The sequence below is a fragment of the Hemiscyllium ocellatum genome, chromosome 25 (genome assembly GCF_020745735.1).
Source record: "Hemiscyllium ocellatum isolate sHemOce1 chromosome 25, sHemOce1.pat.X.cur, whole genome shotgun sequence".
In the NCBI taxonomy this organism is placed as follows: domain Eukaryota; kingdom Metazoa; phylum Chordata; class Chondrichthyes; order Orectolobiformes; family Hemiscylliidae; genus Hemiscyllium; species Hemiscyllium ocellatum.
In genome coordinates, this window is record NC_083425.1 from 52,638,865 (window position 1) to 52,783,043 (window position 144,179).

At 45.0% G+C, this 144,179-nt stretch overlaps 2 protein-coding genes across 4 annotated transcripts in view; one reads left to right on the plus strand and one right to left on the minus strand.

Moving 5' to 3' along the window:
- Positions 1-35,843, plus strand: part of LOC132827683 (transient receptor potential cation channel subfamily V member 6-like) — a 73,027-nt gene extending 37,184 nt beyond the window's left edge. For all 3 annotated transcript variants that reach the window (XM_060844339.1, XM_060844341.1, XM_060844340.1), the window contains exons 7-15: positions 2,082-2,231; positions 2,324-2,536; positions 4,434-4,520; positions 8,619-8,695; positions 13,240-13,405; positions 20,354-20,420; positions 24,486-24,754; positions 32,746-32,852; positions 35,048-35,843. In XM_060844339.1, coding sequence (XP_060700322.1) covers positions 2,082-2,231; positions 2,324-2,536; positions 4,434-4,520; positions 8,619-8,695; positions 13,240-13,405; positions 20,354-20,420; positions 24,486-24,754; positions 32,746-32,852; positions 35,048-35,270 — 1,359 coding nt within the window. In that variant the 3' untranslated portion in view covers positions 35,271-35,843. The remainder of the gene's footprint in view (positions 1-2,081; positions 2,232-2,323; positions 2,537-4,433; positions 4,521-8,618; positions 8,696-13,239; positions 13,406-20,353; positions 20,421-24,485; positions 24,755-32,745; positions 32,853-35,047) is intronic.
- Positions 35,844-67,293: 31,450 nt separating this feature from the next.
- On the minus strand, positions 67,294-121,001 carry trpv6 (transient receptor potential cation channel, subfamily V, member 6). The gene is made up of 15 exons (XM_060844616.1): positions 120,664-121,001; positions 118,295-118,392; positions 113,150-113,272; positions 111,468-111,608; positions 109,961-110,059; positions 107,314-107,486; positions 106,405-106,554; positions 106,087-106,299; positions 87,550-87,636; positions 84,718-84,794; positions 79,548-79,713; positions 77,462-77,528; positions 76,969-77,237; positions 73,070-73,176; positions 67,294-68,908 (listed from the first exon to the last, which is right to left on the minus strand). Exons 1-15 carry the CDS (start codon positions 120,792-120,794, stop codon positions 68,686-68,688), a joined length of 2,124 nt encoding a protein of 707 aa, XP_060700599.1. The 5' UTR covers positions 120,795-121,001; the 3' UTR covers positions 67,294-68,685.
- Positions 121,002-144,179: the final 23,178 nt, after the last annotated feature.

Consider the following 144,179-nt stretch of genomic DNA (forward strand, 5'->3'; position numbering starts at 1 on the left):
CATCAATAGCGAACTTGGAAAGGTTGCATTTTGCTCCCTCATCCAGGTCATTTATGTGTATTGTGAATAGCTGGGGCCCAAGTACTGATCCTAGTGGTACCTCACTACTCCCTGCCTGCCACTTGGATAATGACCCATTTAGTTCCACTGTCTGCTTTCTGCCAGCTCTTAATTCATGCCACTATTACCCCCTATCCCGCATGTGCTTTAGTTTTGCCCACTAACCTTTCACAAGGGACCTTATCAAAAAGCATCTAAATGTACCACATCCACTGGTTTACCCTTATCTATTCTACTAGTTATATCTTCCAAAAACTCCCATTAGATTTGTTCAGCATGTTTTTCCTTTCATAAATCCATGCTGCCTTTGACCAATCATATTAATGCCTTCGTAATGTTCTGTTATCATGTCTTTCATATTAAACTCTGGCATTTTTTTCCTGTCATCAGCATAAATATTTTCTACCTACTTTTTCTACCTATAGTCAGTTCTGAAGAAGAGCTCAAAACGTTAACTCTGCTTTCTCTCCATAGATGCTGCCAGACCTGCTGAGTTTCACCAGCACTTCCTGATCTTGTTTCTGATCTCCAGCATCCACTGTTCTTTGTTTTAGTTTAAGGGAAGAGTTGGGAAATGGACCATGTGAAGCTGAGGAGGGTGAAACTTGGACACAAACAAAATGTTCTCAATGGTGTGAATAGAGATTGCTTACCGAAAAGCCAGTAAACCATGTGAATGACACATACTGGTGTGCTTTGTCATCTGTACCTCAGAATAGTGCTTCAGTATGACCAGTACATTAATTTCCTGGTACTTCTGGAACATTTTCATTTACTACATTTTCCCTCTGGGTGGCCTATTAAGTCACTTCCTATTCTGGGTACTACAGTTCATTTAGCAATTGCACACTTGTTTCTGAGTCAGAATATTTCATAGAGTCATGGAGTCATACAGCGTTGTTGGTCCAACCAGTCCATGCTGACAATAATCATAAACTGAATTAGTCCCACCTGTCAGCGTCTGGGCCATATCCCTCCAAACCTTTTTTATTGACATACTTCACCAAATGTCTTCTACACATTGTAACTGTGCTCATATCCACTACTCCCTCTGGAAATTCATTCCACAAGCGAACCACACTCTGTGTAAAGAAAGTCGTTTTTTAAATCTTTCTCCTCTCACCTTAAAAATATGCTCCCAAGTCTTGAACTCCCTTACCCTGAGGAAAGCATACTTGCCATTCACCTTAACTATGTCCCTCACGATTTTATAAACCTCTATAAGGTCACTCATCAACCTCCTATGCTCCTGTGAAAAAAGTGCCAGCCTTCAGTCCTGGCAACATCCTGGTAAATCTCTTCTGATCCCTTTCCAGTTTAATAATATCTTTCTTATAACAGAGAGACCGAAACTGGGCACAATACTCCATTGGAGGCCTTACCAACATCCTGTACAACTTCAACTTGACGTCCCAACTCCTATACAGAGACCTGAGCACAATGTCCAACCTCATACCGCAGTGCAGTACTGTTGCCCTGTCAGAGATGTTGTCTTTCAGTTAGGACAATTAACCTCAACATTATGCACCTCTTAGGTGCAGAAAATATTTAATGGCATTTTCAAAGGAAACCTGAGAGATCACTACAATAGGTTATCTGATCATCCATCTTGTGAATCGTGGGGTCCCACTGAAATGGCTGCTGGGTTCTTACATTACAACAATGACTGCATTTCAACAAAATGTATATGCCTACAAGTTAAAATACATCCAGTGAACGAGTAAGAAGCACTGTGTAAGGTTTTTGTTTTAACTTTCCATGCATAATCTACACTATCATGCATTAGAACCTTCTCTCTTAATTTCCGAAACAGCTTCACTGAATGAACCCTGTAATCTCACACTCACGCTGCTTATCCCTGGCATTTCCACCCTGTGCAGAAATACTATGCCTTGCCTGAGCAACATATTGAATACAGGACTGTCTGTGGTTATTCTTGCAACCCATTTTCAATCTGACAGGAAGAGAGAAAAAATAAACGACAGCAACTAACATGTTGGATTTGGTTTTGTATTCTGCAGCTGTTCCAACATCTATTGAGAAAGAGGAAACGCCAGATTGAATGGTTTTTCAAACCTATCTCTGCCACCTTCTACGATCTCTCTGGTATTGATTCCTGGGATGATGACCACTCTGTCCTTGACCTGGTTATTTGCAGTAATGAAGTTGAGGTGAGCCGAGGAGTTCCAGACAGAAACATCCTCTGAAGGTGACTGAGTGAAGGTCAAACCCTGAATGTTTCCACATCGTTCTGTTTCTACAGGCCCTGAAAATCCTCAACCTCCCTCCGATCAAAGCCCTGATCCATTTCAAGTGGAACAGATATGGAAAGTATTATTTCCGAACCATTGCTCTCTTCTACTTCATCTACATTATCATATTCACCTCCTGTTGCATCTTTCGACCTCTTATACCACGTCGTGACAATGTCACAGACCCTAGGGACACACAGATATTGGAAGAGGCGCCATTAAATGTTAGTACCATAACCATGGGCCACTGGTGGAGTGGTAGCAGCTACTGTTTGGTGCATGGCAGCAGAATGGGGGAAAGGGGGTTGGGATATTTCTAGGTTTGCTTAAAGGATCAGAATTTAGGGTGTGTTGTGACTTACAGAGATAAGTAGTTGAGACTACTGTGACCCCTCAGCCAATGATGTTCCTTTAAGGGCGACAGGGATAATCTGGGATTAATATGTTGGTGAGCCTTGTGTCAGTGGTAGGGAAATTACTTTTGATGAACAGTCTGAGGGGCAGAATCTACTTGCATTTGGATTTATTAGGGATGGTCAGCATGGCTTTGTGCAGGGGAAATCTTGTCTCGCAAACCTGATTGAGTTTTTTGAGGAAGTGATGAAGGTGATTGATGAGGATAAGGCACTGGATATAATCTACATAGAATGTACCAAAGCATTTGACAAGGTCCATTATGGTTGGCTATGCAGAAGATCAAGTTGCATAGAATCAATGGTGAGCTGACAAGTTAGATGCAAATGTGGCTTGGCCATAAAAGATAGAGCGTAGTCATGGAGGTGTGTATTTCTTGCTGGAGGTCTGTGGCCAGTGCTGTTCCACAGGGATCAGTGCTGGGACCCCCTTGTTTGTAATATATCTCATTGTTTTGGATGAAAAGGTTGGTGGTCTGATTAGTAAATTGCAGATGACATGGAAGATGGTGGAGATGTGAGGAAGATTATAAAAGCATACAGCAGGAAATAGATCAGCTAGAAAGTGGGTGGAGAAATGGCAAATGGGTTGGGGTTAGTTTAATCCAGGCAAGTGTGAGTTGATGCATTTTGGGAGGTCAAATACCAGAGGAAAGTATACTGTATATGGACCGTTTGGAGCATTAATATACAGGGAGTTCATGAGGTCCAAGCCCAGATATCCCTGAAAGTGGCAGTGCAAGTGGATAAGGTGGTAAAGAAGGCATATGGCAGGCTTGTCTTCATCAGGTGGGGCATTGAATACTAACATTGCCAAGTCATGTTGCAATTGTGTAAGACTTTGGTCAGGCCACATTTAGAATACTGTGGGCAGTTCTGGTCACACACTATCAGAAGGATGTGGAGGCTTTGGAGAGGGTGCAGATGATATTGTCTGAATATTGCCCAGATTGGAGTGTTTTAGCCATTTTTCCTCTAATCTAATCTAATCTAACCTAGAAGTCTAATTATAGGGGCATTAGACTACAGATTGCACGACTCGCTGTGATAGAAATACAATTTCAATGGTGTTACCACCGATAGATGGAGAAGCATATATTTTATTTATTTGTGAATTTTTACAGAAGTTATTTGGATGTTTAGCACCAAGTTTGTGGCTGAGGCAAAGTGACTTCCTAGGAGCATTTGTGAAAATTTCTCAAACCAAGTGAGACTTTTCATAGTGGCTCAGTGGTTAGCATTGCTGCCTCACAGCACCAGGGTCCTAGGTTCGATTCCAGCCTCGGGGTCTTGTCTGTGTGGAGTTTGCACATTCTCCCCGTGTCTGCGTGGGTTTCCTCTGGGTGCTCCGGTTTCTTCCCACAGTCCAAAAATGTGCAGGTTAGGTGAACTGGCCATGCTAAATTGCTCCTAGTGTTAGGTGAAAGGGTAAATATAGGGGAATGGGTCTGGGTGGGTTGCGCTTCGGTGGGTCAGTGTGAACTTGTTGGGCCGAAGGGCCTGTTTCCACGCTGTAAATAATCTAATCTAATAGTGTGGGCTATACTTTAGCATCTTCCATTTCAGTGATTTGTGCCTCTCAGTGAAGTAGTAGAATAGAATTTGCTTGCTATACTAAAGACCTAACGCTGACACTAACCTCCAGTTCATCCTTTGAACTATTGCTGTGCCACTGGGTATAATTTTCACTCTCTGCTTCTGATTCCAGCTGTGCTACACATCAAATGGAGACTACATCCGCTTGGTGGGGGAGATCATTTCTGTCTTTGGAGCCATAGCCATCCTTCTGATAGAAGTAAGAAAGTTTATTTTTGATTTGCTGAGGGAGTGTGCGGAGTTTAATCTATCACTGTGATTACAAAAGAATATCCCAGCAAACGCCAGTGAAATCTATATTTGCCTGATATGGAGAATGAGGGCAGACAGCAGCCTGGTGGTAATAGTGATTAGATGAGTAATCTAGAGGGTTAGGAAACAAGGGTTCAAATCTCACCATGGCATCTGGTTGAATTTCAATTCAGTAAAATCTGGAATTGAATGTTTTTCTCAGTAACAATGACTGTGAAGCTCTCATTGATTTCCCATAAAAACCCATCTATTCTACATTGTCTTCCAAAAGATATTTAATAAAGTGTCACATCTGGATGTAGGTTTGCTCGCTGAGCTAGTTTTCAGATGTTTTGTCACCAGACTAGGTAATATCGTCAGCGAGCCTCTGAATGAAGCACTGGTGGTATGGCCTGCTTTCATTATAAGTTTGAGTTTCCTAGAGTTGGTGATGTAATTTCCTGTGGTGATATCATTTCCTGTTCTTTTTCTCAGAGGGTGGTAAATGGCATCCAAGTCAATATGTTTGATGATTGAGTTCCGGTTGGAATGCCATGCTTCTAGGAATTCTCGTGCGTGTCTTTGTTTGGCTTGTCCTAGGATGGATGTGTTGTCCCAGTTGAAGTGATGTCCTTCCTTATCCGTATGTAAGGATACTAGTGAGAGTGGGTCATGTCTTTTTGTGGCTAGTTGATGTTCATGTATCCTGGTGGCTAGTTTTCTGCCTGTTTGTCCACCGTAGTGTTTGTTACAGTCCTTGCATGGTATTTTGTAAATGACACTAGTTTTGCTGTTGTCTGTATAGGGCCTTTCAAGTTCATTAGCTGCTGTTTTAGTGTGTTGGGTTTGTGGGCTACCATGATGCCAAGGGGTCTGAGTAGTCTGGCATCACCAACCCTAGGAATCACAAACATATAAATAGAAAGTGGGCTACACCACCAGTGCTTCATCCGGAGGCTCACTGAAGATGTTACCTAGTATGGTGACGAAACATCTGAAAATGAACCTTCCAGCTCAGCGAGCAAACCTACAGCCAGAAGCTCAACCAGAGCGACAAACCTGCTCAAAACTTGCAAAGTGTCATATATTGAGCTGGATTTAATTAAGACATGTGGAAAATCTTCCATGAACATGACAACTGATAGGAACCTCTCATCATTCCTTTTAGGGAAACCCCATTGTAACAGATGAGGAAACCCAACTGTCACTCAGGCACTTGACATAACCAAGACAGACTTGCCCAATGGACCAATGATCCTGGAGGTGAAAGTCCCATCAGTGGCTAGTCAGAGACAAACTGCTATCCTGTATTCAGCAGGGAGACGATAGCTACTTTCAGTACGGCGTCCACTGGAGAGCACTCATCAAGGATGGTCAGCAACAAGACAGGGAGTGGCTTTGAATTGCTAACCCCAACCCCAACTTCCCAATGCTGGGTCCCTCACACAGTGCGTTTAAATGAGGAACCACCCTTGGAGCCCAAGGGCCATGGTGTCAAAGTCGGGTGGTGCTCTGTGTGTGGTGGGACCCCTGTCCTCTACTTAGGAAACCCCATTGGGAGGTGGGGTGAAGGCCTCAAGTAGGCAACGATTTGGCTCGTCAAAAGGTCTCAATGGCAGTGGGAAAAGAAGACTGTCCATGGGTCTTTTCAACTTTTGGTTTAATCAGCAAGTTCTGAGGAAGGATTATTCAACCCGAAACATTAACTCTGCTTTCTCTCCACTGCCAGAGCTGCTGAGCTTCTCCAACAATTTCTATGTTTAGTTCTTAATCAGCAATGAACTCCTTCCCTTCTGCCCAATTTAATGCCCCCTACCACCAAACCTGCCATGGGGAGGGCACAAGATCCTGTCCAGGAGACATCTCAGCAATGTTAGAACCAATAGAATAAATTGGACAGCACATGGTACCATGTTGACAGAATGGCAGGGAGGGGAGGAGTGATCCATAGTTGTATTATGTACAGGAGAAGATATAGAGTGGGATACCACTGGGGGTGATACTGTCCTTCATCCATGTTAATGACTTGGACATAAATGTACAGGGCACCGTTGTAAAATTCGCTGATGGCAGAAAACTTGGGAAGTATTGTGAACTGCGAAGAGAATTGAGATAGACTTCTAGAGTATGTGGAATAATAGAATGGGCCGAATGAAATATAACGCAGAGAATTGTGAACAGACACATTTTAGAAAGAAGAACGAGGAGTGCCAATAAAAATTAAAGTATACAATTCTCAGAAGTATCACAGGAGCAGAGACCTAGTATATGTGTGAACAATTTGTTGAAGGTGACAACAAAATTGACAAATGCACTCAAAATACCGAGTGTTATAACTGGAAGCATGAAAGCGACTTTTTTTAAAAACTGGCTTGATCTCAACAGTAGTGTTCCACTCAGTTATACATTAGGAGTGACGTGAAGACCCTAGAAAGATTTACTACCATAGTTTCAGCAATGTGGGACTTCAGTTACAGGGATAGAAGTTGAGTTGTTATTCTTAGAAGAAGGAGATTGTTTGATATCATTACACGTCTCGATCTTTCTCATGGGTGGAAGGGTTGAGAACCAGAGGGATGCTTAAAGAGATTTAAAGGAGCTGTAGCTGACATGAGGAAGAGATTTTTAATGCAGCCAGTGCTTTGGATCTAGATTGCAGAGTGTGGAGGAGGCAGACTTACCGGTGAATTTTCAGGAGGGAATGGCCAAACCATTTGAAAGGAAAGGAATTGAAGGGTTACAGGGAGAGTAGGACTTGCTAAGTTGCTCTGGCAGAGTGATGGGGTTTAATAGCCTTCCTCTGTGTTGTAATCCATTATTCACAGACTTAGCACACCCCAAAGTACTCACAAACTGTGAGGTAATTTTTGTTGAAATGTGGTGATATAGCACAGGAGGTGAGACCACCAGTTTGTGTCCAGGCACCTGCCACTGACAGTGCTGTGATAATGGTCAGCTCACTTGTTTGAGCGATCCCGGATGAGGAATAAATATTTGTCAGCTAACTGGGAAGAACCCTTCTGGTCGCCTTCAAACTTATATCTGCCCAGAGGGCAGGGTCTCGATTTGACACCCCATTTGAAGGACGGCATCTCTGACCATGCGGCATGACACCAGTATTGACTTTGACGACGGGGTTGAGTTTCTGGAGTGAGAGTAGCAGCCATCATATTCTGATCCACAGCATGAGGACATGGGCCAAAGCTGAGTCATCGAGTCCTACAGCACAGAGACAGACCCTTTGGCACAAACTGGTCAACACCAACCAATACGTCCATCCATGCTAACCCTGTTTCCCTGCACTTGGCCCATATCCTCCTAAACCTTTCCTATCCGTGTATTTGTCCAAATGCCTTTTAAATATTGTTAATGTACCTGCCTCAACCACTCCCGTTGGCAGCTCATTCCATATGTGTACCATTCTCTGTACAAAGAAGATGTCCCTCAGATTCCCTTTTATTCTTTCCCCTCTAACTTTAAACTGATGCCCTCTAGTCCTCGATTCCCCAACCCGGGGAAAAAGACTGAGTGCATTCACCCTATCCATGCCTCTCAAGGTCATATACACTTCTATAAGATTCCCCACTCAGTCTCCTATGCTCTAAAGAGAAAAGTCCTAGCTTGTCCAACCTCTCCTAAAACTCAGACCGTTGAGTCCTGCCAACATCTTTGTAAATTTCTGCTGCACTCTTTTCAGTTTAATAACGTCCTTCCTATAGCAAGGTGACCAAAACTGAGTACAATACTCCAAGTGTGACCTCACCAACATCCTGTATAATTGCAACATAACTTCCCAACTTCTATATTCAGTGCCCTGACTGATGAAGGCCAGTGTACCAAAACCCACCTTCACTGCCCTGTCTACCTGTGACTCCACTCTCAGAGAACCGTATACCTGAACTCCAAGGTCCCTCTGTTCCACTACACTACTTAAGGCCCTACCATTCACCATGAGTGAGACTCCCAACCTCCATTTCCAGGGCCCCATCATTACTGAAAGTGAAAAATCTGTTCCTGCAATGCAAGAAATCTTTGTGAATTGCTTCTTTCGTTTTTCATTCGCTAGAGTGCCGACATCCTCCGATATGGAACAGCAGGATATTTCGGGAAAACCGTCCTCGGAGGCCCATTCCATGTTATAATGTGAGTAAAATGACAACTTTTTTTTAAGGAGTCTAGTTAAACTTGCCATTAATTTGGAAATATTCACACCTCCAGCTTTTCTCTGTTTCATCACTGTCTTCCAATCTCTGCCTTTCTTTCAATGATCATAGTATCTTGTTGAATTCTTTGGGAAGATGATGTAGTGGTAATGTCACTGGGCCTGTCATCCAGAGGAGGAAGTCTCCTCTACACTGGGGAGATAGGACGCCTACTTGCAGAGTGTTTCAGAGAACATCTCCAGGACAACCGCACCAATCAACTCCACCATCCCATGGCCGAACACTTCAACACCCCCTCCCACTCCTCTGAGGACATGCAGGTCCTGGGCCTCCTCCACTGCCACTCCTTCACCACCCAACGCCTGGAGGAAGAACGCATCATCTTCTGTCTTGGGACCCTCCAAACCCAGGGTATCAATGTGGACTTCACCAGTTTCCTCATTTCCCCTCCCCCACCTTACCCCAATTCCAACCTTCCAGCTCAGCACCATCCTCATGACCCATTCCATTTGTCCATCTTCCTTCCCACCTATCCGCTCCACCCTCCTCTCCAACCTATCACCTTCCTCCCCACTTCCATCCACCTATTGCACTCTTGGCTACCTTCTCCCCAGCCCCAACCCCCTCCCATTTATCTCTCCACCTCTGAGGCTCCCAGCCTCATTCCTGACGAAGGGCTTTTGCCCGAAACGTCGATTCTCCTGTTCCTCGTATGCTGCCTGACCTGCTGTTCTTTTCCAGCACCACATGCCTGACTCTAGCCATCCAGAAGGCTGGGTTGGTACTCCAGGGACAGGTTCAAATCCCATTGTGGCAGCTCATGGAATTTAATCTCAACAAAAAAAAAATCTGGAATGGCGACCATGACTGTTGTAAAAACCATCTGGTTCACTAAACCCGTCAGGGAAGGAGTCTGCCATATGGACAAAGAACAGGAGTTGGCCATTCAGCCCCTCTGCTACTGTGCAAAATCATGGCTGATCTGATTGTAACCTCAGATCTGAGCCACCGTGCCATCTAACTGTCCTCTCAATTGGCCTAACAATCCACTGAGTTGTGTCAACCACTAGGAAGCGAGATTGACCTGCCCTTGTCGAACATCTGTAAGGGATAGTGATCAGGAATGGGAATTGAACGCTGTAGCAATGGGGCAGATTGTGATATCTTCAGTTCTGCGATATTAATAACATCTAACTCAGTCCAGAGTGGAGAACCAAATCTTTGAAGTCAAAGATTTTTAGTGCATTTGTTCACCACACGTTTGAGGCAGCATCCTAAATGCCATCGTTTTAAATGGTCCACTTTTGTTGCACTTTGTCTTTTTATTCTTCTTTTTGTTTTTCAAAAGTTTATTTCCCTTCCCTCCCTTATTATGTTGCTTGTCAGTTGTTAATCTCTTCGGTATCATTTTCACTTTGACTTCTTGCCCTCACTATCTATTCTTCACTGTTTTTTAGTCACTTTTTGAGATATTATTTTATTGAAGACCATAAGACACAGGAGCAGAAATTAGGCCATTCAGCCCATTGATTCTGCTTCGCGATTCAACCGTGGATATTAAGATAATCAACCCCATTCTCCCTGTATCCCTTGATCCCCATGACAATCAAGAACCTACCATAGAATCCCTACAGTAAAGAAACAGGCCATTTGGCCCAACAAGTCTACACTGACCCTCCAAAGAGTAACCCACCCAGACCCATTCCCCTTCCCTATATTTACCCCTGACTTGAGGACCTAACCTACACCTCCCTGAACACTTTGGGCAATTTAGCATGGCCATTTCACCTAACCTGCACATCTTTGGATTGTGGGAGGACACCCACACAGACACGCGGAGAATGTGCGAACTCCACACAGACAGTCGCCCGAGGCAGGAATCAAATCCAGGTCCCTGATGCTGTGAGGTAGTCGTGTTAACCACTGAGCCGGAGGAGAAAGTGAGGACTGCAGATGCTGGAGATCAGAGCTGAAAATGTGTTGCTGGAAAAGCGCAGCAGGCCAGACCACTGAGTCACTGTGCTACCCCAATCTCGTTGACCTGGCTTCCACCGCCTTCTTGGCAGCGAATTCCATATGTTCACCACTCTCTGATTGAAGAAGTTTCTCCTCAAAGGTCTTCCCTTTACTCTAAGGCTGTGCACTTGGGTCCTAGTCTCTCCTACCAATGGAAACATCTTCACAACATCCACTCTGTCCAGGCCATTCAATATTCTGTAAGTTTCAATTAGATCCCCCCCATCTTTCTAAACTCCATCAAGTATAGACCCAGATTCCTTAAACGTTCCTCATATATTAAGCTTTTCATTGCTGAGATCATTCTCAGGAACCTGCTCCAAGGCCAGTGCATTCTTCCTGAGATGTGGGACCCAAAACTGCCTACAATACTCCAAATGTGGCCTGTCCATAGTGTTATAGGCCCTCAAAGTACATCCCTGCTTTTATATTCAAGTCCTGTCAAAACGAATGCCAACACTGCAGTTGCCTTCCTAACTACTGACTCAACCTGCAAGTGTCCCTTGAGAGAATCCTGGACTAGAACTCTCAAGTCTCTTTGTACTTCAGACTAATGAATTATCTCCCCATTTAGAAAATAGTCCATGTGTCTATTTTTCCTGCGAATGTGCATGACCTTACACTTTCCCAAGTTGTACTCCATCTGCCACATCTTTGCCTACTCCCCTAACCTGTCCAAATCCTTCTGCAGCCTCCCTGCCTCCTCAATTCTACCTGTCCCTCAACCTATCTTTGTATCATCTGCAAACTTAGCCAGAATGCCCTCAGTTGCTTCATCTATATTGTTAAAGTGAAACGTTGTGGTCCAAACACTGAGCCTTGTGGAACATCACTTGTCACTGGCTGCCATCCTGAGAAGAGCAGCTTTATCCCCACTGTCTGCTTCCTGTCAGACAGCCAAGCTTCTATCCATGCTGGCACCTTGCCTCGAACACCAGGGACCCTTACCTTACCCAACAGTCTCCTGTGCGGCACCTTGTCAAAGGCCTTCTTTGGATAACTTTCTTTGTCCAACCTGCTTGTTATTTCTACAAAGATTTCTAGGAATTTCCTCTCATGTGTTGCACTGCTTCTTCCAATCTCCCGCCTTCCTATTATTACATTTCTTGCTTCTGTTGTCTCTCTGTGTCTTTTCTTGTTCCTCTGCTCCCAGTCCTTGATCTTTCTCTCTCCTTTTTCTTCCATTTCAATCTGTTATGGCATCTCACATTCTCCTGTTATTTTTCTTTCCTTCTGCCTCTTTCCTCCTCTCACTCTGTCTCTTTCCTCCTCTCTCCCCATCTCTTTCTTCCTATCACTCCGTCTCTTTGCTCCTCTCTGTCTCTTTCCTCCTCTCTCTCCGTCTCTTTCCTTATCTCTCTCCGTCTCCCTCCTCCCCTCTCTCTGTCTCCTTCCTCCTCTCCCTCCGTCTCCTTCCTCCTCTCCCTCCGTCTCTTTCCTCCTCTCTCTCCGTCTCTTTCATCCTCTCCCCCTGTCTCTTTCCTCCTCTCTCTCAGTCTCTTACCTACTCTCCCTCTGTCTCTTTCCTCATCTCTCTCCGTCTCCTTCCTCCTCTCCTTCCGTCTCTTTCCTCCTCTCTCTATCTCTTTCCTCCTTTCCCTCTGTCTATTTCCTCCTCCTTCTCTGTCACTTTCGTCCTCTCTCTCCATCTCTTTCTTCCTCTCTCTCTGTCTCTTTCCTCCTCTCCCTCTGTCTCTTTCCTCATCTCTCTCCGTCTCCCTCCTCCTCTCTCTCTGTCTCCTTCCTCCTCTCCCTCCGTCTCTTTCCTCCTCTCTCTCCATTGCTTTTCTCCTCTCCTTCTGTCTCTTTCCTCCTCTCTCTCCGTCTCTTTCCTCCTTTCGCTCTATCTCTGTTCTTCTCTCTCTCTAGGTCTCTGTCCTCCTCTCTCTCCGTCACTATCCTCCTCTCTCTCTGCCTTTTTCCTCCTCTCCCTCTGTGTCTTTGTGCTACTTCTTGCTTTGGTCTCTGTCTGTTGCACACACTGAAATTATTTCCTCACTCTGTTTCTCCCTTTGTCTCTCTCTCTCTCCGCTTCTCCACCTCTCCTTCTCTCTATCACAGTTTCTCCTGTCCTCACTCTCCTGCCATCTTCCTTTGACTCTCTGTCTCCATGTTGCAACTTTCCATTCGGTTTTTCCTTTTCTGAATTTGGAACAGATGGAAACCATTGAGCCCCTCAAGCCGTTTGTGTTGTTTAATTGGGTGTATTCAATCTCCATTTCCCAGCCAGTCTCATAGACCTACCCTTCATGTGTAACGACATGAGATCTGTGTGCTGGCTGGGTTTGATGTTTGAGACCTGCTTCATTGCCCTCCCATGCTGGATGTGTGGTGCTTTGGGTCAGATCTGCCCTCAGGCAGAGAAGACCGTACTTTTAGTATTTGAATCGCTTAACTTCATGCCATTTCCAAAATACACAGTTCTTCCTTCGATCCACACTCATCCCCCGCCCGCTGCTGTGATATTTCCTCACTGCAACCTTTCTTGTTCTCCTCTCCCTTTGACAGAATCTGCTTTGCGTTCCTGGTGCTGCTGATCCTCCTCCTCCGAGTAACCAGCGCGGGCTCCGAGGGATTCTTCATGGCTCTGGCCATCGCCATGGCCTGGTGCAATTCCATATACTTCTTCCGGGGATTCCGGATACTTGGGCCATTTGCCATCCTCCTCCAGAAGGTAAACAAACAGAATCTGCCCGGGGGACAAACAGTCCGCAGTTCCAGACTGCAATGTTCTTTACATACTGAACAGGGAACGCATTAAAACAGCAAGGAACAAGTCAGGACAGAGTGCTCCAAACATTCACTGCATTCTGTGCAAAGTCAATGAAAGTTAACAGATTTAGTGTTGATATGATTGGTCAAGGGATGGGGGTCAAGAGATTGTCTGTCAGGGATCGGGCGAGTTTCTACCTCTCTGATAAAGAGTATCGTGACTAGATCGTGGGTACCTTTTTCCAAATCTCTGGATCAATAAAATGGGTCTATTTCTTATTTTGTACCAGTGTACTGTCTCCCCATTTGGCTCCCATCAAGCGGGGAGAAAGTGAGGACTGCAGATGCTGGAGATCAGAGCTGAAAATGTGTTGCTGGAAAAGCGCAGCATCCAAGGAACAGTCGATTCGACGTTTCAGGCATAAGCCTTTCTCCTCGGTTGGTGGGAGCCAAATGGGGAGACAGTACACTGGTACAAAATAAGAAATAGACACATTTTACTGATCCAGAGATTTGGAGAAAGGTACCCACGATCTAGTCACAATTCCTGAAGAAGGGCTTATGCCCGAAACGTCGAATCTCCTGCTCCATGGATGTTGCCTGAACTGCTGCACTTTTCCAGCAACACATTTTCGGCTCCCATCAACCCCCAAGTCCTCAGTTTCTCTAATCTACACCTTGATGCAGACCACTCTCATTCCAAGTTACTACACACCCCACAGAATCCAAAACACAAGCCTTCAGTTCCTCTTTTCTACTTTCCACCACCTATGACCTCTGACCTCTGATTGAGGCCCACTCTTGATAACACCACTGACGTTGAGAACAGGAGCACAAGATGGCTATTTGTTTGCCCACCTGTGCCATGGTGCTGCTGGCACAGGAATGGCCTGTGGCCCTCTGTGGGGTGGCACAGTGGCTCCTTGGTTAGCATTGCTGCCTCACAGCACCAGGGACTTAGGTTCAATCCCAGCCTCGGGCGACTGTCTGTGTGGATTTTGCACATTCTCCCCCTGTCTGCGTGGGTATCCTCCGGGTTCTCTGGTTTCCTCCCACAATCCAAAGATGTGTAGGTTAGGTGAATTGGCCATGCTAAATTGCCCGTAGTGTGAGGTGCATTACTCAGAGGGAAATGGGTCGGTGTGGACTTGTTGGGCCGAAGGGCCTTTTTCCACACTGTAGGGAATCTAAGCTAATCTTTCCTCATCCAAACATATAGGTAGAAAAAGCAATGGCCCGAGCCCTGATATCTGTGGTATCCATCCTGAAAACGCCCCCTTTATCCCAACGTTGTCACTAATGAGCCAATCTTCAATCCATGCATATATACCACGCCTCTTAAGGAGTAGCCTTATTCACGATACGTTATCAAATGTGTCATAGAGTCATAGAGATGTACAGAATGGAAACAGACCATTCGGTCCAACCTGTCCATGCTGACCAGATATCCCAGCCCAATCTAGTCCCACCTGCCAGCACCTGGCCCATATCCCTCCAAACCCTTCCTATTCATTTACCCATCCAAATGCCTTTTAAATGTTGCAATTGTAGCAGCCTCCACTACATCCTCTGGTAGCTCATTCCATACACGTACCATCCTCTGCGTGAAAAAGTTGCCCGTAGGTCTCTTATATCGTTCCCCTCTCACCCTACACCCTATGCCCTTAAATTCTGGACTCTCCCACCCCAGGGAAAAGACTTTGCCTATTTATCCTATCCATGCCCCTCTTGATTGTATAAACCTCTATAAGGTCACCCCTCAGCCTCCAACGCTCCAGGGAAAACAACTCCAGCCTATTCAACCTCACCCTATAGCTCAAATCCTCCAACCCTGGCAACATCCTTGTAAATCTTTTCTGAACCCTTTCAAGTTTCACAACATCTTTCCGATAGGAAGGAGACCAGAATTGCACACAATTTTCCAACATGGCCTAACCAATGTTCTGTACAGCCGCAACACGTCCTCCCAACTCCTGGACTCAATACTCTGACCAATAAAGGAAAGCATACCAAATGCCTTCTTCACTATCCTATCTACCTGCGACTCCACTTTCAAGGATCTATGAACCTGCACTCCAAGGTCTCTTTGTTCAGCAACACTCCCTAGGACCTTACCATTAAGTGTATGAGTCCTGCTAAGATTTGCTTTCCCAAAATGCAGCACCTCACATTTATCTGAATTAAACTCCATCTGCCACTTCTCAGCCCATTGGCCCATCTGGTCCAGATCCTGTTGTAATCTGAGGTAACCCTCTTCACTGCCCACTACTCCTCCAATTTTGGTGTCATCTGCAAACTTACTAACTGTACCTCTTATGCTCGCATCCAAATCATTTATGTAAATGACAAAAAGTAGAGGACCCAGCACCGATCCTTGTGACACTCCACTGGTCACAGGCCTCCAGTCTGAAAAACAACACTCCACCACCACCCTCTGTTTTCTCCCTTTGAGCCAGTTCTGTATCCAAATGGCTAGTTCTCCCTGTATTTCATGAGATCTAACCTTGCTGATCAGTCTCCCATGGGAACCTTGTTGAACGCCTTACTGAAGTCCATATAGATCACTTCCACTGCTCTGCCCTCATCAATCCTGTTACTTCTTCAAAAACTTCAATCAAGTTTGTGAGACATGATTTCCCATGCACAAAGCCATGTTGACTATCCCTGATTAGTCCTTGCCTTTCCAAATACATGTACATCCTGTCCCTCAGGATTCCCTCCAACAACTTGCCAACCACTGAGGTCAGGCTCACCGGTCTATAGTTCCCTGGCTTGTCCTTACCGCCCTTCCTAAACAGTGGCACTATGTTAACCAACCTCCAGTCTTCCGGCACCTCACCTGTGACTATCGATGATACAAATATCTCAGCAAAGGGCCCAGCAATCACTTCCCAGAGTTCTCGGGTACACCTGATCGGGTCCTGGGGATTTATCCACTTTTATGCATTTCAAGACATCCAGCACTTCCTCCTCTGTAATCTGGGCATTTTTCAAGATGTCACCATCTATTTCCCAACATTCTATTATTTCCATTTCTTTTTCCACGGTAAACACTGATGCAAGATACTCGTTTAGTATCTCCCCCATCTCCTGTGGTTCCACACAAAGGCTGCCTTGCTGATCTTTGAGGGGCCCTATTCTCTCCCTAGTTACCCTTTTGTCCTTAATATATTTGTAAAAACTCTTTGGATTCTCCTTAACTCTATTTGCCAAAGCTATCTCATGTCCCCTTTTTGCCCTCCTGATTTCCCTCTTAAGTATACTCCTACTGCTTTTATACTCTTCTAAGGATTCACTCGATCTATCCTGTCTGTACCTGACATATGCTTCCTTCTTTTTCTTAACCAAATCCTCAATTTGTTTCGTCATCCACTATTCCCTATAGCTACCAGCCTTCCCTTTCACCCTGACAGGAATATACTTTCTCTGGATTCTCTTTATCTCATTTCTGAAGGCTTCCCATTTTCTAGCCGTCCCTTTACCTGCGAACATCTGCCTCCCAATCAGCTTTTGAAAGTTCTTGCCTAATACCGTCAAAATTGGCCTTTCTCCAATTTAGAACTTCAACTTTTAGATCTGGTCTATCCTTTTCCATCACTATTTTAAAACGAATAGAATTATGGTCGCTGGCCCCAAAGTGCTCTCCCACTGACACCTTAGTCACCTGCCCTGCCTTATTTCCCAAGAGTAGGTCCAAATTTTGTACCTTCTCTAGTAGATACATCCACATATTGAATCAGAAAATTTTCTTGCACATACTTAACAAATTCCTCTCCATCTAAACCCTTAACACTATGGCAGTCCCAGTCTAGGTTTGCCAAGTTAAAATCTCCTACCATAACCACCCTATTATTCATAGTCTTTTGAAAAATCAAATATGTAACATAGAATTATAGAGTTATAGAGATGTACGGCACAGAAACAGACCCTTCGGTCCAACTCATCCGTGCTGACCAGATATCCTAAATTAATTTAGTCCCATTTTCCAGCATTTGGTCCATATCCCTCCAAACCCTTCCTATTCATATACCCATGCAGATGCCTTTTGAATGTTGCCATTGTACCAGCCTCCACCATTTCCTCTGGCAACTCATTCCGAACACGTACCACCCTCTGGTTAAAAATGTTGACCCTCGGATCCCTTTTAAATCCCTCACTTTACACTTTTGCCCTCTAGTTTTGGGCTCCCCTACCCTGGGGAAAAGACCTTGTCTATTTATCTTACCCATGCCATCATCTGTAAGGTCACCCCTCAGCGTCCGATGCTCCAGGGAAAACAGCCCCAGCCTATTCAGCCTCTCTCTATAACTCAAATCCTACAGACCTGGCAACATCCTTGTAAATCTTTTCTGAACTCTTTCAACTTTCACAACATGTTTCATGTAGCAGGGAGACCAGAATTGAATGCAGTATCCTAAAATTGAATTGGCCTCAACAATATACAGCTGCAGCCAAACTCCTCTGTTCACTGCAATGACCAATAAAGGCAAGCAACTCATCCCACACAGACTCTGATCCTCATTTCCCCTTGCCCCACCTCACCCCAGTTCCAAACTTCCAGCTCAGCACTGTCCCCATGACTTGTCCGGACTTGTCCTACCTGCCTATCTTCTTTTCCACCTATCCATTCCACCCTCCTCCCTGACCTATAACCTTCATCCCCTCCCCCACTCACCCATTGTACTCTATGCTACTTTCTCCCCACCTCCACCCTCCTCTAGCTTATCTCTCCACGCTTCAGGCTCACTGCCTTTATTCCTGATGAAGGGCTTTTGCTCGAAACGTTGATTTTTACTGCTCCTCGGATGCTGCCTGAACTGCTGTGCTTTTCCAGCTCCACTCTAATCTAGAATCTGGTTTCCAGCATCTGCAGTCATTGTTTTTACCTAATAAAGGCAAGCATGTCAAACACTTGCTTTGAGTTAGGATCTGAGCTATAGGGAGATGCTGAACAGGCTGGGGCTGTTTTCCCTGGAGCATCGGAGGCTGATGGGTGACCTTATAGAGGTTTATAAAATCATGTGGAACATGGATAGGGTAAATAGACAAAGTCCTTTCCCTGGGGTGGGGGAGTCCAGAACTAGAGGGCATAGGTTTAAGGTGAGAGGGGAAAGATATAAAAGAGACCCAAGGGCCAACTTTTTCACACAGAAGGTGGTACATGTATGGAATGAGCTGCCAGAGGAAGTGGTGGAGACTGGTACAAATACAACATTTAAAAGGCATCTGGATGGGTATATGAATAGGAAGGGTTTGGAGGGATATGGGCCAAATGCTGGCAAATGGGACTAGCCTAATTTAGGACATCTATTTGGCATGGATGAGTTGGACTGAAGGGTCTGTTTCCGTGCTGTACATCTCTGTGCCACAAGGATGTGCAAGTAATTCAGGATGAGCTGATGGTATTGGAGACCTGCAGTTGTTGTGAGGTGATTGGGCACACTGCATGTGGCTTGCACTGAGGTGTGTGACTTGACCATGTGCATTCGGAACTGAAGCAGGCTGCTCATTCCTCAAAAACAAACACAACTGGGAATGCTGGAAATCTAAAACAAAAACGGAAATTGCTTTCGAAACTCAGCAGGTCTGGCAGTATCTGAGGAGAGAGAAGCAAAGTTAACATTTTGAGTCCAGTGAAGTCCAGTTGAATTTCTCCATTCATCCCCCCAGGGCTGCTGCACCGTCTGGCTTTCAATTCCAGCTTTATTAACTGAATTCAGATTTCGCCAGTTGTCATTGTAGGATTTGAATACATATTCTCAGAAATGAGATGGAGTACCTTCAGTACTAGTCCATTATTACCACGTCACTGTCTCCTCTCCAACAGCTGGGAATGATTGAACTGCAGCTAGGTCAGGGTAAGGGATGTTGCCTCGCGACACCATATATTGGACATTTAGGACCCAGCTATCTATGAATTTCCTATTAACAGTGTAAAGGATATGGGGCACTGTCTCCATGATAACAGCAGATGAAAGAATGTTACATGGAAGCATCATCAATCACTATCACCAACTACCTCTTGTCGACTACAACATTTTAAAATTCTATCGAAAGTCTACCTGTGGATTTCCAGTCCTTAATGTTAAAGTTAGAGTCAGGCCATTCAAGAGTGAATTTGCCTTTCAAGCTGTAGTCAAAATCTGGAACTCTCTGCTGAATTGGAACTTTCAGGATTGAAATCCCTTGGTTTGTGTTAGGTAGGGTGCCCAGGAAATGGGACAAAGGAAAATCGAGTTGAGATAGAGATCCACTCAGATGGAATTGTTTCGTGGACGTGCTGGGGTTGGACTGGGGGTGGACAAAGTCACATGACACCAGGTTGAAATCCCAAGCTTTCAGAGCACTGCTCCTTCATCAGGTGAAGTACCATCACCCGACAAAGGGGCAGCGCTCCAGAAGCTTGTAATCTCAAATAAACCTGTTGGACTATAAACTGGTGTCTTGTTACTTCTGACTGGAATCACTTGGTCGTCCTGTTGGGGATAAAATGGCCTATTCCTAGCCTGGATTGCCACATTTTCAATTTACACTCAGCCAAGTGGAGATGAATGTGGAAAGTTCAGACCTCAAGTTGTATGCTGCATATCAAATGTAGATATATTTTGTTTTGATGATTTTCATAAAACTTTTTGAATGAATTTTAAAATGTTGTAGTCAACAAGAGGCAGTTGGTGATAGTGATTGATGATGCTTCCAAGTAACATTCTTTCATCTGCTGTTATCATGGAGACAGCGCCCCATATCCTTTACACTGTTAATAGGAAATTCATGGATAGCTGGGTCCTAAATGTCCAATCAATGGTGTCGCGAGGCAATTACTCCTTGTTAACAGTGCAGGTACATATACAATATACCACCTCCTTTGGGAAAAGTGTTAAATTAACAGCTTTTTAAAATTGCTTCACAGATTATTTTGGAGAAATTTTTGACATTTGTGGTTCTGATGGTGATGGTGCTCATCGGATTTACAACAGGTAATTTTAAATAGTTCTCATCTTGTTGTGTCTATTAAACATTGACTTTCAGTGTCTTTCCTGAAGTGATGTATTGACCCCAAATGCAATAAAGTGTTGTTAAAACAGGAAAGGGGACATTTTCTTTTGTCCAAGTTGATTGAAGAGATTTATTACAATGAAATCATAAAATCACAGAAAATCACTTGGAAAACAAAGCTGCTTCAGCATCATTCCCCAACAGGAGCCTTGGTCTGGATATTAAGACACAAGCATTTTTTAAAAGACATTTATTAAAAATGGAAAATTTATAAATCTAAAACTTGACACCAACTTGTCCGATCATTGCACAATGTTCAGCACCATTTGCGACTCTGAAAAAATCCCTTGGATCCAAGATCAGACCGTCCCTCAGCCGGCGGGGGGGCCCATTCTCAGGCATATGTCTGCCTTGGCTCTACAGACTTTTCTGAAGATCTGCCCGCCTGACAGAACACCAATCATGCTAACATTTTCTGTGACACCTATATAAAGGCACATTATGGTGTTAAAGTTCCACAGTGTAAAAATAAATCAAAAATTCCAGATTTCCTGTCTGAAATTCCACCCACTTTCAGCTACATTACCTTCCCATCTAATGCCCAGGCCACAGCTCACTAACTCCTACTTAATTAGCATAATTTCTAATATTCCTCTTTTTCAAACAACTGCACATTTCATTGTGAGATAATTTATAGATTCTGCTTCAAGAATATCATGAAGAGAGAGAATTACCCTTGTCCCTGAGAAGATATTAGTCCAACCTCTTTAATGTTTTGCCTGTAAGATGGCCATTTTAAATGGTCCATTTTTCTTTCATATAGAATTGCTTCATTTGAACTTTATCTTTTTATCACACCTGAGTTGTCTCTGCTCTCCTGCAGATTTTTAATAATGCTGCTTATAGTTTACCACACTCTGCAGTTTGGCATTATTTGTATTAAACCGGAAGGATGTTGTGAAACTTGAAAGGGTTCAGAAAAGATTTACAAGGTTGTTGCCAGGGTTGGAGGATTTGAGCTACAGGGAGAGGCTGAACAGGCTGGGACTGTTTTCCCTGGAGTGTCGGAGGCTGAGGGGTGAACTTATAGAGGTTTATAAAATCATGAGGGGCACGAGTAAGGTAAATAGACACGGTCTTTGCCCTAGGGTAGGGAATAGATTTAGGGTGAGAGGGAAAAGATTTAAAAGGGACCAAAGGGGCAGCATTTTTTCACACAGAGGGTGGTACGTGTATGGAATGAGCTGCTAGGGGAAGTGGTGGAGGCTGGTACAATTGCATTGTTTAAAAAGCATTTGGATGGATATATGAATAGGAAGGGTTTGGAGGGGTATGGGCTAGGGGCTGGCAAGTGGGACTAGGTTGGGTTGGGATATCTGGTCGGCATGGACAGATTGGACCGAAGGGTCTGTTTCCATGCTGTACATCTCTGACACAATGACTATAATCCCTACATCCAGATGGTTGCGAGTAGTTGTTGCAACAGGTCTACTGCTCGCATCTCTTGCCAATTCCAGAAAAATTTCCTTTATGGAATGTACTCACTGATGGATAACACCAAAGAAGACATTAATGCTGGCCCTTTGCAGGAACAATTTAGCTAGTCTCATTCTCCTGTAGACTAGCAATGTCTTTCCCTCAGGCGCTTCTCAAATTCCCTTCTGAAAGCCACAATTGAATCTGTCCGCACCACATTCTCAGGCGAATCCTAACCAGCTGCTGTGTGAAAACATTTATTCCCTTTGTTACTTCTGGTTCTTTTGCTAATCATCTTTAACGTGGAGCTCTCTGGTCTTGCACCACACTTTTCAACTCTGACTCTCCAGTATCTGCAGTCCTCATTATCTCCCTTCTGCTCTCTGGTCTTGCTTCTCCTGCCATTTCTGCTGACTATGACCAGGCCCCTCATGATTCAGCAGACTGCTATCACATCTCCTCCAAACCTTTCACCTCTAACGTGAGCAGTCCCAGCCCCTCCAATCTACCCATGGAACTGAAGTCTCCTACCACTCATAGACTTTTCTGCAGTCTCTCCAAAAATATCACATCCTTTTTGATCCCCAGAAATGCACACAGTATTCCTCCTGAGACCATACCATTACTCTATAAAGCTCCGTCATAATTTCCTTGCTTTTGGACTTTGTTTCTATTTATGAAGTCCAGGAGTCATAGAGATGTACAGCATGGAAACAGACCCTTCGGTCCAACCTGTCCATGCTGACCAGATTCCCAACCCAGCCTAGTCCCACCTGCCAACACCCTGCTTGTACCTCTCTAAACCCTTCCTATTCATATACCCATCCAAATGCCTCTTAAATGTTGCAATTGTACCAGCCTCCACCACTTCCTCTGGCAGCTCATTCCATACACATACCACCCTCTGTGTGAAAAACTTGCCCCGTAGGTCTCTTTTATATCTTTCCCCTCTCACCCTAAACCTATGCCCTTTAGTTCTGGACTCCCCGACTCCAGGGAAAGGACTTTGTCTATTTATCCTATTCATGCCCCTCATAATTTTGTAAATCTCTATAAGGTCACCCCTCAGCCTCCGACGCTCCAGGGAAAACAGCCCCAGCCTGTTCAGCCTCTCCCTGTAGCTCAAATGCTCCAAACCTGGCAACATTCTTGTAAATCTTTTCTGAATCCTTTCAAGTTTTACAACATCTTTCCAATAGGAAGGAGACCAGAATTGCACGCAATATTCCAACAGTGGCCTAACCAATGTCCTGTATAGCCACAACATGACCTCCCAACTCCTGTACTCAATACTCTGACCAATAAAGGAAAGCATACCAAACGCCTTCTTCACTATCCTATCTACCTGCGACTCCACTTTCAGGAAGCTATGAACCTGCACTCCAAGGTCTCTTTGTTCAGCAACACTCCCTAGGACCTTGCCATTAAGTGTATAAGTCCTGCTAAGATTTGCTTTCCCAAAATGCAGCACCTTGCATTTGTCTGAATTAAATTCCATCTACCACTTCTCAGCCCATTGGCCCATCTGGTCCAGATCCGTTGTAATCTCAGATTACCCTCTTCGCTGTCCACTACGCCTCCAATTTTGGTGTCATCTGCAAACTTACTAACTGTACTTCTTATGCTCGCATCCAAATCATTTATGTAAATGACAAAAAGTAGAGGACCCAGCGCCGATCCTTGTGGCACTCCACTGGTCACAGGCCTCCAGTCTGAAAAACAACCCTCCACCACCACCCTCTGTCTTCTGCCTTTGAGCCAGTTCTGTATCCAAATGGTTAGTTCTCCCTGTATTCCATGAGATCTAACCTTGCTGATCAATCTCCCATGGGGAACCTTGTCGAACGCCTTACTGAAGTCCATATAGATCACATCTACTGCTCTGCCCTCATCAGTCTTCTTTGTTACTTCTTCAAAAAACTCAATCAAGCTTGTGAGACATGATTTCCCACGCACAAAGCCATGTTGACTATCCCTAATCAGTCCTTGCCTTTCCAAATACATGTACATCCTGTCCCTCAGGATTCCCTCCAAAACTTGCCCACCACCGAGGTCAGGCTCACCGGTCTGTAGTTCCCTGGCTTGTCTTTACCGCCCATCTTAAACAGTGGCACCACGTTTGCCAACCTCCAGTCTTCCGGCACCTCACCTGTGACTATAGGTACTCTGCCATCTTTAATCACGTAATCACAAGCACTGACCGCCCCTCTAGGTCTCCTATTCCTGCTGCCCTTTTGGTTTGTGTCATAATCCATGGACAATCCGACCAAAATGTACCACTTCATACTACCCTCTATTAGATTTAAACTGCTGTGTTTCCGCCCACACCATCAGTCTGTTTCTGTCCTCTTGAATTCTCTCCTCACAGTTCACAACACTTCTAAGTTTTATGCCATTTTCAGTTTTTGAAATTCAGCCTTTACTACCTCAATCCCTCTGCCCAGAAACTCCCCTTTTAATGACCTGGTTTCTTTTGTAAACAAGTGTGTTTTGGCAACTCTGCGGGTCACATCCACGTTACACACCGCAGTTCAGAGTTTGATGCTCAGTATAATTACTTTTCATTGCAGCCCTACATTTGTCATTCCAAGAGCTGGACCCTTCCCAGTGGATTCGTTTTAATGGCTATAAGAACCTGCTTTTTCTGATGTTCATGCTGTTTTTCGGACTCCTCGACATCCCACTGAACTATGAAAAGTACACCCCCTTCATGGTCAAGATTCTGTACGTGGCGTACATTATGATGACCTTTCAGCTGATGGCCATTCTCTTCATCTTCTTAATTGCCCAGACACTACGGCGGGTGATGAAGAATTCTGATGCACTCTGGCAAGCTCAGGTACTGAGTTCATAAGAATTAATTTGTCAATGCCCTAAAATATAGAGGAGAAATGGGATTTTTTTAAGCATGCTGTCTTGTTACATCAATGTATCCAATCCCACGCATCCAGCACTTGCAGAGGAGAGAGAATTACCTGCATTTACATAGCACCTTTCTCTATTTCAGGATGTCCCAAAGTACTTTGTAGCCAATGAAGTGCAATTTCTAAGTGTCGTCATGTGGCAGGAAATTGACATGCAGCAAACAGCGATGTAACAATTTTTTAAAATACCTTTTGTTCAGGGATAAATTAATTCCAGCCTCTTCCTCAAAATAGTGCCATGAGATCTTTTGAACTGACCCTGAAAGGGCAGATGATGTCCTAGTTCGATGCCAAGTTCAAAGAAGGGCATCAGCAGCTCTTTATTACCCTTGCCTTTGATCTTCTTTTGTGCCTATTTCTCCTGGAGGCATTCACTTCCTCTCTTCCTGTACCATCCTCATTTCTGAGGTCAATAATCATGAAGAGGAAGACTGAGCTAGCTGAAGAAGCAATGACAGAAGTTGGTGTTGGTTACTCCTTCAGCTGGAGTGGTCTCAGTAGTGAAGGGTGTTGTGAAACAACTGTAGAAATTACTGTCAAGTCATAAGACCATAAGAAACAGGAGCAAGAGTAGGCAATTTGGCCCCTCAAACCTGCTCCACCATTGAATAGCATCATGGTTTTTCTGATATTCCTCATATCCACTTTCCTGGTGCTTTCCCCCCCAAACCTTTGTTTCCCCGAATGATCAAGAATCTATTTATCTCAGCCTTAAGGACTCTCCTCCCACAGCTCTCTGTGACAAGGAGCTCAATATGGTCTCCACACCTTCTAGCCTTCTGAAGGACACAACTGACATTCCGTTCTGAGGAAACATCAAACCACTACCGACAGTATTTATGCATCAACAATGACAAAGCCCAGGGAAAAAAAAAGCCAAAGATAAATTATAAGAATAGTTTCTATCTTTGATGTAGTGCTGAGATCAGACTTAATTATCATCCTTGGTGCTTTCAACACCAGTTGGCACAGGCCATCTGATCTGGGAGCCAGTTATAGAGAGAAATAGAATAAAAGGCTTCCTCTGGTGAAGATGTGTGCGGAATCTAATCTCCACCTCATTAACTATGTGTTCCATCCACCAGACTGAAACAAGACTTAGATTATTTACAGTGTGGAAACAGGCCCTTCAGCCCAACAAGTCCACACCGACCCCCTGAAGCTCAACCCACCCATACCCCTACATTTACCCCTTATCTAACACTACGGGCAATTTAGCATGGCCAATTCACCTGACCTGCACATCTTTGGACTGTGGGAGGAAACCAGAGCCCCCGGAGGAAACCCATGTAGACACGGGGAGAATGTGCAAACTCCACACAGTCTGTCGACTGAGTCGGGAATTGAACCCAGGTCTCTGGTGCTGTGAGGCAGCAGTGCTAACCACTGTGCCACCGTGCTGCCCGTGCTGCAGACATTCTGGAAGCTCTCTTATTCAATACTATGGTTTACTGGAGAAGCAAGTTACTTATCAAAGCCATGTGTACAGCAAATTGCTAGACTGACCATAGACTCATTGTCTGAAAGCTCAACATGAGAGACCTGTGCTGGGAATAAAGCTCCACTGTTCCACAAGATGTCTCAAAATATCAATGTTGAATTAAATCACTAAGATTATTACATTACTTTGCTTTTACTTTTGTTCAGGACAAAAGAGAGAATCCCACCCAGGTTTCATCAGTAAACACAAAACTTATTTTTATGAACAATCTTAATTTTTATACAAGTAACAGAATGGGTTTTTAATACAGCGTTGCAAACTTAAATTATATTGCCTTTAATCCCGAAACATGTCTATACAGACAGGATGATGGGGACATACAAATCTGTCAAAATATGGCTAGAGAGAAAGGGATAAAAAGAAAATTTTGTCTATTGAGTCCAAACCACAAGTGTAGAATGGGGTGACTTTCTCACATCCTTCAGTTTGTGTTAATGAGATTACCTTGTTGTTAGCTGCTGGTTAATGGCAGCATCTCAGTGTGGGTGTCTGGTCAGTTAGACCCAAGTCTTTTATTCAGTTGGCACTTCAGCTTTCAGAATCTCGCAGAATTTCAGGAGAGCGAGAGAGAGAGAGAGAGAGCGCATTCTTTGCTGAAGACTTCTTCAAGGTCTCTTTCAAACCGTACCACTTCTTGATCTGCAGCAAAACAGAAAGTAACAGCCCAAAAACTGGAGCCCAACGCTATTTCCACTGCTTTCTCCATCAAAAACAATCCATCTTATGTCCTTCTAAACAGCTTTGTATTCCAAAGTTAAAAATCACACAACACCAGGCTACAGTCCAACAGGTTTAATTGGCAGCACGAGCTTTCGGAGCATTGACAATCACCTGATGAAGGAGCGAAGCTCCGAAAGTTAGTGCTTCCACTTAAACCTGTTGGACTATAACCTGGTGTTGTGTGATTTTTAACTTTGTACACCCCAGTCCAACACCGGCGTCTCCAAATCTTGTTTTCCAAAGGTCACTTGGCATTTTGTAAGTACAGCAAATGTTTTATTATCTGGCACCAGGGGGACCAGGACTATTCTGGTTAATCAAGAGGTACGTCTAACCGCAGTAAACCCTGACCAAGTAAAGCTTTGACTCATCAACATTCCTCAAAAAAAACCAATATGCAAACATCAACCCACCTCCTAAAATCAAGAACAGCATTGCCTGTGTATATGATAGAGATCAGCAGTCCCTGTCTATATAATAGAAACGTAATGCAGGGGGTCCAAACCCATCACTGTTACACTTTATTTACAGCATAGATACTCAGACTTTGTTGTAGATTGCAGTATTTCCGTTATTCATTCACAGGATGTGGGCATCGCTGGCTAGGCAACATTTATTGCCCTAATTGCCCAGAGAGTATTTGAGGTAAATAATGTTTGCCTGCTTATCGAGAGTGCTTGTTGATAAGGTGTTGGTTTTAAAAGAAGGTTTGCTGTATTCAGTAAAGCACAACATGGTAAGCTCTCTGCATCTCAGGCAGCATCCAAAACTTCCATTTATCCAGTTTTGGTGTTCTAAGAAAATGTGTGTAACGCCAACACCGTCAATTATCAGCTCAAGGGATATGCCCAGGAGGAAAATGTCAATGAAAGACTCGATGTCTGAACACTCAACATAAAGACTGAGGCAAAAGGATGGGCAATGGCCCAGTGGTACTATCGCTAGGCTATTAATCTATAAATTTAGCTCCCATTCTAGGGACCCTGGGTTTAAATCACACCATGGTAGAATTTAACTTAAATTTTCACAAAAAGAATCAGTAATTAAGAGGCTAATGATGATCATGAAATCCTTATTCATTGTCAGGAAAACCAATCTGGTTCACTAACGTACTGTAGGAAAAGGAAATCTGCCATCCTTACCTAGTCTGGCCAACATGTGTCTTCAGGCCTACATGTGACTCCAGCCCACAGCCTCTTAACTGCTCTCTGGGAAATTAGTCATGAGCAATGAATGCTGGCCTAGCCAGGGACACCCTCATCCCATGAGTCAATTTAATAAAAAGTCCCAAAAGATTTGGATTGCTGGTTCGGCGGTCTTAAACAGTGTGGAATGTAGAGCAATGGGACCAGTGTAATGGTGGTGCCAGTGTCACATGGTAATATAGAGAGGACCAGAAAGCATCAGAAACATAAACGGGATCCTGAGAGGATGTGCATATAGAAAAAGCTGTAAATAAAGAGTTCTTGAAGAAACTTCACAGACTTGAGCGATAATAATTACGGGGAATTAGAGTTAGACTCTACACACACACAGCAAAATACAAAAGGTGACCAGATAACTTGCAGAGAGCTGGTGCACTCTACTGCTATAGAACATTTTGTACCCACCACCTATGAGCACCACAAGTGTCTTGATGAAAACAATGAGGTGATTGAGACTCTGAATAGGCACACTGTCTCCTTACAGACTGGTCACCTTTTTGTTTAAAGATAGCTGCTCTAAAATTGACGATTCAGTGCTTAGGGAGCTAGGCGAAAGTGAGTATACTGCAGATGCTGGAGGTTAGAGGCAAGATTAGAGTGGTGCTGGAAAAGCACAGCAGGTCAGGCAGCATCCAAGGAGCAGGAAAATCGATGTTTCGGGCAGGAGTCCTTCATCAGGAATGAGACTGGGAGCCTTCGGGGTGGAGAGATAAATGGGAGGGGATGGGGCTGGGGAGAAGGTAGATGAGAGTGCAATTGGTGGATGGAGGAAGGGGTAAAGGTAGTAGGTCGGAGAGGAGGGTGGAGTGGATAGGTGGGAAAGAAGATGGACAGGTAGGACAGATCATGAGGATGGCGCTAAGCTGGAAGGTTGGAACTGGGGTAAGGTGGTGGGAGGGGAAATGAGGAAACTGGTGAAATCCACATTGATGCCCTGGGGTTGAAGTGTTCCGAGGTGGAAGATGAGGCGTTCTTCCTCCAGGCATCAGGTGGTGAGGGAGCGGCGGTGAAGGAGGCCCAGGACCTCCATGTCCTCGGCTGAGTGGGAGGGGGAGTTGAAATATTCAGCCACGGGGCGGTGTAGCTGATTAGTGTGGGTGTCCCAGAGATGTTCCCTAAAGCGCTCTGCTAGGAGGCGCCAGTGTAAAGGAGACCGCATCGGGAGCAACGGACGATATAAATTACATTTGTGGAAGTGCAGGTGAAACTTTGATGGATGTGGAGCCTTGGATGGAGGTGAGGGAGGAGGTGTGGGCACAGGTTTTGACATTCCTGCGGTGGCAGGGGAAGGTGCCAGGATGGGAGGGTGCGTTGTTGGGGGGGGGGGTGTGGACCTGACCAGGTAGTCATGGAGGGAGCGGTCTTTGCGTAAGGTGGAAAGGGGTGGGGAGGGAAATATATCCCTGGTGGAGGGGTCCGTCTGGAGGTGGCGGATGATGCGGTTTATGTGGAGGTTGGTAGGGTGGAAGTTGAGGACCGGGGAGTACTGTCCTTGTGCTCTCCAATGCATCTCGTCCACATCCTGCATCTCCGCCCTCAAACCCCACCCCTCCAACTGCAACAAGGACAGAACCCCCTGGTCCTTACCTTCCACCCTACTAATGTCCGCATAAACTGCATCATCCGCTGACATTTCCCTCACCACACCTTATGGAATCACTGAAACACTGGACCCATAATTTGCTGGTGTCGCTGTGATTGTTCACTCCGTCTGCCATCTCCCTTTGATCTCCTGAGTGGAGGCCAGGTGAGTGCGAAGAGAAAATCCATGGCTACTGCCTGAGTGAGGATCAGCAGGGAGCTGTCTGAAAACCTGGAGGCGGCTCTGGCCTGCTCCTCCTCCTCTCATTGGGCAGCGAGGGTAGGGAGGCTTCCACTGCTGACTCCTTCAGAAAGCCCTCAGTGACTGGCTCCTGCCATCATTCCATCATTGGTCAGCCGAAGCCACCCCTCAGCCAATTAAAGCCATTCCAATTGAAAGTGAAGCCCTTGGTGAGATAGGATCAGGACCTGGAACGCATCTCGCTCCCAGTTTGCTGATCTAGTATTTAAAATCCTAAATCTCAACACTGTTCCGTTATAGAGCAAGACAGGAGCTGATCTGGATCATAACTCGATCACCTGACTTGACTCCATATCCTTTTATGTTTCCAAATAACAAAAATATCAGTTGTAGATTGGAAATGGTGGTTGAATTAGTCTGGCAGCTCTTTGTGGGAGAGAATTCCTCACTTTGACTGCGCTTTGCTTGCAGATATATTTCTTAAAGTCTCTCCTGCATGGTCTGGCTCTGATGTCCACTAGCCATGGAAGGTGTGTTATAACACAGGCAAATCAGGTTGGTTGTCGGCCTGTAACGATTCCTGAAGGTAGGCAGTAAGAGTGGGAGAGTTTCCTGCTCAGCTATCCTGCAGTGGGTCATGACAAAACATTCCTTTAGATTGCCATAAAGACGGACCAATCCAATGGAAGTACATGGCCCAATCCTCATAAATGAGGGTATGACAGAAGACAACGACTACTTATTTTCCCTCAAGATTCCTGGTGAAGGGCTAATGCTTGAAACGTTGACCCTCCTGCTCCTTGGATGCTGCCTGAGCTGCTGTGCTTTTCCAGCACCACACTCTCGACTCTGATCTCCAGCATCTACAGTCCTCGCTTTCTGCCAATACACTGCATATGTCTGTCCGTTATGTTGTCAGTTATTCATAAATGTAACAAGTAGTTGAGCTACCTGCAGATCTTTCCAGTTTGAGGATGTGCCCATTAAAGTTACCCTTTTCTGAAAATAAACTTCACAGGGTAACTTTTGCCCTGGAGGGGCACTGCAACTTAAACAAAGTCAAATGGTTAGTGGAAGCTCATGAGTCTCATCAAAATTAAACCAATTATTCAGGGTGACACTGCACCCTAGCCCCTGTGGTGTTCACCGGGCTGTAAAGGTCTTTATTGTGCCAGTGAACACCACCTTTCCCTGGAGAGTGGGCAGCAACGTAACCACAGCTCAGAGGCAGTTAAACAATATGACTCTCTGCCTGTTATCTCTATTCTATCTTTTATAGTCTAATGAGGATCAGAAATTTGACTTTAATTCTATCAGTTTTATTTTTAGCGAACAGACACTTAGGTGAAAACTCATCCAACGACTACTGGGAGTTATTATAAATTAAATTTATAGACATGCTCAAGCTGGGTAACTTCCTCGATTAGGGTTCATTACTCTTGGCTACCCTTTTCAAATCCCTCTTTTTAATCAGCTCACATTTCTCCAAGTCATTCTTGCTAATTACATTTTTAAACAACTTCCCCAAATGAAAGTTATCTGACCTTTCCTGTTTTCCTCTCTGTCGTTCTCACACCTTCCTCCAAAAACAAAGATGTATTTGCAATTTTCCAGTCTAAAAGGTCAATGCCTGAATCAAGAACTTTAAAAAAAAATGGCCGAAGCATCTGCAATATCCTCACACACATTTTTTAAAAGCCTTGCGTTAAAACCATCAGGACCGGGGTTTGTCAGTATTTAGTGGCGTTTTGTCTTCAATACAGGTTTAATACTGGGAGCCAGGGCAATTGGATGCTGAAGGTCAAAGCCTCCAGGAATGCGTTCAACCAGAGTTGGCAATGCTATTTGCAAAGCCTAACATAATTATTCAACAAGTCTGCCATTTCCCAGAATTGTAACAAACAGCAGAAAGCCATTTGGCCCATCATGATTACTATCCAATCAGCATAATGCATCTTTGCCATTCTCCCACCTTGCCTTACTTCCTTTGATCATATTACCCTCACCTGTTTCTAAAGATCCGGCCTTCTATCCTTTTTCATCCGAGATAATTGGAAAAACGTTCAGTGTTAATCTTGACCTCCCTCACAAGATTCTTGTTGTAATACTAATGAGCATCTTTGCATCTTCCATTACAATCCTTTATGTCTCTCCCAGTCCCCCAGTGGGAACTACAGCTTTCTGGGTGAGAGCGCTTCCTCTGATCCACAGCTGGCACAGCAGGGTTTTGCTATTCATTCATGGGATGTGGGCATTGCTAGTAAGACCCAGAGGGAAGTTAAGGATCAACCACATTGCTGGAGGTCTGGGGTCACATGTGAAGTCAGATTGGATAAGGATGGCAGTCCTGGGGAAGGGTTACAACCGAAACATTGATTTCTCCAGCTCCTGATACTGCCTGGCTTGCTGTGTTCTTCCAGCCTCCTGCCTATCTACTCTGGATCCCAGCATCTGCAGCTTGTTTGTCTCTAAGACAAGGATGGCAGATTGCCTTTCTAAAGGACAATAGTGAACCAGATGGGTTTTTGCAACAATCAACTACAGTTACATATGGTTGCTATTAAACGATAAATTCCAGATTCTCTTATTGAAAGCAAAGAGCTTGCAATTATATAGCGTCTTTCATAACCTCAAGATGTCTCATAGTGCTGTTCAGCCTAACCATGTCAATTGAGATTATTTTCTTCCTGGTAACAGATTACAGCGTCGATAATTCATCTCGAGCGGTGGCTTCCGAGATACTTCTGGTCTCGTGCTGGTGTCTGTGGGCTGCAGCTTGGACTTGACAACAACTGGTATATCTGGTGAGAGCTCGGAAATGGGTCCAGTAGTGTAGCTCAGGGGGGAAAGAGTTAACGCCTTCCCATCTTCCACTGGACAGTGGGGAACTTGGACACGTGCTGTGGGTGAGATTCAAAACATAATGGCTGCACCAGAGTCTGGAGGGAGCAACAAATTGAAATGAAGATATAAAGTTTGTCTGAATTAGCTGCTAGACTCCCTTCATGCCTGTTCCAGGCGAACGGCACTTGTTTGAATCCAGTTGCAAACCAGCATTTTACTGACTGGCCGTAAATTGTATGTGTGGAGCTGAACAGTGAGGATATGTGAAGGAATGTCTTACCTTCAGTCTCCAGTAAGGCAGGTGGGAAGTACATTCACATTGTGAGCTGGCTGTGTCCACCACCTTGATTATGGGAGAAAGGACCATTGTTCAGTGCCCAGACACATGCGTTAGCCCTTTATATATGCAAATAAAGGGATCAGCATCTTTTTGATGCCCTCTTTAGCTTTCTTATCATCTGCTAACATTAACTACATTCTGGAGAACCAAGCCTGATAGAGGGTAAAAGATGGTGGTGAAGGAAGGAGGGAGGGGGTGTCTTTAAAGGAGCTGACCGCAGAATGTTCCTCTAGAGCCTATGTTAAGAGAGGGCAAAATGTTTCTCATTCCCTCCCCATCTGCCACTATACCTCTTTCCTTCCTCTCCCTACACTGAGCCCAGGTCTCTAATTATGCCCCCCCCCCCTCACCCCTCATCCTGTCATTGTTTACCACTTCCCCTCACAGTAATAACTGGAAATGAACAGACCTGTCCTCCAACTTGAGGTATACGAGATGAATCATAGAATCACAGAAGTCAGGCAACAGCAGGTTATTGTCCAACAGGTTTATCACAAGCTTTCAGCGTGTGGCCTCTCTGTCAAGGCTTCACTGGATGAAGGAGCAGTGCTTCAAAAGCTTGTGATTTCAACTAAACCTGTTGGGCTATAACCTGACTCCCGACCTCGTCCATCCCAGTCCAACACCGGCACTTCTGCATCATAGAACCCCAACTTTGCAGATCGAGGCCATTTGGCCCATCAAGTCTGCACCAACCTCAAAAGAGCATCCCTCCCTATCCCCGCATTTCCCATGGTGAACCCACCTCGCCTACGCAACCCTGGACACTACGGGCAACTTAGCATGGTCAACCACCTAACCTGCGCATCTTAGGACTGTGAGAGGAAACCGGAGCACCCGAAGGAAACCCATGCAGATACGGGGAGTATGTGCAAACTCCACACACACCTTTGCTTGAGGTTAGAATCAAACCTGGGTCCCTGGTGCTAACCACTGATCCACAATGCCGCCCACAAAAACGTTGACTCCTTCCCGGCAGGGCACTGAACCCCAGTCTCCTGTGTGACAGATGGGGATACTACTGAGGTCCTACATCAGATAAGTATCTGTCATTTGCAACTGTTTGTTGTCTTCTGGACTGATGGCTCATTTGCAGCACTAGAATGGTGTCACGGTGACTCAGTGGTTAGCACTGCTACCTCACAGCGCCTGGGACCCAGGTTCGATTCCAGCCTCGGGCGACTGACTGTGTGGAGTTTGCACATTCAGCGCGTGTCTGCGTGGGTTTCCTCCCGGTGCTCCAGTTTCCTCCCACAGCAGGTCAGGTGAATTGGCCATGCTATATTGCCCATAGTGTTTGTCAGGGGTAAATATAGTGTAGGGGAATGGGTCTGGGTGGATTACTTTTTGGAGGGTCAGTGTGGACTTGTTGGGCCAAAAAGCCTGTTTCCAAACTGTATGGAATCTAATCTAATCTCTACGGCATCATTCCCACACATCCACCTCCTCAATGCATCCTAACCCATCTGCTGCCAATCGATCATAATTTCTGCTCTGACTGCCTTCACTTACCTAAGGGTTCCCTTGAGTGTCATGGTGACCTGATCTGCCATTTTGCTTTCTTGACCACAGAGCTCACATTCTCAGTGGGGGTGATGCTTCCATCACAGGGTTTGCCTCACTATTGCACTGTAGGAGTCCCAATATCTTACAGAATATAATCCCCAAAAGCAACTCTTCAAATAGTTTTCCTGACCACCTTTCCAACATTGTTACCCTCATCCATTTAGCCGTTGACCTCACCTTGAAATGGTCGAGGTGCTACGTAAATGCAAATTGTTACTTGTGTGGCCTCTCTCTCTCTTGATCTCACAGGGTGGAAGACACAGTCGATAGCGATGCACAAAGCTGCAGCAGCCCCAAGTGCGCAAATGTGGAAGAACATCAGGAAGCCAGGAACAAGGCTGAGAAAAAGACCATTGGGAATGGGACTGATCCCAACTCCGGTGTGGAGCTGCGCATCCTCCGACGCAGATCCAGGGCATATTGTTCAGACACAGCTTCCAATGAGGTTAAAGACGCTGAGTGTCATCTGTAATCTCCAAGAGATGCTTCCATTTGGGCTTTTACTCAGTGGAGCATCTGTCCATTCTGCTCCCCATATGCAGGAGGGACAATGGGACCTATCATTCATAAACGACAGATGGCAGAGATATCACTTTGCTCAGGCAAATGATGTTTTGGTGAGCAGTTGGTAGTGAGGGTTTTCCAACGTTTGTGCGATGTTGCTGAACTTCACAATATTTAATAAGTATCCTCCCCCCTTCTCTGATATCTGAGGAACCTTCCTACTGATTGGGAGGTTCAAATACTTTATAATAGACACCTTAGAAGTAAGTTATAGGTTGGGTTCTAATGGAGGATTACCCACGAGCTGGAATCTAATCTTGGCTTTCAGGTGGTTTATAGACAGGAAAATGTATATCTGCAAATGATTGAGAATTGTTCACTGTATGGAGGGTATACAGATTTCATCAGAACAGTGATGTTACCGACCATGTTGGTGTAAAGGATATTCATTTGGTCAGCGCCAAGATTGAAGCTTTGACTGCTGATGTGGCATTTAAATATATATATTTATGTAAATCCAATAAATCTCTATTCTAATCTGTGTCATTGTTTATGATGGCTTCCTGCAATCCCGAATAAAGACCATTCAGCACCCACGGTCATTGTAGCCCTCTAAAGCTCACACTTGGAAGGACGGGTACATGGTAAATTTAACCTGTTTGAGTTTAACTAGAGGGTAGTAAGGAGCCACACATTCAAAAGGTGTTCAGAAACATGAGGGGTCTGGAGAGAGTGGCCAAGGAGAAGGTTTCAGCATTGGTGGGTGGGTCAAGAATCAGAGGACACAGATTTAATGTTGCAAAAGACACAACAGTGACATGAGGGGAAACATTTTCACACACGCTGAGCAGTTACAATCTGGAATGTGCTGGCAGAGAGGGTGCTGAAGGCAATTGAAACTTTCGAAAGGGACTGAGATCTGAAAGGGAAAGATTCACAGGTCAACAGGTCGTGCTGCTGTAATGCACGCTTTGTTAATGTGAATTTGCTGCACAAGGTTACAAAAGAGTTCCGTTTTTAAGTCTGCTCGCAGGTTGTGTGTGTATGTAAGTCGGAACAGTTACGTAAGGTTCATGGAAAATTTAAGTCAAAACACAATGCACCCAAGTTAAAGCAATCCGACTTAAAATGGCGACGACAGCGTGGCGTGGTTCTCCCTTGGGCTGACGAACCACTGAAAATGTGCAATGTTTTGAGCACCGTGCCCGCCCGTTCGTTAGTATGAACAATTGTATGTAACCTCAATTTTTAAAATAATAGGCTTTACAGAGGTCACTTTGTAAATACGGGCTTCCATAACCCGGGCTCAGCCTGTAATGTGATTGACAAATTGGGGACACTGCCTCCAAAGCATGAACGTTTGAAACGTGTGTTGGCTGTAACGTGGTAACATTGCAAACACTTTAAGCGCTGTTTCTAAAGCGGGATTTCTCTATAATATGCAAGAATGTAACCATTGTGTCATAGAAGGACTGACTGCAGGGAGAAGGTAGGGGAGTGATACAAGGTGGGTTCAAATCACAGAGAGATGCTGCCTGGCCTGCTGTGCTTTGACCGGCAACACATTTTCAGCTGTGATCTCCAGCATCTGCAGACCTCATTTTTTACTCAAATCACAGAGAACTAGCCCAGACACAAGATGCTGAATGGCCTTCCAATGTGATGTAATCATCCCTTGGTTGGATGTGAAGACTGAGAGGCAAAGGTGAGGACTGCAGATTCTGAAGATCAGAGTCGAGAGTGTGGTGCTGGAAAAGCACAGCAGGTCAGGCAGCTTCTGAGGAGCAGGAGAATCGACGTTTCGGGCATAAGCCCTTCATCAGGACTGATAGACTGGGAACTTTTGAGGGAGAAATTGGGTTGGGTGTATTTTTGCCTGCTCCTCGGATGCTGCCTGACCTGCTGTGCTTTTCCAGCACCACTCTGATCTTGACCCCACCTGGAGTACATTGGTCTGCTTTTTGTGGTTCTGCCTGCTCTTCCGCATGCCTCTGATATCCCTCCCTGGTCAAAGACTGTTTTGAAATGATCTTCCAGGCCACCTCAGTCAGCAAGTCTGCAGGGATTGTAGAGGTTATTTTCTAAACGATGAAATCTTAACTCCTTCCAGAATCATCTCTCTGATCCTTTTGTCTCAGCCTCTTTGCATTTTTCTCACTGTGATTCTCCAGCCCCTACAACACAAGTTATGCCCTTATTCTGAGCTACAGCCAAAGGCCAGATGCCAGCTGTCACTCCTGTCTATCCAGTCCACACAGCCTGGGTTCAAAATACTAGGGAAATGCAATGAAAGATTCCGCAATGGAGCCATTCCACCATTTGTAGGCTATTTCTGCATACCACCAACCCCACCCCAGGCTTACTGCTGATAGGCTCACTAACAAGCATGGTTAGCCTATCAGCAGCAAATGCCTGGGAGAAGTCGTTTGTGATTGGAGGAGGAGCACATCATATCAAGAGAAGTGACGTCGGTTTGGATTTTGTAGCCAGGCTGCATTCGGGGGATCTGGTCCGTGTTGACCCTTAGCCACCCCTCCTCCCCACTAACTCTGACCATGCCATCTCTCTGCACAGCCCCCTATCCCTAGAATTGGTGCCCCTGGTCGTATTTTCTGCCAACCCCCTCGGCCACCTTTGCTCCCTAACCCCACAGCCTGCCCTCTGCCTCCACCTCCCCCCAAAACGCTGTCCTTGATCATGCTCCCTCTTGGCTGCAAGTTGCTGTCATTGGACACACCACATAAACACAGTGGCGAGAAGAGCACGATCGAGGCTAGAAATACTGTGGTGAATAGCTCACCTTCTAACTTTCCAAATGCTGTCCATCAGCTACAAGGCCCATGACAGGAGTGTGATGAAATACACCCCCCTTGCCTGGATGAGTGTGGCTCCAACAAATCACAAGAAGCTTGAAGCCAAAGTAACCCACTTCACTGCCATTTCCGACAGCAATTTCAACATCCACTCCTTCCACCACCGATGCTCAGCAGCAGCAATGTGAACTATCTAACTACAGATGCACTTCTGCAGTTCACCAACACTCCGTAGAAAGCACCTTCCACACCCACAACTACTTCCATGTACAAGGACATGGGCAGCAGATACATGGGAACACCATCCACTGCAAGTTCCTTAGAAATATACCGCTGTTCCTTCACTGTCGCTGGGTCAAAATCCTGGAGTTCCCTCTCTGAGGGTTTGTGGGTCTACCTAGAGCACATGGGCTGCCGTGGTTCAAGAACGCAGCTCACCGCCACCTTCTCAAGGGCACTCAGGGATTGTCAAAAATACAGGCCCAACTCGTGACACCTACACCCCATGAGAGAAGAGAAAAAACGTTCTCCCAGCTAACCTGTCTCTCCACTGCCCTTGACTGCACTCTCACTCCCCAGTTACTCACCATTCGAGTTCCTTGCTGTGCTTTCTTATGTGAGTATGAGTGAGTTCCACCCCCAATCTCAGCATTCTCACTCACCCAACTTTATGTGCACAAATCCACTCACATTGAGTCTGGCTGGGTGATGTGGAGGGAGTGAATCCTGCCTAAAGGAGTGAGACAGACATGCACACACATACTGAAACAGAGGTTGCTTGGTTTTGGGGGCACACACGCTCCATCCCCTGCTTCCACCCTTACTGTCCTGGGCTAGGAGGGGAGGATAACCCAGGCAGAAAGGCATACACACACCTGAACCCTATCAAATTTTGAATAAAATCCACTGAGACTAGTTTGCAGTGTGCGCTGTCAGAGGTCAATAGAATACCAGTGTTATTTAAACTCAGTGCCTTGATTCTGCCCTGGTGCCCCAGCTCTGCTTTAAATGAACAGGTGAAAATAGTTTTATTAGTTCGCTCTGTTGCTTGGCCCTTTTTAATGGTCATTTTTATTTATTACTAATTTTTCCCATTATCAGTGGAGAGCTCTGACTTTGTTTCCTCTTGCTGAGCACCTTGTTTGGTTTCTCCCTCTCCACTTTGGTTTTGGAGACTCTGATGCTGTATCTTACTGAAATTTGCTCATGAACCCCTGGAGTAAGAAACGAAGCTGGAAAGCAGCTCACCTGCAGGCCTCACTTTCTCCTATTCAGGTGAAAATCTTGGCGAAACCGTGCTTTAACTGAAAGGGTTCTGGGAGGAGGTGAGGACTGCAGATGCTGGAGATCAGAGTCGAGAGTGTGGCGCTGGAAAAGCACAGCAGGTCAGGCGGCATCCGAGGAGCAGGAGAATCAACATTTCGGGCCAGAGTCCTTTATCAGGAATGAAAGGGTTCTGGCCTGCCTTTTCTACATTTGCTCACATGGTCGTAGTCCCTGGTCTAGATGTGTCCCTTCAGAATTTAACACATTTCCCATTAGGTTTGTGAAGGTTGCTGTCATCGGAGTTTAAGTGCGTAGTAATCGATCATGTTCAAAGCAGCACCTTTGTTACACACCCTGCTTGGTGTAAGAAAATTCTGATATTGGAATCTAAAGGCATTTGGAATCTCTGCTTTCCCTACTTCCCTCTGATGCTGGTCGAGAAATTCCGACTGTTTGAGATTAGACTTAAACCTTACTTGAACCGTGGATAATGTCAAACTCATTCTTAACAGACTGACCAAAACACCACTTTCCCAAGGCCAGCCAAGACGTTGCTCTATTTCTTGCAGAGGCCTCTCAGCTTTCACACTTGCCATTCACAGAGTCTATATAACAACAAGGAAGGACATTCACACTATGATGTGTAGTCACTGTTATACAGCAGGGAACAGGACAAACAATATGCATATGATGTGGAGGTGCCGGTGTTGGATTGGTGTGGACAAAGTTAAAAATCACACAACCCCAAGGTATTGTCCAATAAGTTTATTTGGAAGCACTAGCCTTCGGAGTGCTGCTCCTTCATCAGATAACCCCACGAGCTACCTGGTGAAGGAGCAGCACTCCAAACGCTAGTGCTTCTAAAGAAACTTGTTGGACTATAACCTGGTGTTGTGTGAGTTTTGAATATGTATGTGCACAATCTAGCTCCACAAATTGCATTGCTCATTGACATTCCTGATGGCGACCTTATGCTGAAGACCTCGACTCTCCTGCTCCTCAGATGCTGCCTCATCTGCTGTGCTTTTCCAGGACCACACTTTTTGACTCCGATCTCCAGCATCACTTTCCCATAATTGATCTGTTTTACCCCAGACACTGCTGCCTCACAGTGCTAGGGAGCTGGGTTCAATTCCACCTATGGGGCAATTGTCTGTATAGAGTTTGCACATACTTCCTGTGTCTACATGGGTTTCCCACAATCCAAAGCTCTGCGGGTTAGGGTGGATTGGCTATGCCAAATTGCCCATAGTGTCCAGAGATGTGCAGGCTCGGTGGGTTAGCCATGGGAAATACAGGATTACAGGGATAAGGTAGGGGGTTCTGGGTGAGATGCTCTTCAGAGTGTCAGTATGGTCTTGATGGGCCGAATGGCCTGCTTCCACACTTCCATTCTATGATGCTGTGAAATTCATCCTTCCCCAGCCTAAATTTGCCACCAACACCCACATTTCACCAACGGACCCATCACCCTCCTCCCACCTCACACACAGCTACTTCACCCTCTTCCCAAATTCACCACCAACACCCCACCCACCTCACAGCCTTATGCTTAGCTCTCCTCCAACCAGCCTCCACCCTTCACCATCACCTCACCTCCCCCACCCACTGCCCACACCATGTCACACCTTGACTTCCCATATTCACCACACCTGGCGTTGGGGCATCAGCACAACCTCGCCACCCTGAGTGATTCTGGATTTCTGAGTGAGCCTTTGCTTGATTGGTTTTGAGCCTGGTGGACAGGTCCCAGTCACTGTTGAGATGGTGGGGGTGACGGCACCCTTTCTCAGTATGCTCACCACGTTGCTATCGGCCTGTAGGTCAGACACAGAGCGAAGACTGGAGAGTACTTTCTCAAAAGACACGGTAAACCAGACAGATTTTTACAATAGAGTCAAAAGTGTGGTGCTGGAAAAGCACAGCAGGCCAGGCAGTATCTGAGGAGCAGGAGAATTCAAGGATACTGCCTGACCTGCTGTGCTTTCCCAGCACCACACTCTCGACTCTAATCTCCAACACCTGCAGTCCTCACTGTCGCCAGGATTTTTACTATAATTCAGTATCTTCATGGTCACCATTATAGAAATTAGTCTTTTTTTAAAAAAAAGTCCATATTAATTGAACCATCCCATTTAAATACCTCCAGCCACTGCAGTCACATTTGAACTCACATGTCCAGATCATTAGTTTTCTAACAATTGTGAATGCCACTATTCTCTGACAGGCTGTGAGTACACTACCTTGGGAGTTACGGTGGCAGGCTATTTAACCACAGGGATTTTTGTTACCCTGTTCTGGCATGACATCCGTGTTCTCTACGTGTGTACTGCCCTCGTGGTCAGCATTGCAAATGAGTGCCCAGGGTCAGGAGTCCCGAGGTCAAAAGCAATAAGCTAAACAAACGCTTTCTAGAGATTAAATTGGGTCTTTCCTGGTGGGTGCTGCATCCAACCCTGCTCCTAACAGTGAACCTAACCCTTGGGTTCATCTGAGATGCCTCTCTGTGTGTTGTTATTATGACTGCAGTGCTGGTTGTTATACACATCCCTCCAGATCTGCTTAAAGCAAATGCAATAATGCGATGAAAAGAAAACTTGCATTTATATAGCACCCTTCACACAATCCAGACATCCTAAAACACTTTACCACCAACGAAATGACTTTGAGGCAATCAAATTCAGAAATTGCTGGATAAGGTGTGGCGGCACCTGTGGAGAGAGAACACAGTTAATGTTCAGTGACCCTTTGTCAGGTTGACCGCTGAGGTTTTCCAGAAGTTTCTGTTTTTGTGTTTCAGATCTCCTGTATCCGCGGTTCTTTATTTTGTGTAAATGCTTTTGAGGTCCGGCTACGCTGTAATACCAGAAACCTAATTCACACAGAGCAATGTCCCACATTCCCATAGAATGCCCAAATACCTGAGGTTAAATGTAGGACTGACAAGACACTGAAGTGGACTCTCATTTTCTTTCACATTAACTTTTACATCGGCCTGAGAGGGCAGACAGATTGAACAAGCACCTTGGCGGGCAGAATCAAGGAGCTGAATATTATTTTAATGGAGAAAGACTGCAGAATGCTACAGAACAGAGGAATTTTGGGGATTGTTGTACATAAATCACAAGACGCTAGCATCCAAGCTCAATGGATAATAGGAGAAAGTGAGGACTGCAGATGCTGGAGATCAGAGCTGAAAATGTGTTGCTGGAAAAGCGCAGCAGGTCAGGCAGCATCCAAGGAACAGGAAATTCGACGTTTCGGGCATAAGCCCTTCTAAGGGCTTATGCCCGAAACGTCGAATTTCCAGTTCCTTGGATGCTGCCTGACCTGCTGCACTTTTCCAGCAACACATTTTCAGCTCAATGGATAATAGGGAAGGCAAATGGAATAGAGTCATAGAGATGTACAGCACAGAAACAGACCTTATGTACCAACTCGTCCATGCTGACCAGATATCCTGCATTAATCTAGTCCCATTTACTAGCATTTGGCCCATATCCCCCTTAATCCTTAATATTCATTTTTCCCTTTGTTAAGACGGGCTACCGTCCCCGTGTTCGTTTGAAGGAGAGAAACACTGGATCTGATTCAAAATATAAGCTGTTTACTGAGAGAGAGCCGTACACAAAATACAGTGAGGTGTTTTCAGCTCACTGGAGAAAGCGCCTTCTGTCTATTGTTCTCTTTGTCTAGCTTTTTAGCCCCTCGCATCCCAGTGCTACATCCTTATTTTGGTAGGATACGGTATACTCGTATGGCATTGGTCCCGAGCTGATAACATTCTGTTACCTCAGTTTGAGCTACGTGCAATTTAACACGGTTCCAATGTCCTGTTATCTTTTCACCCTCCCTGGGGCCTCTTAAGGCTATGCCATCAGCTTTTCAGTCTGTTCTTAGTGTAACATAATGGCTTACTGTTGTCTAGTGAAGCTAACAAGTTCCAGACTTGCTAATACTACCTTACGTGAGCACTACCTAACAATAAAGTTTCTTACACTACCTAACCTTAATAATGGATCTCAACACCTTCCATGTGCCTTTTAACTATTGTAATTGTCTCAGCCACCATCACTTCCTCTAGCAACTCATTCCATCCAGGCACTCTATGTTAAAAAATTGTCCCTTAGCTCGTTTGTATCTTTCCCCTCCCGTCTTAAGCCTATGCTGTCTGTTTTTGGACACCTACCCTATTTAGGTAAAAACAATGACTGCAGGTGCTGGAAACCAGATTCTGGATCAGTGGTGCTGGAAGAGCACAGCAGCTCAGGCAGCATCTGAGGGAGCATTAAAATCGACGCTTTGGGCAAAAGCCCTTACCCTATTTACCCTATCTATGTCCCTTAGGATTTTGTAAACTTCAGTAAGGTCACCCCTCAGCCTCTGATGCTTCAGGGAAAAAAGCCCCAGCCTATTCAGCCTCTCCTTCCAGCTCAGACCCTCCAAGCCTAGCAACTGCCTTGTAAATTGTTGGCCTCTAGTTGAAAGGGAGTAGAGTATAAAAGCAAGAATATTTTGCCAAGTCTAAATAAGACTACAATACTGCAAACAGTTTTTGTCCTGTTATCAAAGGAAATGTATACCGGCTGCAGACTAAGTTAAAAATCACACAACATCAGGTTATAGTCCAACAGGTTTACTTGGAAGCACTAGCTTTTGGAGCGCTGCTCCTTTGTCAGGTAGACTAGCTACCTGATGAAGGAGCAGCACTCTGGAAGCTAATGCTTCCAAATTAACCAGTTGGACTATAACCTGGTGTTGTGTGATTTTTAACACTGTCCACCCCAGTCCAACACCGGTCCCTCCACATCATGGCTACTGGCTGTGGACACAGTCCAGAGAAGGTTCCCTAGGCAAATACCAGCTATGGAGGAACTGTCTAATGAGGAGAGATTGAGTAGGTTGGGCCTGTCCTCATTGAATTTTTGAAATAATATGTAAGATTCTGAGGGCACTTGATTGGGTAGATGGGGAAAGGTTGTTTCCCCTTCTGGGAAGGTCTTGGACCAGAGGATATAAATCGAAACAAGTTAATGTAAAGAAAATTTATGAAAGAAAACCTTTCCTGACCTCAAGGGAGCCAAAAGAGCTGTTATAACAAAACAAGCAGCTTTGAAGTCTGGTTACTATTATAGAATCATGGAATCCCTCGTGTGGAAACAGGCCATTCGGTCCATTGAGTCCACCCTACCTCTCCAAAGAGCATCTCACCACCCCCCCTCCCTCAATCACTGTAACCCTGCATTTCCAATGGCCAATCCACCTAGCCTGCACATCCCTGGACAATATGGACAATTTAGGATTAGTGATGTTGGAAGAGCACAGCAGTTCAGGCAGCATCCAAGGAGCAGCGAAATTGACGTTTCAGGCAAAAGCCCTTCATCAGGAATTGTTTTTACCTAATATGGACAATCTAGCATGGCCAAATTACCTACCTAAGCACATCTTTGGACTGCGGGAGGAAACTGCAGCACCTGATGGAAACCCGTGCAGGTATGAGGAGAACATGAGTTAAGAAGCATGGATTGGGAGCAATTGTTCCATCGTAAAGGCACTATAGACATGTGGAGACTGTTTAAGGAACAGTTGTTGCAAGTGATGAATAAATATGTCCCTCTGAGACAGGCAAGGAGGGGTAAGATAAAGGAACCTTGGATGACGAGAGTGGTGGAGCTTCTCGTCAAAAGGAAGAAGGTAGCTCACATAAGTTGGAGGAAGCTAGGGTCAAGCTCAGCTCTAGAGGATTACAGGCAGGTGAGGATGGAGCTTAAAAGGGTCTGAGGAGAGCCAGGAGGGGGCACGAGAAAGGCTTGGCAGAATGGATTAGGGAGACCACAAAGGCATTTTACACTTATGTGAGGAATAAGAGAATGGTCAAAGAAAGAGTAGGGCCGATCAGGGATAGCATAGGGAACTTGTGTGTGGAGTCTGAGGAGCTAGGGGAAGCCCTAAATGAGTTTTTTGTTTCTGTCTTTACGAAAGAAACCAACTTTGTAGTGAATGAAACCTTTGAAGAACAGGTGTGCATGCTGGAATGGATAGAGATAGAGGAAGCTGATCTGCTGAAAATTTTGTCAAACATTAAGATTGACAAGTCGCCAGGCCCGGACCAGATTTGTCCTCAGCTGCTTTGGGAAATGAGAAATGCAATTGCTTCGCCACTTGCAAAGATCTTTGCATCCTCGCTGTCCACTGGAGTTGTACCTGAGGTCTGGAGAGAGGCAAATGTAATTCCTCTCTTCAAGAAAGGAAATAGGGAAATCCCCAGCAATTACAGACCAGTAAGTCTCACGTCTGTCGTCTGCAAGGTGTTAGAAAAGATTCTGAAGGATAGGATTTATGACCATCTGGAAGAGCATGGCTTGATTAAATGCAGTCAACACGGCTTTGTGAGAGGCAGGTCATGCCTCACAAACCTTATCGAGTTCTTTGAGGATGTGACTAGAAAAGTTGATGAGGATCAAGCTGTGGATGTGGTGTATATGGACTTCAGCAAGGCTTTTGATAAGGTTCCCCATGGTAGGCTCATTCAGAAGGTCAGGAGGAATGGGATACAGGGGATCATAGCTGTCTGAATACAGAATTGGCTGGCCAACAGAAGACAGCGAGTGGTAGTAGAAGGAAAATATTCTGCCTGGAAGTCTGTAGTGAGTGGTGTTCCACAGGGCTCTGTCCTTGGGCCTCTCCTGTTTATAATTTTTATTAATGACTTGGATGGGGGGATTGAAGGATGGGTCAGCAAGTTTGCAGACGACACAAAGGTTGGAGTATAGAGGGCTGTTGTAGGCTGCAGCAGGACATTGATAGGATGCAGAGATGGGCTGAGAGGTGGCAGATGGAGTTCAACCTGGATAAATGCGAGGTGATGCATTTTGGAAGGTCGAATATGAAACCACAGATGATTCACACAGGATAAGCCAATACTTGAATGTAAAACAAGTGGCAAATAATTTGTGCGCAGCAAGCTCCCACAAATGACAATGAGACAATGACCTTAATTTGTTTTCATGTTGCTGCACATTTAAGACTGAGAACAGGAGGAATCTGTGGAATTCTTTTAGCACAGAGGACTGTTGAGACTCAGTCATTCAGTATACTCGAGGCTGAGATACACAGATAAGGGAACCATGGGTCATAGGGAAAAGGCTGGAAAGTGGAGCTGAAGATTTTCAGATCAGTCATTGGATGGTAGAGCAGACTCAATGGGCTGAAAGGCCTACTTTTGCTCCTAGTCTTAAGACCTAACCTTTCACTGACAGTGAAGCCCTCTCTCAGTACTTGCCTTCATTGCTCTGCCTTTTGATTACAGGAATTGGGAAGTCATGTTGAGATTGTACAGGATGCTAGAGAGGCCTCTTCTACAATACTGTGTGCAGTCCTGGTCAGGAGAGCGCCTCATCTTCCGTCTGGGAACCCTCCAACTACAAAGGATGAACTCAGATTTCTCCAGTTTCCTCATTTCCCCTCCCCCCACCTTGTCTCAGTCCCAACCCTCGAACTCAGCACCACCTTCCTAACCTGCAATCTTCTTCCTGACCTCTCCGCCCTCACCCCCACTCCGGCCTATCACCCTCACCTTAACCTCCTTCCACCTATCACATTTCCAACGTCCCTCCCCCAAGTCCCTCCTCCCTACCTTTTATCTTAGCCTGCTTGGCACACCTTCCTCATTCCTGAAGAAGGGCTCACGCCCAAAACGTCGATTCTCCTGCTCCTTGGATGCTGCCTGACCTGCTGCGCTTTTCCAGCAACATATTTTCAGCTGCATTCCTGGTCACCCTGCTGTAGCAAGGATATTGTTAGGCTGCAGAGGGTTCAGAGAAGATTTACCGGGATATTCCCAGGCATGGAGGGTTTGAGTTGGAAGGAGAAGCTGGATAGGCTGGGATTGTTTACACTGGAACCTGGGGGAGGTTGAGGGTTGACCTTATAGAGATTTATAAAATCATGAGCGGTATAGATAAGGTTAATGACAGGTGTCTTTTCCCTAGGTTGGGTGATTTTAAGACCAGGGGCATATTTTTAAGGTGAGAGGAGGAAGCTTTAAAAAGGACATGGGAGCTTTTACACAGAGAGTGTCTTGTGTGTGGAATGAACTTCCAGAGCAAGTAATGGATGTGGGTACAGTTGCAACGTTTAAAAGACATTTGGGTAAGGACATGAATAGGGAAGGTTTGGAGGGATATGGACCAGGAGCAGGCAGCTGGGACTAGTTTAGTTTGGGATTATGGTCAGCACTAGGGTCTGAATGGTCTGTTCCAGTGCTGCATGACTCTATACCTCTACTGCACTGACATGTCAGCCTCCACATAGGGACTTACCTTCACGACAAAATTATAGCAGGACCTTGCTCAGTTGGGAAAGTGGGTCAAGAAATGGCAAATGGAGTTTAAATAGATAAGTCTGAGGTCTTGCATTTTGGAAAGTCAAATCAAGATAGGAGTTTCATGGTAGGGCCTTAAGGAGTGTAATGGAACAGAGGGACCTCGGAGTTCAGGTGCACAGTTCTCTGAGAGTGGAGTCACAGGTAGACGGCAGTGATGAAGGCTGTTGGCACACCGTCAGGGCACTGAATATGGAAGTTGGGAAGTTATGTACAGGACATTGGTGAGGCCGCACTTGGAGTACTGTGTTCAGTTTTGGTCACCTTGCTATAGGAAGGTTGTTATTAAACTGGAAAGAGTGCAGAAGAAATTTACAAGGACGTTGCCAGGACTGAGTTATAGGGAGAGGTTGGACAAGCTAGGAATTTTTTCTTATGAATGTAGGAGACTGAAAGGGGAGTCTTATAGAAGTGTATAAGATCCTCAGTCCAACACCAGCACCTTTCCGTCCAGATGATGACAGACAAGGATAAGGTGAATGCACTCCATCTTTTTCCCAGTGTTGGGGAATCGAGGATGAGAGGGCATCAGTTTAAGGTTAGAGAGGAACAAATAAAAGGGAACCTGAGGGGCTGAAAATGTGTTGCTGGTTAAAGCACAGCAGGTCAGGCAGCATCCAAGGAACAGGAAATTCGACGTTTCGGGCCGGAGCCCTTCATCAGGAATGAGGAGAGGGTGCCAGGCAGGCTAAGATAAAAGGTAGGGAGGAGGGACTTGGGGGAGGGGCGATGGAGATGTTATAGGTGGAAGGAGGTCAAGGTGAGGGTGATAGGCCGGAGTGGGGTGGGGGGCGGAGAGGTCAGGAAGAGGATTGCAGGTTAGGAGGGCGGTGCTGAGTTCAAGGGAATCGACTGAGACAAGGTGGGGGGAGGGGAAATGAGGAAACTGGAGAAATCTGAGTCCATCCCTTGTGGCTGGAGGGTTCCCAGGCGGAAGATGAGGCGCTCTTCCTCCAACCGTCGTGTTGTTATGTTCTGGCGATGGAGGAGTCCAAGGAACCTGAGGGGCAACTTGTATACACAGAGGGTGGTACGCATATGGAATGAGCTGCCAGCAGAAGAGGTTGAGGCGGATACATTAACAATATTTAAAAAGCTTTTGGACAAATACATGGACAGAGAAGGATTAGAAGGATATGGCAGAAGTGGGTGCTGCAGATGCTGGAGATTAAAGTCAAGATTAGAGTGTTGCTGGAAAAACACAGCAGGTCAGGCAGCATCCGAGGAGCAGGAAAATCGATGTTTCGGGCAGAAGCCCTTCATTAGGAATGAGGCTGGGAGTTTCGGGGTAGAGAAATCAATGGAAGGGGGGTGGGGCTGGGGAGAAGGTAGCCAAGAGTACAATAGGTGGATGGAGGGGGGGGTAAAGGTGATAGGTCAGAGAGGAGGGTGGAGAGGATAGGTGGGAAGGGAGATTGACAGGTGGGACAGGTCATGAGGACAGTGCTGAGCTGGAAGGTTGGAGCTGGGATAAGGTGGGGAGGGGGAAATAAGGAAACCAGTGAAGCCCTGGAGTTGAAGTGTTCCAAGGTGGAAGGTGATGTGTTCTTCCACTCGTCTGGTGGTGAGGGAGCGGCGGTGAAGGAGGCCCAGGACGTGCATGTCTTCGACAGAGTGGGAGGGGGAGTTGAAATATTGAGCCACGGGCCGGTGTGGTTGATTGGTGCAGATGTCCTGGAGATGTTCCCTAAAACGCTTTGCTAGGAGGCGTCCAGTCTCCCCAATGTAGACGAGACCGTATCGGGAGCAACAGATACAATAAATGATATTGGTGGATGTGCAGGGAAAACTTTGATGGATGCGGAAGTCTCCTTTGGGGCCTTGGACAGAGGTGAGGGAGGAGGTGTGGGCACAGGTTTTACAATTCCTGCGGTGGCGGGGGAAGGTGCCAGGAGGGGAGGGTGGGTTGTTGGGGGGCGTGGACTTGACTAGGTAGTCACGGAGGGAACGGTCTTTGTGGAAAGTGGATCCTCCCACTTCCTCCAGACGAAAGAGGTAGCTATGGGCACCCGCATGGGTCCCAGCTATGCCTGTCTCTTTGTCAGCTACGTAGAATGGTCCATCTTCCGTAGTTATACCAGCACCAACCTCCACCTTTTCCTCCTCTACATTGTTGACTGTATCAGCACCAGCTCGTGCTCCCACACTCCTCCTCAACCTTAAATTCACCTGGACCCTCTCTGACACCTTCCTCCGCTTCCTGGACCTCTCCATCTCCATCAACGATGACCAACTCAACACTGACACTTTTTACAAACCCACCTCCTCCCACCCTACCTCCTGCAAAAATGCACGTATTCTCAATTCCTCTGCCTCCGCCGTATCTGCTCCCAGGAGGACCAGTTCCACCACAGAACACACCAGATGACCTCCTTCTTTAGAGACCGCGATTTCCCTTCCCACGTGGTTAAAGATGCACTCCAATGCATCTCGTCCACATCCCGCACCTCCATCCTCAAAACCCACCTCTCCAACTGCAACAAGGAGAGAATCCCCCTCGTCCTCACCTTCCCCCCCACCAACGTCCGCATAAACCACATCATCCACCGACATTTCCGCCACCTCCAAATGGACCCAGGGATATATTTTCCTCCCCACCCCTTTCCGCCTTCCGCAAAGACCGTTCCCTCCGGGACTACCTGGTCAGGTCCATGCTCCCCAACAACCCATCCTCCCCACCTGGCACCTTCCCCTGCCACCTTAGAAACTGCAAACCCTGCGTCCACACCTCCTTCCTCATCTCCATCCAAGGCCCTAAAGGAGCCTTCCACATCCATCAAAGTTTTACCTGCACATCCACCAATATCATTTATTGTATCCGTTGCTTCCGATATGGTCTCCTCTACACTGGGAGACTGGACGCCTCCTCACAGAGTGTTTCAGGGAACATCTCCAGGACACCCGCACCAATCAACCACACGGCCCCATGGTCGAACATTGCAACTCCCCCTCCCACTCTGCCGAGATCATGCAGGTCTTGGGCCTCCTCCATTGCCACTCCCTCACCACCCGATGCCTGGAGGAAGAACGCCTCATCTTCCGCCTCGGGACCCCTCAACCCCAGGGCATCAATGTGGACTTCACCAGTTTCCTCATTTCCTCTCCCCCCCACCTTACCCCAGTTCCAACCTTCCAGCTCAGCACAGTCCTCATGACCTGTCCCCCCTGTCAATCCTCCTTCCCACCTATCTGCACCACCCTCCCCTCTGACCTATCACCTTTACCCCCACCTCCATCCACCTATTGCACTCTCAGCTACCTTCCCCAGAGTCCCACCCCCCCTCCTATTTATCTCTCCACCCCTGAGGCTCCCAGCCTCATTCCTGATGAAGGGCTTTTGTCCGAAATGTCGATTTTCCTGCTCCTCAGAGCTGCCTGACCTGCTTTGCTCTTCCAGCACCACTTTAATCTTAGAAGGATATGGGCCAAGTGCAGGGAAATGGGGTTAGCATGAATGGACAATATGGTCGGCACGGTCCAGTTGGGCCAAATGGCCTGTCTCGGTGCTATAGGGCTCTAGGACTCTGTGTCCTTGTGATTCAGAGGTGAGAGTATTTGTCACTATGTTACTTGGAGTGTCCTCCCTGGGAAGGTCTTGTGACCCAGGTGATGGATTGTCAGGCTGCCTATCGATTAAGTGGGAATTGTACCATCACATGTTATGCAGGCTGTCAGGAGAGAAAAATGGGTTATTGTGTCAGACATCAGGTCATCAGCTTCCCACAGTCCCACATGCTGGCCTAGGGTGTGAAATGTTCAGGGATGGCCCGGCACATTGTTTTAGTAAAGAGGTTTGTAAAGAAAGGTTAAAAAAGGTTATCAAGTCCACTCCAAATCCCATATCAATCAGGTTCTGTGATGTCATCCCACTGCCACATTCAGAGCACCTTACAGTGTTTGTCTTATGTAACAGAATGTTAGCCCTGTAGCACACATGTCGCTCGCTCAAAGGGCAGTGAGTTCAACCTCTGACCCACCTGATAATGCACTTCAGTGCAGCTCCGAGGCTCCGCTGCACTGTCAAGAGCTGTCATCATTCAGATGAAATGTGGATCTGCGTATCAGTCCCACATTAAATTGCACGGCACCACTTTGAAAAGGCGCAGGTATGTTTGAGTGTCCTGGTCAACAGTTATCTCTTCGTCATCATCATGAAATTAACAGCTCATTATCTCTTTGTCATTTATGGGAGCTTGCTGGGTACAAACCAGCTGTCACTTTTCTTACATTATAACAGTGAGCAGATTCCGAAGGTGCCTGTTTGGTTGCAATAGCCCTGCAGTCATGAACATATTTCCTTTTATGAAAGTTCTTTATCTGTATTTGTTAACTAAATGCTCTCGGGGCTATTCATCCTGCTAATACTCTTCAATTATTCTGAATGGGAGCATGTGAACAAAGAATGTTCCTGGATCTTGGACATGTTCATCTGAATGTTGAATAAATCAGATTAGACCATGGACAAATGGAAATAATGGATTGAAAGCCATTGTCCTGTGATAGGACATTGACTGAGACCAAAGTTTAGTTTTACTCCAAACACCCATTCCACCACAAGGATAAATATATCAGACATTTCCAAAAGGCCCCTGTTTATCAGGGATTGATTAGATCCTGAACAGGGAAGCTAGTTAGGTTGTGCACTGTTGTCTGGGAATCTTGGGCTGATAGACTGGGGATAGCTGTAAACCTGTACCGATCAAAATTGCCGAGGTGGGGATGGTAATTGTGGCAGAGTTTCAATCTTGATTAGTTTCTAGTGCAGATGGTTGAAATTCTTACAGAGCAGCAAGTGATAATAGCTCTCAGCTGATAAGATCGGGCTCTGGATAAGGTTTGTTCTCATTCACTCATGCCTAACATTGTGTAAGCTCTGTGCTGAATTTAACCCTTCCATGGCTGTGCTGTGATTGCTTTCTCTCTTCAGTCGTCTGTCCAAAGGCAGGTTCTTGGTGATTCTTCACTGACCTACAGCGCAGCACTGAGATTTTTAAACTACAGGCAGAATTGTTTCTCTGTTACTCACAGCCCAAGGTGGAGATCAAACGTTGGCATTCATCTCACCCACGCTGTAGCCATCTTGCCAACTGAACTAACTGTCATCCTCTGGTGAGATTTAGACCAGGAATAATGAGACAAACAGAATGGTGAAGAACATCTGTGAAGGATGACCTGAAGTGGAGCTTAGTTTAGATTGGGCTAACATGTGTAACTAGCTGTGGTGTTGGTTAAAAGTGGAAAATTAAAAGTTAAGTAAGTTCAAGGTGCTGCATTTTGGGAAAGCAAATCTTAGCAGGACTTATACACATAATGGAAAGGTCCGAGAGAGTGTTGCTGAACAAAGAGACCTTGGAATGCAAGTTCATAGCTCCTTGAAAGTAGAGTTGCAGCGAGATAGGATAGTGAAGAAGGCGTTTGGTATGCTTTCCTTTATTGGTCAGAGTATTGAGTACAGGAGTTGGGAGGTCATGTTGTGGCTATACAGGACATTGGTTAGGCCACTGTTGGAATATTGCATGCAATTCTGGATTCCTTCCTATTGGAAAGATGTTGTGAAACTTGAAAGGGTTCAGAAAAGATTTACAAGGATGTTGGAGGATCTGAGCTACAGGGAGAGGTTGAACAGGCTGGGGCTGTTTTCCCTGGAGTGTCGGAGGCTGAGGGGTGACCTTATAGAGGTTTACAAAATTATGAGGGGCATGGATAGGATAAATAGACAAAGTCTTTTCCCTGTGGTTGGGGAGTCCAGAACTAGAGAGCATTGGTTTCGGGTGAGAGGGGAAAGATATAAAAGAGACCTACGGGGCAATTTTTTCACACAGAGGGTGATACATCTATGGAATGAGCTGCCAGAGGAAGTGGTGGAGGCTGTTACAATTGCAACATTTAAGAAGCATTTGGATGGTTATATGAATAGGAAGAGTTTGGAGGGATATGGGCCGGGTGTTGGTAGGTGGGACTAGATTGGGTTGTGATATCTGGTCAGCATGGATGGGTTGGACCGAAGGGTCTGTTTCTGTGCTGTACATCTCTATGACTCTATGACTCTAAGTAGCAAATTAACAGTTGTAGGAAACAAAATGCCTTCAGCTGAAGAATGTACAGTCCACGAACTTAGAGTCATAGTCATAGGATTACACAGCACAGAAACAAACCCTTCAGTACAACTCATCCATGCTGACCAGATTCCTAAATTAACCTAGTTCCATTTGTCAACATTTGGCTCATATCTTTCAAAAGGTTGATAGAATTGTTAGGAAGGTACATGGTGTGTTGGTGTTTATTGGTAAGGGGATTGCGTTTCAGAGCCACAAGGTCATGCTTCAGCTGTACAAGAGACTGGTAACGCCACACACCTGGAGTATTGTGTGCAGTTCTGGTCACCGGATGTAAGAAGGATGTGGAAGCTTTAGAAAGGGTTCAGAGGAGATTTACGAGGATGTTGCCTGGTATGGAGGGAAGGTTGGCGACTTAATCGAGACATATAAGATAATCAGAGGGTTAGATAAGGTGGACAGTGAGATCCTTTTTCCTCAGGTGGTGAAAGCTAACACAAGAGGACATAGCTTTAAATTGAGGGATGGTAGATATAGGACAGATATCAGGGATAGTTTCTTTACTCAGAGAGTAGTAAGGGCATGGAACAGCCTGCCTGCAACAATAGTAGATTCATCAAAGTTAAGGGCATTTAAATGGGCATTCGACATACATAAGGATAATAATGGTCTGGTGTAGGTTAGATGGACATCAGATTAATTTCACAGGTTGGCTCAACTTCGAGGGCTAAAGGGCCTATACTGTGCTGTCACGTTCTATGTTATATATTCTATAGAAACCCTTCCTATTCATAAACCCATTCACAAATCTTTTGAATGTACCCATCTCCACCACTTCTCCTGACAAGCTCGTTCCATACATGCACCATCATTTGTGTGAAAAAGTTGCCCCTTACATTACCTTTAAATCTTTCCTATCAATCAAAGCCCATGCCCTCTAGTTTCCCCTACCCTGTGAAAAAGAACTTGTCTATTCACCTTATCCATGCCCCCCATCATTTTATAAGCCTCTATAAAGCCTCCGAGGCTCCAGGGAAAACAGCCCCCAGCCTATTCAGCCTCTCCCTATAGCTCCAATCCTCCAACCCTGGCAACAGCCTTGTAAATCTTTTCTGAACCCTTTCAAGTTTCACAACATCTTTCTGATAGCAGGAAGACCAGAACTGAATGTAATATTCCAAAAGTAGCCTAACCAATGTCCTGTACAGCCGGAACATGACCTCCCAACTCCTGTGTTCAATGAACTGAACAATAAAGGCAAACTCCGAGGCAAGACTTGCTCTGAAGACTAATTAACACCATAGGAGATGTTAGCGGCCCACCTATCCATGGTCTATCCTTTTGGGGGCACAGTCATTTTACACTCTTTACTGTGCATCAAAATGTAACACAAATTTGAAGACCATTCGTCCAAAACAAATAGCTATTATTAAGAATTAGGAGTAGGAGTATGACATTCAGCCACTCCGCCATTCAATAGGATCTTGGCTGATCTGACATAGTCAAAAAGTGTGGTGCTGGAGAAGCACAGCCAGTTAGGCAGCATCAGAGGAGCAGGAGAATTTACGTTGTGGCCCGAAACATTGATTTTCCTGCTCCTCAGATGTTGCCCGGCCTGCTGTGATTTTCCAGCACAACTCTAATCTTGACTCTGATCTCCAGCATCTGCAGGACCCACTTTCTCCTGATCTGATGTTGGCCTTAACTCTACATTCCTGCCTGATCTGTTAGCCCTTTAACCCATTATTACTTAAAAATCTGTCTGTCTCCTTCTTAAATTTAATATCCAATTTTTGACAAGTATTCTAAGGATGGAGGTGGTTCCAGAAAAGCCCATCTGGGATATTTGGCCATCTCACATCAGACAGTTCTTGAGAAGTTTAACTGAGTCATGGCAGAGCAGGAGACTTCAAAATATGGAGCATGGCAAGGCTGTCTCGTTCTTACCAGGCTGTGCTCCTGTTGAATCAGAGCATGGTCAATTTCTGCCCTTACATCATTGACTCAGTTTGGTTCTGAAACCTTTACTGTCCTTGAACAATAAAAATCAAACAATCTCTGGTACTGAATTTTCCAAAACAACTCTAACATCAATAACTCCTTTTTTGGGAAACAATTTCAGATCTCCATGACAACTTTCCATGAGCAATTACTCCCCAGTATCACCCTCGACCAATCTGTCTTTAGTTTTTAAGTTCTGCAGGAAGTCTCCACTGAAATAATTTGTTTTTCTCTGCTTGCTCAATCAAATACATTCATCATCTCATTGCAACTTAATTAAATCACCCTTAATGTACGATCGGGAGGAGAATTTTTTGTCTTTCTGTACAATCTGTCTTTATAATTAAAATCTTTGATTCTCTGCACCATGAATCCACAGTTCACATACAGCACAGTTTTGTTTTTCTCCCAGAGATATGGTGCTCAGAGCTGGACGGAGTCCTCACAATCAGGTCTGACTAATGCTTTAAATAACAATTGAGCTTCTCAAGGTCTATTACAGCAGCAACCATTCGGATAAATTGAGAATAGTTCATCATGTTCCTGCTAGTCGGGATCTTGATCAGATGGGCTGAGGAGTGGCAGATGGAGTTTAATTTAGATAAATGTGAGGTGCTGCATTTTGGAAAGGCAAATCGAGGCAGGACGTATATGCTTGATGGTGAGGTCCTGGGGAGTGGTGCAGAACAAAGAGACCTTGGGGTGCCGGTTCACATGTTCCTTGAAGGTAAAGTCACAGGTAGTGAAGAAGGCATTTATTCAGTGCATTGAGTATAAGAGTTGGGAGGTCATGTTGTGACTGTACAGGATGTTGGTTAGGCCACTTTTGGAATACTACATTCAATTCTGGTCTCCCTGCTATAGCAAAGATGTCAAAGAAAGAGCTCAGAAAAGATTTACAAGGATGTTACTGGGGTTGGAAGATTTGAGCTGTGAGGAGAGGCTGAATAGGCTGGGGCTGTTTTCCCGGAGTATCGAAGGCTGACCTTATAGAAGTTTATAAAATCATGAGGAGCATGGATAGTGTGAATAGTCAAGATCATTTTCAGAGAGTAAGGAATTCGAGGGCATAGGTTTAAGGTGAAAGGGGAAAGATTTAAAAGAAACCTAAGGGGCAACTGTTTCACGTAGAGGGTAGTACGGGTATGGAATGAGCTGCCAGTGGAAGTGGTGGAGGCTGGTACAATTACAACGCTTAGAAGGCATCTGGATGGGTATATGAAAGACTGAAGCAACTGGGCTTGTATACCCTTGAGTTTAGCAGACTGAGAGGGGATCTGATTGAGACATATAAGATTATGAAAGGATTGGATACTCTGGCAGCAGAAAGCATGTTTCCGCTGATGGGTGAGTGCCGAACCAGAGGACACAGCTTAAAAATACAGGGTAGACCATTTGGGACAGAGATGAGGAGAAACTTCTTCACCCAGAGAGTGGTGGCTGTGTGGAATGCTCTGCCCCAGAGGGCAGTGGAGGCCCAGTCTCTGGATTCATTTAAGAAAGAGTTGGATAGAGCTCTCAAAGATAGTGGAATCAAGGGTTATGGAGATAAGGCAGGAACAGGATACTGATTAGGAATGATCAGCCATGATCATATTGAATGGTGGAGCAGGCTCGAAGGGCTGAATGGCCTACTCCTGCACCTATTGTCTATTGTCTACTATTGTCTATTGCTATGATAGGAAGGATTTAGAGGGATGTGAGAAAAAATGCTGGCAAATGGGACTAGATTAATTTAGGATATTTGGTCACCATGGACACGTTGGACCGAAGGGCCTGTTTCTGTGCTGCATGATTCTATTTGAGCTTTGTGGGTTGTATTAAGTCTTTGGGGCATTAGACAGACCTGTCAGTGTTAGAAATGCTGGTCCCTTTAATGGTCGAACAGAACAGCTACAAGATGAATGAGAAAGGGTGATGTTAATTGGGCTTTGTATCCCACCTGCTTCAGAAAGGGCTCTTGTGGTGTACTGGTAGTGTCCCTACCTCTGAGTCCGGAGGCACAGGTTCAAATCCCACCTGCTCCAGCAGTGTGCCATAAAGGGGAGGCAGTGATGTGTTTGGCAATGTTACTGAACTTATAAGCGAGTAACTATTGTTCTGAGCACATGGGTTCAAGTCCCACCACAAAGGATAATGATGTATGACTGCAACAAAAATCAGCCTAACTGATGACCATGTAACCAATGTCAAATTCTTGTAAAACTCAAGCAAACTCAGAAATTGCAGGAGAAACTCAGAGGTATGACAGCATCTGTAGAGAGAATGCAGGGTTAACATTTCGGGTCCAGTTAACCTTCTGCCGAACTGATAGTAACTTGGAAAAGATTGGTGTGGTGGAGATGGAGCCCTGAGAGAGAGAAAAGCAGCAACACAGTCAAAGGACAGGGTAAAGGTCAGCCTGGGTAATCAAGAGCTGCAAACTGGTTGGCAATGGGTTGGTTGTGGTAGCAACCCATCATCTGGTATCGGGGAATTCAGGGATGGTGCCCATGCCCTCAAATTATTGAAAAATGTGTTGCTGAAAAAGTGCAGCAGGTCAGGCAGCATCCAAAGAGCAGGAGAATCGACGTTTTGGGCATGAGCCCTTTCCAGCAACACATTTTTCAGTTCTGATCTCCAGCAGCTGCAGTCCTCACTTTCTCCTCAAATTATTGAACTCAATATTGTGACCAGAAGTCTGCAGGCTCACCCAATGGCAAATGAGATGCTATTCTTACAGTTTCCCTGACCTCCACTGGAACACTGCAGCAAACATGAGATCGAGGTGTTAGGCAGGGAACACGATGGTGTCTTGAAGTGGCAGGCAACTGGAAGCTCACTTTTGTGGGCAGAACACTGGTGTTCCATGAAGTGGTCACCCAGTTCCTGTTTCATGTCGAAGAGACCAAGTTGTGAGCAGTTGTTTTGTTGTTAAAACCCACCTGGTTCAATAATATCCTTTAGGGAAGGAAATCTGCTGTTTGCTACACCACAATTGACCCCTTAACAATGAGGAATTGGCAGTAACTGTTGACCTAGCCAGTGATGCCTCCATCCCATGAATGTATAAAGAAGGAAAGCTTTTCTGTTGGTTGAGTTACTGATCACCCATTTCTGACAGTGCTATACCACATTGGCTGAATGACTGTTGAACTGCATTATAACATGTTTGACCAAGTTGGTTAAACACGAAAGAACTGGGTTTTTGGCCTGCTCCTTGGCCGAGATGAAGTTGGCATTGCCAGGTCCAAACAGTGAGCTGTGGACGGGGCTCATGGTTCCCATTGTCTGCCCTTGTTCTCCAGCTACGTTCAAAGGTTTCGCTAGAGACGAATCATTGAGTCGTAGAGTCATTGACGTGTAGAGCATGGAAGCAGATCCTTCAGTCCAAATCATCCATGCTGACCAGATATCCTCAACTAAACTAGTCCCATTCGCCAGCATTTGGCCCACCAGCATTCTTGAGCTATTTAGACAGAGCTGGGACCATTTTTGAGTGAGGTCCTCCCCTCTTTCCCTATCTCCCTCTTTTTGTCATTGCTGCATTGCCCCTTGTCACTTATTTGTTTAAGAAATAAAAGTTGGGGATCTTAAAATGGAGCGGTAGTGTCCCTCCCTCTAGGTCAGCAGGTCCAGTTTCAAATCCTGCTTGTACCTGATTATAACTCTCTAAAATCACACAAGTATCAAAAGATGCACAGTTTCCAGGAATAAAATGCCAATGTACAGAAAATATTCTGTGAGGTAACAAGCTGACAGACCCAAACTGCAGCCATTTGGACCGAATGAGATAGGCATTAAAACGTAAAAACTCAGACCACAGGAATGCTTTTTATAAAGTTCTTTATTTGAAATATTTTTTTACATCCAACAAATTTCATTCAACCGACTATTTAATTACCTACAGTTTCACAATGGTTCCAAAAAACACTTTTTATTCCACAACTATAAAATGCAAATATCCAAATTGGGCGGCACGGTGGCACAGTGGTTAGCACTGCTGCCTCACAGCGCCAGGGACCTGGGTTCAATTCCTGCCTCAGGCGACTGACTGTGTGGAATTTGCACGTTCTCCCCGTGTCTGCGTGGGTTTCCTCCGGGTGCTCCGGTTTCCTCCCACAGTCCAAAGATGTGCGGGTCAGGTGAATTGGCCATGCTAAATTGCCCGTAGTGTTAGGTAAGGGGTAAATGTAGGGGTATGGGTGGGTTGCGCTTCGGCGGGTCGGTGTGGACTTGTTGGGCCGAAGGGCCTGTTTCCACACTGTAAGTAATCTAATCTAATCTAAAGTAATCTAATCTAAAAAAATTCAAAACTCAATAGCATCATTTGACCAAAATATTTCTGTTCACAATAAATTTCCTTTCATTTGCTTTACTTACTCAGCTCTGGTTTAATTAGATTTACAAGTTTGACCGTACAATTTCTATTAACCGTTGTCTATATTCTCAGTGTCACTGGAAATCCTTGCGAGCAAAATCGACACCTGCCCCACTTCCTCAGCATTTGTTAATGATCTGAATATTTCTGATCAGAGACAAAGGCAGCATCCTATGTATCACTGTGGTCAATGCTTTCTGAAAACACTTTGCAAGTTCTTCCTTTCTCAGCTAAAACAAAGAATTGTTTGTGAAATCAGCTGTTCTGCTTTCCAATATTTCTCGAGTAGTAGTTTGATTTTGTTGTTCCCGTAAGGAGAACATTCAGTGGGTCACTTATGGGTGATAATTATATTTTCCTGTTTGCGGAACATTGAAGGTGACTCATTTTCCACTTTGTTGCTTCATGATAATAACATCCACCTGGTCGACTGCCAATATTGTATTTCGGATCTGACTCACAATTTTAATGGAGAACGGAGCAGCACGGTGGCACAGTGGTTGTGGGCAGCATGGTGGCACAGTGGTTAGCACTGCTGCCTCACAGCGCCAGAGACCCAGGTTCAATTCCTGCCTCAGGCGACTGAGTTTGCACATTCTCCCCGTATCTGCGTGGGTTTCCTCCGGGTGCTCCGGTTTCCTCCCACAGTCCAAAAATGTGCAGGGTAGGTGAATTGACCATGCTTAATTGCCTGTAGTGCTAGGTGTCGGGGAATGGGTCTGGTTGGATGCACTTCGGCAGGTCGGTGTGGACTTGTTGGGCTGAAGGGCCTGTTTCCACACTAAGTAATGTAATGTAATCTAAAACCTTGCTGTCTTATTTGCAGTACACGTTCCTCATACACTCTCTCACATTGTCTTTGTGCTTAAAGCCCCTTCACCTTTTATGTGTGATGCCCATCACTCTCCCTCATTGAATAACTAACACAAGTGTTTCAGAATGGAACTCAGATGAAACAAACAGTGTAGGAGGAAAAAGACAATTACATTCTTTCTGGAATATGGATATAGTTGGTTAAAGCTTGTTCACTTTACCATGCCAACAGGAAAACAGTGTAGGCAAGGCCACTCCATTCAGATGCCCCCATTGGAGTGGTTCAATGTCAATTCCACTACGAAATGCCCCTTGCTGTAAGGGATATCCACATACCAAGTTTAGTTGAGATTAGCCAAGGAGACAGAAATACCTTTCACTTTCACATGTAGATGTCAGTGGTACAGAAGTTTGCTGGGAGACTGGTATAACTCTGCTTTCCAAGAGATGACAGTGACACTGAGGTGTTAAAGTGTTTACAATATCTCTGGGGACCTCACTTTTTACTCTTTATATTTTCCTGCCAAGATTGGTCAACTAGTGGAGCTACAGAGTCAACTAAAGCCTTTGATTCAAGGATTTACAAACAGTGCTGCTCTGAAACAGTTCTTAGGAGGGTCTTCCTCAGATCCACCTGAACCCTTTACTCAATGTGACCTCCATTAGTTAGCTTTATTCACCTCATTGTCCACCGAAATAAAGAAGAAACAGAGTTGGTCCACCACATGATTGATAAGATGACTTTTCGTACAATCAAAAGCACAAACAAGGAACAGTCAGCAGGCTGACATCAGGTGGTATTAGTCACAAGACACACTGAGACCATGGCTTGAAGATGCAGCCAACATGCTTTTGGAGCATACTTTCATTGAGTAAGATTCTATCGCGAATGTTTTCTGTTATATTCACCTCCTTGCTCAATTGGTTTTTAAAAATTCATTTGCTTTTGCCATGCCCTCTCTGTCAACCTCCTGAAACCAGTTGGCTAGACACAGGGCAGGTCTTGAACCTGGGAACCAGTACGTTACTTGGAAGTGGCTGCAGTATTGGCATTGCAGAGACAAAAATGTGTAGCTGAAATAAAGGCATCTTAACAACTCGCTGCTACTCCTCAAGTGCATCGTTACCTCTTTATTCCAAACAAAGTAACAAATGAAAGATTTATTTCCCTAGTGATTTTGGCCTTCACCTATTTTGGACTCTAGCTGATCACAGACCACTCATCAAAACTCTTCCTTTTAACTTCTGGGTGCGATACCTGCAATAGGCCTAGACCTACCCTGGTGTCAATCTCTGCTTATTTCACACAGTGATAGACTGAAGTTTGATTGTAGTTACAACACTTGGAATTGAAAATGTACTCAGTGAGCAAGCTTGTTTCCTGGCAACAACGGCCCTTAGTCAAATGGCTTACTGCAGGGACTTGTCTTGGTGTTCCCCTGGTCACTACATGCAGACAACACAAGCCAAAACTTACTTGACTTCAATGGAATAATATGTTGCAAGCTGCATCTCACAAACCCGTTGTGATACTGAGCTACGTTGCGACAGGTGACTAAAAACTTGGTCAATGAGGTCAGTTTTAAGAATCACATTAAAGGTTGTGGTAAGTAAGAAGATGGTGAGACTAAAGCCGAGACCTCCGATTGGCTGGAAGCTCTGCCCTGTGGTCTTGAGGGAAGGTTCCTATTGACCTGCTTAGGGTCTAGTGGGCTTCATTCGAAGAGGGAGTGGAATGTGAAGAAATCATCAAACCAGTCCAGTTTGTGGAATGGGGCAGCACTAGTCATATGGATTGTGAAGCTCAGCGGTTGGTTCACCTTTGTGGGGATGTTAAACAAACAGTGAACCATTTTTCACAGCTGGATAAGTATTCAATCCCTCATAGAGAGGACTTTTATGCAAAGTTGTTAGGGGGAGCTGTCCTTTACGAAGCTGGACATGAACCATGTGTGCCTCAATTGTGGTTAGATGAGGATTCACAGAAGTATACTCCAATTAATACCCATTAGGACTTGTAGCAATATACAAGACTTGGGGTATGATCAGCCCGTGCAATTTTACAACGGACAATGGCGAAAAGTTTACAAGTTCGACCCCAGGTCGCCATTTATCTGGATGATGTGCTAATAACAGGGAAGAGCACTTAGAGTACTTGGACATAGTTATTAGATGATTCTCCCAGACAATCATATGCTTTAGAAGGGAAAACATGTGTGTTCCAGGCACCTGAAGTGACCTACTTGTGTTGGAAGATAAAGTGAGGGCGATCAAAGGTCTGTACCAGAGCTTAGGTCTTTCCTTGGTTTGGTGAATTATTATGGAAAGTTCATAAATAACCTAGCCTCCATCCTAGCATCCTTACACCGCTATTGATAAAGGGCCTGCCTTGGAAATGGCCTTGTAGCCTTTAAGGAAATGAGGAAGCAGCTATCATTGTTTAAGGTGCTGGCTCATTAAGATCCCATGGGAAAGGCAGGGCTACAGGGATACAGCAGGGAGTCTGGCTCTGGGTGGGATGCTTTCTGGATGGTCACTGTGGACTCGATAGGCTGAATGGCCTGCTTCCACACTCTAGGGATTCTGTGATCATTTGCCAGCAAGGAATTTGAGCATTTCCTAAAGTCAAATGGCATTCGACGTATAAGTAAAGCTCCATCCCATCCATCATCCAGTGGTCTGGTAGAAAGTGCAGTCGACACTCTGAGGGCAGGCTTAAAGAAACAGCCTACAGCTTCAGCAGACACCAAACTGTCAAGGTTCCTGTTTGACTCAAGGACCATCCCTCATGCAATTACAGGGACGGCTCCAGCAGAGTTTCTAACGGGGAGAAGAGGCCACATCAGGTTAAACCTGATCGTCCTGGACCTGGTGAGTTGGGGGGTGGGGGGAGGGTGCGGTTGGTGAAACAGCATCAGGAGCCTCAATGTTGGACTCAAGTGAGAGCGACAGTTTACTTCAGGGGATGAAGCTTTATGCCAGAACCATGGAAATGGGCTTGCATGGGTAAGAGGCATGGTTTATGCAAGGACAAGTCCCCTGATATACAAGGTACGGGTAGGAAAGGCTGTTCTGAACAAACAGGTAGGTCACATGAAAGTTGCAACCTCTCAGATGGGGCAGGACTAGTACATGCCCAGACCCTCAGAATAGCTGGAAAGGCAGTCAGGCCCCCATAGGCTCTCCCCACCTCTGTCTGGCGTCAAAGAAATCTCAGAGTCTGAGATGGACACAGTAGATGTTGCAGCCTCAATGCCTTTACTGTCTGAAGAAGAGGATGAATTTCATCCGAGACGGCACAATAGGTGGGCTACTGTCCGTTACGTGCCACCTGTATCTGAGACTGAGTCAGAGTGATGGGACCTGGTGTGAAAACACCCTGGGAGAGCCTGCAGGAGAAAGAACTGGTCTACGTCCCCGGACTCTGACGCGGAGGGTTGTAGTGATTGTAACAAGCTCAGCTGGTGATCTCATAGTCTCTGAGTGCCCTGATTGGGGGCTGTTAATCTGGTTCAAACAGTGAGCCCTGGCTGATAGATGTTCCAACACCTACCCACACACACAGCTTGGGTGCCAGGGAAAAAGAAAAAAAGAAAAGAAAAAAAATATAAACAGGAGGTAGCTGGAAGGGGCATGGGGTGGACGGAGAGCTGGAAGGGGCGTAGGGATGGGCTACCTTAGAGTGGCCGGAGGGTGGGAGGACGGTTGGTTTGCTGGGGTGGGGAGTCTGTATTCTATGCACTGTTCCTTATCTAAATGGATTGTCTTGTATGTATTTGTTACTGCTACTTTTATGTCGACTGAAGGTGGGATTTGAGGTTTGTCCTCATTTCCCTGAATACTGGTTGAACAGTAGGGTTTGGGGCCTGGCTTTGCTGCTCCTCTCCCCTGTATTTTGCTGTTTCGTATATATGGCTGTTAATGTTAATTGTTTGTAAACTGTACTGTTTAATAAAAAAAACTATAAACAGGTGGTTGACTCTGAGACCTGGCTCTGAGGGAGCTGGATCACTGTGAAGGACTCTCCGTGTGTAAATAAAGGGGCACTTGGTAGTGGAGTAACTCTGTGGAGCTATTTCATGTACCGTTGGGAAGATGCACTCTAGAAAGTCACCATGGCTCCTTCAACAGCATCTCCCAAATCCACTACCTTTATAATCTCAAAGGGTAGGGGCAGCAGCTAGATGGGAACAACACGACCTGTAAGTTTCACTCCAAGCCACTCACCATCCTGACTTGGAAATATATTGCCGTTCCTTCACCGTCACTGGGTCAAATGATATTGGAATACCCTTAAAGCAAGTGTTCAGCAGTGGTTCAAGAAGGCAGTTCCCTATCACCTTTGCAAGGGGCAATTAGGGATGGGCAATAAACGCTACCCTAGCTAACGATCCCACATTCTGTGAGAGAATATGCCAAAGAAACAAGGATCTTTCGTTCCTGGTTTGATAAGATCTCAGTCCAGCAGGTACAGTCCGAGCTATCTCATTAGAAAAGAAAGTGCAACCACTTGACTAACGTCTCAGTTCAACGCTCAACAATTTATTGTTTAAGAAAAAAATTGCAGAAGGTGAGTGGTTTAAGTCTTTGCCATTTGGAGAATACGGTACCACAATGCAGCAAGACGCTGCCTCGAGAAAGCCTTTCCCAGGTCTGCTACAATCCCAGGCTGTCCATCTCCCACACTGTGAAGTAGTGCTGCCCTCCACATTGTGTCTCACCCTCATGAACAAAAGTCACAACCAACATTGCAGCCAGTGAATGGAGAATCTACAAACAGACAAGCAGGCCGTTCGGCCCTACTCTGCCATTCAATAAGGTTATGGAATGATTTGGTTACTGCCTCAGTTCCATTATCTGTCTAATCCCATCAGTATTTCTGAAAATAATACCTATGCGGTTATTTCATAGAGGACTGCCTCTTTGCCTTGCCTCATGCTTAGGGACAGTGCCCCGTGGTTATATATGACCAATTATCCTCTGCAGTGGAGAGAGCCATGTTAATGGTCCTCAGTTGGTTAGGGTTAATTACTATATGATGGACGAGACCAAAGGTTGAAGATAGCCATAGAATTGTATCCTGGGTAAAAAGGGTCATTGTCTCTGGCAATTAGAAGGTAGAAGGATCAAGGGTTAATCATGAGAAATACCAAACCAATTGGAGATTGATTATGGAGGGCTGCAGGGTGTTGGGGTGCAGGGAGAGCCCGTATCAGTGTGTGAAGCTGCATTCGGGGGATGGACAATTTTCTCCCTGGATGGGGGCTGATAGTTGTCCGGTGTTGGGCAGGGCCCTTGGTCAGTTTACAGGAGCTAGCTAGGGCACAGCTGCTTCCCTTTCTCACAAAAGGAGATCTCAAACAGTCCCCTCTGTTCTCAGTTGATCTGTTTGTGGCTCTCATCATGTTTGGGTTACACACACCTTGTAGGCCTTGCCACTGACCTGAATGTAAAGCAGGCCACTGTCTATTTGGAGTGGGAGTCTCGGCGAAACTTGAGGGTCAGGTCAGTAAGTGGACGCGGCCTGGTAACAATTCCCCACCACCGCACAAACAACACACCAGTGTGCCCGGATGAGATGTTATTAAAATTGTGGTTAGAGAGCGCTTAGAATGGAGAGACTGTTGCCTCATTGAAGCAGAGAGCATCACAGAGGCTTGGTGTATACCTGATAATGAAGGGAGTCTGCGGTTGCGGGAGCATGGTGAGGATAGGTAAATCCAGTTGTAGCAGTCTCAAGTGGAATATAAACACCAACATGGATTGGATGGACTGAATGGTCTGCCTTTGTGATGTAAATATTAGATCATTCTATATGCAGCACGCTGTTCGTTACAAAATAAGGCCCTTCCTACGCTGCCTCATTGTTGCCTGGTGAAGTATAGTATGGGCTAGACTCAGAGTAATACTCACTCCTCTGGAATTTCAGGAGAAGGGACACAGCCAGAATCAGGCAGACAATCCCAACTTTCCAAAATGATCATCTGTGCAGTCTTGCTGTGATTTACACTTTATTTTGAAGAGGTTTTGAGCAGGGAGCCTATGTTCTGTCATGAGCCATGAGTGTCAAACTTACTGCAAAATTCCCTTCGATCGACCAAAGCAGCGAGTCATAGCAGGCAAAAAAATGGGTGCTGGAAATTAAAAACAGAGGTTTCTGGAGAAGCTCAGCAGGTCTGGCAGCATCTGTGGATAGAAAGCGGAGTTAACATTTCAGATCCAATGCCTTTCTCCAGAACTGTTCTGAGGAAGGGTCACTGGACCAAAAATGTTAACTCTGCTTTCTCTCCATAGGTGCTGCCGGACCTGCTGAGTTTTTCCAGCAATTTCTGTTTCATACAACCCCAAAAGTGTAAACCCCATTTGGTTCATACCAACCATCCGAAGAGCATCTCACCCAGACCCACCGCATCCCTGTAACCTTGAATTTCCCATGGCTAGTCCACCGAACCTCCACATCCCTGGACACTACGGGCAATTTCCCATGGCCAATTCACCTAACCTGCACATCTTTGGACTGTGGGGGGAAATTGGAGCACCCGGAGGAAACCCACGCAGACACGGGGGGAATGTGCAAACTCCACACAGACAGTCACTTGAGGCTGGAATCAAACCCAAATCCCTACTGCTTTGAGGCAGTGGTGCTAACCACTGAGCCACCGTGTAACCCAATTTGAGTCATTAGAGGCACTGGACAAAGCTCCTGGCATTTCAGGAATCCTGCTCTAAGGTTGCAAGCCCATGGGTCCCAGGAAGGATGGCAGAGACCAGGAATTTAACCTCCACGAGCTCAATTGAAATGTTCATGGCTGTTTTTGTTAGGGAAGGGTATTGAAGGAGTTGGAACCAATGCAGGTAAATGGGATAAAGGTACAGGTCAGCTACAATCTGATTAACGTGTCCTTGTCTGTCTCGATCTCCATGACTTTGAGCTTGTCTCTCGAATGGTTCATTTTAAGCACTCAGGGATTATGTAAAAGCCGATCAGAAATCCGGGGTTGGGGGGTAGGGGTGGAGGAGGGGCATGGGAACTGAGCGGTGGTTTGGAACTGTCAGAAAGAGGAAGTTCCCAATTAACCTCCCGTTTCCTTGTGCTCTAGTCCATTACCTCACTGACAGTTTGAGTAGAGATGATGGTCACTCTGTGAAAAAAACTCATCTACAGGAAAGAGACAGTGTTTTTCTTTCTGTAACATAAAGCCAGTTCAGTTTGAGTCTGATTTCGACTCAGTCACTTCAGGGAACGTTAAAGTTAGACCCAAAGTCTCAATGTTGAGGATGTCAATGATTGGACATAGTACTGGGTCTCATTCAGCAACACCAGGGATATAAGCTGCTGCCATTTAACATTCTGTACCCTTTTCTGAACAAGGGGTGAGCACAGGTATTTGTTACCTGGGCGTATGTAAAATACTCATGACAGAATTTAACCCAATTCAATCAGTAATGGTGGTGAGTAGTTATACTCACATAAATAATTGGGGCATAGGATCCTCTCAAACACCTTAAGAAAAAAAAGACTTACACTTTACATTAACCAAGAAATCAGTGGGGTCACCTTGAGCTGAATAATCTACAGAAAGTAAACCTAAGACCAGTACCAACTAACTGTTGATTTGTCTGTGATATCTTGAGCAGTTGCTCTCTAGCACTGGAAGAGGACGATGTGATGGATGGCTGTCCTTGGGGTTTTAGATGAGGCAGGATTCGGTGCTGCTCTCATTGAAAAAGTCACGACAATTCTGACCCATCTTTCTGTACCGAACCATCTGCCAGCCCTGGCGTGGTCTCTGCCATCTCTCCTTCTTATTGGATGTCCTTCCTTTCTTCTGCCCTCCCTCACATCCTTTGGCGTCCACCTCTTCGCTATAAGTATGGATTTTCAGGGCAGCATTATCGTTCCTGTCATCCACTCTGTGAGAAAGGGTCAGACAATAGCAAAGTGAGTGTCACCTTTTAAATGGGCTACTTGAAGACCAAACTAACTGCAAAATACTCAAAAGTCTTCTGAAGTACAGTCATATTGGACTTGAGACATTGAGCTACATACAGTTAATTGACTAAAAAAATCAATTAACCAATAAACAATAAATTCCAGCCTAATCTCTCTCCACAGATGCTGCCTGACTTCCTGACTGAGAGCTCTCAGCACTTCCTGCCTTGGTTTCATACCAATACTGATATACCAATTCTTTTCAGTGGGATCCATCTCCATTATACCTAATGGATTTACTCAATTCAGTGTGTTCCTCATTGAAACTTGTGCAATATTAATGGAGGAAATCCTATATTTAAAAAAAAATCAAAACATGACATTAGTATAAAATTTGTGGTGTCAATTTTAGTTGAGATGGTACCCAAATGGCTACACCACTGACTGGTAGATTCAAGATCACCCCCACAATTTGAGAATGCCAATTGCTGCTTGCACACCATTCATAGGCAACCACTCAGAATATGTATTTTTGAGAGGGTTGTGGAGCGTGGCAGGAGGTTAGAAGACCTCGGGTAGACTGTTGCTATGGAGAGAGAGCTAACGATGGTTGGTAACATTGGGATAGTCCTCATGTTTCTGGAATAACTCCCAGGCTGGAACTTGCAGCGAGCTTCGCAAATCCACAATGTCAGAGGTAAGTGGGGATCCCAAATCCACACTTCCCAGCACAGGGGGACAGCTCAGCAATTTTCTGGATAAGGGCCCAAAATTGCTCGCCTTTGCCGTGTTGTTAAGGGGAGACTAAATCAGAGCCTCCCCAACCCCACTGAGAGGTGGTCACAGTTGGTGCAGTTCGAAGACCCTGGAATGCACAACAGTGAAGAGACAGACCTGACCTAGGCCAGCAAACTCACTGGAACAGAATGGAAAGCTTTCTTCTGGAGTGGGCATAGAGTGGCTGGTGATCTTTGATAATAGTGGTCCCATCAGTGAGGCATGAAGCCTCTCCATCTGATGATCCTGCAGAAAGCCTCTATTGAGCTGGTGAGCTCTGCATGAGAGTCCCAGGTGTTGAGGTACATAGTTCCTTGAAAGTGGTGTCACAGGTAGACGGGGTGGTGAGGTGGGGGGAGGTGAAGAAACCATTTGGAACACTTGCCTTCTTGGATTGGGTACAGGAGTTGAGATGTCATATTATGGCTGAACAAGTCATTGGTAAGGTCACATTGGGAGTATTGTGTACAATTCTGGTCACCCTGCTTTCGGAGGGATGTTATTAAACTGGAAAGGGTGGAAAAGAGAATTACAAGGATGTCACCGAGACTGGAAAGGTTGGAATTTTCAGGAGAGGCTGGATAGGCTTGGACTTTTTTCCCTTGAGCATCGGAGGCTGAGGGGTGACCTTCTAGAGGTTTATAAAATCATGAGGGGCACTGATAGGGTGAATAGCCAAGGTCTTTTCCCCAGTGTAAGGAAGTCCAAAACTAGAGGGCAAAGGTTTAAGGTGAGGCGGATAAGATTTAAAAGAGAGCTACGGGGCAACTTTTTTCTGCAAAGGGTGGTGTGTTTATGGAACGAGCTGCCAGAGGAAGTGATAGAGGTGGATACAATTGCAACATTTAAAGGACATTGGACAGATACATGGATTGGGAAGGTTTGGAGGGATATGGGCCAAACACAGGCAGGTAGGACTAATTCAGTTTAGGAAACCTGTTTAGCATGGACAGGTTGGGCAGACCTGTCTGTTTCTGTAATGTCTTTGACTCTGTGTAACAATGGAGAGCCTCCAAGTCACAAAATTGCTCTTAACAGGCGCCTTAACATGGTAAATGATTGCCCAGTATTTGGGCCATCCACTTGTTCCACAGGTATTGTGGGGCAGTGTCTCCCCACAGTCAGCTTGTGAGCTCACCACCACCATCCCAGGAAATTGCAGCCTGTTGTGAAATGTTTGTTAGAGCACCGTGGCTGCAATGGATGTAGACATGCAGATTCATTCACTGCCTGAAATCGGGGACAGATTACACTTGAGATTTTTTAATGTTCAGTTAAACCATAAGCTTGCTTAGACTGTTGATGGGACATTTTTGGGTAACTGCAATCAAACTTTACCAGCAGAAAGTCTAGATGCTTTTAAACCAGGAGAATTTGGTGATAACTCTGCAGGTTATTGGAATTGTGAAAGTTTCGGCTCTCAGATTTTTGCATAGTTCCTACTGTCACACTTGGAAAGGACTATGAAGCCAATTTGATGCAAAAATCTGAGAGCCAAAACTTTCACAGTTCCAATAACCTGCAGAGTTCTCGCCAAATTCTCCTACTTTAAAAGCATTGCAAACTAAACCAGAATCAAAAGTACAAATTTAAAAGACCTGAGATAAAGGTATAATTTCTCTGCACTTGAGTCTCTGTAATGGGACAATATTAAGAATAAGGTTGAAACTTTGTTTGGCTCCATGTTCTGGGATCTTGCTAATTGTCTTGTGCACAATTCTGGAATCCATGTTATTGGAGAAATGTAATTGCACTGGAGAATGTGTGTAAGAACTTTACGAGGATATTGCCCGGGCTAGAGAGTTTCAGTTATGAAAAGAGATTGGAGCAGAGCAGATTGAGAGGGAACATAATTGAGATGTTTATAATTATGAGGGGCATGGGCAGGGTAAACAGGAAGAAACTTTCCCCCTTGATAATGGGATCAAAGACTGTGGCTTGGATTTAATGTAAGGAGCTGAAAGTTTAGCAGAGATGCGAGGAAAGACTTTGTCACCCAGAGAATGGTGGGAATCTGGAACTCACTGCTTGTGAGGGAGAGGCAGCCACCTTTGTAATATTTCAGAAGCATTTGGATTTACACTGGGGTGCCAAGGCATGCAAGGGTGTGGGCTGAGTGCTGGACAATGGGATCAGAATAGTTAGGTAGTCATTTTTGACTGATGCTGATGTGATGGGCTGAAGTGATTGGAGTGTTGGTGACGAAGGGGCAATGGTACACTTACCGCTCCTCACATGCCCTGTTGTTTGCAACTAATCACTATGGAAAGGAAGTATATGGAGGGCTCGCACTGGACCACTTTGAACAGGAGGGCCAGTGAGTTAATGAGGGCAACGTGTGGATGGGTGGCACCTCTTTAAAATCTGGGCCTCCCCCCGCCAGAACTCACTCCTATTGGACTGAGAATTTTTCCCTCATTGCCTGAAAGACCCAGGAATAACAACCCAATCTTACGGAAGTAAGCTGGGAGTTATATGCATGGCATCCATCCTCAGTATCTCAGTCAGTTGTTAGACCTCAGCTGGAATACTGTGTGAGATGAAGGAGCCATATAATTGGAAATATGCGTACACATCAGCAATCACACGGAAGCAAGTTACAAGAATGGTTCCTGAGATGAGGAATTTTATTATGAGAATGGACTGAAGACACTGGCACCGTTTCTCAGAGAGAAACCTGGCTGAGAGGAGATTTCAAAGAGATTTGCAAGATCAGGAGTGGGCCGGACAGAGTAGCTAGGGAGAGGCTGTTCCTGCTCGTAAAAGGAAAACGAAGAAGAGGAGATAGATTCAAAGTGATATGCAAATAAAGCAAAGGTGACATGAGGGAAAAGCTTTTCACTCAGCAACTAATTATGGTGTGGAACACACTGCCTGGAAATGTGGTGGAGGGAGGTTCAATTGAAGCATTTAGAAGGGCATTGGATGATTAGTTGGATAAAAATGGTGAGCAAAGATAGAGAGAAAAGGCAGGTGGTAGGCAATAGAACCGGTGCAAGCACTTATGGGCTGAATGGCCACCTTCTGCACCATTATAATTCTGTGATTGTTAGCGTCTGAGGGCCAAGCATTCTTAGCTTGGTTTGGAGGCATTTCTCCTTTTCAGCCCAATGGATGACTTTAACAGGAAGTGACTTCCTGAGTAAGGAACTACCCAGAAAAATTATGTTTAAGCTGGTGCATTTCTGGGCATTCTCCATGTAAGTGTTTGCCAAGGTATGTCTTTTTAGTTGATCACTCATAAGGCACGGCCATTGCTGACTGGGCCACCTTTTATTGCCAGCTCCTATTGCCCTTGAAAAGGGGTTGGCGAGTTGCCATCTTGAATCACAGCAGACCATGTGTATAGTTCTCTTCAAACTCACCGAAGAAACCAGCGGTCTCCAAGACCATATTGCTTTCCACAGATTCCCAGACGGGGAAACAAGCATCTCGGGAGTCGTCGTTCAAGCAGTAGAGTTGTGGAAGCAACCTTGGAATTAAGGAAATAGCTTTAATGGCAAATGTTAAAGTGTCAGCGAACACTGCTTCACCTGTACTATCACCGGAACTGGGTTTCAACCTGGTCCTAGTCTCTTTCAAATGGACCATAACGTTAGCATCCACAGGAGAGGGATACCTTCATCAGCTCCTGTACCCAAACAGCAGTGGGTTCTACCCCCTTTCCTGTGCTTTCTAGGCAAATACCAACCGGGGATAGAGCCTGGAACAGGAAGCATCTATTAACCCTGTTGGTTCATGACAAGATGAAATGTTCTCGTGTCCAGATGGATAATGGTGAGTTCAACACCAAACCTGGGCAACAACCACTCTCTCTATGCAGTCCACCATTGTTAAGAATGTCATCAGTCTGGCGTCAGATGGACAGGACTGAAGAGGGTCAGCAGGTCTAGTAACTTGATCGCACAATACTGGGTGGGTGCCAGACCGTCTGGGTGGTCTTCCACTTTACTAGGGTCAGTACTGGGGGCCATTAGTGTTGATACTCCAGTGTGAACATTGTGGTCATATCCTGAGCAATAATGTTCATCAGGACAGTGCACAGAAATGGAATAACAATGCAGCTGATTCCCTGTGAGATAGTGATAAAAACAAGGAAGTACATTTTGTGTTATGATTGTACAAATTCCTGATCTGTACATATCAAATTCCATTCTATTTTAATATGAATGTTAATTCAAATAAACATTTCCCCTAAAATAATAGGCAGAGAACATGCTAAGCAGTAACGTTATACAGTAGGATTACTGGCAATGTCTTTCACATGAACTAATAACATCAAAAGAATCAATGCATAGTGTTCCAAACCAATTGGCTTTTACTCATTTGCTCCATTAATTTTGTGCCAATTCTCTGAAGGAAAGAGTCACAGAGAACCATACTACCTCGTCAATTCCCCAACTTTTCAACTCTGTTGTGAAAGGTCCATCCAACTTCCCTTTAACAGCCTGCCTGGATTCTATTTCTCCTGCTATTGCGGAAGGAATGCTCATGTCTTAAAGTGCCCCTATGTGAAAATCTTTCTCCTGGCCTTTCAGATTCTCATCTTTGAGTGAGGAATCGAAGAGCTCGAGGGTGGGCTGGTTGGGAGTCTGGGCCATTACGCTCTGAAGCAGACATGGGCAGAAGCAGAGGCAACTGCAGACTAAGGTGAGCAGGTCCTGCCTCCATTCATCAGGACATCGGCTCAGTTCTTTACCTGAGTCGGTGTACTCTAGCTCACGACTCCTGCACAACCTTCATGGCTCGTTCTATTGTCCCATGCCATCTCTATACCCCTTCCATATCCCTCAGCGATTGTTCGTAATGGGGACCCATAACAACATTGGAATGCTTTACTCATGAAACTGGCAAAATAAAAAATGACATTCAAAATTATCTTCACAAAGATAATTCTATTCACTATTCCTAAAATTTCAGTCAAAGCAAGGCCAACAGTCCACTTGACATTGGTGTGAACAATCTCTGTTGAGTCGAATATATCAGTGGTGTTTGGAGCTCAGACAAGCATTAATGATGTGCAGCTACACAAGCAAAGCCACTGAACCGAATACATTAGTATTTTGGGAGTAGTGGCACAAGTGTCCATTGTTTCAAAGGCTCAACAGATGCCAACATGAAAGAAAACAATATCAGTTGGGTTCTTTATCCAGGGTCGATTCTTTGCCCTGATCGTCTTTTCTCTACAAAGATTGACTGGACCAGATGAGACAGAAAGTTGAGGTTGAGTCATAAAATCATACAGCATAGAAATAGACCCTTCAGTCCAACTCATCCATGCTGAACAAATTTCCCAAACTAAACTAGTCCCACTTGCCTGTGTTTGACCCAGATCTCTCTAAATCTCTCCTATTCATGTACTGACCCAAATGCTTTTAAATGTTGTAACTTTATCTGTGTCCCCTGCTTGTTCTGAAAATTCATTCCATATACTTATCACCCTCTGTTCGATAAAAGTTGCCCCTTTGGTTCCTTTTAAATCTTTTTCTAGATTAGTGTACTGGAAAAGCACAGCAGTTCAGACAGCATCCGAGGAGCAGTAAAATCGACGTTTCGGGCAAAAGCCCTTCTATTTAATGCTGATGCCACATTGATCTGGATGAGCTAATTGTTCATCAAATCATATGAAGTGCTGCAAACTCCACAAGTCCACAGCTACTCAATGGACATATTGAACAAATCCTCCCTGCAATCCAGTACATCTCATTGGCTTTGAGAACAAAAGGCAATTTAATTAATTTCTGCAACTGCGATTTCGGCACTTTCGTGGGCGGCACGGTGGCACAGTGGTTAGCACTGCTGCCTCACAGCGTCAGAGACCCGGGTTCAATTCCTGCCTCTGGCGACTGACTGTGTGGAGTTTGCACATTCTCCCCGTGTCTGCGTGGGTTTCCTCCGGGTGCTCCGGTTTCCTCCCACAGTTCAAAAAAAAATGTGCAGGTTAGGTGACTTGGCTGTGCTAAATTGCCCGTAGTGTTAGGGGCAGGTGTAAAAGTAGGGGAGTGGGTTGCGCTTTGGTGGGTCGGTGTGGACTTGTTGGGCTGAAGGGCCTGTTTTCACATTGTAAGTAATCTAATCTAATCTAAACTTTATCAATTTGGCGTTAACACAAAATGTCTGGACACTTATTAAAACTGTGTTTGTGTAAAATGAAAGCTGTACTTTCTCCCATTCTGAGAGGAGGGGGAGCCTTTCTTTTCAAGAGCGAGGTTGGAGTGACTTCTGGATTGGACTAACTCCCCTTCTGGTAGTTCTGACAGCATTTAGCTTTGCACCAAATTTATTAAATTAGTTTTCATAATGAAGTCATGGGGGCACCTGAATGTTCCAAGCATTAGGAAGCCAAGAAGGCAACCTTGGCATCTTCCTGAAAATATCAAACTGCCACATCACTTGGTTTTAGTTCATCAGTACTCCAGTTAAAAATAGCAGATATGCTCTCTAAAAAAAGGGATTTATAAGTGCTTTTCCATACTAATATTCTCTTGTCCTCCTTTCTGATCTTGGAAGTTGGATCTATTAACTATCTTGCTGGTACAATGAATGTGAATAACTTGGTGGTGAGATGCATTGGAGTGGATCATCTGGTATTCTTGCTTAATGCTCATAGATAGTGATAGGGGTAGAAATCCAAGCTTGTTTCTTACTTTCTGACTGATAGCAATAAGCCTGGTCATAGAGTCATGGAGACCCTTTGGGTCCAACTCACCCATACCAACCAGATATCCTAAATTAATCTGGTACCATTTGCCAGCATTTGGCCCATTTCTCTCCAAACCCTTCGTATCCATGTGCCCATCCAGATGCCTTTTAAATGTTGCTATTGTGCCTCCACCACTTCCTCTGGCACTTCATTCCATACACGTACCAGCCTCTGTGTGAGAAAATTGCCCTTTCCGATTTAAATCTTTCCCCTCTCACCTTAAACCTATGCCCTCTTCACTTGACAATGGAGCAGCACTTTGAAAGCTTGTGATTTCAAATAAACCTGTTGCACTATGACTGGGTGTTGTACACCTTCTGACTTTGTCCGTTCCAGTCCAACATAGGCACCTCCACACTATGCCCTCTTGTCCTGGACTCTCCCACCTCAGGGAAAAAACCTTGTCTATTTATCCTATCCATGCCCCTCATGATCTTATAAACCTCATCCGCTGATGCTCCAGGGAAAACAGCTCCAGTTTATTCAGCCTCTCCCGATAGCTCAAACCTTCCAACCCCAGCAGCATCCTGGTCTCCCTGGGAGTCCATGTTAATTTTTTACCTGTGCCCTCCAGAGATCATCGTTTCGCTTTGACACTTGGCGAATCAGTTCACCCATAATGTGGATGACAAGGAACACCGTGATGGCAAAAGCCAGCAAGGTGTACACTGCGTAGAGAAAGCGGGCCATGTCGGGCTGGATCGCTTCCCAGTTGAGGGGCATGTTTACGAGGCCGAAGAAGAGGAGGTAGATGGTGAAGAGGACGGTGCTGAAATCCACAAAGCGCTCCCACTTTGCAGGGTCCAAGATTTGGAATGACAGATAGGTACCTGGAGACGGAGAGGACCGACTGTCAAACACACCACATCGCACGGGCGGGAGTGAAAAACACAGAGGAAGAGAGGATCGGAAGGGGGGGTAGGGGGGGAATGAAATGCTGACAGCCAGAAAAGAGAAAGCATCAGCCGCGACAGAAAAAAAAGGCCTATGTTTGATCAGCGCTCTTCACAACCATCAGGTATCTCCAAGTCTTTTCAAGCTAATGTATACTTACTGCATGTGAAAGCCATAATCAGAATCAGCATCAGCACCAAGTAGGGCAGGATAATCTCGAATATGATCTGTGGAAACATGTGGGTAGAAGGTGAATTCAAACTGACTTGTTGTAACATTCCTGGCCATTTCAGAACTTTACATTAGAAATAAGAGCAGGGCCCATCAGGCTTGCTCTGCTATTCAATAAGAGCACGGCTGATCTTTTTGTGACTCAGCTCTACTCACCATGACCCTTAATTCCATAACTTTTCAAAAATCTATCTATCTTTGCTTTAAAAACATCTAAACATCGCCTCAACTACTTCACTGGGCAAGGATTCTACAGATTCACAACCCTTTGGGTGAAGAAGTCCCTCCTCAACTCCAACTGCTCCCCCTTAGATGTTACAGCCTCTAGTTCTAGTTTTATCTGCCAGTGGAAACAACCTCCCTACTTCTATTTATCTTTTCCCTCATAATTTTGTATGTTTTTATAAGATCCCCCCTCATTCTCCTAAATTTGATTGATATGGACAGCCTATCATCTCCCTCGAACATGATGAAGGATGTGAAGCTGGGTTTCAGGCTAATGAGGCAGCTCGATGTCCTGGATAGTGCACTGTTCCAGATTCTCATCTTTGAGTGAGGAATCGAAGAGCTCGAGGGTGGGCTGGTTGGGAGTCCGGGCCATTACGCCCTGAAGCAGACTTGGGCAGAAGCAGAGGCAACTGCAGACTAAGGTGAGCAGGTCCTGCCTCCATTCATCAGGACATCGGCTCAGTTCTTTACCTGAGTCGGTGTACTCTAGCTCACGACTCCTGCACAACCTTCATGGCTCATTCTATTGTCCCATGCCATCTCTATACCCCTTCCATATCCCTCAGCGATTGTTCGTAATGGGGACCCATAACAACATTGGAATGCTTTACTCATGAAACTGGAAAAATAAAAAATGACATTCAAAATTATCTTCACAAAGATAATTCTATTCACTATTCCTAAAATTTCAGTCAAAGCAAGGCCAACAGTCCACTTGACATTGGTGTGAACAATCTCTGTTGAGTCGAATATATCAGTGGTGTTTAGAGCTCAGACAAGTATTAATGATGTGCAGCTACACAAGCAAAGCCACTGAACCGAATACATTAGTATTTTGGGAGTAGTGGCACAAGTGTCCATTGTTTCAAAGGCTCAACAGATGCCAACGTGAAAGAAAACAATATCAGTTGGGTTCTTTATCCAGGGTCGATTCTTTACCCTGATCGTCTTTTCTCTACAAAGATTGACTGGACCAGATGAGACAGAAAGTTGAGGTTGAGTCATAAAATCATACAGCACAGAAATAGACCTTTCAGTCCAACTCATCCATGCTGACCAAATTTCCCAAACTAAACTAATCCCACTTGCCTGTGTTTGACCCAGATTTCCCTAAATCTTTCCTATTCATGTACTGACCCAAATGCTTTTGAATGTTGTAACTTTATCTGTGTCCTCTGCTTGTTCTGAAAATTCATTCCATATACTAATCACCCTCTGTTTGAAAAAAGTTGCCCCTTTGGTTCCTTTTAAATCTTTTTCTGGGTTAGTGGTACTGGAAAAGCACAGCAGTTCAGACAGCATCCGAGGAGCAGTAAAATAGACATTTTGGGCAAAAGCCCTTCATCAGGAATACAGGCAGAGTGCCTGAAGGGGGGAGAGATAAAAAATCTTTCCCCTCTCACCAGCAATCTATGCCCTCTAGTTCTGGGCTCCCCCAGCCCAGGGAAAAGGCTTTGTCTATTTACCCTATCCATGCCCCTCATGATTTTATAAACCTCTATAAGGTCACCCCTCAGCCTCCGACACTCCAGAGAAAACAGCCCCAGCCTATTCAACCTCTCCCTATAGCTCAAACCCTTCAACCCTGGCAACATCCTGGTAAATGTTTTCTGAACCCTTTCAAGTTTCACGACCTCCTTCCGAGAGCAGGGAGACCAGGACTGAATGCAGACTTCCAGGTGTGGCCTAACCAGTGTGCTGCACAGACCCAACATGACCTCCCAACTCGTATACTCAAGGAGAACCATTTCCATAATTTATAAGGCCAAAAATAGTTTTCCATTTACCTTCTGGATCATGATGGCGAATGATCCTGTCAAGCGAAACCCTCGAGCGAAGTACAAGAGATTACACCAGGCAAGGATAAGTGCAAAGGACATGGGGATGGTCTCTCCAGGGGTCGATGTCAGTCTCAACGGCAGCACAGCCAACACAAGCACTCCATAGCAGATACTGAGGGTGAGAACAAAGAGGGAAACATCAGGCAAATGTAGATCAAAAAGACACGACAGTAAATAAAGAGGAGTTTGACAAAGGAAAAAGGCTAATTGACACAGAATGAAAAACATAATCAAGGCAGTAGAGCGAGAAATGAAATGATTGTAAGAGAGAGAAAGAAGTGGAGGAATGTGAAACAGTCAAACAACACGAGACAGTACAATAAACCGAGAATGCAGAGAAGAATGTATAAAAGATAAAATAAGTTAAAAAATATGATGAACTAAAACAGAACACAGGGTAAAAACAATGACTGCAGATGCTGGAAACCAGATTCTGGATCAGTGGTGCTGGAAGAGCACAGCAGTTCAGGCAGCATCCGAGGAGCAGTAAAATCGACGTTTCGGGCAAAAGCTTCATCATCCATAATCTAAAACAGAACACAAACTACAGAGTGAAGGAAATCATGAAATAAAGTTTAAGGGAGAAATGTGAGGAACACACTGTCATTGGAGGTGGTGGAAGCTGACACTTTAGCAATGTTTAAGGCATATCTTGATAGACACATGAGAGGGAGACGAACAGCGGGATAGATACCACACATGGGCAGTAAGTAGTGGGTCTAAATAAAGATAAAGAACCAGTATAGGCTTGGTGGCCGAAGGGCCTGTTTATGTGCTGTATTGAATTGTATTGTATGACAATATGAAAGAGAAGGAGAGAAAAGCAAGTCAAGATAGAGAAAGGACATAGTCACACAGAGAGCAAGAGATGCAGAGTAATTTCTTCTTAGACTCGACAGTAATAAAAGCTGTGAGCATTAATTATTACTGACCCAGTGACAGGATCTTCAGTGTGGCTCAGGTTAAGACATAACAACTCGTTTAACAACACCAGTGGGACCCAGTCAGTGTGGGACTATTGCATTTTGAACAGCTTCTCTGGCAATGAGTCCAATAGAATGGGACAGAGAGCTGTAAGTAGTAGCAATGTGTCACTGAAGCATATCTCACTCTTATAAACACATACATGATTCTGAAGGGAGAGGGTGGACAGCCAGCAGTTGTGGTACATGTTGGTACCAATGACATGGGTAAAAAGACAAGGTCCCGTGACAGGGGTTTAGAGAGTTAGAAAGTAGATTAAAGAGAAAAACTACTAAGGTTGTAATCTCTTGTTTATCCCAGTGCCACATGTTACTGGATATTGGAATAGGAAGATAGATCAGATAAATGCATGCCTAAAGGGATGGTGTAGGTGGAAGGTTGTAGATTTTTGGATCACTGGAGTGGATTATGGGTAGGTGGGACCTGTACAAGTTGGACGGATTGCACCTAAATGGACTGGGTCCAATATCCTTGCTGGCAGGTTTGTTCATGCTGTTCGGGAGATTTTAAACTGATTGGCAGTGGATGGGGCATAGATTAGATGTAGAGTCGGGAACAAGGAGAACTGGAAAGCTAAATTGTATCTATTTTAATGCAGGGAGCTTTGCGGAACACCTCCGGTCTGTGTGTGAGCATCACCCGACCTTCCCATAGCTGGTCATTTTAGCACAGCATCCTGTTCTTGTCTGTCCTTGGCAAGCTGAAATGTTCCAGTGAATCACAACACAAACATCTCATCTTCAGACTAAGCACTTTACAACATTTTGGACTCATTATTGAGTTCAACACCTCCAAATTGTGAAACCACTCCCATTCCTTCCCTTTTTTAAGGCTTGCTTGTTATATTCTCTGTCACCATGTCCTCTCTTACCCAACTCCATAGGGACTATCTGTCCTTTCAACTCTGGTAGTTAGACACACCATTGTTCTACCCTTCTTACATTCCAATCTCTTAATCTGCACGATCAGTATTCTTTCTCCACCAGCACTGCATCCCTCCACACTTCACGTCAGCTTTGACGAAGAGTCATCTAGACTTAAAATGTTAGTTTGCTCTCTCTCTATGGATGCTGCCTGATCCATTCAGATCTCCAGCATTTTTTGCTTTCAGCTTTACTGGTAAGGTGGATGAACTTAGAGCACCGATCAGTACATAGGATATTGTTCTGATTTGGAGATGCCGCTGTTGGACTGGGGTGTACAAAGTTAAAAATCACACAACACCAGGTTATAGTCCAACAGGTTTAATTGGAAGCAAACTAGCTTTTTGCTATAAATTCTGTGTTATGACCAAGCCCTCCACAATCACCTGATGAAGGAGCATCGCTCCGAAAGCTAGTGTGCTTCCAATTAAACCTGTTGGACTATAACCTGGTGTTGTGTGATTTTTAACCTAGGATATTGTTGTAAGCGCTGAGACATGGTTGTGGGAAGGATAGCTGCAAATGTGTTGCTGGTCAAAGCACAGCAGGCCAGGCAGCATCTCAGGAATAGAGAATTCGACGTTTCGAGCATAAGCCCTTCATCAGGGAAGGATAGGACTAGCACTCGACATTCCAGGCTCTAGAAGGTTCAGGTGGGATGGAGGTGAGGAAAGTAAAAGATGTGGGGGTATTCCATTGTTGATAAAGGAAACTATCACTGCAGTAATGAGGGAGGACGTCGTAAAAGGGTCTTCCATTGAGGCTATCTGAATAAAAAAGGAGTGATTATCCTGCAGGGATTGTACTACAGATCTCCCAACAGTCAGAGGGAGGTAGAGGAACATGCAAGCAAATCACAGAAAGGTGTGAGAAAAACCAGGCCATATGCATGGGCGGCATGGTAGTACAGTGGTTAGCACTGCTGCCTCACAGCGCCAGAGACCCAGCTTCAATTCCCACCTCAGGTGACTGTGTGGAGTTTGCACGTTCTCCCCGTGTCTGCGTGGGTTTCCTCTGGGTGCTCCAGTTTCCTCCCACAGTCCAAAGATGTGCAGGTCAGGTGATTTGGTCATGCTAAATTGCCCGTAGTGTTAAGTGAAGGGGTAAATGTAGGAGGGTGGGTTGTGGGTCGGTGTGGACTTGTTGGGCCAAAGGGCCTGTTTCCACACTGTAAGTAATCTAATCAAATCTAGTCTCAACTTTGCTAACACTAACACAACATTTACTAACACTTCAGATGAAGTGGAATTGTGTAGAATTGTTAAAGTACATCCAGGAGAGGTTTTTACACCAGTACACAGATAGCTCCACTAGAGATGGTGCAGTGCTAGATCTAATCCTTGGGAATGAAGCCAGTCAAGTGGCTGAAGTTTATTTGGGTGATCAAGTTGGGGATAGTGACCATAACTCTTAAGTTTTAAAATCATGATGGAAAGAGATAAGAATAGTGTGGAAGCTAAGTGTGTAAATTGAGGGAAGGCCAATTTCAGAATCATTAGACAGGATCTGGCAAACATAGATTGGGAGCAACTGCTTGTAGAAAGTCTACATTTAGAAAGTGGGAGTTGTTTAAAAATAGTATAGTGAGGTTTCAGGGCTAGTATATTCCTCTAAGAGTGAAGGACAGGGCAGGAAGTTCAGAGAATCCTGGATGACAAGGAGAGTTCTGTGGAAAATAAAGAAAGAAGCATATGCTATTTACAGCACATTAAATATAGGAAAAGGCTTCTTAAAAGGTTAGAGAGTGTAGTGGGGTGATGGAAAAATAAACTAGGAGGGCAAAGAGGAACTAAAAAATATCTTTGGCAGATGGGATCAAGAAAAAGCCCATGGCTTTTTGTAAGTATGTTATGAGTAAGGGGATTATCATGGAAAGGGTGGGACTTATGAAAGACCAAAGGGATAGCTTGCCATGGAGCCAGGGTGCTAGGTGAGGTCTGAAATGAATATTTCTCACCTGCATTCACTGAGGAGAAAGACACTATATTTGGGGATTTTGGTTGGGATGGTGAGGTTCTAGGACTCGTTAAGAGTAAAAAGGAAATGGTATCATTGTTTTAATGGGCATAAAGGTGCACAAATCCCCAGGGCTGGATGAGATGTATCCCAGGCTGCTATGGGAGGCAGAGGAGGTGATTGCTAGAGCCTTGGTGGAGATATTTAATACTTCGCTGGCCACAAGTGAAGTGCAGATGACTGGAGGATAGCTAAGGTGATTCCTTTGTTCAGGAAAGACAGTGGGGATCGGCCAGGTAATTATAGACCAGTTCATAGATTCATAGCATCATACAGTCCTACAGCACGGAGACTGGCCCTTTGGCCCAAACTGGTCCATGCCGACCAAAATGTCCATCCACGCTAACCCCATTTCCCTGCACTTGGTCCATATCCTTCTAAACTTTTCCTATCCATGTCCAAATGCCTTTTAAATCTTGTTAACGTACCCACCTCAACTACTTCCACTGTCAGCTCATTCCATATGTGTACCACCCTCTGTGTAAAAACGTTGCCTCTCAGGTTCCCTTTTATTCTTTCCCCTCTAACCTTAAACTGATTCCCTCTAGTCCTCAATTCCCCAACCCTGGGAAAAAGACTGAGTGTATTCACCCTATCCATGCCTCTCATGATCTTATACTCCTCTATAAGATCTCCTCTCAGTCTCCGATGCTCTAAAGAAAAGAGCACTTAAAATGGCAGGGAATGGACTAAGTATAGGGAAATGACATTAGTGTAACTTGGTGTTTGTTGATTGGTACAGACATGTAGGTCGAAGGGCCTGTTTAAAATCCTGTATGACACTACAACAATCCGAACCCCCACACACAATCCCAATCCCCACTCACAATCCTAACACACATGCACATGTATGTGGCTCCCATCTGGGCAGCTGTGTCTGAGATTCCAGATCTCTGAGATTTAGGATCACGAAGAGGTTGTCTACGGCACCAATCATATTTGGCCATCTTTTGAGGGATGGAAGAAGGTAATCATCACTAGGAGATCCTTCAGTACCTACAAATGGGTAGTTAATTAAGCAATTTAGCTACTGATGTTACCAAGCAGAGAGGCCTGATTTCGATGACCTGGATTGGCTTGGAGGCAGGAATACTCCAAGAATTGCCCCAACTTGCCTTCATCCCCACCCCAAGGGGTTCAGGACTGACTCAATCACTGAGAACTTCAGTGATGAAAATAACATTCAAACTTACTTGATGACATGGAAAGGTCCACCCAGAGCAGTTTTTCCAAAGTATTCCTTAGGTCCGTACTTCAATATGTCATGACTCTACGAAAGAAGAGAGATCAATCTGTTCACCAACAACAAAAGGGCAATTCCAAGGTTAAATTTCAAATGCGAAGAGGAAAGGAACCAAAGATCAATAGAAACAGGAATCAAGCCCAAACCCAAATCTCACAAAGTAACTTAGAAACGATGCAGGTGCTGTCTATTATTTTGGCTGTTCCTTGCTTGTTCTGACAGAACACAGTGACGAGTTTAGGACCCAGCTCTATAAGTCCTTATTGCATTGTGACGAACAGACCTGAACATTACCATCCCTGAAGTTGCTCGGTCCCTCTTGATGCTCCATGGTTACAGCTACAGCAATAGCAATTTCAGGCTCATGATCATGCTCTGATTTCCTGTGTGATGGTCTCTATGTGACGACTTGACTAAATGGGTATTGCTGGTCTGCTTACATTCAAATCCCCTCATGGTCCTGCTGGATATTTTATGTCATATTGACACAAAGTGATAGCTATTTATAAAATGTGATATCTTGAGTCATGGTTAGTTGCAATAAGAGAATTGAACAGCATATTTTGTTAGTTAGACTTGCCCGTGAGCACTTAGCTCTTGAAATTATTTGTGCAGCAAGTTGCTGAAAGTACAAGCTGATAGTGGGTGGCACGGTGGCACAGTGGTTAGCACTGCTGCCTCACAGCGCCTGAGACCCGGGTTCAATTCCCGACTCAGGCGACTGACTGTGTGGAGTTTGCACGTTCTCCCCGTATCTGTGTGGGTTTCCTCCGGGTGCTCCGGTTTCCTCCCACAGTCCAAAGATGTGCAGGTCAGGTGAATTGGCCATGCTAAATTGCCCGTAGTGTTAGGTAAGGGGTAAATGTAGGGGTATGGGTGGGTTGCGGGTCGGTGTGGACTTGTTGGGCCGAAGGGCCTGTTTCCACACTATAAGTAATCTAAAAAAAAGTAATCTAATCTAAACTGAGGGAAACCAACAGCTGGCAAAAGGGTAACTTACTGCACAGCTACTGAACCAAAGAGGATGAAGAATTATAATCACACAAGGACTGAGGAGGAAGTGTAAAATCAGGCACAGAAGCAGAAATACAGAGAGGGCAAGAGTTCTGTCGAAAGTTCCTTAGCTTGAAACATGAACCCTGTTGTGTTATTCACAGAGACTGGCAGACCAGCTGAATATTTGCAAAATGTTCTGCTTTCAATTTCTCATTTGCAGGATGTGTTTTTAGAAGGGAAACACAGGTTGCTTTATGACAGGTAAAAGGGACAGAAATAAAACGGCATTTTTAAAATCTCCACAATTAAAACTTTAAGGGAGTTGGATCGGCATGTCTCGTTGGCATGGACAGGTTGAACTTATGGGTCTGTGTCCAAGCTGTATGACACTGTCTCTGACTCCACCTTTGTACCAATTGGTTCTCAGTGCTAGAAAGGTTGATGAGCAATAATTACCTTGGCTTATTAGTTAGCAACCTTGGAGTAGCTCAGTGGTTAGCACTACTGCCTCACAGCACCAGGTACCTGGGTTCAATCCCAGCCTTGGGTGACTGTGTAGAGTTTACATGTTCTCCCTGTGTCTGTGTGGGTTTACTCTGGGTGCTTTGGTTTCCTCATGCAGGCTAGGTGGATTGGCCATGCTAAATTGTCCAGGGATGAATAGGCGAGGTGGGTTAGCCATGGAAAATAGGATGCTCTTCACAGGGTTGGTTCAGATTTGCTGATCCAGATGGTCTTTTCCTGCACTGTAGGGATTGTATCTGACATGTATCTGGAGCAGATGGGACTTGAACTCAGGGATCAAACACAGAGATACAGATACTATCCTACCCCACAAAAACCCTAAAGCCTAACATCATTTCATTAAAAAGGTACTTGGAGAAGATTTCATGTTGAGTTTAATTTGCATCAACTGTATAAATACAGAGACTTCAACAGCGAGACAAAGGGTGAGGTAGCATTTTTCTGAGACTATTAACCAGAGAGGAACACAATAGAAAACATTGCTTAATAATTGGATTTTTGAAAATTCATCATGGTGAATGATGCCAAGGCAGAGTGATGATACAATTAATACAGGTCATCATAATTAATGACATAGATGATCATTAAAGTAGAAATAAGCTTGGGAAACCTGGTCATCTTGCACGAATTGGACTGAAGGGTCTGTATCCATGCTGTATGACTCTATTGCAGACAGTAGCTTTTGGATTTTTGATTTTAGCTACATTTCCACTCTTCACCTCAAGTTGTTGTACGGTTTACAACAACATTAGCAATGGTCGCCATTTGTTTCACCACAGCTTTAACAGAAGAATTTGGCCCATTGTTCAATCAGATTAGGTGACTAAGTAATCTTTTATTCATTCATTCATAGGATGGGGGTATCTCTGGCTGGGCCAGCTTTATTGTCCATCCCTCATTGCCCAGAGGGCAGTAGAGAGTCAATCACATCACTGTGGGTCTGGAGCCACATGTAAACCAGACCAGGCAAGGATGGCAGCTTCCTTCCCTAAAGGACATTAGTGAACCAGATGGGATTTCCCTGACAATTGATTCATGGTTATGTTAGACTCTTAATTTCAGATTTAAAAGAAAAAAAAATCAAGCCCAAATTCCACCATCTGCTGTGGCAGGGATTGAACTCAGGGCCCCAGAGCATTAGCTGAGTTTCTAGATTAACAGCCCAGTAATGGTGTCATTAGGCTGTCACCTCCCAACTAAGTGACCCAGAGCTGAATATCCTCAGAGTTAATGAGTAAGAAAGGCTGTGGCTGTTACTTACCTCCAATAGAATGATGGTGACTGCTCCAAGCACACTGATAATCTCACCCACTAATCGTACACGGTCTTCATAAGTTACGTAGCTTTCCTGCCGGAATAGGGAAAAATTCTGGAGTATTATGCAGTGATAGCTTTCATGACTTAGAAATATTTTTATTGTGATAACAATAATAATAGCTTAGGCAAACTTACAGAGGGAAATGAAAGTGACTGTACACTCCAATCCTTAATAAGATAAACTCATTGAAAGTTATGGGTCAGGAGGAGGCTATTCAGCCCATCCTGTCTGCACTAGTCCTCCAACTGAGCATCATGACTCTGTGCGAAGATGTTAGTGCTTGGAACAGACACTTTCCATGCTAGATTTCTTCTTCATTCTTTTAAGGGATGTGTCTATTATTGGCAAGGCCAGTATTTGGGGTTTCCCATGCTTATATACTCTTTAAAGGATAAGGATGGGGGAGAGGGCTATCCACAATCCATCTCCTGCTGCAGCTCAGGGGTTTTGACTTTTGATGTAGTACAGGTCCATAGGATAAGAGTAGGTCATGTAGATTACACACTGGGAAACAGTCGATTATATAGAGGTTTACATGAGGGAACAGTCGGTTATATAGGAATTGGCAAAATCTCTAGAATCTCCCTCATTCACCACACACACACACCATTGCTTGATCATTGCGATCATCATAACCAAGTCAATTCTGTTCTCATGGAATGTCAATATGAGCAATCATCGTGATATCGCCTTTTAACAATGTCCTCATGAATCAGGTTAGGAGAGAGGAAAGTGAGGCCAGTGGGTGCATAACTACTGCTTTTGGGACTAACTAATCAGTGTGGATAGGTGGAGGGTAGGAGTATGGCTGTTCCTTCTAGTTTAGTTGGCACAGATTGGATAAGAGTCTACACTTTATCATTAGTTTCAGTATCACCTTCTGATGGTCTCAGGAATATATCTGGAAATCGAGACATTTCAACTAAGATACCGAGGAAGCAATGTAACAAGAGGTCTTTGAACATTTAACAAAACATTTCTGGATTTTGTTTGCCCAGCCTGATTGCACTGAGCTCCAAGGTTGAGGAAACCTAAAGCACCAATCTGTCACTCACCTGCTGCCATGCCTTAATATGTTGGCAACCAAGGTGACATTATACAGTCCATGATAACAGCTAGTATCTATCACCTCTTCAACTTCTCAAGCTGTCAGGGTAATTCTTCCTTTTCCTCAATCTCTCCATATCCACATAACCCACTGTTTCTGAATGCATACATCTACATCACCCAATGTTTCCCAGTGTGTACCTCTATATAACCCACAGTTCCACAGTGCATACCTCTATATAACCCACTGTTCCCCAGTGTGTACCTCTATATAACCCACTGTTCCCCAGTGTGTTCCTCTATGTAACTCACTGCTTCCCAGAGTGTACCACTATGTAACCTACTGTTCCCCAAGGTGTACCTCTATATAACCCACTGTTTCCCAGAGTGTACCTCGATATAACTCACAGTTCCCCAGTGTGTACCTCTGTATAACTCTCAGTTCCCCAGGGTGTACCTCTATATAACTCACTGTACCCTATTGTGTACTCTATATAATGCACTGTTCCCTAGTGTGCACCTGTATATAACCCACTGTTCCCCAGTGTGTACCTCTATATAACTCACTGTACCCCATTGTGTACTCTATATAACCCACTGTTCCCCAGTGTGTACCTCTATAAAACCAATTGCCCCATAATGTGTAATCTATACGATCCATTGTTCCCCAATGTGTACCTCTATATAATCCACAGTTCCCCAATGTGTAATCTATATAACCTACTGTTCCCCAGTTTGTAATCTATATAACCCAATGGTCCCCAGTACGTACCTCTATATGCCCACTGTTCCCCAGTGTGTACCCCAATATATCCTACTCTTCCCCAGTGTGTGTCAATAATCCACTATCTAATCCACTGTCGTTCAGCATGTAATTCTATAATAACCCACGGTTCCCCAGTGTATACTTCTGTATAGCCAACAGTTCCCCAGTGTGTAACCTCTATATAACCCACTGTTCCCCAGTATGTACCTCCGTATAACCCACTGTTCGCCAGTGTGTACCTCTCTATAACCCACTGTTCCACAATGTGTAATCTATATAACCCACTGATCCCCAGTGTGTACGTATATACAATCCACTGTTCACCTGTTGTACGTTAAATAACCTACAGCTCACCAGTGTGTAATCGATATAACCCACTCTTCGCCAGTGTATACTTCTATATAATCCCGTGTTCCCGTGTTGTACGTTAAATAACATACTGCTCTCCAGTGTGTAATCGATATAGAACATAGAACATAGAAGGATACAGCGCAGTACAGGCCCTTCGGCCCTCGATGTTGCGCCGACCGAATCCTACCTAACCTATACTAGCCCAATAACTTCCAAATGCCTATCCAATGCCCGCTTAAATGACCATAAAGAAGGAGAGTTCACCACTGATATGGGCAGGGCATTCCATGAACTCACAACCCGCTGTGTGAAGAATCTACCCCTAACATCTGTCCTATACCTACCACCCCTTAATTTAAAGCTATGTCCCCTAGTAACACCGGACTCCATTAGCGGTAAAAGGTTCTTAGTATCTACCCTATCTAAACCCCTAATCATCTTATACACTTCTATCAGATCTCCCCTAAACCTTCTCTTCTCCAATGAGAACAGCCCCAAGTGCCTCAGCCTTTCCTCATAAGATTTTCCTACCATTCCAGGCAACATCCTGGTAAACCTCCTCTGCACTCGTTCTAAAGCTTCCACATCCTTCCTATAGTATGGCGACCAAAACTGCACACAATACTCCAGATGAGGCCTCACCAGAGTCTTATACAACTGCAACATGACCTCAGGGCTCCGGAACTCAATTCCTCTGCCAATAAAGCCCAGTACACCATATGCCTTCCTCACAGCACTATTTACCTGGGTGGCAACTTTCAGAGATCTGTGTACATAGACACCAAGATCCCTCTGCTCATCCACACTACCAAGTAGCCTACCATTAGCCCAGTAATCCATCATCTTGTTATTCCTACCAAAGTGAACGACTTCGCACTTAGCTACATTGAATTCCATTTGCCACATTTCCGCCCAGCTCTGCAACTTATCTATATCCCGCTGTAACCTACCACTTCCTTCCTCACTATCCACAACTCCACCGACTTTTGTGTCATCCGCAAACTTGCTTATCCAGCTTTCAAGTCCTTCCTCTAGATCATTTATAAAGATAACAAAAAGCAATGGTCCCAAAACAGATCCTTGTGGTACACCGCTAGTAACTGCGCTCCAAGATGAACATAATCCATCAACTACTACCCTCTGTCTCCTTCCAGCCAGCCAATTCCTAATCCAAACCTCTAATGTATCCTCAATGCCATACCTCCGAAGTTTTAGCATTAGCCTACCATGGGGAACCTTATCGAACGCCTTACTAAAATCCATATACACAACATCTACTGCTTTACCCTCATCCACTTCCTTAGTCACCTTCTCAAAGAACTCAATAAGGTTTGTGAGGCACGACCTGCCCTTCACAAAACCATGCTGGCTATCCCTGATCACGTTATTCCTACCCAGATGTTCATAAATCTTATCCCTTACCATTCTCTCTAAGACTTTGCCCACCACTGAAGTCAGACTCACTGGCCTATATAATCCACTGTTCCCCAGTGTGCACCTCTATATAGCCCACTGTTCCCCAGTGTGTACCTCTATACAACCCAATGTTTCCCAGTGTGTGATCTAAGTAACCTTCCGTTCCCCAGTGTACACCTCTATATAACTCACTGATCCCCAATGTGTACTCTGTATACCCACTGTTCCCCAGTGTGTACCTCTATATAACCTACTGTTTCCCAGTGTGTATCTCTATATAACCCAATGTTCCCCAGTATGTACCTCTATATAACCCGTTGTTCCCCAGTATGTACCTCTTTATAACCCAATATTCCCCAATGTGTGATCTAAGTAACCCTCCGTTCCACAGTGTATACCTCTATGTAGGTAAAAACAACGACTGCAGATTCTGGAAACCTGATTCTGGATTAGTGGTGCGGGAAGAGCACAGCAGTTCAGGCAGCATCCAAGGAGCAGCTTGGATGCTGCCTGAACTGCTGTGCTCTTCCAGCACCACAAATCCAGAATATACCTCTATATAACTCACTAATCCCCAATGTGTACTCTGTATAACCCACTGTTCCCCAGGGTGTACCTCTATCTAACCTACTGTTCCCCACTGTGTACATCTATATAACCTACTGTTCACCACTGTGTACCTCTATATAACCCACTGTTTCCCAGTGTGTACATCTACATAACCACTGTTCCCCAGTGTGTACCTCTATATAACCCACTGTTCCCCAGTGCGTACCTCTATCGACCCTACTGCTCCCCATTGTCTATCTCTTTATAATCCACTGTTCCCCAGTGTGTACCTCTGTATAACCCACTGTTCCCCAGTGCGTACCTCTATATAACCCACTGTTCCCCAGTGTGTTCATCTATATAGCCCAATGTCCCCAGTGTGTACCTCCATATAATCCACTGTTCCTCAGTGTGTACCTCTATATAACCCACTGTTCCCCAGTGCGTACCTCTATCGACCCTACTGCTCCCCATTGTCTATCTCTTTATAATCCACTGTTCCCCAGTATGTACCTCTGTATAACCCACTATTCCCCAGTGCATACCACTATATAACCCACTGTTCCCCAGTGTGTTCATCTATATAGCCCAATGTCCCCAGTGTGTACCTCCATATAATCCACTGTTCCTCAGTGTGTACCTCTATATAACCCAATGTTCCCCCGTGTGTACCACCATATTATCCACAGTTCCCCAGTGTGTACCTCTATATAACCCACTGTTCCCCAGTGTGTTCATCTATATAACCCGGTGTCCCCAGTGTGTACCTTTATATAACCCACTGTTCCTCAGTGTGTATCTCTATATAACCCACTGTTCCCCATGTGTACCACCATATTACCCACTGTTCCCCAGTGTGTACATCTATATAACCTACTGTTCCTCAGTGTGTGCCTCCATATAACCCACTGTTCCCCAGTGTGTATTTCTACATAACCACTGTTCCCCAGTGTGTACCTCTATATAACCCAATGTTCCCCAGTGTGTACTGCTATATAACCTACTGTTCCCCAGTGTGTACTGCTATATAACCTACTGTTCCCCAGTGTGTACCTCTATATAACCCAATGTTCCCCAGTGTGTACCTCCATCTCCCCTACTGCTCCCCACTGTGTATCTCTTTATAACCCACTGTTCCTCAGTGTGTTCATCTATATAACCCGGTGTCCCCAGTGTGTACCTCTATATAACCCACTGTTCCTCAGTGTGTATCTCTATATAACCCACTGTTCCCCATGTGAACCACCATATTACCCACTGTTCCCCAGTGTGTACATCTATATAACCTACTGTTCCTCAGTGTGTGCCTCCATATAACCCACTGTTCCCCAGTGTGTATTTCTACATAACCACTGTTCCCCAGTGTGTACCTCTATATAACCCAATGTTCCCCAGTGTGTACTGCTATATAACCTACTGTTCCCCAGTGTGTACCTCTATATAACCCAATGTTCCCCAGTGTGTACCTCCATCTCCCCTACTGCTCCCCATTGTGTATCTCTTTATAACCCACTGTTCCCCTGTGTGTACCTCTATATAACCCACAGTTCCCCAGTGTGTTAATCTATATAACTCACTGTTCCCCAGTGTGTACCACTATATGACCCACTGTTCCCCAGTGTGTACCTCTATATAACCCACTGTCCCCCAGTGTATACCTCTATATAACCCACTATTCCCCAGAGTGTACCAGCATATCACCCACTGTTCCCCAGTGTGTACCACTATATAATCTACTGTTCCCCAGTGTGTACCTCTATATCTCCTACTGCTCCCCATTGTGTATCTCTTTATAACTCACTGTTCCCCTGTGTGTACCTCTATATAACCCACTGTTCCCCAGTGTGTACCAGCATATTACCCACTGTTCCTCAGTGTGTGCCTCTATATAACCCACTGTCCCCAGGTGTGTAACTCTATATAAACCACTGTCCCCCAGTGTGTACCTCTATATAACCCACTGTTCCCCAGTGTGTACCAGCATATTACCCACTGTTCCCCAGTGTGTACCTCGATATAGCCTATTGTTCCTGAATGTGTGCCTCTATATAAACCTCTGTTCCCCAGTGTGTACTTCTATATAACCAACTATTACCCAGTGAGTAACTCTATATAACCCACTGTTCCTCAATGTGTACCTTCATATTACCCATTGTTCCCCAGAGTGCACCTCTATAAAACCCAATGTTCCCCAGTGTTTACCTCTATATAGTCCACTGTTCCGCAGAGTGTACCTCTACATAACCCATTGTTCCCCAGTGTGTACATCTATATAACTCACAGCACCTCTGGGTGTATCTCTATGTAACCCACTTTTCCCCATTGTGTACTCTATATAACTCTGTTCCCCAGTGTGTACCTCTATATAGCCCACTGTTCCCCAGAGAGTACCTCTATATAACCCACTGTTCCCCAGTGTGTACCTCTATATAACCCACTGTTCTCCAGAGTATACCTCTATATAACCCAATGTTCCGTAATGTGTACCTCCATATAACCCACTGTTCCCCAGTGTGTACCTCCATATTACCCAGTGTTCTCCAGTGTGTCCCTCTATATAACCTATTGTTCCTGAATGTGTGCCTCTATATAAACCTCTGTTCCCCAGTGTGTACCTCTATATAACCCACTCTTATCCAGTGTGTACCTCTACATAACCCAATGTTTCCCAGAGTGTATCTCTATATAACCCACTGTCCCCCAGTGTGTACCTCTATATAACCCATTGTTCCCCAGAGTGTACTTCCATATTACCCACTGTTCCCCAGAGTGTACATCAATATAACCCACTGATCCCCAGTGTGTACCTCTATATAATCCAATGTAACCCACTTTTCCCCATTGTGTACTCTATATAACTCACAGTTCACCAGGGTGTACCTCTATATAACCCACTGTTCCCCAGTGTGTACTCTATATAAAGCACTTTTCCAAAGTGTGCACCTGTATATAACCCACAGCTCCCCAGTGTGTACCTCTATACAACCAACTGTCCCTCAATGTATAATCTATACAACCCATTGTTCCCCAATGTGTACCTCTATATAATCCACTGTTCCCCAATGTGTAATCTATATAACCTGCTGTTTCCCAGAGTGCACCTCTATATAATCCACTGTTCCCCAGTGTGTACCTCTATATAACTCACAGTTCCTCTGGGTGTACCTCTATGTAACCCACTTTTCCCCATTGTGTACTCTATATAACTCAGTTCCCCAGTGTGTACCTCTATATAACCCACTGTTCTCCAGTGTGAACCTCTACATAACCCACTATTCCCCAGAGTGTACCTCTATATAAACCACTGCTCCCCAGTGTGTATCTTTATATAACCCATTGTTCCCCAGTGTGTACCTCTATGTAGCCCAATGTTCCCCAAAGAGTACCTCTATATTACCCACTGTTCCCCAGAGTGTACCTCTATATAACCCACTGTTCCCCAGTGTGTACCTCTATATAAACCAGTGTTCGCCGGTGTGTAATCTACATAAACCACTGTTCTCCAGTGTTTACCTGAATATAACCCACTGTTCCCTAGTATGTACCTCCATATTACCCACTATTTCCCAGTGTGTACCTCTATATAACCCAGTGTTCCCCAGTGCGTACCTCTATATAACCCACTCTTACCCAGTGTGTACCTCTATATAACCCAATGTTTCCCAGAGTGCATCTCTATATAGCCCACTGTTAACCAGCGTGTACCTCTATATAATGTACTGTTCCCCAGTGTGTACCTCCATATTACCCACTGTTCCCCAGAGTGTACCTCAATATAACCCACTGTTCCCCAGTGTGTACCTCTATATAGCCCACTGTTCCCCAGAGACTACCTCTATATTACCCACTGTTCCCGAGTGTGTACCTCCATATTACCCACTGTTCCCCAGAGTGTACCTCTATATAACCCACTGTTACCCAGTGTGTACCTCTATATAACCCAGTGTTCCCCAGTGTGTACCTCTTCATAACCCACTGATCCCTAGTGTGTATCTCTATATAATGTACCGTTCCCCAGTGTGTACCTCAATATAACCCACTGATCCCCAGTGTGTACCTCTATATAATCCAATGTAACCCAGTTTTGTCCATGGTGTACTCTATATTACTCACAGTTCACCAGGGTGTACTCTACATTACTCGCTGTTCCCCATTGTGTAATCTATATAAAGCACTTTTCCAAAGTGTGCACCTGTATATAACCCACAGCTCCCCAGTGTGTACCTCTATACAACCAACTGTCCCTCAATGTATAATCTATACAACCCATTGTTCCCCAATGTGTACCTCTATATAATCCACTGTTCCCAAATGTGTAATCTATATAACCTACTGTTCCCTGGTATGTAACTCTATATAACCCAGTGATCCCCAATGTGTACCTTTATATAACCCACTGTTTCCCAGTGCGTACCTCTATATAGCCCACTGTTCCCCAGAGAGTACCTCTATAAAACCCACTGTTCCCCAGTGTGTACCTCTATAACCCAATGTTTCCCGGAGTGTATCTCTATATTACCCACTGTTTTCCAGTGTTTACCTCCCATATTACCCAGTGTTCTCCAGAGTGTACCTCCATATAACCCATTGTTCCTGAATGTGTGCCTCTATATAAACTACTGTTCCCTTGTATGTATCTCTATATAACCCACTCTTACCCAGTGTGTACCTGTATATAACCCACTGTTCCCCAATGTGTACCTCTACAGGACCCAGTGTTCACCAGTGTGTACCTTTATATAACCCACTGTTCCCCAGAGTGTAATCTATATAACCTACTGTTCCCCGGTGTGTACCTCTATATAACCCAGTGTTCCTCAGTTTGTACCTCTATATAGCCTATTGTTCCAGAGTGTGTACATCTATATAAACCACTGTTTCCCAGTGTGTACCTCAATATAACCCACTGTTCCCCAGTGTGTACCTCTATATAATCCAATGTAATCCACTTTTCCCCATTGTGTACTCTATACAATTCACAGTTCCCCAGGGTGTACCTCTATATAACCCATTGTTCCCCATTGTGTACTCTATATAAAGCACTATTCCAAAGTGTGCACCTGTATATAACCCACAGTTCCCAAGTTTGTACCTCTATACAACCAACTGTCCCTCAATGTATAATCTATACAACCCATTGTTCCCCAAGGTGTACCTCTATATAATCCAGTGTTCCCCTATGTGTAATCTATATAACCTACTGTTCCTGATATATATCTCTATATAACCCAGTGTACCCAATGTGTACCTTTATATAACCCACTGTTTCCCAGTGCGTACCTCTATATAGCCCACTGTTCCCCAGAGTGTACCTTCATATTACCCACTGTTCCCCAGAGTGTACCTCTATATAACCCACTGTACCCCAGTGTGTACCTCGATATAACCCACTGTTCCCCTGTTGTACGTTAAATAACCTACTGCTCTCCAATGTGCAATTGATATAACCCACTGTTCCCCAGTATGTACCACTATATAACCCAATGTTCCCCAGTATGTACCTCCGTATAACCCACTGTCCCCCAGTGTGTACCTCTCTATAACCCACTGTTCCACAATGTGTAATCTATATAACCCACTGATCCCCAGTGTGTACATATATATAATCCACTGTTCACCTGTTGTACGTTAAATACCCTACTGTTCTCCAGTGTGCAATTGATATAATCCACTGTTAGTCAGTATGTATCTCTACATAACCCACTGTTCCCCAGTGTGTACTTCTATATAATCCACTGTTCCCCTGTTGTACGTTAAATAACATACTGCTCTCCAGTGTGTAATCAATATAACCTGCTGTTTGCCAGTATGTGCCTCTATGTAGCCCAGTGTTCCTCAGTGTATCCTCTACATAACCCAATGTTCTCTGTGTGTACCTCTATGTAACCCCCGTTCTCTTGTGTTAATCTATATAACTCCCTGTTCCCCAGTGTATAATCTATATCACCCTGTATTCCCCAGTGTGTACTCTATGTATCCCACAGTTCCCTAGTGTGTACCTCTATATAAGCCAATGTTCCCCTGTGTGGACCTCTATAAAACACAATGTTGCTCTGTGTGTGATCTATATAACCCATTGTTCCCCAGTGTGTACCTCTATATAACTGAAAATGTGTTGCTGGTTAAAGCACAGCAGGTTAGGCAGCATCCAAGGAATAGGAACACATTTTCAGCTGTGATCTCCAGCATCTGCAGCATTCATTTTTTACCCTGTACCTCTATATAACCCAATGTTCCCCAGTGCGTATCTCTATATAACCCAAAGTTCCCCAGTGTGTGATCTAAGTAACCCTCCATTTCCCAGTGTATATTTCTATATAACTCACTGATCCCCAATGTGTACTCTGTATAACCCACTGTTCCCCAGTGTGTACATCTACATAACCCACTGTTCCCCAGTGTGTACCTCTATCTACCCTACTGTTCCCCAGTGTGTACCTCTATATAACCCACTGTTCCCCAGTGTGTACCTCTATCTACCCTACTGTTCCTCAGTGTGTACCTCTATATAACCCACTGTCCACTGTTCCCCAGTGTGTACCTCTATCTACTCTACTTCTCCCCATTGTGTCCCTCTTTATAACCCACTGTTCCCCAATGTGTACCTCCATATAACCCACTCTTCCCCAGTGTGTTCATCTATGTAACCCAATGTTCCCCAGTGTGTACCTCTATCTACCCTACTGTTCCTCAGTGTGTACCTCTATATAACCCACTGTCCACTGTTCCCCAGTGTGTACCTCTATCTACTCTACTTCTCCCCATTGTGTCCCTCTTTATAACCCACTGTTCCCCAATGTGTACCTCCATATAACCCACTCTTCCCCAGTGTGTTCATCTATGTAACCCAATGTTCCCCAGTGTGTACCTCTATATAACCCACTGTTTCCCAGAGTGTATCTCTATATAATCACAGTTCCCCAGGGTGTACCTCTATGTAACCCACTTTTCCCCATTGTGTACTCTATATAACCCACAGTTCCCCAGTGTGTACCTCTATATAACCCACTGTTCCCCAATGTGTACCTCTATATAACCCACAGTTCCCTAGTGCATATCTCTATATAACCCACAGTTCCCCAGGGTATACCTGTATATAACGTACTGATCCCCATTGTGTACTCTATATAATGCACTGTTCCAAAGTGTGCACCTGTATATAAACCACTGTTCCCCAGTGTGTACCTCCATATTACCCACTGTACCCCAGTATGTAATCTATACAACCCATTGTTCCCCAATGTATACGTCTATATAATCCACTGTTCACCAATGTGTAACCTATATAACCTACTGTTCCCCGGTGTGTACCTCTATATAACCCAGTGTTTCCCAGTGTGTAATCTACATAAACCATTGTTCCCCAGTGTGTACCTCTAAATAAACCACTGTTCCACTGTGTGTGCCTCTATATAACCCACTGTTCCCCAGTGTAACCGACTGTCCTCCGATGTGTACCTCGATATAGCCCAGTGTTCCTCGGTGTGTACCTCTATATAACCCACTGTTCTCCAGTGTGTACCACTATATAACTCAGTGTTCCCCAGTGTGTAATCTACATAAACCAGTGTTCCCCAGTGTGTACCTCTATATAACCCACTGTTCCCTAGTGTGTACCTCTATATAACCCAGTGTTCCCCAGTGTGTACTCTATATAACCCAGTGTTCCCCAGCGTGTACCTCTATATACCCACTGTTCCCAGTGTGTACCTCAATATAACAGTATTCCCCAATGTGTCGATAATCCACTAGATCATTCACTGTTCCCCAGCATGTAACTCTATATAACCCACTGTTCCCCAGTGTGTACATCTGTACAGTTTACATTTCCCCAGTGTGTACCTCTATATAACCCACTGTTCCCCAGTGTATACCTCTATATAACCCACTGTTCCGCAGTGTGTAATCTATATAACCCATTCATCCCCAGTGTGTACATATATATAATCCACTGTTCACCTGTTGTACGTTAAATAACCTACTGTTCTCCAGTGTGTAATCGATATAACCCACTGTTCCCCAGTGGGTACTTCTATATAATCCACTGTTCCCCTGTTGTACATTAAATAACCTACTGCTCCACAGTGTGTAAACGATATAACCCACCGTTCACCAGTGTGTACCTCTATGTAGCCCAGTGTTTCTCAATGTGTCCTCTATATAACCCAATGTTCCCTGTGTGCACCTTTATATAACCCCCTGTGCCCCAGTGTGTAATCTACATCACCCAATATTCCCCAATGTATACTCTATGTATCCCACTATTGCCCCAGTGTGTACCTCTATACACCCCAATGTTCCCTAGTGTGTACCTCTATAAAATACAATGTTGCTCTGTGTGTGATCTATATAACCCATTGTTCCCTGGTGTGTACGCCTATATAACCCAATGTTCCCCAGTGTGTACCTCTATATAACCCAGTGTTCCCCAGTGTGTACCTCTAAATAAACCACTGTTCCACTGTGTGTGCCTCTATATAACCCACTGTTCCCCAGTGTAACCTACTGTCCTCCGATGTGTACCTCTATATAGCCCAATGTTCCTCGGTGTGTACCTCTATGTAACCCACTGTTCTCCAGTGTGTACCTCTATATAACTCAGTGTTCCCCAGTGTGTAATCTACATAAACCAGTGTTCCCCAGTGTGTACTTTATATAGCCCAGTGTTTCCCAGCGTGTACCTCTATATACCCACTGTTCCCCAGTGTGTACCTCAATATAACAGTATTCCCCAATGTGTGTCGATAATCCACTATATAATCCACTGTTCCCCAGCATGTAACTCTATATAACCCACTGTTCTCCAGTGTGTACATCTGTACAATCTACATTTCCCCAGTGTGTACCTCTATATAACCCACTGTTCCCCAGTGTGTACCTCTATATAACCCACTGTTCCGCAATGTGTAATCTATATAACCCATTGATCCCCACTGTGTAATCTATATAACCCATTCATCCCCAGTGTGTACATATATATAATCCACTGTCACCTGTTGTACGTTAAATAACCTACTGTTCTCCAGCGTGTAATCGATATAACCCACTGTTCACCAGTATGTACCTCTATATAACCCACTGTTCCCCAGTGGGTACTTCTATATAATCCACTGTTCCCCTGTTGTACATTAAATAACCTACTGCTCCACAGTGTGTAAACGATATAACCCACCGTTCACCAGTGTGTACCTCTATGTAGCCCAGTGTTTCTCAATGTGTCCTCTATATAACCCAATGTTCCCTGTGTGCACCTCTATATAACCCCCTGTTCTCCTGTGTAAATCTATATAACCCCCTGTGCCCCAGTGTGTAATCTATATCACCCAATATTCCCCAGTGTATACTCTATGTATCCCACTATTGCCCCAGTGTGTACCTCTATATACCCCAATGTTCCCTAGTGTGTACCTCTATAAAACACAATGTTGCTCTGTGTGTGATCTATATAACCCATTGTTCCCCAGTGTGTACGTCTATATAACCCAATGTTCCCCAGTGTGTACCTCTATATAACCCAGTGTTCCCCAGTGTGTACCTCTATATAACCTATTTTACCTGAGTGTATACCTCTATTTAACTCTCTGTTCCCCAGTGTGTAATCTATATAACCCACTTCTCTCCAGTATGTACATCTATATAACCTACAGTTCCCTAGTGTGTAATATATATTACTCTCTGTTCCCCAATGTGTACCTCTATATAACCCACTCTTACCCAGTGTGTACCTTTATATAACCCACTGTCCCCCAGTGTGTACCTCTATATAACCCATTGTTCCCCAGAGTGTACTTCCATATAACCCACTGTTCCCCAGAGTGTACCTCCATATAACCCACTGTTCCCCACTGTGTACCTTTGTATAGCTCACTGTTCCCCAGAGTGTAACTCTACATAACCCACTATTCTCCAGTGTATCCCTCTTTATAACCCACTGTTTCCCAGTGTGTACCTCCATATTACCCATTGTTCCCAATGTGTACTCTACATAGCCCAGTGTTTCCCAGTGTGTACCTCTATATAACCTATTGTTCCTGAGTGTGTACCTTTATATAACCCACTGTTCACCAGTGTGTACCTCTATGTAACCCACTGTTTCCCAGAGTGTACCTCTATATAACCCACTGTTTCCCAGAGTGTACCTCTAAATAATCCACTGTTCCCCAGTGTGTACCTCAATATTACCCACTGTTCCCAGTGTGTACCTCCATATTACCCACTGTTCCCAGTGTGTACTCTACATAACCCAGTGTTCCTCAGTGTGTACCTTTATATAACCTATTGTTCCGAGTGTGTACCTCCATATAACCCACTGTTCCCCAGTGTGTACCTCTATATAACCCACTCTTACCCAGTGTGTACCTGTATAAAACCCACTGTTCCCCAATGTGTACCTCTATATAACCCACTGTTCCCCAATGTGTAATCTGTATAACCCACTGTTCCCCAGAGTGTAATCTATATCACCTACTGTTCCCCGGTGTGTACCTCTATATAACCCAGTGTTCCTTAGTTTGTACCTCTATATAATCCAGTGTTCTCCAGTGTGTAATCTACATAAACCACTGTTCCCCAGTGTGTACCTCTATATAACCCACTGTTCTCCAGTGTGTACCTCTATATAATCCAGTGTTCCCCAGTGTGTAATCTATATAGATCAGTGTTCCCCAGTGTGTACATCTATATAACCTACTGTTTTCCAGTGTGTACTCTACATAACCCACTGTTCCCCAGTGTGTACATGTATATAACCCAGTGTTCCGCAGTGTGTACATCTATATAACCTATTATTTCCCAGAGTGTACTCTACATAACCCACTGTTCCCCAAAGTGTACCTCTACATAACCCAGTGTTCCCCAGTGTGTACATTTATATAATCCAGTGTTCCCCAGTGTCTACATCTATATGGCTGAAAATGTGTTGTTGGAAAAGCTCAACAGGTCAGGCAGCATCCAAGGAGCAGGAGAATCGACGTTTCGGGCATGAGCTCTTCTTCAGGAATGAGCAAAGTGTGCCAAACAGGCTAAGATAAAAGGTAGGGAGGAGGGACTTGGGGGAGGGGCGTTGGAAATGCGATTAGTGGAAGGAGGTTAAGGTGAGGGTGATAGGCCGGAGTGGGGGTGGGGCCAGAGAGGTCAGGAAGAAGATTGCAGGTTAGCAAGGTGGTGCTGAGATCGAGGGTTGGGACAGAGACAAGGTGGGGGGAGGGGAGATGAGGAAACTGGAGAAATCTGAGGCCTCATCTTCCGCCTAGGAACCCACCAACCACAAGGGATGAACTCAGATTTCTCCAGTTTCCTCATTTCCCCTCCCCACACCTTGTCTCAATCTCAACCCTCGATCTCAGCACCACCTTCCTAACTTGCAATCTTCTTCCTGACCTCTCCGCCCCCACCCCACTCCGGCCTATCACCCTCACCTTAACCTGCTTCCACCTCTCACATTTCCAACGCCCCTCCCCCAAGTCCCTCCTCCCTACCTTTTATCTTAGCCTGCTTGGCACACCTTTCCTCATTACTGAAGAAGGGCTCATGCCTGAAACGTCGATTCTCCTGCTCCTTGGATGCTGCCTGACCTGCTGCACTTTTCCAGCAACACATTTTCAGCTCTGATCTCCACCATCTGCAGTCCTCACTTTCTCTTGTGCATCTATGAAACCTACTGTTTCCAGAGTGTACTCTACATAACCCACTGTTCCCCAGTGTGTACCTCTATATAACCTACTGTTCCCCAGTGTGTACTCTACATAACCCACTGTTCCCCAGTGTGTACCTCTATATAGCCCACTGTTCCCCAATATCTACCTCTATATAATGCGCCGTTCCATATCGTGTACCTCTATATAATCCAGTGTTCTCCTGTGTGTGATCTATATAATGCACTGTTCCCCAGTGTTAACTTCTATATAACCCAACGTTTCCCAGTGTGTACCTCTAAATAGTCTGCTGTTCCCCAGTGTGTAACTCTATATAACCCACTGTTTCCCAGTGTATAACTCTATCTAACCCACTGTTCCCCAGTGTGTACTAGTATATAACTTAATGTTCCCCAGTGTGTACTTCAAGAGTGAAAATAGATAAGTCCCCTGGGCCTGATGGCATTTATACTAGGCTTCTCTGGGAAGCAAGGGAGGAGATTGCAGAGCCATTGACCTTGATTTTTATGTCCTTGTTGTCTACAAGAATAGTGCCAGAAGGCTGGAGGATAGCAAATGTGGTTTCCTTGTTCAAGAAGGGGAGTAGGGATAACCCTAGTAACTATAGGCCAGTGAGTCTAACTTCTGTTGTGGGCAAAGTCTCAGAGAGAATTGTAAGGGATAGGATTTATGAACATCTGGATAGGAATAATGCAATCAAGGATAGTCAGCATGGTTTTGTGAAGGGCAGGTCATGCCTCACAAACCTTATTGAATTCTTTGAGAAGGTGACTAAGGAGGTGGACGAGGGTAAAGCTGTAGATGTGGTGTATATGGATTTTAGTAAGGTGTTTGATAAGGTTCCCCATGGTAGGCTACTGCAAAAAAAAACACGGAGGTATGGCACTGAGGGTGCGTTAGAGGTTTGGTTTAGGAATTGGCTGGCTGGAAAAAGACAGAGGGTAGTAGTTGATGGTAAAGGTTCATCTTGGAGTGGGGTTATCAGCGGTGTTCCGCAAGGATCTGTTCTGGGACCATTGCTGTTTGTCATTTTTATAAATGACCTGGAGGAGGGGCTAGAAGGTTGGGTGAGCAAGTTTGCGGATGATACGAAAGTCGGTGGAGTTGCTGACAGTGAGGAAGGATGTGGCAGGTTACAGCGGGATATAGATAAGCTGCAGAGCTGGGCAGAAAGGTGGCAAATGGAGTTCAATGTAGGTAAGTGTGAAGTGATTCACTTTGGTAAGAGTAACAAGAAGATGGGGTACTGGGCTAATGGTCGGATACTTGGTAGTGTGGATGAGCAGAGGGATCTTGGTGTCCATGTACAAAGATCTCTGAAAGTTGCCACCCAGGTAAATAGTGCTGTGAAGAAGGCTTATGGTGTACTGGCTTTTATTGGTAGAGGAATTGAGTTCCGGAGTCCTGAGATCATGTTGCTGTTGTATAAGACTCTGGTGCGGCCGCATTTGGAGTATTGTGTGCAGTTTTGGTCGCCATACTATAGGAAGGATGTGGAGGCACTGAAACGGGTGCAGAGGAGGTTTACCAGGATGTTGCCTGGTATGGTAGGAAGATCGTATGAGGAAAGGCTGAGGCACTTGGGGCTGTTTTCATTGGAGAAAAGAAGGTTTAGGGGTGACTTGATAGAGGTGTACAAGATGATTAGGGGTTTAGATAAGGTTGACCATGAGAACCTTTTTCCACGTATGGAGTCAGCTATTACGAGGGGGCATAGCTTTAAATTAAGGGGTGGTAGGTATAGGACAGATATTAGGGGTAGATTCTTTACTCAGCGAGTCGTGAGTTCATGGAATGCCCTGCCAGTAGCAGTGGTGGACTCTCCCTCTTTATGGGCATTTAAATGGGCATTGGATAGGCATATGGAGGAAAGTGGGCTAGTGTAGGTTAGGTGAGCTTGGATCAGCGCAACATCGAGGGCCAAAGAGCCTGTACTGCGCTGTATTTTTCTATGTTCTATGTTCTATATAACTCATTGCTCCCCAGTGTGTACCTCTGTATAACCTACTTTTTCCCAGTGTGTACCTCTACATAATCCACTGTTCCCCAGGTGTAATCTATATAACCCACTGCTCTCCAGTATGTATATCTATATAACCTACAGTTCCCCAGTGTGTAATATATATAACTCTCTGTTCCCCAGTGTGTACCTCGATATAACCCACTGTTCCCCAGTCTGTACCTCTATACAGTACACTGTTCCTGAGGATGACCTCTATAAATCCCGTGGTTCCCCAGTGTGTACCTCTGTAAATCTCATGGTTCCCCAGTGTGTACCTCTAAGTGCCACACTGTATCTAATGAGGCTACATGCAGTAATGCTTGTCTTATTTAAGGCTCTTGGTTGACAGAACAGCTGCGAAAGCCTGAGACAAAGTTGTGAAATGGTGTACCTCTGTGCAGTCTGCTGTTTCCCTAACTGTACCTTATTAAATTGCAGTATCCCCCCAGTTAATGTTTCTTCCTCTGTTTACATACAGAGCTCCAGCCCTTCTGTTAGCTGAACAGTATCGCTGTCTACATCACCCAATGTTCTTCAATATGTCCCAAATCCACTGTACCTGCATCTTTTATTTGGTCTTTCACTAAATTGATGCTGACACCAAATTGAGCTATTTAAAATTGGGTAACTTTGATTCTTAATAAGAGTATATTGAGGGTGGGCGGATTATGAGAGGTGTGGTGCTATGTACTGACCTGCAGTGTTCTCTCAACGTACAATGTGGTGTCCCTCTCACTGGTGGCATTGTCAGGACGTGGTTTAAGTGGGCGATAGACGCAGCAGAAGGTGAAGATGATGATGTGGACTAGATACAAGAACGCCAGGAGTCGAAAATAATACATCCCGTAGCTATTCCACTTTAACTGGAGGAGTTCCTTCATGGGGGATAGCCGAAGGATCTTCAGGGCCTGTGCAGTGAGACAGGGGAGAGGAAATGTACTGTTGCTGTTTTCTTTCCTTTATTACTCCCACTTTCCCTAACAGGTCTCCTCTCCCAGCGCTTTCCCAGTTACCTCCTTGTTTTTACTGGAAACCACCAGCTGCAGCACAGAGAGGTCATCACTCCATGAATCGATCTCTGAGAGGTCATAGTAAGTGGTGGTCAGTGGGCCATAGGGTTGCTGCACATTGTGTTCCTTCTTTTGCAACAGGTGCTGGAACATCTGAAAGAAAATGCAACTGCGTCAAAGCTCAACTGAAGGAAATTTTAAAGGGAATAGAAATGGGGAACGATGGAAATGGACAGTCTGTCACTATCACACCAACATACAGGACTGATGGGCAGTTTGCCTGTTCTCTCAAGCCTGCCCCATGATGGCCAAGAGCATCACGATTCAACACTTCCTCCTTCACTTCATCGATCAACTCTCAAACTCTTTTGCATTTTGTTGAAATGCTAAATGAGTATGAGCGCCTTTCTGGGACATTAATCTGCAATTTGTGTAGCAGACCGTCTGTCATTCCTTCATCTCTCTGACCTATCCCTTTGATGAGTGCAAATACATGAAGATTAAAACATGCGGCTCCCCTGATGACCGAGCTGTCAGCTTACAGTCTCTCAGTTTTCGTATCACCTTGGAAAATCTTATTTTTACCTTTGCCGTCTCCTCTACATCTTTTGTTGAGTTGTTTACCATAATTGCTTTGTTTTTTTTTCAATTCTGTTACTCTGGAAAGGGGATAAAATGAATCAGTCACGGTTCTGAGTCCTGATTGTGGTCATCTCTCTCTTGGGGATTTTGGTCAAACTTTGCCTCCCAGTTGAATGGCCTCCCAGTGCTAGGTTCAAATGCAAACAGCAACAACTGGGGCGAAATGACGGAACATGGCAACATCTACAGAACCAGATTTCAAAGGCACAAGGTGAGAATAGGAGACAAATGTGCAGGGAGGCAATCAAAAGGGATATTGAAGTTGCTGACCTGAATGTTTCCTTGGTCCGCTGCAAGTTTGATGGGAGTCAGTCCATTCCTGTTGACGATCATGTCAACTGCAGTCTCGTTCTCTGGCTTGTCATAGGACAGGATTACATCGTACATCTGTGGGATGAAGGGCCTTTTAGGCTGGAGCACTAGAACATGCAGAACTGTGTTACCTGAGAAAAGGGCACATCAGCATTGAAGGTGTGAGAAATCTCTGACCTCCCCTCTCTGACTCTCATCTGCACCCAGTCAGTGGATGCCCAGTCTTTTGCAAAGCTGCTACCTCTTTACTGCATTCACTGTCAGCTGTCAGAGGTACAGAGGGGATTTGAGGAAGGATGTTTTCACCCAGAGGGTTGTGCTTATCTGGAACTCATTGTGTAAAAGAGGAGTGGACATAAAAATCCTCAAAACATTTACAAATATTTATGTGAGCACTTAAAACACAATAGCATATGACCAAGTGATGGAAAATGGGATTAGAATTGATTGATGCTTGATAACCAGCCAGCATAGACCTGATGGGCTGAAGGGTCTTTTTGCCATGTTGTAAAAACTTTATAACTCAATGAACACTGAGCTTGACTACTTCAGACCATGAAATCTGACCTCCATTTTGATATTTCTTCCCCGCTGTCTAAGTCTCATTTGCCTGATTTTGCTTTCAGTCAGAGGTGAACATTATTCTGCTATTAACACTACTCTGGACCACAACCTTCACGACAACTATTACTGCTTGCTGCAATGACAACATTAACGTTTAATCTTCCCTCACCCTGTCACCTCACCCTAAACTTCCCTTCTGTTCTAAAAACTCCTCCCCTTTTTCTCACCTGCACAGCACCCATCACATTTCCACCTCCCTTCAGTCCCAAAGAAGAGTAATTTGGAGAATCACAGGTAGATAGGATAGTGAAGAAGGCGTTTGGTATGCTTTCCCTTATTGGTCAGAGTATTGAGTACAGGAGTTGGGAGGTCATGTTGTGGCTGTACAGGACCTTGGTTAGGACACTGTTGGAATATTGCATGCAATTCTGGTCTCCTTCCTATCGGAAAGATGTTGTGAAACTTGAAAGGATTCAGAAAAGATTTCCAAGGATGTTGCCAGGGTTGAGGGTTTGAGCTATAGGGAGAGGCTGAACAGGCTGGGGCTGTTTTCCCTGGAGCATTAGAGGCATGTATAGAATGAGCTGCCAGAGGAAGTGGTGGAGGCTGGTGCAATTGCAACATTTAAAGGGCATTTGGATGGGTATATGAATAGGAAGGGTTTGGCGGGATATTGGCCAGAAACTGGCAGGTGGGACTAGATTGGGTAGGGATATCTGGTCGGCATGGACGGATTGGACCGAAGGGTCTGTTTCCATGCTGTACATCTCTATGACTCTAAACATTAACTTTTTTTAAAGATTAGATTCCCTACAGCATGGAAACAGGCCCTTTGGCCCAAGAAGCCCACACCGACTCTCCGAAGAGTAACCCACCCAGACCTATTCCCCTCTGACTGATGCACCTAACAATATGGGCAATTTAGCATGGCCAGTTCACCTAACCTGCACATCTTTGGGCTGTGGGAGGAAACTGAAGCACCCGAAGTAAACCCACACAGACACGGGGAGAATGTGCAAACTCCACACAGTCAGTCACCCAAGACCCTGAGACCGGGGACCTTGATGCTGTGAGGCAGCAGTGCTAACCACTGAGCTCTCTCTCTCTTTCTCTCTCTCCCCCCAGATACAGCCGGCTGTGTTGCGTTGATCCAGCACTTTCTGTCCCTATTTCCTTAAACAGCAATGTGAGAATAGTCAGACAATCTATTGTGAGATGATCATTGAGGAACTTTATTGCACAGGACAGTGGAAAGATCTCCACTGCTGTCCTTTCAAATTGTGCCATGGGATGTTTTTATGTCCATATGAGAGGGCAGACTCAATGACTCAATCTGAGAGTGTGGCCTCTCTGACAGTGTGGTACTGTCTCAGAGCTGCACCTGAGTGTCAGCCTAGGTTTTGTCCTTCTGTCCCGAGGGTGGGGCCTGACAAATGTCCAACCAACTGATCCAGGCTGAGACACCCTTTGATCACAGACAGAAAAGGAAAATCGCAAAGCTATTAGTCCCAGCATAAATGACAGTGAAAGTATGTTGGGGTAAGGGGGAAAGGTAAAAGTGCTCTCAATAACCCGACACCCATTCATAATTCCAGTCAGGAAGAATAGCGATGGTGGGGGAGGGAGCTGGGAAGCTGAACGTTCAGCCGCTGTGGAGACCCCTTCAAATTAAATTTAAAAGGAATTGGGAATCTGGGTAAATCAGAGAGAGGACAGACCACTCATTAACGCTTTGAGTCTTTCAAGAAAACAGGGAAGTTGTAGTCATTGCTAAGAAGATCAACTACAGATAGAGTCTTTTGTGACAATGGGACGTGGGCGTCGCTGGCTTGGCCAACCCATCCCGCATTGCCCAGAGGCAGCCAATCACATTGGTGTGGGTCCGGAGTCACAGGTTAGGCCAGAAAGCCAACAACAATGCAAACATGCGAAGCATCCCTGGAAGTCTTGACCTGTCACTCTAACGTACAGTTTTATCAAGTCATCTTCCTACGGGTTAACAGTGAACTCAAATTGAAGGGTGCCGTGTTCTGACTCTTACCGAGGCAGTCCTGTGCCCTAATGTCGGCCCCATTTTCAACCAGAATCCGGATGATCTCTGCATTCCCAATACAAGCAGCGAAGGACAACACGTGCTCACCTGGATAAAGAAATACAGCCTTGATCACCAACTGAAGGAAACACAATGTACACAGTGGGTGGAAATGGCTCTGTTTAAGCAATTCCTAGGAAGGTCGCTGCTAAGTGCCAAGAGGTTTATTATAAATACAGAGAGTGATGAACATCAAAGATTTAATTTGCTCCCTGTCTGTAAAGACATTAAGTGTACGTGTACCAAAGATTTCTTTCTATGAATAAAGTATATTTTTGCAGTTAAAAAAACATGTGTTGAACCAAGTGATATCATTTTGGATTAAGCCTTATGCCATTTCACAGGAGTGAAAATCTGGAATTTCACTCTTAAAAAGATAAAACATAATAATGTATCAAAAAGGACATTGAACGCCTTTGGACCCTGTTAGGACAATCACACCAGGCATCAAACTGGCAAGCCTTTACTCTATTCCTTCAATGGCAACTATCTCCCAATGGCAAGGAGACCAAAATTATACACAAACCTCCAATATGACCAGGCTCTGTTTAATTGTAGGCAATCCTTACACCTACACACAAGCCCTCTTGTAATAAAGTCCATTTACCTTGTTCATATCTACCTTGGCTGTGGGAACACACTGAGGAGGATCAATTTCTATGTGCCATCTAAAATTGCCAAACCCATAAAAATAATCATAACATGGTATTTTAAAATACACTTTCAGTGGGAAGTGGGCGTTGCTGAGTGACCAGCGTTTATTGCCTGTCCTGAGTGCCCCTTGAGAAGGTGGTGGTGAGCTGCCTTCTTGACCAGCTGCAGTCACATGCTGTAGGTAGACCCACAATGCCATTAGGGAGGGAATTCCAGGATATTGATCCAGTGACACTGAAGGAACAGTGATAAATTTCCATTGCATGATGGTGAGTGGACTCGAGGGGAACTTACAGGGTATAGTGTTCCCATGTATCTGCTCAGCTGCCCTTGTTCTTTTAGATGGAAGTGGTCATGGGTTTGCAAGTTGCTGTTTTGGTGAGTTACTGCAGTGCATCTTGGGGATGATACACACTGCTGCAACTGAGCATTGGTAGGGGAGCAGGTTTGCAGAATTACGTACAGGTGCAAACTGAGCTGGCCTTACAGTGGACCCTGCTGACCTGACTTCAAATACAGTGAATCCTGCCTGAACTGTCGCATATGTCTGCCTCTCATTTTTCTTTCAGATGTGAATTGTTTGAATATCACCTATTTTTTGAACTCAGCATCAAGTTGATTTCATGTTGTTGTGAAATGCCTTGGTGTACTTTCCTCATTCAAGGTACAATTTGATGCAAAGTGTTTTTACTGAATTTAAAAGCAATAGTTATTGGTATACCAGTAGGCAGTGTGAGGCAGATACAAGCAGACACCTGAACCATCAGTATGTTGGAAGCTCACTCGATGATGCTGCACTCACCATAATAAATTATGCTCTTGCTGTTTTTTCGGAAGAAGGTGCCAGTTGCACGGGGCGTGACTACATCAGCTCGCCGACTTACCAATTCTGTCACCAGACTCACATTCCCATTTGCCACAGCGATGTGAAGGGCTGTTTCCCCTGTTTTGGACAAAATCATTTCCCACATTTCCAAATTCACTCAATAAACATCAATAGATACAACAGGCAAAAGCACACATCCTGTAAGATACTCACTGCCCATCCCCCATTCACAACCCATCCCCCACTCACTGCCCACCCCCCACTCACTGTCCACCCCCCACTCGCAGCCCATCCCCCACTCACTGTCCATGTCCCCACTCACTGTCCACCCCCTACTCACTGCCCATTCCCCTACTCCCTGCCCACACGCCACTCACTGCACATCCCCCACTCACTGCCCACCCCCCACTCACTGCACATCCCCCACTCACTGCCTACCCCCCACTCACTGCACATCCCCCACTCACTGCCCACCCCCCACTCATTGCACATCCCCCACTCACTGCCCACCCCCCACTCACTGCACATCCCCCACACACTGTCCACCCCCCACTCACAGCGCAACCCCCATTCACAGCCCATCCCCCACTCACTGCCCATTCCCCACTCACTGCCGATCCCCCACTCACTGCCCATTCCCCACTCACTGCCCATTCCCCCGCTCACAGCCCATTCCCCACTCACTGCCCATCCCCCCACTCACTGCCCATCCCCCCACTCACTGCCCATCCCCCACTCACTGTCCATTCCCCACTCACTGCATATTCTCCCACTCACAGCCCACCCCCCACTTACTGCCCATTCCCCCGCTCACAGCCCATTCCCCTACTCATGGCCCATTCCCCACTCACTGCCCATTCCCCCGCTCACAGCCCATTCCCCCACTCACTGCCCATCCCCCACTTACTGCCCATTCCCCCGCTCACAGCCCATTCCCCCACTCATGGCCCATTCCCCACTCACTGCCCATCCCCCACTCACTGCCCATCCCCCACTCACAGCCCATCCCCCACTCACAGCCCATCCCCCACTCACGGCCCATCCCCCACTCACGGCCTATTCCCCCACTCACGGCCTATTCCCCCACTCATGGCCCATTCCCCACTCACTGCCCATCCCCCACTCACTGCCCATCCCCCACTCACTGCCCACCCCCCACTCACAGCCCATTCATCCACATACTGCCCACCCCCCACTTCAGCCCATTCCCGCACTCACAGCCCAACTCCCCACTCACTGCCCATTCCCCCACTCATAGCCCACCATGACTCAATGCCCATTCCCCCACTAATTGTCCACCCCAACTCACTGCCCATCCCCCACTCACTGCCTACTCCCCCACTCACAGCCCACCACCCATTCACAGCCAGTCACCCACTCACTGTCCATTCCCCCACTCACAGCCATCCTCCACTCACAGCCCACCCCCATTCACTGTCCATCCCCTACTCACTGCCTATTCCCCCATTTCCCATTCACTGCCCATTGCCCATCCCCCACTCATTGCCCATTCCCCCCATTTCCCATTCACTGCCCATTGCCCATTCCTCTCTGAGTATTGTGCATGTGTAGGGATCTACAATGCTTACATTAGAGTTTCCTACAGAGTACCATGCTGACTCACCCTGAGACTGATACAGAGCTAAACCAGCTAGTACCTGCATAGAGCTCGCCGGAGATTGGAATGTTCATGAGCTCAGGAGCCACATCAAGAAGAGCGATTGCTGCCCTGTTAGCATTGTACGTCGCGGCTACATGCAATGCTGTCTCCCCCATTATACCTGCAGAGATAGAGTGAAGAAAATTTGTGATGGGATTTAGTGAAGCAGGTAGGGGGAGCCCTGAGCAAAGAAACAGCTAAGACAAAGTACAGTGATTTATTGTACACTTCTTGGGGGAGTGGGTGTGTGGGGGTGATGGGATGCTACAGTCTGTCCATCTTTATGACCAACCTCATGACCAATGGTTTGGTCATGGACTTCCATTGGATTGGACCCCACTTGTGGGCAAAGTAGTTGGCATTGCCTTCTCTAAGGTGGCTGACAGGAGACTCTCACACTCTTACTTCCTGTTATCAGGAGTATTGGAAGGATTTATCAGGCTGTCCCTGTGTTTATAGTCAAAGTACAGACCCGCCTCCACGGCCAATGAGTCTTGGAGTGGGAGCTGGGCCGGGATTTCCTGGTCCAAACGTAAAGACGTCAGTACTAGACGGTGAGAGCTCCATGGTTATAGATTAGTGCACATCGTGCTTCTTCCACAGTAACACTGCTGAGGTTTCTGGGATAGGTAACCATCTCTACTTATGACAGCAGGATGGGCAGCAGTGGTGACCGGTTCAGATCCAATACTAAAGGGAGATGACACTTGAGAACTTCACCCTAACCCATAGCTCCACTCCAATTCTTCACAGTCCTTCTTGACTTTTGTTTCTATTTCTGTGGATGGGTTAACAACAGACATTTAAGCCCTGAGTGAAACAAAACAAAGAATAGTGTATGCTGGAAATCTGAAACAAATATAGAAAGTGCCAGAGAAACTCAGCAGGTCTGGCCGCAAATGTTGAGAGAGAAACAGAGTTCACATTTTGAGCCTTGATATGGAGGCTCCATGGTTAGCACTGCTGCCTCAAAGCACCAGGGACGTGGGTTCACTGTTGGCTCGTGGGTGACTCGTGGCTGACTGTTTGTGGAGTTTTGCACATTCGCCCCGTGTCTGTGTGGGTTTCCTCCGGTTTCCTCCCACAGTCCAAAGATGTGCAGGTCAGGTGGCTTGGCTACATTACAGTGTCCAGGGCTATACAAGCTAGGTGGGTTAGCCATGGGAAATGTGGGGTTATGGGGTGGGGGGCTGCGGTCGGGTCTGGGTGGGATCCTCTTCAGAGGGTTGGTTTGGAACTGATGGGCCGAATGGCCTGCTTTCACACTGTAAGGATTCTACGACTCTTCTTCGTAATGAACTGAACTCGAAATGTTTGCTCTCTCTCTCTCTCTCTCTCTCTCTCATACACACACTACAAGTGCTGCCAGACCTAATATGTGTCTCCAGCAACTTCTGCTTTTTGTTTGCATCTGCACTCTGGCTTGACCCATGCTAGCTCGTATTATGTAAGGATGCAAGAAAGTAGTTACCTTTCCTCATTAGTTTTCATTCTAAGGAACATACAGCATGGATGTGGACTGAATTGGTTACTATTGTGATCTGAGATCTGAGAAAGAGGAATTTCAGGACTGTAGTGGGTGCTGTACTCCACGGGAAGGTCTATATACATCTTCAAATAAACACATTGGTTGAAAATATTGAAATAAAATGTTTGCTACAATTCAAACTTTTCAGAGATAGGCTGTTGGTCACAGCAACTGGAGGGAGAGTTACAGTGAGGAAAATATTGGTGGTATTTAAAATTGCAATATGTTGTTATGGTCGAATTCAAAAGGTTTGGAATTAGCAATGACAGGGGGTAACAGTATAACATGAGAAACCATGAATACCCTTAACTTTACCTAGTAATCTATTCAAACAATAGAGGTTGAGTTAGGAGCTGGACTGCGGGTACTGAAGGAAGTGGCACAAGGAAAGCTCGATGTATCTTTCACCCTACTTTCACCGCTGGGTATTGTGAATAGTCTTGGAGAAGCCATTTTCAAACGTCCTCATCAAACCTGACACAAGCTTTATGTAAAAGTAACCGTGCATTGCTCTCTGGGTGCTGCACTGGGATTATCAGATGTAACACTGTCTCTAACATTTCAAGTCTGTTCAAAGGACAGCAAATAATTACGCAGCAAAAGATGTTTTGGATAATCCAAAAAGTGGATAAAAAGGTGGAGATTAGCCCTCCACATCAGAATGGCAGGGTAGACTCTCTGAGCTGTGTAGCCTCATTCTGTAGCTATCCCAGTTTTTGCTGAGCTATATTTCTATAAACACCAGTGTTCCGAAGACGTGTTAAACAGAGCATTGATTTATAGTTTAATCAGCTGACCCTCCATGTACATCTTACGACATGGTGGCTCAGTGATTAGCTCTGTTGCCTTACAGCACCAGGTTTAATTCCCACCTCGGGCAACTGTGTGGAGTTTGCACGTTCTCCCCGAGTCTGTGTGGGTTTCCTCCGGGTGCTCCGGTTTCCTCCCACAGCCCAAAGATGTGCGGGTCAGGTGAATTGGCCATGCTAAGTTACCCGTAATGTTAGGTGGATTAGTCAGGGGTAAATATAGGGGAATGGGTTTGGGTGGGTTGCTCTTTGGAGGGTCGGTGTAGATTTGTCGGGCTGAAGGGCCTGTTTCCTCACTGTAGGGAATCTAATCGAATCTTTAGAATGCAAAACTCTTTTGCTAAAGAGGGCATTTCGCTGTGATGGAGCTGTAATGTTGTGGGTGGGAAGGCACCTTTTATCCAACAGAGAGGCAGAGTTGACCAAGCCCCTGATAGAGACATTGGCACTCTGGAAGGATGAGCAGCTCTTTCTCATCAAGGTCATTCGGGAGATAAACCCTGGAACAATAAATGCCTTTGGCTCTCACCATGGCAACAGGAAGCCGGGTCGGATGTAGAAACAAGGTGCTAGAAGCAGGAATAGACCATTTAACCCTCTGGGATTTGACCGCCATTTGATAAGATTATGGTTATCTAGGGCTGTAGTCTCAACTCCACTTCCTGTATGATCCTCATAACCCTTGGCTTGTTTATCGATTGGAATTCATTCTAACACTACCTTGGGTCAGTTCAATGGCCCAACCTTGACTGCTCCCTCAGAAAGAGAACTCCACTCCAATGACCCTCTGGGAGGACAAAGTTCTCATCATCTCTGTCTTGAAAGAACGAGACCCTATTCTTAAATTGTACCCCCTAATTCCAGTCTCTCCCCACCCCCAAAAGAATCAGTGTTGCCCCTTCAAGTTCTTCAAGATGTTATAGATTTCAATAAGGTGTACAGATGGGTGTTTAGCAGTACAGAACTTGAGGATTGTTGAAAAAGACAAGAAGGTTTTCATCTTGCATTCATTAAGACAGCACGGTGGCTCAGTGGTTAGTTCTGCTGCCTCATTGTGCTGGGACCCGGGCTCAATACTAGCCTCAGACGACTGTCTGTGGGGAGTTTGCACATTCTGCACAGGTTTCCTCCAGGTCCACAGTCCAAAGATGTGTAGGTTAATTAGATTAGGTTAGATTAGATTAGATGCCCGACAGTGTGAAAACTGGCCCTTTGGCCCAACCAGTATACACCGACCCTCCACAGAGTAACCCACCCAGACTCATTTGATAAACCTAACACTATGCGCAATTTAGCGTGGCCAATTCACTTGACCTGCACATTGTTGGATTGTGGGAGGAAACCTCAGCACCCAGAGGAAACCCACGCAGACACAGGGAGAATGTGCAAACTCCACAAAGACAGTCGCCTGAGGTTGGAATCGAACCTGAGACCCTGGTGCTGTGAGGTACTAACCACTGAGTTACCGTGCTACCCCCCATTCTCCCCATTCTCTTAGTTAGGGGAAATATTGAGTAATAGGGTAGGGGAATGGGTCTGGGCGGGTTACTCTTCGGACGGTCGGTGTGGACTTGTTGGGCCAAATGGCCTGTTTCCACACTTGTAGGGGATTCTTTGGTTCATTAGGACAATTCACAAGGAGACTGCAGCATTTAAACAAAATCTTGTTATGCCAAAGTTGGATCACAAGTAGAAATTTGTCTGTGGAGAAGATTTTGATTTAATTTCATAGAATTCCTAAAGTGTAAGAGCAGGCCATTCACCTCACCCAGACCCAGTCTCTGTAACCCTACATCTCCCACAGCTAGTCCACCCAGCCTGTAAATCCCTGCACACTATGGGGCAATTCAACATGGCCAATCCATCTAACCTACACATCTTTTGGACTGTGGGAGGAAACTAAAGTACCCAGCGGAAACCCACACAGACACGGGGAGAATGTGCAAACTCCACACAGACAGTCACCCGAGGCTGGAATCGAACCCGGGTGTCTGGCGCTGTGAGGCAGCAGTGCTAACCACTGAGCCACCGTGCTGGCCTATTTATTACTTGTCACATATTTATTATTGTCATGTACTGAGAAACAGTGAAAAGTATGGTTTTGTGTATTACCCAGACAATTCATACCTTACATAAGTACATCGAGGTAATGAAACAAGAGGGGGCAAGAATAAGCCCAACAGTTATGGACCAGGTCAGTTTAGCTTAAGAGGTGGTGAAACTTTAAAAAACAATAATTTGGTCCAGGATTAATAGTCACCTGGACCAATATGAGTTTGTTAAGGAAACCCACCAAGGACTTCTTAAGGGAGGTCTGTGTTTAACTAACTTACTGGAATTTCAATGTATGTGAAATCAAGCGCTCAGAGATTCCAGGGATGAGAAAGCTCAGTTTTGAGGAGAGATTGGAGAAATTGGGACTGTTCTGTTTGAAGAGGAGAGTGCCAAGGGGTGATTTGATCAAAGTTTTCAAAAGCATGGGGAGAAATTATTGCCATGTGTAAAAGAATTGAAAATGAGAGTGCATATTTTAAAAATTATTTGCAAAAGAGGCAAATGCGAAGTGAGAAAAAACATTTTTCACATTGTGATTCGATGGGGGGGTGGGGTGGTCTGTCTGTAAGTGTGTCAGAGATAGGATCAAGTGAGGAATTCAAAAATATTGGAAAATTATTTAAATAGGAACCCTATCCAGGGTTACTGTGGAAAAGGCTGGAGATTGGAACCACTCGTTCAGAGAGGCAGGACACACAGGATGGGCCAAATGGGCCAAATCAATTCTGTGGTTTAAAACAATGTTTCTCACCTGTTTCCATAGGGTTAAATGAAGGACATTGAGCAAGTTTAAAAATATCCTGGTCTTTATTTTCTTTGGCTGCAAAATGTAGAAGGGACTCGTTGATCCTGTTAATAGAGACGGAGTGAATATATTAATATGTTGACCACAAGCAGCGCAATGCCCCAGTGCATGACTTTCACTGTTTCTGTGCTGTCAGATTGTTGAACAAGTATTAACCAGAGTCATGTTTGGGTCCCGTTTGGGACCGGCCATCTTAAGTTGCATTGCCAAGACCAGCAATGACGTCAGTGAAGGTAAAATGGCAGCACAATATAGCACCATGGTTCCAGTGGTGAAGGGGCTCAAGGCCAGCCAATTGCTTCACGCTGGTCTCAATATCAGGGAGCAAGTGTCTGGATCCAGGCCCATGGTTAAGACACTTAACTAGAAGGACTGTAATGTTGGACTTTTAAATTTATTTCTTTATATTCTATATCTTTTTTCCTGTGTTTTTAAGATGCTGCTGGATAGTGGTGACATTATACAGCATTTTCACGGTATTTGTAACAAATACATATAACAAGTACACGTGACAATAAATACATAATTGAACCCAATAAACCTGAATCTAACCCCATGCTGTCCCTGTCCTGAGAGTGTTTGATGGGGGACAGTGTAGACAGAGCTTTAAGCTGTATCTAACCCCTTGCTGTCCCTGTCCTGGGAGTGTTTGATGGGGAACAGTGTAGAGGGAGATTTACTCTGTATCTAACCCTGTGCTGTCCCTGTCCTGGGAGTGTTTGATGGGTCAGTGTAGAGGGAGATTTACTTTGTATCTAATCCTGTGCTGTCTCTGTTCTGGGAGTAGTTGATGGGGGAACAGTGTAGAGGGAGATTTACTCTGTATCTAACCCCGTGCTGTCCCTGTCCTGGGAATGTTTATGGGACAATGTTCAGGCAGTTGTATACTATATAAAAATAATTCAGTAACAATTATGCGTGAACAATAATTCAGGCAGTTTCTGTCACAAAAATTAAGTTTTCACAAGTGGAATGTGTTGATTTTGGTTGATTTTGCAGTTTCTCTGTTTCTCCAAGTCAGGCAGCTCAGTGCTGACACCTAGTGACAAGTAGGAAATAGTACTAACCCCCAGCCTAATGTGTCCTGCACTAAATGAGCTGAGGTGTTATAGGTTGGGCTGCATGATCGCTAGTTTTAAAGGTGCAATGGTAAGATGATAAAACAACACCCAAATCTTACAGAAGCAGCGATATTCCATACAGTTTATGCGACCAATGCTGGAACTGTACCCTGAGTTGATCAGAGTCTGTGACAGAAAGGATGGGGTTACACTCTGAAGCAAACCCAATGCACATGGACGCACCGTATCATTTCCCAGCTTTCATCTGGACATTTAACTTATTGTTCCAGGCGCAGTGAAGAAGGGGTGGGGCGTGAGGAGATCTGACTGGCACAGAAACTTCCAGTTTCTTCCACAACGGGCAATTGTCACTCACCAGACTCAATTGTGAGGTGGGTGATAAAGGAATGCCCTGACTCCAGTCTTCAGTCAATGCCATTGTGTGTGTTGGTATGGATGGGGGCACCAGTGCTACTCGTGCTTGCTCTCTGACCTTGCCCGCCTTGCGAGAACGGGTTTCTGGCCTGCAAGGACAATGCCAGGGGCCTGACTCGATGCAACATTGATGTTTGAAGATCTCAAACCCTCACACCGATATCAACCTGTGAATCCATTCAGTTGTCACTTCAGGGCAGTGCTACGAGACAGGATTGACACCAGACAAGAGAAAAGGCAAGAGAAAACAAAGCAATATTAAAATGCTCGGTTTTTAAGGAGTATGTCAAGGAACAGAGAAGTGCCACAAGCTGGAGAGATCAGGGAGGGCTCGGCCAGCTGAAGATATGGTTTGTTTTTCAGGAAAGGACCCAATTTCTCAGCTCAATGAGCTGACACAGAAGGTGACACGATCACCTTGCGTTGCTGGTGTGTAAGAATAGAGTTTAACCTCCAACCTCTAAACCTTACAGAGCTCCCCTCTCAGGATCAGAGAACAAACCTGACAACTCCAGAGGGGGGGCCTGCTCCCCAAGACAAATTGTTCACTCCTTACTTTCCTGTTTAACTTTGCCTCTGACAATTCATCTAAACACGCTTGACATCCCCCCCCCCCCCCCCTTAACCATTTCCCCTCTAAGTTTCCTCCCAGTGGGGCAGTATGGATCCTGCTCCTATTCCTGGCTGATTCGGATTTGCTAGATGATGGCCTTGGCAGCCACAGAAAGTGGTTTCCTCCCGAAGAAAAAGTGACATCAGCACACTCAACCCCACGCCCTTTCGTAATACCCTGGTCTGTTGCTCCTGCACCTCGCTTACCTCTTCTGCTGTCTCACGTGCAGTTCGTAAACCTCGGGGCCAAATTCCTCGTCAGACTGCTGATCCGGCACCAGTCCATGGAGCCAGTTCTGGAAGGTCAACCTCCAGCCTCCCCAGAAGAGCCCTGGCATTTTGTCCCTGGACTCCAGGCACAGAGTGAGAATCAATGCTCCTATAAACTGGGTAAGACCTTTGCCAACAACGGTCTTCCAACTGATTTGTTGCAATGAAATGTCTTAGGGAGAAACTAAATCTTGCTTTGCCAGTTGTCAGCAGACTGGGAGATGGAATCTTGTAAGTAGTTAGCTTCAGTTCAGTGCTGCCAGCCTGTTGCATGTTCTGGTCTGATAGAGACTGATAAATGTAGTGACTGGAACACTGCATGATTTGTCACACCTTTGGGGAGGAGCCAGTAACAGTCTCACACGTATCTCTTAACCCTTTGAGTCCAGCTGCTGTCTTTCCAGTCAATGGGGAGAGCAAGGACCACAGATACTGGAAAGTCAGAGTTGATAAAGTGTGGAGCTGGAGGAAACATAGCAGGTCAGGCAGCAGGAGAGGAGTGGGAGAATCGACGTTTCTGGCAGGACCCTCCCCAGGACTTTCCAGTCAATGTAAAGTAACCATACAGCACAGGGTTAGCTATAGAGTAAACTCCCTCTGCACTTTCCCCTATCAAACACTCCCAGGATAGGGACAACATAGGGTTATATATAGAGCAAAGTGCTCTCCACACTCTCCCCATAAAACATTCACAGCACAGGGACAGCATGGAGATAGATGCAGAGTAAAGCCCCCTGACCCCATCAAACACTCCCAGGATGGGGACATCATGGGTTTAGATACAGAGAAAGCTCCCTCTACATTCTCTCGATAAAACACTCCCAGGACAGGGACAGCATGGGGTTAGATACAGAGAAAACCTCCTTCTGCACTTTCCCCATCAAACACTACAAGGAAAGGAACAGCATAGGGTTAAATAGAGAGTAAAGCTCTCTCTACACTTTCCCAATAAACACTCTGAGGACAGGGACATGGAGTTAGATACAGAGTAAAGTTTCCTCTATACTGTCCCTATCAAACCTGCAAAGTCAGGGAAAGCACGGGGTTAGATACAGAGTAAAGCTCTCTCTACACTGTCCCCTATCAAACACTCTCAGGACAGAGACAGCACGGGGTTAGATACAGAATAAAGCTCTCTCTACACTGTCCCCTATCAAACACTCTCAGGACAGAGACAGCACGGGGTTAGATACAGAGTAAAGCTCTCTCTACACTGTCCCCTATCAAACACTCTAAGGACAGAGACAGCACGGGGTTAGATACAGAGTAAAGCTCTCTCTACACTGTCCATGATCAAACACTCTCAGGACAGAGACAACACGGGGTTAGGTACAGAGTAAAGCTCTCTCTACACTGTATGGAATTAGATATAGTGTAAGGCTTCCTCTGCACTTTCCCAATCAATCACACCCAGGACAAGAAGGATAGCATAGAGTTAGATACAGAGTAAAACTTCCTCTCCAGGCTAAATAGAGTACACAGCCAGGGGAACTGCAGAGGTAACATACTAGGGGAAGGATGTGCTGGAGACACTCAAGATTCAATTGGACTGATCAGAGTAGAACCAAACCTGGTTCCCAAACCTACTGTTCAATGGCAGTGAGATATTACTGGATGGTGGGTGGGGTCAAATAAGGCTCCAAAGAGGATGAGACCTGCAAGATAGGACAATGTAACTGGTCCACAGTGTTCATGTTTTTAATGGGAAGTGGGCCTCCAACATTCATTGCCAGTCCCTACTCGCCCTTGAGAAGATAGTGGTGAGCTGTCTTTTTTTTAAAAATATTTTTATTGAAAATAATTTTTCTTTACAAAATTATAAAATTGCAAAAATATGAAAATATAGCATTATAACAACAATAAACCAAAAGACTTCACAACTACACTCATTACACACCAATAAATAAATAAATACATAATGACCCTGTTCAGCGTAACAAGGCCATAGATCTCAGTTCGAGAGCATCAATTATTAAATCCATGTTTGCTCGAAATTCTTCCTCTCAGGACATTAGGCTCATTAAACCAACCCACCATGGGGAGACAAAAGCCCGAATCAAAATGGTGGACAGATCTGCTTCCAAATCATTCAGAAAGGGCTGCCATGTCTTATAAAAGTTGTCTGTTTTCTGGTGCACCATGTTTGCAAGGAAGTCTAAAGGAATGTGTTCCATCATTAAATTGTGCCACCCTGACAGACCCCAGCACAAACCAATGTTCTTCCTCGTGCAACAAACGAGGATGCTGGAAAGCTTTCTCCCGTGTACATCTGAGGGAGATAAATTCAGCAAACCCAGGAGAAGAGAAACCGGGTCCATCTTGACTTTTGTCCCCAAGACCCTCTCTATTACTCCTGCCACAATGCACCAGTATGTACGGAGCCTGTGACAGGACCATAGACAATGAGTGAGGGTACCCACATTTATATTACATTTGGGGCACATTGAAGATGCATCCTGCTTACATTTTGCAAGATGGTCTGGGGCCAGATGAGCCCTATGAAGAATCTTTAACTGCAGAGCACGGGTCCTATTACATATCAAAATACTCCTCGCACTCTCACAAATGTCTTCCCAAGTTTCTGGAATGATCTCCACTCTTAACTTTCTCTCCCAGACCTCCCGTAGACGCTCACTATCACCTGAGGAATCTCCCCCCAACAAATGATGGAGAGCATTCACTGAAAAGTGCTGTTAGCCTGAAGCACACTCCTTTCCGTACAGATCTATAACACTCAGAGTCTCCTTTCGGATAAAATCTCTCATCTGAAAGAAACAGAAGAGGTCCCTGCCTTATTTGATCAAATGACATAAACGTTTAATCTTTAAACAGGTCACCCAAACAAGAGACTCCCCTATCCACCCATGGCATAAACCTGGGATCCGTTGCCCCTGGCTGGAAACTTGGCATACCAACTATGGGAGGATGGAAAGATGTTTTAGACATATTACCCTCCATCTGTCTCATTGCCCTCCACACTTTGACAATGTTAATAACTATTGGATTGTGGCAATGTTCCACAACTATCCTCATTTTGTCCAGAAACAACAGGTTAATAAGAGGACACTTTGATGCCCTCAGTGTCCAACCGTATCGACACCGAGTCCTCACAGGCCCAATCACTCACAAAGGATAGATTAGATTAGATTACTTACAGTGTGGAAACAGGCCCTTCGGCCCAACAAGTCCACACCGACCCGCCGAAGCGCAACCCACCCAAACCCCTACATTTACCCCTTACCTAACACTACGGGCAATTTAGCATGGCCAATTCACCTGACCCACACATCTTTGGACTGTGGGAGGAAACCGGAGCACCCGGAGGAAACCCACGCAGACACGGGGAGAACGTGCAAACTCCACACAGTCTGTCGCCTGAGCCGGGAATTGAACCCGGGTCTCTGGCACTGTGAGGCAGCAGTGCTAACCGCTGTGCCACCGTGCCGCCCATATAGAAGGGAGCTCAATTGATATCTTCTGATATCCAGGAGGTCCACCCCTCCCTACCCCTGGGGCATTTGCAAAATTATAAGCTTGATAAGGGGCCACTTATGGTGACAAATAAAATAACTAAATCAACCATTTAATTTCCAAAATGTTTATCAAGGAAAAAGCAAGGGAAGCATCTGCAGAGGGTATAATAAGCAAAGAAGGGCAATCATTTTCATAAGAGCTACTCGACCTAGCCATGATATTGGAAGGACTCCTCATCTTTGAAGGTCTCGTAAGCTGCCTTCTTGATCCAATGCCGTCCACCTGCTGGAGGTAGATCTGCAATGCTATTCGGGAAGGAGTTCTGGGAATTTGACCCAGTGACACAGAAGGAATGGCATTCATGGCAATGTCCTGGTGATGGTGGTCCCATTCTCTGCTGCTCTTGTCCTCCCAGATGGGAGAAAGTGCAGGTTTAGAAGGTGCTGTTGGAAGAGCTTTCGTTGAGTCACTGCAGTGTATCTTGTAGATAGTATATGCTGCTGCTACTGAGCGTGGGTGGTGAGGGAACTGAATGCTGGAGGTGGATGTTGATTACATGGACTATTCCGTCCTGTATGGTATCAAGCTTCTTGAGTATAATTGGCGCCAAACTTACACAGGTCAGTATTCCATCACACTCCTGACTTGTGCCTTCAAGATGATGGGCAGGTTCTGGGAAATCAAGAGGTGAGTTACTTGCTGCAGTATTCCCTAACTCTGACCTGCTCTTGTAACCACATTTTCTGCTCAATGGTAACCTTCAGGATGTTAATGATGGCGGCTTTGGTGATGGTAAAGCCATTGAACATTAAGGGCAATGGCTAGATTCTCTCTGGTCATTACCTGGCATTTTTTGTGACAGGAACTTTGCTCTTAGGACTGTTAAAAAAATTAAGACTGCTGCACATGAACACAGACTGTTTCAGTACCTGAGGAGTCATGATTAGTTCTGAATATTGAGCACTCTTCAGTGAACATCCCCACTTCTGGTCTTGTGATGGAAGAATGGTCATTGATGAAATATTCAAAGATGGTTGGGCCTAGGACATTATCCTAAGCAACTCCTGCAGAGGTGTCCTAGGAGGGAGGAGATCGGTCTCCAGCATTTACCCATTAACATTTTTTTTAGATTAGATTAGATTACAGTGTGGAAACAGGCCCTTCGGCCCAACAAGTCCACACCGACCCGCAGAAGCGCAACCCACCCATACCCCTACATTTATCCCTTCACCTAACACTACGGGCAATTTAGCATGGCCAATTCGCCTGACCCACACATCTTTGGACTGTGGGAGGAAACCGGAGCACCCGGAGGAAACCCATGCAGACACAGGGAGAACGTGCAAACTCCACACAGTCAGTTGCCTGAGGCGGGAGATTTGTGAGATTAATTTCCGTACTGAGGCAAGACTGAAATGTAGTTTGGAAAGATTCTGACAGAGGGCAGTGTTAAATTCAGGCGACCATAGTCACCATCAGTACGATGTGTGTCACAAGGAATGCCACATATCATCCCCACGTCTTTCTCTCCTTCTCCCCAAGTGCCTCTCTCCACCTTTGCTTTCTTGGAGAAAGTGAGCACTGCAGCTGCTGATCAGAGTTGAAAAGTGGAAAAACACAGCAGGTCAGGCAGCATCCGAGGGACAGGAGAGTCAATGTTTTGGGCATAAGGCCTTCATTACATTCCTGATGAAGGGCTTATGGCTGAAACGTCAATTCTCCTGGTCCTCAGATGCTGCTTGACCTGCCGTGCTTTTCCAGCACCACACTTTTTGCCTTTGCTTTCTGGCCTTGTTACCGGTGAAAATGACAGGGCTGCTGTGGAGGGATTTTAACTTCCCGTCTATTGACCGCGACTTGCTTAGTGACAGGGGCTTGGATGAGGGAGAGTTCATTAGGTGTGTCCAGGTCAGAAACCATATCTAAATAGTTCAACTTGGGAAGGGGCTATCCAAAACTTGATATTGGGGAATGAGCCCGGCCAGGTGATCGAGGTTTCAGTGGAGGAGCATTTCAGGAACAGTGACCATAATTCTTTAAGTTTTAAGTTATTCATGGATAGGGATAAGGATATTTCTCAGGTGAAAATACTAAACTGGTGGAAAGCTAGCTACCCCAATATAAGGCAGGAACTTGGGAATGTAGAGTGTGTGCATCTGTTTGAGGGCAAATCCACTCCTGGCATGTGGGAAAATCCTTGAAAGGGCAGTTGATTAGAGTTCAGGACCAGCACGTTCCTGTGAAAATGAAGGATAAAGGTGGCAAGATTCTGGATCACAAGAGAAACTGAGAGCTCAGTCAAAAAGGAAAAGGAGGCACACATAAGTTGTTGTGGTTCTGCTCGCCGAGCTGGAAGTTTTTGCTGCAAACGTTTCGTTCCCTGGCTAGGGAACATCATCAGTGCTGTTGGAGCCTCGTGTGAAGCGCTGCTTTGATGTTTCTTCCGGTATTTATATTGGTTTGTTCTTGCCGCTTCCGGGTGTCAGTTTCAGCTGCAGTGATTTGTATGTGGGGTCCAGGTCGATGTGTCTGTTGATGGATGTTCTTGCCGTTTCCGGGTGTCAGTTTCAGCTGTAGTGGTTTGTATATGGTGTCCAGGTCAATGTGTCTGTTGATGGAGTTTGGGGATGAATGCCATGCTTCTAGGAATTCTCTGGCTGTTCTCTGTCTGGCTTGTCCTATGATAGTGGTGTTTTCCCAGTCAAATTCATGTTGCTGGTTGTCTGAGTGTATGGCTACTAGAGATAGCTGGTCGTGTCGTTTTGTGGCTAGCTGATGTTCATGGATGCGGATTGTTAGCTGAACTGAAACACCTAGTCAGCGGATCCAAACACTCCATACAATCAACACAGGAATTCTTGGACGTCATCAGGAATACACACATAGACAAAGAAGAAACCATGGTATCATTCGACGTGACGGCACTGTTCACTTCAATTGACAAAACCCTAGCCAGAGAAACAATAGCCAACCTACTGGACATACATAACAGAACACAGGAGGCCGAACCTATCAACAAGGACGGCATACTTAAACTACTGGACCTGTGCCTCACCACACACTTTACATTCAACAATCAGATATACGAACAAATCAACGGAACACCCATGGGATCACCAATCTCGGGACTCATAGCAGAGGCAGTTATGCAAAGGTTAGAACATACAGCCATACCACAAATCCAACCCAAACTCTGGATCAGATATGTTGATGACACCTTTGTAATCATCAAAAACACAGATATAGAAAAAACACACCGAATCATCAACGCCACACTCACAGGAATCCGATTCACACGAGAAGAGGAAAAGGATAGCCAACTCCCATTCCTAGACGTGTTAGTAGAGAGAACACCCAACGGAGAATTCACCACAAGGGTACACAGGAAACCAACACACACAGACCAAGTCTTAAACTATGAAAGTAACCACCCCAACACACACAAACGAAGCTGCATCAGGACACTATTCAAAAGGGCCACAACACACTGCAGTACACCAGAACTGCGAAAAGAGGAAGAGGAACATCTATACAAGGTATTCGCCAAAAACGGATACACGCGCAACTTTATCACCAGATGCCTAAGAGATAGACCGAGGAACGAGGACATGCCACAACCAAAAGGACTAGCCACACTACCATACGTCAGGAGCGTCTCAGAACTGACAGCCAGACTACTGCGACCCTTAGGACTCATAACAGCACACAAGCCAACATCCACACTCAGACAACAACTCACTAGAACAAAGGACCCAATACCCAGCATGAGCCAAACTAACGTAGTTTACAAAATACCATGCAAGGACTGCCAAAACACTATATAGGACAAACAGGAAGACAGCTAACAATCCGCATCCATGAACATCAGCTAGCCACAAAACGACACGACCAGCTATCTCTAGTAGCCATACACTCAGACAACCAGCAACATGAATTTGACTGGGAAAACACCACTATCATAGGACAAGCCAGACAGAGAACAGCCAGAGAATTCCTAGAAGCATGGCATTCATCCCCAAACTCCATCAACAGACACATTGACCTGGACACCATATACAAACCACTACAGCTGAAACTGACACCCGGAAACGGCAAGAACATCCATCAACAGACACATCGACCTGGACCCCACATACAAATCACTGCAGCTGAAACTGACACCCGGAAGCGGCAAGAACAAACCAATATAAATACCGGAAGAAACATCAAAGCAGCGCTTCACACGAGGCTCCAACAGCACTGATGATGTTCCCTAGCCAGGGAACGAAACGTTTGCAGCAAAAACTTCCAGCTCGGCGAGCAGAACCACAACAACGGATACCCGAGCTACAAATCTTCAATCAGATTTTAGGCACACATAAGGTTTCGGTGACATGGTGAGGACAGTGCAGGAGAGAGAGAGAGAAAGAGAACCTGCACAGTTATTGTCTTTGCTGTTTTTGAATTCATGTCTCGCTGGACATCGGAGTGCATCTGGGAAAATTAACATACAGTGAATTTCACAACTAATCTTGGAGGAACCAGTTTGGGTAAAATTCACAACACAGAACCAGATAAGCTAATCATTGTTTTATGTGTGTCCAATAGAAAGGCTGCAGTAGTGAGTAGAGTGGGTTCTTTCTTGCTTATATGTTTGTGGAGATGTCTCTTGATTAAACTTAAGATATAAGCCAAAGCTATTAATTTAACCTGGGGCAGTGTTTGTAGAGGAATAAGACGGTGTTATTTTCTGGGTCTGTAGATTGTGAAGGAGCAAAAATGGCCTTTTGTGGAATGCTATGTGCTCCTTGTCAGATGAGGGAGTTTAAAGAGAGTTTAAGGGTTACTGCGGATTATATCTGCCATAAATGCTGTTGGATGCGAATCTTATCAGATCAAATGGATCGGTAAGAGAGACAGATAGAAGCGATGAGGAATTTATGACAACAACAGTATGTGATGGATGGCAGTTATAGGAAGGAGGGCAAGTCTCAGTTACAGTCACATAGAAGGGTTAACTCCAGGAAGGGTAAGAGAGGTCGGCACCTAGGGCAGGAGTTGTTTGTGGATATACCCATTTCAAACAGGTGTGCTGTTTTGGAAAATGTAGGGGGTGATGGATTCTCAGGGGAACGTAGCACGAACAGCCAAGTTTCTGGTATTGAGACTGGCTCTAATGCAATGAGGGGTATGTCGGCTTCCAAGAGATCAATTGTGTTAGGGGATTCCGTAGTCAGAGGTACAGACAGACGTTTCTGTGGCCAGCAGAGAAAAAGCAGAATGGTGTGTTGTTTCCCTGGTGCCAGGATCAAGGATGTCTCAGAGAGGGTGCAGAATGTTCTCATGTGGGAGAGGGGCCAGCAAGAGGTCATTGTCCACTTTGGAACCAATGACATTGGAAGGGAAAAGGTTGAGATACTGAAGGGAGATTACAGAGAGTTAGGCAGAAATTTAAAAAGGAGGTTCTTGAGGGGAGTAATATCTGGATTACTCCCAGTGCCATGAGCTAGTGAGGGCAGGAATAGAGGGATACAGCAGATGAATGCATGGCTGAGGAGCTGGTGTATGGGAGAAGGATTCACATTTTGGATCATTGGAATCTCTTTTGGGGTAGAAGTGACCTGTACAAGAAGGACGGATTGCACCTAAATTGGAAGGGGACTAATATACTGGCAGGGAAACTTGCTCGAACTGCTCAGGAGGATTTAAACTAGTAAGGGTGGGGGTGGGGGGTGGGGGGACCCAGGGAGATAGTGAGGAAAGAGATCAATCTGAGACTGGTACAGTTGAGAACAGAAGTGAGTCAAACAGGGCAGGCAGGGACAAAGTAGGACTAATAAATTAAACTGCATTTATTTCAATGCAAGGGGCCTAACAAGGAAGGCAGATGAACTCAGGGCATGGTTAGGAACATGGGACAGGGATATCATAGCAATTACGGAAACGTGGCTCAGGGATGGGCAGGACTGGCAGCTTAATGTTCCGGGATACAAATGCTACAGGAAGGATAGAAAAGGAGGCAAGAGAGAAGGGGGTGTGGTGTTTTTGATAAGGGATAGCATTACAGCTGTGCTGAGAGAGGATATTCCCAGAAATACATCCCAGGAAGTTTTTTGGGTGGAACTGAGAAATAAGAAAGGGAATGATCACCTTATTGGGATTGTATTATAGACCCCCTAATAGTCAGAGGGAAATTGAGAAACAAACTTGGAAGGAGATCTCAGTTATCTTTAAGAATAATAGGGTAGTTATGGTAGAAGATTTTAATTTTCCAAACATAGACTGGGAATGCCATAGCATTAAAGGTTTAGATGGAGAGGAATTTGTTAAGTGTGTACAAGAAAATTTTCTGATTCAGTACGTGGATGTACCGACTAGAGAAGGTGCAAAACTTGACCTACTCTTGGGGAATAAGGCAGGGCAGGTGACTGAGGTGTCAGTGGGGGAGCACTTTGGGGCCAGCGACCATAATTCTATTAGATTTAAAATAGTGATGGAAAAGGATAGACCAGATCTAAAAGTTGAAGTTCTAAATTGGAGAAAGGCCAATTTTGACTGTATTAAGCAAGAACTTTTGAAAGCTGATTGGGGGCAGATGTTCGCAGGTAAAGGGACGGCTGGAAAATGGGAAACCTTCAGAAATGAGATAACAAGAATCCAGAGAAAGTATATTCCTGTCAGGGTGAAAGGAAAGGCTGGTAGGTATAGGAAATGCTGGACGACTAAAGAAATTGAGGGTTTAGTTAAGAAAAAGAAGGAAGCATATGTCAGGTATAGACAGGATAGATCAAGTGAATCCTTAGAAGAGTATAAAGAAAGTAGGAGTATACTTAAGAGGGAAATCAGGAGGGCAAAACGGGGACCTGAGATAGCTTTGGCAAATAGAATTAAGGAGAATCCAAAGGGTTTTTACAAATTCATTAAGGACAAAAGGGTAACTAGGGAGAGAATAGGGCCCCTCAAAGATCAGCAAGGCGGCCTTTGTGTGAAGCCGCAGAAAATGGGGTGTATACTAAATGAATATTTTTCATCAGTATTTACTGTGGAAAAGGATATGAAAGATATAGACTGTAGGGAAATAGATGGTGACATCTTGCAAAATGTCCAGATTACAGAGGAGGAAGTGCTGGATGTCTTGAAACTGTTAAAAGTAGATAAACCCCCAGGACCTGATCAGGTGTACCCGAGAACTCTCTGGGAAGCTAGAGAAGTGATTGCTGGGCCTCTTGCTGAGATATTTGTATCATCGATAGTCACAGGTGAGGTGCCGGAAGGCTGGAGGCTGGCTAACAGGGTGCCAGTGTTTAAGAAAGGTGGTAAGGACAAGCCAGGGAACAATAGACCGGTGAGCCTCATGTTGGTGGTGGGCACGTTGTTGGAGGGCATCCTGAGGGATAGGATGTACAGGTATTTGGAAAGGCAAGGACTGATTAGGGATAGTCAACATGGCTTTGTGCATGAGAAATCATGTCTCACAAACTTGATTGAGTTTTTTGAAGAAGTAACAAAGAGGATTGATGAGGGCAGAGCAGTAGATGTGATCTATATGGACTTCAGTAAGGTGTTCGACAAGGTTCCCCATGGGAGACTGGTGAGCAAGGTTAGATCTCATGGAATACAGGGAGAACCAGCCATTTGGATAGGGAACTGGCTCAAAGGTAGAAGACAGAGGGTGGTGGTGGAGGGTTGCTTTTCAGACTGGAGACCTGTGACCAGTGGAGTGCCACAAGGATCGGTGCTGGGTCCTCTACTTTTTGTCATTTTCATAAATGATTTGGATGCAAGCATAAGAGGTACAGTTCGTAAATTTGCAGATGATAGCAAAATTGGAGGTATAATGGACAGCGAAGAGGGTTACCTCCGATTACAACAGGATCTGGATCAGATGGGCCAATGGGCTGAGAAGTGGCAGATGGAGTTTAATTCAGATAAATGCGAGGTGCTGTATTTGGGAAAGCAAATCTTAGCAGGACTTATACACTTAATGGTAAGGTCCTAGGGAGTGTTGCTGAACAAAGAGACCTTGGAGTGCTGGTTCATAGCTCCTTGAAAGTGGAGTCGCAGGTAGATAGGATAGTGAAGAAGGTGTTTGGTATGCTTTCCTTTATTGGTCAGAGTACTGAATGCAGGAATTGGGAGGTCATGTTGCGGCTGTACATGACATTGGTTCGGCCACTGTTGCAATGCAATTCTGGTCTCCTTCCTATCGGAAAGATGTTGTGAAACTTGAAAGGGTTGAAAAGAGATATACAAGGATGTTGCTAGAGTTGGAGGATTTAAGGTACAGCGAGAGGCTGAACAGGTTGGGGCTGTTTTTCCCTGGAGAGTCGGAGGCCGAGGGGTGACCTTATAGAGGTTTACAAAGTAATGAGGGACATGGATAGAGTAAATAGGCAAAGTCTTTTCCCTGGGGTTGGGGAGTTCAAAACTAGAGGGCATAGGTTTAGGGTGAGAGGGGAAAGATATGAAAGAGACCTAAGGGGCAACTTTTTCACGCAGAGGGTGGTATGCGTATAGAAGAGCTGCCAGAGGATGTGGTGGAGGCTGGTACAATTGCAACATTTAAGAGGCATTTGGATGGGTATATGAATAGCAAGGGTTTGGAGGGATATGGGCCGGGTGCTGGCAGGTGGGACTAGATTGGGTTGATATCTGGTCGGCATGGACGGGTTGGACTGAAGGGTCTGTTTCCATGCTGTACATCCCTATGACTGTATGACTCTATAACCCAAAAGGTCATAATCTCGCAATGAATAGTTAAACTACATGCAAATTGGGAACGTGCATATCAGACTAGAAAAATAAATGTGCAGCTCAGAGACCAGCATGGGACAGGTGGATTTTGGTTTGTAGGGCATTGGCACCAGTACTGGAGAAAGTGAGGTCTGTACCAATGGCTGTACTTATCAGCTACAGAACCAGAAAAGTAGAGAAGATTTTCAAGTGGATAATGAAGGTAATGGATCAAATTTAAGAAAATGTGATAAATCAAAGAATAGAGCTATAGCAAGAGACAAAGGTAGTAATGTAGGAAATAATAAAAAGACTGTGACAGTATCGAATAGAGTGCGCAACTATAAAAGTCAACTCACAACCAAGACTAGAATTTACAGAGAGAAATGAGAACAAGGCTGAATGCAAGTATATTTGGGCTATTCCCCAACTTTGCTCACGGTTCACTCATCACGTTTCAACGAATTGTAATTACTAGTGATAAATCTGTGCAAATTCATTCAATCCCTCATTTCTGAAAATGTTGATGGAATTCTCAACAAATCTGCTTTTAATGAAATACACTTCTGAAATGTGCACCTCAGTTTTCAGTCTTTCTGTTGGATATATCGGAGATTAAACTGACTAGTGTCTTCAGACAATTCAGTAGTTCAGAAGTCACTGCATTTAAATCGATTGATACTTGCGAAAACAGCAGACTAATGTGAGTGCAAAAGATCGAAAACAAAATAACAGCTGACATCATATGGTTAACTCTCTCCTCCACATTTAAGTAAATAATTTTGAAACAAAATACCAAACATTCTGTCAGTACATCTTACTCATTCCCTTTCTTTACTATAAAAGGTATAATAAATAATAACAATGATATTTTACACTAAATGCATAAACAGGGAACATAGATAATGGCAGTTCTCAAAAACCACCATTCCCAAAAGGATTGATCCTAAATTGTGGTTGTGAATACATTTGAAATTCTGGTCACCATTTCCCGAAATTCTTCAGACATGGAGCAGTTGTGGAGGACAGACGATTCACAACATTAACTCCCTTATTTAAAAATGGTGAACACCTTACATCACAGACCAGCGAGTTTCATGTCAGTAGTGAAGAAGCCATTAGAAAAATTAATCCAGGACAAAACTGAGGGTGAGACACAATACGTGGAGCTACCTTGGATGGAATCTGGAGAAATGGGAAATCAGAACCTGAGTTTGAGAAAGGGAATCACAGCAAAGCTCTGAGGTGATTGCCTGGTGAGTAGTTCTCCCGTGCTGACCTTTCTCCAAAGTTAGAAACTCTGATATTAAAGACATTGATTGTTTTTGAGTATATCATAAGGTTAGTTTTCTTATATTTAACTGACATCAATGGAAAGGAAATATGCCTGGTGAAACTCTCCCTTTTAAGTAATAAACATAGCACAATCATAGAAGCAAATCATAGAAGAGGTCTAGTCTATATAGCTAAAAACATACTACTACCTAGACTAGTTTCACTGTCCCAGACATGGCCCATAGGCTTGAATGTTATGACACTAAGTGCTCATCCAAGTACTTTTTTAAAGGTTGAAAGTGATCTGCCTCAACTACCCTCCTCAGCAGTGCATTCCAAAATCATCACTCCCACTCCCCTCTGGGTGAAAATGTATTTCCTCAAATCCCCTCGAAACCTCTTGCCTTCCATTTTTACTGAACTTGTTACTGACCCTTCGACTGAAGAGAACAGCTGCTTTTTATTCATCCTGCCCGTATCATCATAATTTTATACACCTCGATCAGGTTCTCACCACCTTCGCCCCCCCACCCCCCCCACATTCCCAAATATTCTCTGCTCTAAAGTAAACAACCCAATCTTATCCAGCTTCTCTTCACAGCTGAAGTGTGCTAACCCAGATCACATCCTGGTGCATCTCCTTTCCACTGTCTCCGGCACAATCACATCCTTCCTATAGTGAGGTAACCAGAACTGCACACAGTACTCCAGCTGTGGTCTAATAAACTTCTGTACAGGTCTCCAAAGATCCCTCTGAGCTTCCTAGTGTCTTGTCATTATTCAGTACTCCCTTTCTACTTCTTCCAAAGTGCACCGATTCACATTTATCAGGGTTACTTTTCCAAGGTATTTTCTTTCTTCTGATACTCTGCAGGCTTTCTCTCTCTCTCTCTCTCTCTCTCTCTCTCTCTCTCTCTATATATATATATATATACAAGGGGTGGCAGCAATTTAGAAACCTTCACCCATATCACTCGGCTACAGTTGCTTGCTCAGACAGAATAATTGGGAGCTTTCTTTCTGCTGGTATTATTTTAATTTACCAACATTAGAGATTAAAATAGGCTCCAAAACACCTATCACTTTAGATAGGGCACCAAATCTCTGAAAACATGCTCAGCCTGTAACATCATCTCTTCACATGGAGAAAGTAGGTTTGATGGAAAAATTTGCTTTCCTGATTAGAATGGGAGAAATAGATAACCCTTGAAAAGAGTTTTGAATTGATTTTGTTACTCCTGTCTGCAAGGTAACACTGTACTTTGTTCATATTTTATCCGAAGGCTCCAAACTTCAAACTTGACACTATACAAAGACCAAAAAACTAATGCTCTCTGGGGACTTCCATAACTGCCAACATAAACCCAGGTACCTTGGTTTGTGACAAAACTAGAGGTTGAGGGTTGGTCTTTAGTGCCAATGTAACAGTAGAAATTGAGACAAGGTGGTGCAGAATTCCCAGTGCAAATTGATTTACCAATTTACTTCTGGTCCAGGTTAGTGCAAGTCGGTTCAGGTGCAGAACACTTAAGGCAAATGGCTATTAACACGTTCAAATGACTGGAAATTTCCCATGAGTCTACAGGCCCCTGCAGTATTGGGAGCACCGAAGAAGCCCAGAAGCAGTCTCCTAGCGATGGAACAGGGCTCCAATACATTGAATCTGGATATAGATAGGCTGGAGATTTAGGCAGAGAAATGGCAGATGGAGTTTAGTCCGAACAAATGCGAGCTGATGCTTTTTGTAAGATCTAATGCAAGATGAAAGTATGCAGTAAATGGTAAAACATTAATAGCATCAATGATACAGAGAGATCCAGGCGTACAGGTCCACAGTTCCCTGGAAGCGTTAACACAAGTGGATAAGGAGGTCAAATAGGATATGGCCTGCCTTCATTGGTCAGGGCATAGAGTGTAAAAATTGGCAAGTCATCTTGCAGCTGTATAGACCTTTAGTTAGGTCACATCTGGAATATTGTGTACAGTTCTGGTCACCACAGTCTCAGAAGGGTGTTGGAGCAGGTACAGAAACAGTTTACTAAGATGTTGCCTAGTTTGAAGGGTATGTCGGCTCCCGTGTAATGCAACAGGTACTGCTTTTTTTGTGGTCTTTAGGTATAAGAAAATCACGCAGTAGTCACACCATTTAAATTAATGAGGCTGGAATCACGTTATAACCAAGGCTGGTAAGGAAAGTTCGCCTTCCAAGAATAATGGTTTAAATTCTTCAATCACAGTAAAGCCAATTCACATTGAAGAAATGTGCATTATAGTGGAACTGGCTGGATTAGATATGAGGAGAGAGTGGGAAAACTTAATTCGTTTGCACTTGCATGTTGAAAGATGAGGGTGGCCTAATATAAGTTTACAAAATGATGAGAGGCATGGATTTGACAGTCAGAATCTTTTGTCAAGATTAGAGTGGTGCTGGAAAAGCACAGCAGGTCAGGCAGCATCCGAGAAGCAGGAAAATCGATGTTTTGGGCAAAAGCTCTTCATCAGGAATGAGGCAGAGAGCCTCCGGGATGGAAATAAATGTGAAGGGGGGTGGGGCTGGGGGGAAGGTAACCAAGAGTATGATAGGTGAATGGGGGTGGGGATGGAGGTGATAGGTCGGAGAGGAGGGTGAAGTGGATAGGTGGGAAGGGAGATTGGCAGGTGGGACCAGTCTTGTGGACAGTGCTGAGCTGGAAGGTTGGAACTGGGGTAAGGTGGGGGAGGGGAAATGAGGAAACTGGTGAAGTCCACATTGATACCCTGGGGTTGAAATGTTCTGAGGCAGAAGATGAGGCGTTCTTCCTCCAGGCGTCAGGTGGTGCGAGAGTGGTGATGGAAGAGGCCCAGGACCTGCATGTCCCTAAAGTGCTCTGCTAGGAGGCGCCCAGTCTCCCCAATGTAGAGGAGACCGCATCGGAAGCAATGGATACAATAAATGATATTGGTGGATGTGCAGGTGAAACTTTGATGGATGTGGAAGGCTCTTTAGGGCCTTGGATGGAGGTGAGGGAGGAGGTGTGGGCACAAGTTTTACAGTTCATGCGGTGGCAGGGGAAGGTGCCAGGACGGGAGGGTGGGTTGTTCGGGGGGTGTGGACCTGAGAAGGTAGTCACGGAGGGAACGGTCTTTGCAGAAAGGGGAAAGGGAATCTTTTTCCCACTGTGTAGAAAAGTCAATTACTAGGGACATTAGTTGAAGGTAAAAATGTAAAGGAGATGTGAGAGGCAATTTCTTTTACAAGAGGATGGTAAGTGCCTGGAATGTGCAGCCTGAGGAGGTAGAGGACTCAGATACAACAGCAAATTTAACAGGCATCTTGACAGACACATGAATAGGCAGAGAATTGAGGCAAAAAGGTTTTTACTTTATAAAGGCATTAAGTGTTAACATAGGCTTGTTGGGCCAAAGGGTCTGTTCCTGTTCTGTACTGCTCTTTGTTCTTTGTAAACGTACAAACTTGTGACAGAATTCAACAGAATAAAAGCAGGAAGGATGTTCCTGATGACTAGGGAATGCAGAATCGGGATGAGGGGGAGTCACAGTTTCGGAATGTGAATAGGCCATAGATTTGGGAGCCTTGGAGTTCTCGGCCACAACAAGTGGTTGAGGCTAAACCATCAAGTAGGAGAAAGACATCACTCTTGGGGGCTAAAGGGATCGAAGGCTACAGGAGAAAGCAGGAATGGGGGTTGAGTTGGATGGGCAGCCATGGTCATATTGAATGGCCTACTCCTGATCCTGTTTTCTATGTTTCTTGCATCTTATAAACTCCCATCTCATATTCAGCCCATTGTCTCAACTTTACCATCTCATTTGACTTCTCTACCTAAGATCTCTATCACACAAAGGGGATATCTTTGATTGACACCAGTATTCACTTAATCCCCTTCCAACCCTATTCTCTTTTATTTCATATGAATGTACAAACATATGAATTTGGAGCAGGAGCAGGCCATTCAACCTCTCGAGTCTGCTCCACCTTTACACAGGAACATAAGAGCCAAAGTAGGCCATTCAATCCCTTAAACTTGTTCTGCCATTCAATGTGATCGTGGCTGATCCACAACTTAACTCCATATTCCTGCTTTTGGTCCATGCCCTTTAATATCTTCAATAAACCAAAATTCATCTATCACAGACTTAAAATTCAAATCCATAATGGCTAATCTGATCACAGCCTGTACCCAGTAACCTTCCAGCCCCTCGATTGCTCAGAATCTATCTACTTCTGCCTTAAAAAAAATCTTAAACTCCTTTGATGAAGGAAGACCAAAGACTCTCAAAGATTTCCTTATCCATCTTACTTTTGAACAGAGACTCCTGGCTTTTTGTGTATTCCTGTCCCATTCCCATAAGTCGATGATTAAATCCTAATTGTACAAAGCTTGGTCTTCAATTTGTCACAAACATTCTGTAGCCATCAAACTGATTGGCCCAATTTTCCTCATCCCAATTTTAATGAATGGAAGCTTTCTTCCTTAATGGTCAACCCAATGCATTGAGTTCCCTCAAGGTGGAGATCTACAGTAAGGCCCTTCAGTCCATCTTGCCTGTGCCGTCCAGAGTATCCGGATGTGCAACATCAAACATTATTGGAACTCCTGCTCTGGTACAAAAAGCTATTCACTACACCAAGACCTTGGAACATAGCATGGTTAGAGCATTGAAGGGGACATTTGGCCCATCTTGTCTATACTGATCCTCTGAAGGAGCAATTCAACTTGTGGCCTTAACCCTGCCTTTTCCCTTCAAATTCTATATCAGCTGTGACAGGATTGGAAACCTTGTTCCTAGACTGTTAGCTGGGGACTGTAGGTTCCTAACGCAAAGACAGCCCTACAACACTACATTCTCTTCATCATAACATTTGCCCATTTCCTCCTCTGTTATATTACTCATTGCCTGAAATGGATGGCCTCATCCATACTGGAAGCAAAAAGGTGAGGAAATGGGGTGGCTGTTCTAGATGTAGTACTCAGAGTGTTGGTTTACAGGTATGTTCCCCCAGGCCAGTGAGTTAAGAACAAACATTGAAGCTGGTATTTGAGAAGAACAGAAATGGAGTATTGTATGGAGTTGGAGGTGCTACCTTTCAGACAAGGTTTAAAGCAGGGCCATCTCAACCCCTTCCTGTGCATGTAAGAGGTGAGGTGGGTCCTCCCTAGATACCTGTCCTATATTTATCTGATAAACAAAATAGTTGTGGGATCTTGCTGTGCACAGATTAACTGCTGTGTTTCAACATTACTTCAGTGACAACATTTCAAAATGTGCTCTCATTGGCTGAGCAGAGACACCCTGAGACCTTAAAAGGTGCTCTGCTAATGCAAGTCTTCCTTCATTGCTCCATTTTCATTTTAACTGAATAACGTGTCACTGTTTCAGGTGATATGGCGGCTCAGTGGTTAACACTGCTGCCTCACAGCAACAGGCTCCCAGTCTCAATTCCACCCTCCGGTGACTGCCCGTGTGAAGCTTGCACATTCCCCCTGTGTCTGCGTGGGTTTCCTCTGGGTGCTACAGTTTCCTCTCAAAGTCCAGAGATGTGCAGGTTAGGTGGACCGACCATGAGAAATTGCCCATCATGTACTGGGCTGTGCAGGCTAGGTGGATTAGCCATGCAAAATGGAGGGTTATAGGGTGGGATGCACTTCAGAAGGTTGGTGTGGACTCTATGGACTGAGCAGTCTGCTTCCACACTGTTGGGAGTCTATGCTTATCAATTGTACTTAATCCCATGATCAATTTGCTTGATTTTTTGATGTGGACACACACGATAATAAGATAGTGAATGATTGTAGATTTGAGTGGAACTGATGACCTGACAGATTATTTGTCAATCTCACAGTTACAGAAGAGGTTTAATTATTGACAATTATAAGGTGGTTCAATGTCTGTGAAGTCAAAGGTGTTTCGTCTGGTTGACAACATTGCTGACCGAAGTCAAACTGGAAGGTGAGAATTCTTAACAGAAGTGCAGCTCACTGAGATAGCACAGGACTGTAAGGAATTTTTGAAATCATTCTGTGCCTGACTTCACCCTAAGGATTTGATGGGTTAGTCAATCAGGATCGCTCGCAAGAGATAATGGATAATTTTAAACATAACAGGCTGAGAAAAACAATGATTGTATCCAGTTGTCCCGGGGAGAATGAATTTAATGGCCATTTTATTGTTAACCTGCGTACTCTCCTCATTAAACACTGCAAAGGTTCTTGTTTCTTCTTTATTGTTTATTGTGATTGTTTGTTTTCTGGCTTTTCTTTTCTTTTTTGCTTATTTGAAGCTGTGCCCAGCTGCACAGGCAAATGAAAAAGAATTAACAGGGGCTTTAGAATCTCCTCAGTTTAGGGACTGACTCCCAAGCTGGCTGGCTACAACCAGTGTCCTGTGCACAAGTATACATTACATTGTTTAGGCCACTTTTGGAAAACTGCGTTTAATTCTGGTCTCCAAGTTAGAGGAAAGATGTTGTGAAACTTGAAAGGGTTCAGAAAAGATGTTGCCAAGGTTGGAGGGTTTGAGCTATAGGTAGAGGCTGAATAGGCTGGGGCTGTTTTCCCTGGAGCGTCGGAGGCTGAGGGGTGATCTTATAAGGTTTATAAATCATAAGGGGTATAGACATGGAAAAGTATATCAAAGGTCTTTTCTTCAGGGTAGTGGAATCCAAAACTAGAGGGCATAGATTTAAGGTGAGAGGGGAAAGATTTAAAAGGGACCTAAGGGGCAACTTTTTCAAGCAGAGGGTGGTGCATGTGTGGAGTGAGCTGCCTAAGAAAGTGGAGGAGGCTGGTACAATTACAGCATTTAAAAGGCATCTGGATAGGTTAATGAATACGTAGGGTTTAGAGGGATATGGGCCAAGTCCTATTTATTTAGGATATCTGGTTGGCTTGGATGAGTTGGACCGAAGGGTCTGTTTCCATGCTGTACATCTCTATGACTCTGAGTGAATAAAGGATGGCCTGCTGATGAGGTACCAGCAGTTATTTCAAAACCTATGAATGTTGTTTTTGCTCTGGATTGCTGTTACCCCACCTTTTGGAACAGAATAGGACTGGGTATTTGTGAGCTGAGTGATCCTGACCCACTGTACAGAACTGCCAACATCCACAAAAGGTGTGAAGGAATGAAGATTATCGTTTGACCTTGCTGGATTGGAACAAATGTTTGGGGGAAAGGAAAGCTCAAAGATCAAATAGGTTGATGCAAGACAACCATTGTGTAATTGTTCCACAGGAAGAAGTTAAGAAATCATTGGAGTTCTTAAAAAAGGGTCTTCTCGTGACACAATGCTTTGGACTAAATGTGCCAAAATTCTTTCCCTATTAGCAGTCACATATTTTATTAAAGAGGTGAAGGAAAATCTGTTAGCTGTATCGATTGGGGTTAAGGACATACATGTGGTGAGCACTGATTGGTGAGCACATACAAAGAGATGTTAAAGTAAAAGAAAAAAGAAGACAAAACACATATATCCAGGAGATTCAGAGTCTCCACAGTAACAAAAAGGAAAAAAATATATAAACAGGAGATTTAGAGTCTCCTCAGTTTAGGGGATTGACTCTGTGCTGGCTGGGCCACAGTCAGTGTGCTACTGCTGCAGTTGGTTTCTGCTGGTTTTTTTGGGAGTACCTGACTCCTAAACTGGCTTGTTTACAAAGCAGGTTTTTTAAAACTAGTAAAGAAAAAAACAAAAAAAAGGAAGTGATACTTACTTGAAAAGGAATGGAGTCTGGAGTTGCATACCCGTAATATTTCACTGCATGAATAAATCTATTGCAAAGTGTGACTCTGGTTTCTTCCTCCATCTGGAGCATAACTATACTTGAAGTGTATCAAATGCTCATTAAATCACAGCAAAAGTGCTGCATACACCAGCCACTGCAAACATGGCGAGATGTGAACACATGAGAGAGGGTAACAACTAGATTTATTAGGAAGTGGCCGGGACTGGAGGCAGAGAAAAGAGAAAGATCAAGAGGAAAGAGTTTGTAAGAGTGGGTGGTTATTTTCTTAAAGAAAGTGAGGACCACAGATTCTGGAGGTCAGAGTCGAAAAGTGTAGTGCTGGAAAAGCACAGCAGCTCAGGCAGCGTCTGAGGAGCAGGACAGTCAATGTTTTGGGCATAAACCTTTCATCAGATATGTGGACCAAAACGTCAGTTTTCCTGCTCCTTGGATGCTGCCTGACCGGCTGTGCTTTTGCAGCACCTCACTTTTCGACTCTGGTTATTTTCTTCAGACTGGAATGGGCAAATTATTCAGCTTTTATAAAATTAGGAAGAGCCTCCATAGTTTGTATAGTTTGGAGAAAGCCTATTTTCCTTATGAAAGGGTGGTCAATACCCATGGGACATAGATATATAATAATTGGGAGAAGGATTAGAGGGAGGTTTGGCAGAAGCCTTCTGTTCAACACAGTCCAGGAGGCCACGTGAAAGACTCGAATTCCCAAACACTTCCAAAGGAGCTGAGAACACATCCAGGTAGGCGAGTGAAAGCCCCACTGCAGTTATCCCTGTAAAATAAGTTGAGGTCAGATATTTGGAGGGAAATGTAATATAATATGTTTAGTCTAAGTGCTGATATGACACAGTGTACATCATCTCAGAAATTGGTGCAATAACATGACAGTGGCAAGGTGAAGCCATAAGAAGATGCTCATTAAAATTGATTTGTTCTGCTTTAAGTTGTGTTGGGATCACTGACTGATACTCATAGTCCTCCGACACAACGCTTCCTGGGTGTAACCCAAGCTAAACCATACATGACCCACTGGGATGGTGATCCTGACCATGGAAACATTCACATTAACTCATTTCAAGTTGAATCTTGAAGATTTAAAGTGATGGGGCTTTGAATATTTCCTTTTGGCAACTTGGACCAGAAGACATCGGAGCAGAATTAGACCATTCAGCCCATTGAGTCTGCTCCAACCCCATTCTCCTGCCTTCTCCCCCGCACTCTCCTGCAGCAATGAGTTCACCACACTCTGCCCAAAGAAATTCCTCCTCATCTCAGTTCCAAAATGTCACTTCTTTATTATGAAGGTGTGAACCTGGGTCCTATCTCTCCTAATAGTGGAAACATCTCCTCCATGACTACTCTATCCAGGTCTCTCAGTATTCTTTAAGCATCAATCAAACCCCACCTCTCATCCTGCTCAACTCCACTGAGTCCTCAACCACTCCTCATAATTCAAGCCCTTCATTGCCGGGAGAATTCTTGTAAACCTTCTCTGGACTCCCTCTAATGGCAGCAAATCCTTCCTTAGGTATAGGGTCCAAAGCTCTCACAATAATCCAAATGCAGTCTGACCAGAGACTTATACAGTCTCAACAGTACATCGCTGCTCTCGTATTCTAGCCCTCTTGAAATGAATTCCAATATTGCATTTGCCTTCCTAATTACCAACTGAACCTGCATGTTAACCTTCACAGAATCCTGAACTAAGTCCTTTTGAGCCTCAGATTTCTGAAACCTTTACAATTTAAATTATAAAATAACTTCTACCTCTATTCTTTGTAACAAAATGGATAACTTCACACTTTCCCCATCTGCCAATTCTTCGCTCACTCTCTGAGTCTGACCAAGTCCTTCTGCTCCCTGCTTCCTCACACTACCTGTCCCTCAACCTAATTTTATGTAATCAGAAAACTTAGCAACAATGCCCACTGCTCCTTTGTCCCGATCGGTAATGTATCACGTGAATAGTTGTGGTACCAACACGGACCTCTGCAGAACTCCACTGTTCGCCAGTTGCCATATTGAAAAAGATCCCTTTATCCTCACTCTCTGTCTTCTGCCAGTCAGCTAATTCTCTGTCTATGCCAGTACCTTGCCCCTAACATCTGTTTAGCAGCCTCCTGGGTGGCACCTTGTCAAAGACCTTCTGGAAATTGTAAATATATGGCTTACATGTAGAATAGATTGCAGACTGCGAGTAGGGATGTCCTCGGCATTCAGAGGTCACGTGATGCTCCGATGCACACA

Coding starts and splice junctions, on each gene's coding strand:
- trpv6 (XM_060844616.1), bottom strand. CDS start 120,794: ATGCCAGGGCTCTTCTGGGGAGGCTGGAGGTTGACCTTCCAGAACTGG. Junction 113,273..118,294: donor ATTTAACCCTATGGAAACAG/GTGAGAAACATT, acceptor CTATCTCTGCAG/GTATAATGGGGGAGACAGCA. Junction 107,487..109,960: donor TAGGGCACAGGACTGCCTCG/GTAAGAGTCAGA, acceptor CCCTTTTCTCAG/GTAACACAGTTCTGCATGTT.